At 47.8% G+C, this 144,179-nt stretch overlaps 3 protein-coding genes and 1 long non-coding RNA gene across 5 annotated transcripts; 3 read left to right on the top strand and 1 right to left on the bottom strand.

Annotated features, from left to right (window-relative positions):
* Positions 1-20,171: 20,171 nt before the first annotated feature.
* On the top strand, positions 20,172-21,922 carry LOC122387712 (protein lin-32-like). The gene has a single exon (XM_043378122.1). It carries the CDS (start codon positions 20,775-20,777, stop codon positions 21,294-21,296), a length of 522 nt encoding a protein of 173 aa, XP_043234057.1. The 5' UTR covers positions 20,172-20,774; the 3' UTR covers positions 21,297-21,922.
* A 31,091-nt stretch (positions 21,923-53,013) lies between these two features.
* LOC122387710 (guanyl-specific ribonuclease pgl-1-like) lies at positions 53,014-141,316 on the top strand. 2 transcript variants are annotated; one of them, XM_043378120.1, is made up of 2 exons: positions 53,014-53,098; positions 140,340-141,316. In XM_043378120.1, exons 1-2 carry the CDS (start codon positions 53,036-53,038, stop codon positions 140,787-140,789), a joined length of 513 nt encoding a protein of 170 aa, XP_043234055.1. In that variant the 5' UTR covers positions 53,014-53,035; the 3' UTR covers positions 140,790-141,316. The 2 variants fall into 2 exon arrangements, with proteins under 2 accessions (XP_043234055.1, XP_043234056.1); XM_043378121.1 differs by lacking the exon at positions 53,014-53,098 and adding an exon at positions 114,642-114,724.
* LOC122387711 lies at positions 56,629-57,581 on the bottom strand. Its single transcript, XR_006257654.1, has 3 exons — positions 57,556-57,581; positions 57,196-57,245; positions 56,629-57,047 (listed from the first exon to the last, which is right to left on the bottom strand). It is a non-coding gene; the product is annotated as an uncharacterized LOC122387711 (long non-coding RNA).
* LOC122387709 lies at positions 62,710-65,236 on the top strand. Its single transcript, XM_043378118.1, has one exon. It carries the CDS (start codon positions 62,786-62,788, stop codon positions 64,427-64,429), a length of 1,644 nt encoding a protein of 547 aa, XP_043234053.1. The 5' UTR covers positions 62,710-62,785; the 3' UTR covers positions 64,430-65,236.
* Positions 141,317-144,179: the final 2,863 nt, after the last annotated feature.

The following is a 144,179-nucleotide window of genomic DNA, read 5'->3' as shown; positions in this document are numbered from 1 at the left end:
TTTTTTGCCTCCCCCCTCGTATCTCCGAAACTACTGGACGGATCCGGAAAATTCAAACGGTGTTCGATAGCCCTGTCAAATTTGTTGGAGGAAACCAAATTTCATTGACCTCGGGGTCACCGATGACGTCACAGGTGAGGTCAAAGATAAAATGTTTCACCGTTCACGGGACTTCTAGGGAAAGCGCTATAACACCGAGTAAAACGCATTTTGTCGGAAATCAAATCAGCGATAAGGCGTCAGTTGTCTAGTACATATGTTGCTATTAGAGGTCACTGGTCATACCAGGTCAGGCCACAGGTCAGGTCACCAAAGGTCACCAAGGGTCACCACATGAGCCCAACTTTACTAAGGTCATGCGATGCATGAACGGATCGCACGCAACGTCATTCGAGTGACGTCAGGGGTACGCCTCAGCTCCCAGCGCGCGCAGCGTCGGGCGGTGAAACAGGGCCCAGGCTGGAACGAGTCGACACTAGCGCCATCTGTGGTGTGCCCAGAGAACCTGAACCTACCTTGACGGCCACACAGGTGGCCACGCTGCGGAACTTTGGTAGACGCGCCGGCCGCGGACGGCGTCCCCGTCAGCCCACCGCCGCCGATGTGGGACGGGAATGCCGTGTGATCTGTGGCAGGCGGCCGACTCGGAGGCCTCTTCCGGAGACGAGACCCAGGACTCTGGTGTACCCAGCCATCACGCGGTGCGTCGTCCCGACGGTGGAGGAACAAAACCCGGCGCCTCCGAAAGCACGGATGAAGATCGATCACATAAACATCCGTTCACTGGTGCCCAAATTGGACGAAACCCGGCTGATCATCCGTCAGAATGAGCTCGACGCCCTTTGCATCTCAGAGACGTGGCTCACTGGCGATATCAGCAGTGACCTGCTACTCTTCGCCGGCTACCGGATCTTCAGGGAGGACCGCAAAGTACCCAAGAGAGGACAGAGAACCACGCGCGGTGGAGGTCTGGCCATTATTCTTCGGGAGGAAATCACAGCGACTCAACTCAAGATACCGCCACCGACGGATAGTCTAGAGATTCTGTGGGTGACTGTGGCGGCGCCTGGTGGGCGTTCCGCCGTCCTCGGCGCCACCTATAGGCCACCTGGTGAACCTGTAACTCCAGACCTTGACGCTCTTCGCCAGCAGCTACTTGAAGTGTCCCGTCATGAGAGGCCGGTCTTCCTCTTAGGCGACCTAAACCTGGACCTGACTCGGCCGGACGGGCTGCAAATGGCACACTACATCACCATGCTTCAAGAATTAAATTTTCACCAGCTCATACAGCGTCCGACACGACCCGGGGCGACTCCATCCCTCCTCGATCACATACTCACAAATCAAACCAGCGTCAGTCACGAGGTAGCGGCTGTCATCAAGACGCATGTCAGTGACCACGACTTGATCACCATCGAAGCGCCACTGCCGAGCCCGAAGCGGAAGCCACGCGAAATAACCACACGATCCACGCGTGATGTGATGTGAACTACGACCAACTCTGTCTGGACCTCCTGCATTCGGACTGGAGCGCTCTGTATCGAGACGAAGCGACATCCATCGATGCTCTCTATGACGCGTTCTTGAATACCTGGAACTCTGTAATCGACCAGCACTGCCCGATGAAGCGTGTCCGACTGCGACATCCCGACCGGCCGTGGCTGACGCTCAACGACGACCTGAGAGAGCTCCAACGTCAACGGGATACTGCGAGGCACCATAGAGACACCCGGGGCACCGTTGCCAGCGAGCAGCAATACCTGACACTGAAGAAGGAATTCAGGCGCCGGATAGCAGCTGCCCGAGCGGATTACTTCTCAGCCCCCTCCAGCATGACCGAGATGTGGGTGGAGCTCCGGAAGCATGCTCTGGGGCCAGCTCGAGCTGTGAGCCCTGACGACGTACTGGACGCGGAAACTGCCAACCGCTTCAACTCCTACTTTGCCGAGGTGGGCAGCCGAATCGCCACCGAACTGGCCACCCCACGGGACCGGCCGGCGCCTCCCCCTAGACCGTCTACTGTGTGCAGCTCTACGTTTGCTGTCCAGCCAGTCACATTGCCGGAGCTCAGCGGCGCCCTGAGGAGGATGAGCAGCTCAAGAGCGACCGGCAGTGACGGCGTGTCGCTGCAGCTGGTCAGGCGCTGTTTCCCGGTGGTTGGTCCCCACCTGCTTCGGATCATCAACACTTCCATGGCCACCGGGAGAGTACCAGCGCTGTGGAAGCATGCAAAAATCGTGCCCATCTACAAATCAGGTGATAGGCTGCAGCCAGCTAGTTTCCGACCTATCAGTGTCCTCAGCGTGCCAGCGAAAATCACTGAAAAACTTGTTAGTGCTCAGCTTACCAATTATCTCGCTGAAAATCACCTCATGTCCCCAGCCCAGTATGCGTACCGCGCCCACCACTCCACCGAAAGCGCGCTAGTTGACCTGGTTTGCACTGTGGCTGCCCACAGGGACGCGGGAGGGATGACATGTGTTACTTCTTGTGATCTGTCAAAGGCGTTCGACTGTGTGGACCGCAATGAACTGTTTAATCCGCGCCCTGCTGGGGGGGGGGGGTGTTTGAACACCCCCCCCCCCTTGTGGTTTTTCGCGAATATCTCAAAAACGGCGGCGCGGAGCGCCGCCGTTTTTGGTACACCTTATCATACAATACATCAATTCTACACATGTTGTGAAAATTTCAGACCAAGGTCATTAAAGGTCAGGTCACCAGGTCACTTGAAGTGACCTCACCTCACAAAAAGTTTCAATGTCTGTCATAGCTACACCGAGTGACCGATCGCTTTGAAACTTTCAGCGATTGCTAAGAGCAATAGCATGTACAAAATGTATATCTCAGAATTTTGATATCGATGACCTAAGGTCAGGTCAATTTTGCGACCTCCCCATTATAAGTCAATGGGAGAAAATTGAAATGCGCCTCTTTTGGACGAAAGACATTATAAACACTCCCAAACACTGAATTACAAGTGTTTTAGACACCACTGAACATGAAAATGGTGTCCGTGACCCCTGTTTATGCCCTGAGGTCATCTTAGGTCACGAATGGTATCTAACAGTTTTTCGCAAATAACTTTTGATAGAGGCATGCTAGAGCGATGAAAACGCCTTAGATGTGTTCAGCTAGACGATACGGATCGACTGATATGCAACATGACCCTTTCCGGTCAGGTCATGACCTTGACCTGAGGTCAAATTTTCAAGTTGAGCTTTCAAGGTCAAGTTATAGTTCATTCGATGCGTCTTGACGAGAGGAACACGATGCCGGTAAAAGTAAGCTCGTACAAGGCTTGGGTCAAAAGTTATTGCAGAAAAACTGTTTCCGAAAAATTCGGCTATTTTTGCAGTTTTTGCCCCCTGCAGGCAAAACCGTTGACGTTAGGTCAAATCTGAGAGAATTACTCAGAAAGGGCGTTCATAGGGCTATCGAATGCGCTTTTCCGCGGCGCTGTAGCTCTATTGGTTCCCGAGTTATGCGTTGGCTTCTTGGAAATTTTCGACATTCGACCTGGAAATCGGCGAAATTTTGCCTTCAATGACCTCTGGTGACCTGACCTTTGACCTGACCAAAAAATTGGCCGAAGTGATTTCCTCATTATTTTTGACGCTCTTTCGAACGCCGCCTTCCGCGTATCGTTACGTGGCCCAGGAGCCGAGTTAGAAGGGGGGGTGTACACCCCCCCCCCCAGCAGGGCGTGGAAATCCAGGACCCCCAGCAGGGCGCGGGTTAAAAAGCTCATCTGGTATGGAATTTCGTCCCACTGGTTCAGCGATTATTGTGAAGGCCGAACACAGTCTAGCAGGAAGCACAACCAGAGACGTGCCATTTGGCGTAATTCAAGGTAGTCTTTTGGGTCCGACCATGTTCAACATTTTCACGAACGACATGTCATGCCATTTATCTAGCCACGCATCCGTTGTTTCGTACGCCGACGACTCGCAACTTATCCACAGCGCACCACCTACAACCGCTGGTCTAGTCGAGCTGCGTCACGCCGTGGAGGCGGACCTGACTGCGCTGTCAGGATGGTTCAGCTGCAACGGGCTAAAAGTGAACCCCACGAAGACCGAGTTAATCCTCTTCGGAACCTCATCTTTGCTAAAAAAAAAAAACTGAAAATTTTACCATTAGTTTCGACGGAGTTGTTCTCAAACCGGCACACAGCATCAAAGTTCTTGGCGTGGTCCTAGATTCCGAGCTTAGCAAGTCAACCAGCAACAGCAACAGCAAGTCAACCATGTTACCAGGCGCTGCTACAGCAACCTGATTACTTTGAGTAAACTCAGAGGCACTCTTCCGCGCAAATCACTAATACGGCTCATCCAAGCTCTTGTTTTCCCCCACATTACATACTGCCTACCAGCCTGGGCCCCACCTACACAGCAACAGCGGCATCGCATAGACAAAATCATCAACTTTGCAACCCGTATCGTTACCAACAAACGCCGTCACGATCACATCACGGCAGCACGGAAGGAGCTGGGGTGGATGTCTTTTTGCGCACTAATCGATTACTGTGACTCGGCGCTTGTGCATTCCGCCGTGTACATACGGTGACAACGGACCTGAGCGCCTCAAATCTCTCGTGTTGTACCGGGCTGATGTATCAGAGTGACAAACGCGAGCCACTTCCTCCGGTCAACTGGAAACATGTCGCTGCAGACTTGAGTCGACTAGAATGACTGTGCCCGTGCGCGCCGTACGAATGTGGAACACTCTAGATCGTAGCATTCGGGAGAATACCAATAGGCGGTCCTTCAAAAAGTGTGTCAAGTGTGTCACCATGCAATAGCCATGTACGCGCGCGTCCTCTGTTTACTGCTTTTTATTGCCGCTTTTCGCTCTATTTTTATGTTTGCTGCACTTTTGCATTTTAAACACGTCGCTGGTTTTATTCATTTTTAGTCCATCACATGTTTTACGCATGAAGGTATGTACGTCATGGCAGTCTTTGTATGACACTGTGGCCTAACAGCCAATGTTTTATTGGATGCCACAAAGAACCGCAATGAATAAATAAATAAATATTTTGCATAAGGTTCTCCTCTCTCTCTCTCTCCCTCTCTCTCCCTCTCTCTCCCTCTCTCTCCCTCTCTCTCCCTCTCTCTCCCTCTCTCTCCCTCTCTCTCCCTCTCTCTCCCTCTCTCTCCCTCTCTCTCCCTCTCTCTCCCTCTCTCTCCCTCTCCCTCTCTCCCTCTCTCCCTCTCTCTCTCTCCCTCTCTCCCTCTCTCCCTCTCTCCCTCTCTCTCTCCCTCTCTCTCTCTCTCCCTCTCTCTCTCCCTCTCTCTCTCTCTCTCTCTCTCTCTCTCTCTCTCTCTCTCTCTCTCTCTCTCTCTCTCTCTCTCTCTCTCTCGTGCATGGGTACGTGCGTGTAACCCTCCTGGCTCAATCTCGGCGTCCCACTATCTGGGGTCATTTTTTACATTTGTGTCTCTCCAACGGTAGCTGTCCATGAATATCCGAAATCAAACACCTGGCGTGCCACCATTCAGAGTACAGCAATCTATTTCGAAGTCATTAGTCATGCAATGAGTTGTGTGACTACACACCAGGTCGGCAGGGACGGGACCAGTTGTGTGACTACACACCAGGTCGGCAGGGACGGGACCAGTTGTGTGACTACACACCAGGTCGGCAGGGACGGGACCGCCGCCCGGGACGAGTCGCGCCGGCCGGCGGCACTAGACACTAGACACTAGACAGTGCCGTCTGACGGTGCGTGCCGCCTGACAGTGCCTGCCGTCTGACAGTGCCGTCTGACAGTGCCGCCTGACAGTGCCCGCCGCCTGACAGTGCCCGCCGTCTGACAGTGCCGCCTGACAGTGCCTGCCGTCTGACAGTGCCGCCTGACAGTGCCGTCTGACCCGGTCGGTGCGGCTCTGAACCCGGAGTGGGCTGCTGGAGCGGGTCAAGGTGGTCCCATTTGGCCGGTCGCCATACTGGAATCCTCCGATATCTCCCCAGACACGGGGACAACACGAGCGAGTCATCAGCGCTGCGGACGGCAGCGCCATCAGCTCTCAGTCCATTACCGCCTGCCGGCACCGAATTCCGCTGGCTGAATCCCCTGTGATTACACCCTCTTAGACTTCCTAATGACTCAAATTGTTTACACGCTCAATATCGCGGCCGAGCCGGCGGCATCACTTGGAGAGCTCGGCTTTGACCATGACTCGGCGCGGCGCCCGGGCCGGCCCGGTGGCCGCCGCCGCTGGTATTTTAATTGTCGGCCCTGGCGGTGCGGTGTCGTTGGCGCCGCGCCCGGGTGGCCCGTCGCGCGCACACGCACACGCACACGCAGAGGAGCACGCCGTCCGACTGCCGATCGGCCTCCAGGGCTTTTCACCAAGGTCTTTAAAAAAATAGCTAGAATGTTTGAATTGAATGGACGGATTGACACGAGCCGAAGCCTACATTCCAGGTAACGGGAGGATTTAGATGCCAAAGTTTAACGTGCCCTTCAAAGCCGGACACGGCCTGGGCCACTCCACTGACTTCAACTGGCGGCAGCTGCTCCCACCAACCATAGACCATCCCCGCCAGGAGTCTCAAATATCGAGCGCCGGAGCGACCCTTACCCGGGCTCTCACTACCGAGAGTCCAGCGCTCTACCAACTGAGCTACGGGACAGGATTCCAATTATAGTTGAAATAGTCAAATACCTAAATCATCATCATCAAATAGCAATCATCGTTTGAATATGCACCCGCTCTGCTGCTTTTACTGATGTCTGCACCTAAAATCTCTACAAGTGGCGTGCCTTATTGTTCCAGTTACAGCCGTTCTAATTTGCACTCTTATTGAGCAACAAATTTGTAAGCAATCGGTAATTATTTTTGCGAGTTGCAAATTCTGCAGACGATCAGAGGCGAAACGGTAAGGGAGATCCAACAGACCGCCCCCCCCCCCATACGTTGGCGGCTAGCAAAACACGAGGGTTAGAATGAAATGTCATTGAACCAGAGATGCGGTGTTAGCTTTTGACCGTCCCTTGTGACTGCTTGTGATGGTCCGTTGTGACTGCTCGTTGTGACCGTCCCCTGTGATCCGTACGGCCGTGGCCGTCCCCTGTGACCGGGCGACAGTCACGCGGCGCGCTCTGTCCCTGGCCGTCCCCTGTGACCGGGCGGCAGTCACGCGGCGCGCTCTGTCCCTGGCCGTCCCCTGTGACCGGGCGGCAGTCACGCGGCGCGCTCTGTCCCTGGCCGTCCCCTGTGACCGGGCGGCAGTCACGCGGCGCGCTCTGTCCCTGGCCGTCCCCTGTGACCGGGCGGCAGTCACGCGGCGCGCTCTGTCCCTGGCCGTCCCCTGTGACCGGGCGGCAGTCACGCGGCGCGCTCTGTCCCTGGCCGTCCCCTGTGACCGGGCGGCAGTCACGCGGCGCGCTCTGTCCCTGGCCGTCCCCTGTGACCGGGCGGCAGTCACGCGGCGCGCTCTGTCCGTGGCCGCCACCCTGTGCAGATCCTGAGCCTGTCGTCCGAGATGGCGCCCGCCGTCTGCCGGCCACCACTCACCCTAATTAGAGGGCTGGCCGCGCCGCACGTCATGTGACCGGTGCGCGCGACTACCGGCCGGCCTTCTGAGCACTAACGACACCGGCAGCCGCCCAGCCCGAAACACCATCCATCGCCATATTAATTCGGCAAATGATCAGCGCGGTGGCGGGCGGGCGGGCGGCCTGTGCGGCCGGCCCGGTCTGATGGATGGCGCGGCGACACCGCCGGGCTGCGTCCAGTACCGGCCGGCCGCGCACTGAGCGCACGCCGGCGCCGCGTCTGTCGGGGCGCTACCGGCCGCCGGCCGCGCCAGCAGGTGCCCGCCGCCGTCCCGCACTCGAGGCACAGTCGACAGTCGACACCCAGCGGCAATCAGAAGACATCTGGCGCCGCGCGCCGGACACTGTCCCAAACGACTCGACGAGCGCGGCCCAGGGCGCACCTCATTCTGGCCTGATGCTCGGTAATGGCGCCGTAACAAGCGGCTCGCCACTCGCCAGCCGCGGCCGCGCGCGCCAGCACAGCACTGACAAATGTGCACCAGCTCTCCGCGCGACCGACCGGCGTCCGGCACTGCGTCTCTGACCAGTGTACGGACCGGCACTGTGCCTCTGACCAGTGAACGGACCGGCACTGCGTCTCTGACCAGTGAACGGACCGGCACTGCGTCTCTGACCAGTGAACGGACCGGCACTGCGTCTCTGACCAGTGAACGGACCGGCACTGCATCTCTGACCAGTGAACGGACCGGCACTGCGTCTCTGACCAGTGAACGGACCGGCACTGCGTCTCTGACCAGTGAACGGACCGGCACTGCGTCTCTGACCAGTGAACGGACCGGCACTGCGTCTCTGACCAGTGAACGGACCGGCACTGCGTCTCTGACCAGTGCAGTGAACGGACCGGCACTCAGTCTCTTCCTCCTGCCGCCCCTCCCTCTACCCCAAGCGACCCCAACAACAGTGGGTCTGTTCCAGTCGCACTTGTAAAAGCACCAGTGAACTCAGGACGTCCGTGCGCATCGAATGATATACTTTGTTACCAATTTTAGTGAACTCTGGAATTCAGTTGCCGCTAAGCTAGTCCAATTTTCCCCTGACCTTGTACCGGTTTTTGTGACCTGGTGACTTGACCTGACTGGGGTGCCTGGTGGTGACGTCACGGTACAGGGATTCTGAAGCTCGTGAACGGGGGTGGCTAACACCGCCCTTGGAGCGCGCAACAGCGGCCTCCATTCCTCAATAACGTTGATTGAGAGGCCACCATCTCAGTGTCAATGGGCTCCGCTTCTCGGTTTTCGATTCCTTGTGCAAACCGAACCTTGATTTTTCGGTTTGAAGCCAAATTTCCCGATGAAATTATTAAGTTTTCTTTGAACTCTAGAAAGAAACGGACATTTTTCATCGATTTCGGGAGTTGCGGGGGGGGGTGGATTCGCCCAAAATGCCCACCCTGGATCCGCCAGCAAGGTTTTGTGTCTTGGGTCGGACCCCCCAATCCCAAAACCGTGGCGGAGCCCCTGGAGGGAAGCAAATATTTCAGAACGGGAGAGGACTGCAGCCCGGCACAGAGTAGCGCTCCGTCGCTGCCGGCTGGTGTGGCGAGTGCCGGAAATTCTGCAGCGGCCAGCGGCGCCCATCGGCTCAGCTCCTTCCAGCGCCGGCACAATGTACAACGGATGGCTCGGATCCGACCAACTAATCAAATGCCCGTTAGCAGCCGCCTCACTGTGTCCGTCAATAGTGACTGGCAGCGTTAACGAGCGGGCCTCCGCGCGTCCCGTCCGCGGCCGGGCCGCAGATTCCCCAAGTGTCATTTATTACACGGGTATCTCGACCAATAGCGCGGCCTCTTGGGTGACGTCATAACTCCTAGCATCGCCGGAGCGCCGGCGACGAGGAGCTGGGACCATGCACTGTGTGTTAACTCCGACTTAAAACTGGCCAGGGCTAACATCGTGCAAACCATGTGAAATACATACGAAGTTAAGGTCTCAAACGAAATGAATAATACTGGAACTAGAGATGTCAATCGGATACCAACTTTTTGGTATACCTATACCAAACCAATACCAATTCGGTATTTGGTATTTCAATCCTAATGTGTTTGGTATTTTGTTGGTATCATGAACCCTCGCTAATGTTTAAGAGGCTAAGAAATCGGTAAAAAGTTGGTATTTTCCTCATGTTCCCAAGTTGGTTTGGTTTCGGTATTTCTCCACGGTTTTGGTTGGTATTTGGTTTGGTGTCGTTATTCCGATTTTCCGTAATTGACATCACTAACTGGAACACAATCTGGGAGGAAAATCATCAGGTTAAGTTAAGGTCATGTTCACTTATGTTCACTTATGTTAAATCAGTCGATTCCCCTTTCCAAAAAATTTCGGCCCCATTCTGCATCAGGCTGATTTCGCGTCCAATCCAGATTCATGTTATCTATGGATTTGCAAACTGGTGTTCTCCGTGGCATGCTTCAGTCGAGAGACCCAGGAGCATTCTCTCTTCCCATTGGTAGCTCCAGCACAATGGACGCTGCCCACTGGACAGTGTCTGTCTTCTACCGCCCATTTTCCGAGACCGCTAATATCCGAGAAGAGCAAAAGGAGCTGCAATTTCAGTAGGGTAGGGTGGGGTAATTTGAACATTTGGGGCAATTTGAACCTAGTGTGAATAACACAAAATTACGGAAAATCCATAAGTGGCATGACATTAAGACCAATGAGAGAAATTATCGTAACTAAAAGGGCTATCATATGAACGGGGTTTAAATTTTCAGGGAATGAAGATGTTGACGCACAGTGTAAAAAATCAATTTCGCAAGGATAAACGCCTAACAACACGGCATTGCAACTTCATTGCAGCGCAAAATCTTGCATTGCTGGCGCCTAATACGCAACGGCTTTTGTTGTACAATGACCTAATCAGTGCCTTCAATCCACGAAATTTGCTTTTTAACCCTGTTTATAAAAATGGCAAAATAACTTTTAGCGTGGGGTAATTTGAACATAGTGTGATAATTTCCATGAAGACAGGGATGGCTCCGAAAAAAAAACAACCCTCCCAGTTTTTTTTTTGCCAATATTTTCGACCCAAAGCAGTAGCAGATAAGTGATACCAGTTTAATAAAATTTACGTCTAACATCAGTCTAATGTCCGGCATTTTCGTTGATTTTCCGTTCAAAAATGTTAAAGTCAACTATTTGTCCAAATATGTCCGAAAATTATGCAGCTATCAACACTCAAAACCGTCATTTATATTGCTTATCATGTAATTTTACCAGCCGAAAAGTGTTCATTATATTAACCCTCGCCCGTATAGGGGGGGGGGGGGAGTCGAACGGACCCCCCCCATGGTTTTTCGCAAATAACTCGCGTAAAAAGTGGCCGATCGCGACGAAACTTTCGGTACCCTCGCGTTCATCAATTTTACACCTACCCTTTAAATTTCATGACCCTGACCCAAATGACCTTTGACCTGTGACCTACTTTTCGAGACCATGTTTGGCCGGAATCGCAATTCGGCGTATGTCGGCTCGCATTAGCCGCGCGTTTGCAGTCTTTTCGTGGTTTCAAGCGTTCAAACATGTGATATGATGTTGCCCCCATGCATGAGGGTGGGTGTCAAGGTCACCTGAAGGTCAGGTCAGGTCATTGACCTTTGATGACCTCGGTTCACTTTTTCGAGTTTAACATGTTTCTAGACCAGTTTTTTAGCTGAATTCGAATTTAGCAACCATATGAACATTTACGAAGTAGTTTTGGTGCCTTCGTAACATGCTACGAAGCTGTTAGAGGCGGTTGCCACCTACTACGAATACCCTTACTGGTTGACCTGACCTGACCTGACCCGACCTGGCCTAAATGCATGAAGACATCATCTGTGATCAAAACTAACATGACATTCGTGATCAGCACCCCGAAAAACCCAATAGCAGCCACACTTTACGACGTTCTAACAGGTCCCGATTTTCCCGACTTTTGGGTCATTGACCTGACCTGCAAGGTCAACCAATGACCTAGGACCTTAAAATTGGGTATCATCGGCTTCCTCTCGTCACGGGCAACACGCTCGTTTTTTCCGCGAAGCTCTAGCTCGATCAGGGGCGAAACGGCAAGGGGGGGGTCCAACGGACCCCCCCCCCCCCCCCTTATACGTTCGCGGGTGGAAAAACACCAATACGGGCGAGGGTTAAGAGCTTAACAAGCTTTCCATTCGTCAATCAATGCTACGCACGATTACTTGATAAAAATGCTTAAGTGTGGCAGGCCATCGTCCAATGTTGTCCCGACTACTATACCTTTGTGTAATCAATTCCGAATTGGACATTATAAAGAATCGGAACTCCGAATATCCAGGTTCCGATTGGCACCACTATAACAGATGAAGTAAGGTTTGGTAGAATTTTTATCGAACGGAGATGATAGACGTTCTGTTAATTGAAGAGAGGCGAATTCTGTCAACTGACCGGTGTGCAGCGTGCAGATATTGATACTCTGCAACTGTTATTTTTGTTGTGTTGATTTTTTCAAATGAAGGTATGTTTAGAATTGCTCTGCCTATTCGTTTATGGGTCAAACAACATCGGTGCTGGCGACACTATCGTTTTTATGGCAGGTAAAGGCAGTATGTTCAAATTACCCTACGGTGGGGCAATTTGAACACACCGTGACTTGGCGGAGAAGTGATTCTATGCTATTCAAGGTATGCTCGGCTCGTCCAAAAATGAGGCTTGCATGGTGAAAGCAAGTGACACATGCGCTACTGAAACAGTTTTTTCTTCATCCAGGGTTGAGCTGGAATTTGGTACAACGGAGAAGACGTAAAAATATGTTCAAATTTCCCCACACTACCCTAGAATCTAAAGGTCAAGTTGTATAGCAAATATAATGGCACCAAAATCATGGTGCAACTTTTATAGGTAGCTGTTATGTTTCTGTTCCAGAAGTCACTGACAATGCCAACCAAGATTACTTTACTACTCAGGTTGGTTCACTAGGGAAATAAAGGCGCCGTAGCTACGTCACGGATTTGGTAGCAATCTGGTAGCAATTTTTGCAGATATCAATGGTGCACGTGTTGTTTGATCGTCGCCAATACTATTTCACTGCAATGTATTGTACATTACATTTAAAATTAAAATAAAGAAATATTCGTAACCCAGCAAGTCAGTTATTCTTTGAGGCAGCACTCTGTCAGCATTGAGCCTTCAGAATGTGTCATTTGATAGACTTTCCCACATTTTCTACTCTCGTGGAAAAATTCCTTAGTCATCAAAAATGTATGCACATATGAATAATTAGAACTTCATTTTCAAAGTTTTATAGAAATAAGATTTCACATTACATTATCATAAGGCTACCTGTCCATTTCGTCCAACCAATTAAATATTCATCCAGCAGAAGGCAGGTACCTCTGAGAAGGTACTGCTATCTCTTATCTACACCAATATTTCAGGAAAATGACAGAGACTGAGAAGCTATTAAAACTTCAGGGTATGCAAGGGATGTTATGGCTTATGCACATTGAAAAACATCAGATAATGCTTTTGAACCATCTCATTCACCAGCACACATCAACCCGGCTCCTGGCTTCTGTCAAGGAAACATTCCAAAATAATGCATTATTTTAATTCATTGACCACCTTGCAAAAGACAAACAGCAAACACATCACCACCAAAAACAAAAATAGTCAACAGGTAGGTACCAGCTGATCTAGCCGTGCTGTGTCATGTGCCTTTGAAAAACTTAAGCAGTCAGGGTAGAATAAACACCCCAAAATTAGCCATTCATGCATGAACAAGTGCAAATTCTGGTCGAGCATTTTAATAAAAATGAAACTAACAGCATTGTAGGTTACAATTATAAAAGACAATTACAAAAAAAAAACAGCAGAGCTTACTCTACAAGGCATAACCATTAATTTTATAACTGACATCCAAATTCGCATCTCCGAAGTTTAACCCACCTACCAGCCACCTGCACATTTCTGCGCACATGTGCTGCGCAGTGTGCACAGTCACTACACATTACACAATTATGAGAATTAAAATAGTTTTAAACAATCAAGCAAGTCAGGACTGGTATGCAGATTCACAAGTTCTCTCAACATCTTCAATTACCTACCAACAATCAAGAGCACCTTGTGATCTCAGTAACTCCGCAGATCCATCTTCTGTTTTCCATTTTCAGTTTTCAATTGAAATATAAGTTCCATCTAGGAGACACATGTTGCATCATTATGTTTAAACAATTATTATGCTTGAACTTTTGGTTTTTCATGTGAACTTTACTTCAAAAGTTGATTCAATTTTTGAAGTTGATATAATTTGTATAATGCTACGATCACGGCGCACCAAATCACAGATAACTTGAAAATAACCAAGCAAAAGCCACATTCTTCAGCAAACTATGAGAGCTATCTGATCCATGCTGCGTTGAAATAATTGAAAATCGCCAAAATCAGTCAAAATATGACAATTAAATTAATAAAAACTTCACAAAACTCTGATTTGTGAGGAAATGCGCAACAGAAATGCGAGGGAATATGGTAGTAATCTGGTATCAATTATGAAGGATTTCCCCTGTCGCTGATAAAAAACACTTGAAACAAATTTTTCAACGCAGAGGAAATCCTTCATTATGAGTTGCAGGGACCATTTGATTGGCCCATTTTAGATAAATATAGGCCGAATGTTTCGATTTCAACCCCATTTATCGTAATGAGACGAATCCATTGGCTTAGTGGTACGTCTTTTGAACACATGTAGGCCTTAGATTTCTCCTTAGCCCGCCTGAAACACACCATGATTTGCATGCATTTCTATGGGTGAAGGAAAATTCATGCGCCGTGATGACGTCACGGTAAAGGAATTCTGAAGCTCGTGAACGGGGGCTGATGCCAACGAGCTACACTCACTTCGCTTAAATTTTTTTTACAAGTCTTAAGTCTATCAAATATGTTGCTTTATTGTCTATCTATATATTTCAAAACAAGGGAATCATTTAACTGGAAGAAATTCATGGGGTTGGAAATGGCTTTCCCTGTTATTACGGAGCGAGCGAAGCGAGCGTAGTCTTTCCTTAGATTAACGGAAATTTCTGAGTATGAGCGGCCGGCCGGCCGGCCGTGGTCACGCTTTTGCGAGGCTTATATCTCAGCAACCACTTGACCGATTTACACGCGGTAATTTTTGTAGGGTAGCTTCATTCCTTCTACCAAGTATTGGACTATTCCTCCTGATGCATGTGGGTGACCCCTTATGCACGTGCCACGTGCAAAACGAAGAGCTGTCCGTTTTGTAATTGTTGCAATATCTCGGTAACTACTTGGCCGATTGCGCTGAAAGTTGGCATGTAGGTAGGCACCCACTAGGCACTGCATATCCATGTGCCAGAGTTGGGGTACTGCTGCACGTGCGCACGTGCAGGGGTCGTTTCCAGATCTCGAGAACGGCTCGACCGATTGCGCTCAAATTTGGTACACAGTTAGGGACCGGTTAGTAGGGTGCCGTGCACAAGTCAGTTGGGACCCATTTTGCACGTGCGCACGTGCAGGGTGCCGCTTCCAGATCTCGAGAACGGCTGGGCCGATTGTGCCCAAATTTGGCACGTCGGTAGAAACCGGCTAGTAGGGTGCCGTGCACAAGTCAGTTGGAGGTACCCCCTCACAATTTCGCACGTGCAAAGCCCACCCTCTCGCTCGCTCCGTTAGTCGCCCCAAAAGGCGTTATACTGGTGAACCATATGAGTCACAATCACAACTGCATGCCAGCTAACTTAAGCAGCGTCGTGCGGGCGCCATCCCATTGCCGTCTGTGACCGCCTGCTTCCGTGAAGAAGAAGAAATAGCAATAATTTTGGTGTGCAATTAGCAAGAAGTATACACCGAATCGATCGGTGCTGAATTCGCAATGCCGCCTTGTGTCGAAAGGTGCGTTTTTTGTATCTTTTTCGTGGAAATCACTAGCATTTTAATGAAAACAATATCAAATTTTTATCTGTATTCAATGTAAACGCGTTTCGATTATTTCTTCATCAATACATTGATACAATACAGATATAATGATTATGAACACACACGATTCAATGTGGGTGAACGCGAGCGATGAGATTGATATTTCAAACACGTTCATTTCAAACATATTTCAAACGCGTTCACCCACATTGAATCGGGTGTGTTCATAGTCATTATATCTGTATTGTATCAATGTATTGATAAAGAAATAGTCGAAACGCGTTTACATTGAACACAGATAAGAATTTGATATTGTTTTTCATTAAACTGAACATTTGTCAAAATGAACAATATACATATACATTATACAATCACTAGCAGTTTAAGCGTATATACTGTGTATTTTAAAGTTGCTACAATAAACTTTGAAACTTAACAGAAAAATTCTTTTTCGCCAGGTTAAAAAATGACCACTCAACCATCAGTGATTTGTGAAGTAAGGAATGGGCAAATTTCAAATATGAGCGGTATAACTGCATTTTGGTTAGCCTCAGCAGCTTCAACCGTGTGCCACCCTACTACCGTCTATGTTATGAGGCGGCCGAATTCCCAGAGGAGCAAAAAGTAGCAAAAGTTACAATGTAATCCTAACCTAGAATTGTACAACGAATCGAATGGTGTCAAATTGGTAGTGTCAACTTTTGTTTGAAGTTGTTGATTTTCTGTTTTTTTTTTTTTCAAAACCGTACTGATAACAAAAACAGCGTTTACAATACACTGTAAAAAAAGTTTAGCACCATAGAGGTACTTTTCAATTGACTAATTTTCAGTACCCTAGCGGTGCTAAGCTAAGCATTTTATTCGTACTCAACTGAGATCTAGTTTAGTATCAGGGTGCTAATATAAGTACCCATATTTGTTTAGCACCCGTGTACTAAATGTAGTACCCTACACCTGCTAGACCAATTTTCAGTACCCTAGCGGTGCTAAACTTTAAAAGGTGCTAAGAATAGCATGCAGTTAGTACCTTCCGTACTCACATATGAACCGTTTTAGCGCTATTGTTACCCCACGACAAGTAGAATAATGCTAACGAAAGCATTGGTGCTGAAAGTAGAATATCTATACTAGTTAAAGCTGCTGCATGAAAAGTTCGCAAAAACTGCTTTCTTTAGCAGCACATACTTTCACACTGCAAAAAGGACTAATCAATTAGGGGAAGTTGGGGGAACGCCGAATACTTTTTTTCTGACGCCCGTAGCACGCAAGGTAGACAACATAAGCTATTCATGTTGGCGTCATTCGAGAGGCCAGTCTTTTGTCTTTCAAACATACCAGGCGCATTTGATGAATTCGCATACCGTTAAGCGCAAAAACTAAAAATATCAAAGAACTGACTTTTTCGGCGTTGCCCCGGACTGCGGGGAAAGCCGAAAATGGGATAAATGATCTACGAGGAGTGCCGACATTGATGTTTTGCCAATTTATCTCAAACTTTATCCAAAATTCATCAAAGCTGACACGCGTTTTAAGATTGAGGACGCTTGGTGCACACTGGAAGTTATAATTGTGTGATATAATAAGAAAATGCCAGGTAAATCATTCCTTATAGGTAACAGGCCGTTGTGCCGGCTAAAAGTGTAATTTGTTTGACTAAAAATACGCGTTGCTATTCTACAGCAGTAAAGTCCACGTAGCGTGCTTTAACGTGCGTAATTGCACGTTTTCGGCATTACCCCAGCCAGCCATACTTTCATTTGCAGGACCATAACTTTTAAACGTGCTGTATAAATTTCAAATAGGCAGCACACTTATGCAAAGACATGCTGAAGATTACTTGACCGAATTGGCCAGACAAACGGTAGCATAATGAGTAAGAAATGCAGCTTCAAAGGCGCATATAGTACAAGGGAAACGTACCTTGAAAACGCTTTTGGCGCCCTCACAGCCGAAGTATTCAAAATGACGACTCGTAACAAACATGCGATAATTGTAGTCACTTAAGCTTCAGAGCATCACTGAGACGTGGCATCCATGTCGTACGGTTTTAGAAATATCTCGAATTTCGGCTTTGCCCGAACTCCGGCATTGCCCCAACTTCCCCTACCAAAAAGGAAATTGTGTAAGGCCGAAAAGACGTGCAAAAAAGGTTATATCCTAGACAAGTGATAACTACAAGTCTCAATGATTGTGTTTTGCATTCTGCAATATTCCCGTGTAAGTGCATCTTTCAAGCATCCAACACATTATAAAATTAAAAAATAATAATGGAACATTTATTAACACTTCATATCATCTGCATGAAAAACAAATGTAAATATATACACAAACAAACGCACGGGAAATAACGAAAGGTCGCTCATATACCTGCACACTCGCAGTGACCGACGATTAACGCGAGATCGACTGGGGGAGGCGGGGGGGGGGGGGTCGTTGAACCGACGTTCCGTTCATGGCCATAAGTTCGACCTCATCCACGACCAGACGGCGTTTAGTGATAGACGGAACCGGAGACCCCGTGTTGTTGTCGTAGTTGTCCTTCATTGTAAGTGGTAGTCGACGGAAGAACTGACCAGGCCCCATGCCTGGAGCAAAAAAAAACTGGATCAGTTCCAATATTTTTTTTCTGTTGGGAGCTATTTTCGCAAACAACACAACTTTCCTTCAGACCAAGAAGCGCGATTTGCCAAAGTCGGAATATGAAGCACTTAAACAATATAAGATAATGTCAAAAGATACAACGTGTCAGACTCACCAAAGTCGATCAACGTCGGTGTCGGTGGCATGTGTCGGTGGCAAATGCTCATGTACCACCCGGCCCCGGAGCACTTCACTTCACTTCACTGCACTGCTGCACTGTACTTCCCTCCACCTCACTGCCTCCCGGAGCAGGGGCACGCACTCCCATGCCACGCACGACGGATTCCACCGATAATAGCTGATTTAAGCTATCATTCCAGAGCTATCACTCGGTAGCATGTGCCCGGAGCACTTCACTTCACTTCATTTCACTTCATATACCGGAGCTCGTGCACACACTCCCACCACGACCAACGGACTCCACTAAAATGGCGCAACACGTGGCCGGAAACAGCTGGCACGCGCATGCGCATATCGCTGTGCGCCGTCAAAACGTGCTAAAGGGCTGGTGATAAGACTCCCAGAGATTTGTAAAGCAGGGCTTAGCTACTTTCTTTGGCGCCAATTTCAAATTTGTTTCCTCTGTAAGCATGTCCGGTTCTATTGTGATACTAACGTAAGCACCAGATTCAGCATTACCAACTTCTAAAACACTTAAAATGGTTCTAATTAGAAATCCAGCTTGAAATAGCACTCACTGATGGACTGGGTACTAGCAGAAGTAGACGTTAAGCTCAGTAGAAGAATAGGTGATCTAAACTTATAATATTTGATGGGAATGTTAGCTATCATTAGCACAGTATTAGCACCATGCTTCTTTGTAAATACGTCGTAGGGTTCTTTTGACGCTAAAAGGTGCTACGAATAGCAGCCGTTAGTACCCCAAATGCTAAACTTTTTTTACAGTGTATGTTTTATTTGGCGTTGAGAACCCCGAAATTTGACATATATTATTGTAATGCATCCACATACTTCAAAATGATGTGGCCATTAGACCATATGCCACTTGTCATGCTGGATATCATTGGTTTCCAGTTATAAGCCACAGAATCGCGTGCTTGTTTTCAGCATCCATTTATACCCGGTGTGAAAAGTAAGCAATGCCTGACTTTGAGCTCATTTTTGTACTCAGCATTATTCCTAAGGGTAAAATGACACATATGACGTAAAAATTCAGACAGTTTTACGCAAAATGAGCACAAAAGAATGATTAAAGAGAGACACTCGGTTCTGGGACTTACACAGGCTAGACAGGCTAGATCGGGAATATCCCTATACGGTGCACTGGTTACACATCCCCTATAAAGTTCATGACCCCGAAACCAACGACTTTTGGCCTCTAACCTGATTTCTTAGACCATACCACTAAATGATTTACTGTATGGTAGGGCACCTATCCGTACCTTTTCAGACTTTTTGTGATTATACACAGATGTGCCGACTGATGGTGTAACAGGCATGTGCCGTTGACTAGAGGAAAGCACAGGCACTGTCGCCGCGGCCATTTATTTACTGGCCTCGTCTCCCGCCGAAGGCGTCCCGAGCTTGGCGCAGCCGCTACAAACGCTTGCGTGGCGTGTCCTGCGTGGCGAAACGACGCCATTCTGCGATGATAATGTGAACAAGGCGCCCACTATAATGTAAGGAATTGAAATTTGAATATTAATGCAATGTTACTGGACAAATTATGCTTAAGTTATAGCCATATGTTGTCGCAAACGATTGCTATTCTTATTTAGGGTTTTTGATTTCTTTTATCTGTTTTCAGAATTACGTATACAAATACAGCGTGAACTGATGGTTGTCCCATGCATCATGGTGGGTTTCAATGTGACTTGTCGACCAGACTCAGGTCATTGACGATTGGTGACTTCGGTTGATTGTTTGGAGTTTTACGGTTTTAGGAGTAGTCAGCTAATTTCGAATTTAGCAGTTGGGGAGACATTTGAAAAATAGGTAGTTTGGTGCCTATGCAGTATGCATTACACTTGCAGTTGTGCCTTCCTGCACCTGATCTTGCCGGCGAGGAGTCTTGCCAGTTCAGCTCCGCCCCCGCGCTGTGACTGGCGGACGGCGGGCACGTGACCAGCTGCAGTGGCGGCGGACGGCGGGCCCAGTGAGCCGCGCGGCGACAGCGCCGACGGCTGGTAGGCCGCCCGTCAGTCCGCCGACGATCCAGTGCCAGACAGTGCTCGCCGCCGCACGTGCTAGCGATTGAGACTTTCAGCGGCTCCACGGACGGCAAGCTGCGCACCGATACCCAATCTGGTCAAGACACAAATTTATAAGCAAGAAGTAACAGCAACGTTGATTAAACGCCGACAATTTTCACAAGAGCCGCGCCTGGAACTGTTCCAGGTGATACCGCGGAACTGACAGTGCTACCCCAGAACTGATACAGGTTATACCGCGGAACTAATACAACTGATACTGCAGAACTGATACAGGTGATACCGCGGAACTGATTGATACAGGTTATACCGCAGAACTGATACAGGTGATATTGCGGAACTGACGCACTTCGGCGTACGGAGTATCATTGCGGAACTGACAGGTGATACCGCAGGACTGACACAGGTGATACTGCGAAACTGGCAAGTGATACCGCAGAACTGTCAGGTGATACCCCAGAACTGACACAGCTGACACGGTGGACCTGACACGCCGGTAACGCTATGCTCGAGGGTGAGCTTTTCTGCTTCCCGGCTAAGAGCTGCGTCTTGGTGCCGGAGCGGCCGGCCGGTGGCGCGGCGTCGAGCGGGCACGCCGCCGCCGGCTACGGCCACCCGCCGGCCGGCCAGCAGTGCTCGCCGTACCCGCCGGCCGGCTGCTGCACTGGGAGCCGGCTGGAGCGGTGCGCGCCCGAGCTGCCGCAGTATGCCGCCGAGCTGGCGCAGTATGCCACCGAGCTGGCGTCGGCCGGCGAGCGGTCGCCGCCGGCCAGCCAGCCGGTGCGGCGCCGGGCCGGCCGCCGGCGCCGCACCGAACCTCCAGCCCAGGAGGTGGTGCGGCGCCGGCGCACGGCCGCCAACGCCCGCGAGCGGCGCAGGATGAACGGCCTCAACGACGCCTTCGAGCGCCTCAGGGAAGTGGTGCCCTGTCTGGGCAGCGACAAGAAGCTCTCCAAGTTTGAGACGCTCCAGATGGCGCAGACCTACATTTCGGCGCTGCAGGAGCTTCTCAGGAGGAACAGCTAGCCGGCTCGACTGTGCTGAGACCGGGGAGCAGCTAGCCGGCTCGGCTGTGCTGAGACCGGGGAGCAGCTAGCCGGCTCGACTGTGCTGAGACCGGGCAGCAGCTATAGCCAGGGGCGGCGCGCCGCTGGGAAGCGCGCCGGCTCATTGGTCTATTTGCATTGTACTGGTTATAGATGGGCTAAACAGTGAACAGGAAATGAGTAATTGTTTTGCGTGTTTCAAGTGCAAATGGTTCATAGCACGGCGCACGCGCTAGTTAGCCTGGCTTTAACTGAGCTCGCTCAGCTGCTACGTCATACTATGCGGCCGCTTGCTCAATTTCGTTTTCGACTGATTGTCACCATTGCTCCATTTACAAGGGTTCTACACTCTTAATCACTCTGGGCTTCGGAATAGTTTATAATTATATCGTAATTCATACTCGGGAAAAGAAGACATTTAAGAGTATGTAGAAGTGTGATCCGATGTTGCTGTGATAATGAAGTGTTGAAATGAGCGGCTAATTAGGTATTTATTGAAGAGCCTTTGAAAGAGCTCTTTTAGTAATCAATGCTTGCCTTTGCAATTTGCATATTGTTAGTTAATATTTGTTTCATACTGTTTAACTCCGTTCAATACATATAAAATCCGCACCTTACCTTTATCCAGTGAGGACGGATACGCTTGATCTAGGTACAGGTCACCGCTGAAGTAATGTGCGGTATCCGTGGTGGCTAGGGTTTGTATCTTAGGACCTATTTGTCCGACTGCCATGTGAAACTTGGAGTGTAGCTCACAAGTGCCGAGATCTTTTCAGCTGTACTCTTATCGTTTGCTGTCTACCTCTGGATCACTCCGCATTTTAAAATCGTTGGTCAGAGCCATCTGTTGAGGAGATTCGTAACTAAATTCCTGATAACGCCACTGCCTGATGCCCCAGCCACGTGATTCGGCAGCGAACCAATCACCGCTCTTGTAGACAGCATGAATGGTGCCAGGTGCCCTTGCGTCGAGGCTAGCGCTTCTAGGTTGTGGCGTGACCGAGAGTCGGGTCGCAGAGCGAGGTCAGTGAGGTCAGCCTCGTCAACCGCCTCCGGGATAGTGGTGCGCCGGGCAGCGCGGGTTTGGACAGACCCTTTGCGCCACTGAGCGCGTTGATAGTTCTTTCTGGGTAAATATGGAATGCATTCGTGGCTGTGATATTAACCCATTAACGCCCGTAATTCCCCAGCGAACGCACACGAATGCCCATTTGCCGATTTTGAGGTAAGTAGAGGTACAGCTTTACGCAATAACTGTATGTTTTGCTACGGGTGCATTAGTTTGGGTGAGTGACTTGTATTTTTAGCTGTATTATTTGGGTAGATTTGGGACTTGGGTAGCTGTTTTTAATTAAACTGTAAGGTATAATGGGGATAGTTGCGGGGTGTTCAGGTCTTATGTATGTTAGGTCTTTTTTTAACTCAACCCTGCCCCTACCCTACTCCTACCCTAACCTAATTCTACTCTATCCTACTCCTACCAGTCCTACCCTACCATACCCTACCATCGACAGTCAGGGTATGGGTTCGACAAGTTTCAGCTAAATCGGCCGAGAAACGGCTGAGGTATTGCAAAAACAAATTACTTTATATGTGGATGCCCACACTATGAGACCTTGAAAACCGAGCGCGAAAAGTCTCATTTTATCACGCAACCCTATGGGCTAGTAGGAAAAGTCACGCCCATGCTGCCATATGACTTTGGAGGGGGCTGGCTGTCGTCAAGTCTTGAACAAATGCTTTCAAGAGTACACTGTAAAAACCCATGTCAAAAACCAGCACCCTGTACCTGCTTATTTTAAGCAGGCTAGCTGGGTGCTAAATTTTAGCACCCTTTTCGAAAAATAGCTCCCTGTGCCGGCTTATTTTAAGCACCCTGAATGGTTGCAGCCATTTAGGGTGCTTAAAATAAGCCGGCACAGGGAGCTATTTTTCGAAAAGGGTGCTAAAATTTAGTACCCATTTAGCCTGCTTAAAATAAGCAGGTATAGGGTGCTGGTTTTTGACATGGGTGCTAAAAAATTTTTACAGTGTAGTTTGCTGAACGAATCACTGTCAGAAGCATTCAGAAGAAAGGCTTTTCTCCTGAGACAGCGCGACAGGCTCTTCGCTGATATCAGTATGTACCTCGAGGAAAGGCATTTAAGTTACATCAGAGTGGCATGTAGCCAAGTCTTTGACATTACCAGTGGGGCGACACGGCTATTCACGCAATGTATTCAGTTTTGGGCCTCGCGGAGCCTCGCGATGACGCGGCTGGAGGCAACCACTCAGCGCGCTAGGATCCTTCTGGCGGGGCCGGGCGTCGTACGGTGTGCAATGAATGGGCGGGTAGACAGAGATGGGTTACTGAATTTGAATCGACATCATGAGCGATAGGGTGGGGAGGGAGGACGTTTCTAATCGAGCTTGTGATGGGGGAAAACCGAACATGTCACGGTCGGCTCAGAGCTCCGACAGGGCCGGGCACCGTACGGTGTGTAGTATATTTAGGCGGGCAGACAGAGATGAGTTATTTGATTTGAATTGCCCTTACCATCGCCTCTCTGGTGGGATTTTAAGACGTTTTTAGCTAATCTCAGGGTGTGGCTATCCACTGGCAGACCCAGGGGAAGGCATTTGGGGCAAAATTTATCCCGTCACAGGTCCACCCTGGGCAGCGTCCGAAATCGTTTTTCGAGAATAAAACGAAAACTTCACAACTTTTCTGAGGACAAGTTAATTGGTCAAACCGCACAACAGTGCGCAAGACATCGATATCCGACGTTTTTTATTTATTTAGAGAAACCTTTTTAGGGTACGCTCCCCGCAGTGTCCAAAACCGCTTCCTGGGTCCGCCAGTTAAAGGGACTATCCCACATTTAACATGGGGTTTGAGTTGAGATAGCCAAGTTTGCGGCGAGGTTCAGAAACCACTATCTATCTAGGTTACAACCCCCGCGGCCTCTTGGTGTTGAAGAAATTCGTTCCCTTCATTTGAAAATGGGCCTTGTACAAGGCCCTATCTTCAACATGGAGCGACCGTTAGTGTGACGTCACCTCGTTTAGTCATTCTGATTTAAATGGGTTTGTTCGTTGAAAAGTCGCTTAAAACTTGGTCTGAACTTTGTTGTGGTGCCTACAGAGGAAAAAGAATCAGCTTTATGACAGTAATGTGGCCTGGGGAAGGAGGTAATTTTGGGCTGTGACGTCACATATTTGAAAGTTTGTGTTTGGAATATGGGAAGCCTAAGATGTTTAATGAAAAATAAATGCCAGAACCGTGTTCCTGGTCATCCACTCTATAAAGTCGGGCACAATTTAACTGGTTTTAACAACATTTTAGAAGGTGGGATAGTCCCTTTAAGAATATGTCACGGTCGGTTACCGAGCTTGGGCGGGACCGGGCGCTGTATGCGTTGCACCTACAATGAATAGACGCACAGACACCTCACCCCACTTCCTTAGCTGCTCTAACCGTGATTCGGTGAAGCACTGAACGTGCGAGTCGACGAGGTGGCGCGGCCGGGTTCTGCAGCTCCCCGGAGTTGCCCGGGACCGAGGGTTTAACTCAGGAGTAATTTCACTGGTGGTGAATCCCCGTAATGTACAGGGTGTAACGAAATTATCCGGACATCTATTTTTTCGCCATATCTGCTCGCACAGTTTCTATTTTAATGTCAGAAGCTGGAAAATTGGATGAATGCATACCTCTGGTATCTGCTCTCAACTCAGCAGTGACCTGACTTTGCGAAATGACTCTTGCTCTGAGTCAGAGTCGAGTCGCCGACGGGTTCATTTGATAGTTTTCGTTTAAGGCAGTGGAGAGAAAGGAGTACAGTCTCTCGTTTCGTAGTAAGGCTACGTGTTGGTGGCATGGTGGCATGAGCCAGAAGCTGGTCTGTCAGCAGCTGGACATCAGCAGCAGCCAGTAGCACATCTGCCTGAGGCGTAATAAGCTGGGACTTGGTGGCAGACTCAGCCTGACCTCGATCGCAAAAGGCGCCCTTTGCCAAGTGGTGAGGAGAGTTGTCAAGATAGCGACAAGGAAACGGCACCAATTAATCCGCATACTGACTCGAATTCTTACCAAGGCAGATAATAAGAGGTCCCACATCATGACTCACCGTTACCCGCTCTTTAGCTTGGTTTTACTGCCCTTCAAACTGGAGAAGACAATGAAATTGACGGAAAAACAACCAGTCCACCACCTTTGGCTTCAGGCCAGGGCGTGTCCACTGGTCGAAGGAAGACACGAATGAGGTGACCTGGTCGGATGGGAAGCTGTTCGAGCTGCGATACCCGTTGAACCGTCAAATCGGCCATGTGTGGGCTGCCAGCAGCTCGAATGTGCCGGCCGTCGCCGGCGTCAAACATCCGGCCAAAATCCAGACCTGGAGCATGTTCAGCTGCTGTGTAATATTCAAGCTGTTCATGACGACACAGAAAACCACTATCAGTGACGAGTATTACCGGCGCAACATCCTGGCTAGCGATTGGTTGGAGCCACTCAACCAGACGGTACAGGATGGCTCGGTTTCTGAACGTGTACCGATGCCTGATTCAAGCCGCGCAGTCTTCATACGGGGCGGCGCACCACCTTCAAGTCCCTAGCAGAATGAGAAGTGATGCCGAGAGGACCTTTTTGTTCTTCTGGGCTAAAGGGCTATGGCTTGGAAATAGTTCCCATGCAATTCCATCGATATATTATGGACTATTGTCCATCAGGAGATGAATGAGGGGACACCCGCCACCAGCGCCGCCCAACTGCGGGCACAGGTTAGTAAGGCGCTAATCTATATGAAACCCACTGTGCTGGAAAATCCAGTGGCTGGAATGCTAAAAAAATGTGTACCTGCGCTCTTATGAAAGGTGGCTATATAATAACTCAAAAGGGAAAATATCAGAATGTCTTGCTTCTTAATTACAGCGCGAAGAAAGATGTCCGGATAATTTCGTTACACCCTGTAGAGATCATATCCTCAAGGACCTCCATTACGATTTTATATTCCAAAACAATATGGCAGATCAATTATGCTTGCCTACGATCAGGCATTATCCCTGATGGTTGGTTATCCGCCCACTGTGCTGTCCTATGTGCTGTCTGTCAAACAACCATCGCTCGACGACGTCAACTCTTAGACTATCGGTTGTCAATTCACCCACCCCGTTTCCCTAAAAATAGTCAGATTCGGCCTGGGTTCTAACGACCCCTCTAGAATCGCCAGAGACGGGATCCGGTCGCCATTATTACACCCGTCTTAGCGTCTTTAGTACTTGAGCTTCGACCACGGCCGTCGGACCGTTCTACGAATGTACGCACCATCCAGGCCTAAGATGCATCGAGGTTTATAAGAATGCAGTCCAGATCAATCAATATAACAATGATGGTATGCAAACGCATTAAAATTGCTCCTCACCGGCTCCCGCACCGATCCAAGGCTCCTCCGTTATGCATTGTCCCGATGCGTCCGCCGAGCCGGCTTGCCTCCGATGACGCCATCGGTCGGCCAGCGGCGTTCAAGGTCAAACGGCTGGTGTCCTTACCTGGAGTTCTATAGCCTTGGTTTAAACATGGGATATGATGTTGCTCCCATGCATTAGGGTGGGTGTCAAGGTCTCCAAAAGGTCAGGTCAGATCATTGACCTTTGATGACCTCGGTTCACTTTTTCGAGTTTTACACGCTTTTAAACTACTTTTTGAACCTGATTTCGAATTTAGCAACCATTTGAACAATTACGAAGAAGTTCTGGTGCCTTCGCAACATGTTACGAACCTGTCAGAGGTGGTTGCCACCAAGATTAGGTACTTTACTTATAAGGTAAGTTCACTAAAGGATTTTGTAGCCCAGATGACGTCACATAATATGGTAGCGATTTGGTAGCCGTTCGCGAATACATAAATGACGTGCGTGAGACATTTATAATGCAAGGTATTGTTCAAGGCCGTATATAGGGTATTGTTATGCTATAAGGTAAATACCTGCCACACTCTCGTATTTTGCCTTATAATAGGTAGTGATAATGGGCAATTTTGCGATTTTAGATCGGACTATTGAGGATTCAGACGACTCTAGCTTTATTTATCAGATCGCTTATAATATAACCAGGTTTTCTGTCATAATTTTCCTTTATAGTGTCTGTTCATCAGAGGTTGGTTTGTATCGCACAATGAAATTGAAATGCTGATGAGTGATTAAATTTTTATTCAGCTACGAATGTTTTTAAATTTTGCGTTGAGTATGGGAATCAGATATGCAATAATTAGCCCTCATAACAATGCTGCATTGGCTATATTGACAAAGTGATGGTCTGAGCAATGTACAGGTCTCGCGAGATTAAGCGGTAGGTTTTGCACTTTTACATTTCCACACTGAAAACAATTCAACCCGCGTACAGCGAGTAAAACCTGCTGCTGACGGGTACACCTACCCACCACCTAATTTGACACTCTACCAGCGGGTGCGTTTACCCGCATATCGCAGGCTGTCAACCCGAGTATATTGTGTACCTAACCCGCATAGGATGGGGACTCAACCCACACACAGAAGGCAACCTACCCGTTCGCAGCGGGTACACAATCCGCACATGGCGTATTACCTGCGCTGCGTGGGTTGGGAACTCGCTTTCTGCGAGTAAAAATATCCGCTGGTAGGGTGTCCAAATCAGCTGGAGGGTAAAGTACCCTCCAGTGGCGGCGTTCAAGGAGGAAAACGCCACCAACCCGCCGGGATTCGAACCCGATATCTTTGATATTGCAAACCGATGCGCTACCAACTGCGCCACAGGCGACCTGACGCTAAGGGACTGAAATGTCGGTGTATATCAGATTAAAGTGAAGAACTGACGGCGGACTCAATACAGAAAGTAAAAAGGCTTATCTTAGACAATTGACATGAATCCGCATATAGTGTTTTAAATATTAAGGAATAGTTTGGACAAATATTTCATTTGCATCGGGAAAGATTTATTTATCCAGGCTTATTTTTACCAATAAAATGTGGTAAGAACGGTCTGCAAACTTCACCACAATGCGCCAGATTCGCGGACTGCAGAATATTCTGCTGAGCGTTCCAGCGAAATATTCTGCCGGCCAAGACGTGAAGGGCTGAAGCAGGCCGGCGCATGGGCGCATGCATGGCCTTGGACCGGCGTATGCAGGCTGCTGCAGGTTCCGCAGAAAAATCCAGAAAGTCCACGCATGGTCATCAGCATGCGTGATCAAGTCAACCTGCGTATAGCATGTCACCTACCTTGGCGCAGCGAGTTACACGATGCAAAACCTGCGTGATGCGCTTACTCCGTGGGCGCGAGTAACGCCTGCCGCCACAACCCGCTGCGGACGAGTGATTGACCCCGCCAGAGGAGGTTTCATGTATCCGCGCATGACGGGTTGCTGTTTTACCCGAGTATAGCGGGCGTTGACACCCGTGAAGCGGGTGAAAGCTACGATGATAACGGGATGCTCTGCGAAACGCGGGAAGCTAAACGGGTAGTCAGCCTACCCGGCAGCAAAAACTCGCGCAGAGCGGGTAATTTCTTCAAAATACCCGCGATACTCGGGCCAACTCGCAATCCGCGGGTTGAATTGTTTTCAGTGCAGTTATATCTCAGAAACTAATCGATCTACGATGAAGCCAATTTACACGACCATGGCCGGCTTGTAACCCAAGAAGTCGATCGCATTTTAACTCTTAAAAGCTTAAGACGACGAAGATATAGCCTGAAGTACACTAAATTTTCTAGGTGCAAAACCTACCGCTAAAACCCGCGAGACCTGTACACCAATTGCCTCTTTAACAGCTTTTGACATGTTCCAAATTGTAAAATCTAATAAAATCATGCATTAGAAAAAATGCGGTAGTCGTTAAGCAAGCGCCACACTTGTTTTTGCAACCAAGGAGAGGTGCTCTACCCAGAGATGCCTGCTAATCAAGTCAAACCAAACCAAACCTAACCAAACCTGGCCTAACCTTACCTACAACCTACAACCTTAACCCGCGCCCTGCTGGGGGGGGTGTTTGAACACCCCCCTTGTGGTTTTTCGTCAATATCTCAAAAACGGCGGCGCGGAGCGCCGCCGTTTTTGGTACACCTTATCATACATCAATTCTACACATGTTGTGAAAATTTCAGACCAAGGTCATTCAAGGTCAGGTCACCAGGTCACTTGAAGTGACCTCACCTCATAAAAAGTTTCAATGTCTCTCATAGCTACACCGAGTGACCGATCGCTTTGAAACTTTCAGCGATTGCTAAGAGCAATAGCATGTACAAAATGTATATCTCAGAATTTTGATATCGGTGACCTAAGGTCAGGTCAATTTTGCGACCTCCCCATTATAAGTCAATGGGAGAAAATTGAAATGCGCCTCCTATGGACGAAAGACATTATAAACACTCCCAAACACAAAATTACAAGTGGTTGAGACACACTGAACATGAAAATGGTGTCCGTGACCCCTGTTTATGCCCTGAGGTCATCTTAGGTCACGAATGGTATCTAACAGTTTTTTGCAAATAACTTTTGATAGAGGCATGCTAGAGCGATGAAAACGCCTTAGATGTGTTCAGCTCGACGATACGGATCGACTGATATGCAACATGACCCTTTCCGGTCAGGTCATGACCTTGACCTGAGGTCAAATTTTCAAGTTGACCTTTCAAGGTCAAGTTATAGTTCATTCGATGCGTCTTGACGAGAGGAACACGATGCCGGTAAAAGTAAGCTCGTACAAGGCTTGGGTCAAAAGTTATTGCAGAAAAACTGTTTCGAAAAAATCGGCTATTTTTGCAGTTTTTGCCCCCTGCAGGCAAAACCGTTGACGTTAGGTCAAATCTGAGAGAATTACTCAGAAAGGACGTTAATAGGGCTATCGAATGCGCTTTTCCGCGGCGCTGTAGCTCTATTGGTTCCCGAGTTATGCGTTGGCTTCTTGGAAATTGTCGACATTCGACCTGGAAATCGGCGAAATTTTGCCTTCAATGACCTCTGGTGACCTGACCTTTGACCTGACCAAAAAATTGACCGAAGTGATTTCCTCATTATTTTTGACGCTCTTTCGAACGCCGCCTTCCGCGTATCGCTACGTGGCCCAGGAGCCGAGTTAGAAGGGGGGGTGTTCAAACACCCCCCCAGCAGGGCGTGGAAATCCAGGACCCCCAGCCGGGCGCGGGTTAAACCTACAACCTAAAACCTACCACCTTAACCCGCGCCCTGCTGGGGGTCCTGGATTTCCACGCCCCTGCTGGGGGGGGGTGTTTGAACACCCCCCCCCCCCTTGTAACTCGGCTCCTGGGCCACGTAGCGATACGCGGAAGGCGGCGTTCGAAAGAGCGTAAAAAATAATGACGAAATCACTTCAGTCAATTTTTTGGTCAGGTCAAAGGTCAGGTCACCAGAGGTCATTGAAGGCAAAATTTCGCCGATTTCCAGGTCGAATGTCGAAAATTTCCAAGAAGCCAACGCATAACTCGGGAACCAATAGAGCTACATCTTTATATATATATATATATATATATACATATACATATATATATATATATATATATATATATATATATATATATATATATATATATATATATATATATATATATATATATATATATATATATATATATATATATATATATATATATATATATATTTATATATATATATATATTTCATGGTATTGGTGATCACAACCAATGTTAGGGCGGTAAGGGCGGCCGATAAGGATATTGCAATCCGCCGAAAGAGCAAGGTTCCAGGCACATTGTCTGAACCCTCGCCGTAACGGTTTTCTACGTAGGAAGGTACCGCCCGATGCTTTGGAACCGCCCTGAGATCTTAAGAGCATTCATATGCCGGCATAAGACATTCACCTTTTATAGCCCGTCGCAGGCCGACGTGGGGCCCTCAGAAATAGGCATGGGGCATGGAGTTCTCGGAAACCTGCATAAGGTCCTCATTGACTACCGTCGGAACTTAACCCGGCAGTTGCTGGGGTATTTCGCCACCCACCGTTTGCTGGGGGGGGGGGGGCGTTAAACGCCCCCAGCCGATAACTCGAGAACCAATAGGCGCAGCGAAACGCACGAGGCGGCAAACGAAAGAGCGCGACGAGACCCTTCAGATGAGTACTTTAAAGTTGAATTTTGAGGTCACAGGTCGGGTCAAGGTCAGGTCAAACACCTGAAATCGGGCTTTCAGTAGCATGGACTTCAGGACTTCGCAATGGGCGCCTCTCAACATAAACTCTGTCAAAACGGTGCACAATCCATCTTATAAGGCCTACAAGAGTGTCAGCTCCATATAGGGGTCAGTCAAGCATAGGTCAGGGTCAAGGTCAGGTCAACCGGGTAGGCACATATCCCCGAAAATCAAAACTGATATTCGCAGCCTGTGACACATGTTTTGTAGGTAATTTGGGGCGTAGAACACGATGGTGACATTCATTTTATCATATGTGTACGTGTTTGACTCAAAAAGTTCAGTTTAAGAAATTCATGTATCATGGTCGTGAAGTAGTCACGAAAAATTGCCAAGATTCAGTTCAAGATTTTGGAAAATGCGGAACGATAATCAATAATCGAAGATAGCCATTTGATTGACCATGGTATTGGCAGTCTAATGGCGTTTACGGCATGTCTGTATGTCTATTCTGTGATTTTATATGATTTTTTTGAACATATGCCGTTTTTGGTCGAAAACTCAGAAATCATGACGTCACTAAAACCTAGGTATCTCAAAAATTTGCCGACCGATTTTTTTGAAACTTTGTCACAATAAACTTCAATCAATTCCCTACAGGTACCCAAAATTTGGCGCGCCTGCGGCGAGCCGTTTGTATGCTATGGCCCGGCGAAAAAAGTGGGGGCGTTTAACGCCCCCCCCCCCCCCAGCAACTCGCGGGTTAAGGACCTGCGATGGGCCCCAAAACGCCGCTGTGGAGCCCTCAAAGACCTGTAGATTATAGCCTTCAGAAACCAGCGTGGATCCTCGGGTGCCGATGTAGAATGATTGGTGCGGGCCAACGGTGAGTTCAGTGCGGGTTCGCTCAACCTTTCAAATGACCTGTTGACCTGGGTTGGAGTACGACCGACAACCCGTCGGGGCGAATTTGGCACTGGGGCACTCAAAATTTGAAGAATTTAACCCTCGCCCGTATTGGTGTTTTTCCAGCCGCGAACGTATAAGGGGGGGGGGGGTCCGTTGGACCCCCCCTTGCCGTTTCGCCCCTGATCGAGCTAGAGCTTCGCGGAAAAAACGAGCGTGTTGCTCGTGACGAGAGGAAGCCAATGATACCCAATTTTAAGGTCCTAGGTCATCGGTTGACCTTCCAGGTCAGGTCAATGACCCAAAAGTCGGGAAAATTGGGGCCTGCTAGAAAGTCGTAAAGCGTGGCTGCAATGGTGTTTTTCGGGGTGCTGATCACGAATATCATGTTAGTTTTGATCACAGATGATGTCTTCATACATTTAGGCCAGGTTGGGTCAGGTCAGGTCAGGTCAACCAGTAAGGGTATTCGTAGTAGGTGACAACCGCCTCTGACAGCTTCGTAACATGTTACGAAGGCACCAAAACTACTTCGTAAATGTTCAAATGGTTGCTAAATTCGAATTCAGCTCAAAAAACTGGCCTAGAAACATGTAAAACTCGAAAAAGTGAACCGAGGTCAACAAAGGTCAATGACCTGACCTGACCTTCAGGTGACCTTGACACCCACCCTCATGCATGGGAGCAACATCATATCCCATGTTTGAACGCTTAAAACCACGAAAAGACTGCAAACGCGCTACTAATGCCAGCCGACATACGCCGAATCGCGATTCCGGCCAAACATGGTCTCGAAAAGTAGGTCACAGGTCAAAGGTCATTGGGGTCAGGGTCATGAAAATTTCAGGGTAGGTGTAAAATTGATTAACGCGAGGGTACTGAATGTTTCGTCGCGATCGGCCGCTTTTTACGCGAGTTATTCGCGAAAAACCGAGGGGGGTCCGTTCGACCCCCCCCCCCCTATACGGGCGAGTGTTAAGACGTTTCCATGAGTTTTGAAGGTATGAATGAGTTCTAAAAATCCGGTTCTCCTTATCTGGGCCATTAACTCCATACGGTCCAGGAAAGCTGGCACACTACCTTTAAGAAGCAACGGACGACTTTTAAAAGTATTTACAAGGTAATTGTAGGCCTCAAGGTGTAAACGTACCGCTTTGATGTCGTTTTAATACCTCTTTTGGTGTACATAAACTGATCCCATCTTTTTATAGTCTAGATATACTTTTGGAACCTCCACGGTGTTTGATAAACTAACCACCTTCATTTCTACTTCGATAAAAAAGAAGGGATGTGTCATGGAAGTGTACGATCATTCTTTTGAAAATACCACTCACTTTAAATAGTGCATTCGGCGTAATTGTAGTCTCTGTACAATATTCATGAAATACTTTGGTGTAAAATAAACCAGCTCGGTGTTAATATTTTTCTGTGTGTAGGAACGGTTAGCCAGACTGCAACGAGACTTTACGAGAGACTCGTAAATGTAGCTTAAGTGTATCTTCACCCTTGCAGCCACAACTTTATCTATTGACGTCTTCTTTTCAATCAGTCCGCATTTAAAAATCGTCGGTTAAAGCCATCCGTTGAGATTGGTAAAACCACACATCACTTTAGCGGTGGGCTGTACGGTAATTAGAGCAGGGGCGCGGGAAATACTTTCAGACTGAGGGGGGGGGCACACCATAATTGAAATCAACCTAGGGTACCCCCAAACCTAGTTTTCTCGCCGGTTTTAGGCCACTTATTTTTCATCCTTGGCGTTTTCATCAAAAAAGAAAACATTTGCAAAAAAGTGCGATATTCTGTCTTAAAGCTGTGGGGGCACTGCCTTCACGACCCCAGAGTTGGGGGGGGGGGGTAAACTGTCCCCACTGCCCCCCCCGTTCCCGCGCCTATGAATTAGAGAAAACAATGCGTTCAAAGAATCGTAACAGTGATGCCAGTACCAACTTTGGTTGTGGGTGCCCAGAGCCCCTTGGGGGTGCCCAACTCAGCATTGGGGGTGCCCGGGCACACCCAAAAGTACAGGGTGTCCCAAAAGTTCGTTCTCACATTATGTTTGCATGTGAAACAGAGTACATTGCGTTTTGATGTATTTATGACCCCTCAATGTGCTCCCCATTTAATAGGCAAACACATGAATACATGCTGCGGCATACCAACCGGCATGTTTGGCTGCATAGCAAGCTTAAAGTTAACCCAGACTGACTTGACATGCACCGTGAGCTCCTCGAGGCTGGAACAGCGCTACGCTTCGACGAGCCTCAATTTCAGCATAACCTACACATTTTTATGAAATTTTGATCCGATGAGGTGCCTGGCATGTGATCTTGCCACACACGCCTGTCACAGTCCCCTTGTACCGCTTTTAAGCTTTGCTTGACCTGTGCACTGATGCACTGTCTTGCCTGAAGATGGGCCTACGACCTCCCGGATGCCATTTTCTCCTCTATAAATGTGTTCATACTCGCAGTTCGAGTTCAGCTTGAGGGCTGAAACTCCTAGATGTTCTTGGAAAAGCATTCTGCTTCCCCAAACTGTTTCTGGGTTGCCACTTGCAACTTGGTCAACTCCAGAACGCCTATAACCCAACAACACAGTGACCATGGCCTTTTGCATAGGAACATAACGGGACGAAACGGAGGCCTCCTCCTTCGCCCTTATGGGGTTGTTTTCGGGTTTGGACGGGTGTTTCATCTCGAACGTGGACTAGTTAGTCCAGATGACGTGGTTGATGTCATCAGCCCTCTAGTTTTGTTTAGCCTCAGGCATAACGAAACTCATGTTTGGCCATTTTAAGACGTTTTTGACTGATTTGTGCCCTCCGGTAAGCAAAGCTTAAGTCACCTCGAGTTATGTACCCCGAAAGAGCACTCTTAGACAGCTGGTAATCCATCCTGAAAAGTCTGCTTACCAACTTTCTAACCCTTGAACCTTTTTGATGGCCACTTTGGCGCCACACAGTTTTGGCCACTTGGCTCGCTCCTGAGGGCTGACTGGAAAGAGGATAAACTTGCAGTGATTGACTCCCGACAAATCATCGGCGTCACTTGCTGACTGTGCGTCCAGTTAGCGATGGACATTGGCTACAGACTGGTAGGCCTCAATCACCCTCAATCGTCGCGAATGGTCACGTGCTGACTAAATACTGAGACGTACCCGTATCGGAGACCTCTATGTTGCGGCGTCAGCCGTCTCTGTAGGAAGCGGGCTCTTTAGCAAAATCTATTTTGTCTACAGAAATTAGCTACTGTGGAGCACATTTCTACCAGCCATGGCAACCACGTAAGCTCAGTTGCGAACCTATTTCAGCGTGCCTTTAAGCAAGAGAGCCTAAAAACGTAAAATTTAGGTGAGAACGAACTTATGGGACACCCTGTATACAAATCGATACCTATGGGCTGACCAGTGACCGGCCGCAAGCCAGCAACCATTAGATTACGAGTTGGGTACACTCGGCACACTAACTAGTTACTAAGCCATGAAGATAGGTGGTCATCGCAGAGATGTGTCAGTTTTTTTTAACCCGCGCCCGGCTGGGGGTCCTGGATTTCCACGCCCTGCTGGGGGGGGGGGGTGTTTGAACACCCCCTCTTGTAACTCGGCTCCTGGGCCACGTAGCGATACGCGGAAGGCGGCGTTCGAAAGAGCGTAAAAAATAATGACGAAATCACTTCGGTCAATTTTTCGGTCAGGTCAAAGGTCAGGTCACCAGAGGTCATTAAAGGCAAAATTTCGCCGATTTCCAGGTCGAATGTCGAAAATTTCCAAGAAGCCAACGCATAACTCGGGAACCAATAGAGCTACAGCGCCGCGGAAAAGCGCATTCGATAGCCCTATTAACGCCCTTTCTGAATAATTCTCTCAGATTTGACCTAACGTCAACGGTTTTGCCTGCAGGGGGCAAAAACTGCAAAAATAGCCGATTTTTTTGGAAACAGTTTTTCTGCAATAACTTTTGACCCAAGCCTTGTATGAGCTTACCTTCACCGGCATCGTGTTCCTCTCGTCAAGACGCATCGAATGAACTATAACTTGACCTTGAAAGGTCAATTTGAAAATTTGACCTCAGGTCAAGGTCATGACCTGACCGGAAAGGGTCATGTTGCATTTCAGTCGATCCGTAGGGGAGAGTGGTGCAGGAGGCCCCCCCTTAAGCTCAGTTGCTATTTTTAGACAACTGATAATATTTAAGAGCTAACGTGTGCATGCGCTGTGAGCATGCATCATTTTCCCATACATATTTGCATTCAAAATGAATCTAGGGGGTACACAAACCGTAAACTTTAACATTTTGGAAAAAGTTGCAAAAGGGCCTCTTACACTATGGGTATGGTAAGACGCCCCCCCCCCCCCCCCTCGGCGTTTAACAAGGCAAGTCGACTTGTAAAAGACGTTTTGCGAACACAGCTGCAAGGCCTTTTATTTCGAAAAGCTAAGCAAATTCGGTGTTATCGAAACCAATAACAGTTCCAAAGCGCTCGAACAATGCGAAAACTAGCACAACCAAACGCTGATGACCAACGAAAATTGTGCCTATTACCTCTAGAAAAAGAAACAGAAGAAAGGAAACAAAAACAAACTCCTTGAAAAAAGAATGCCACGCCTGCCGCAGGTGCAGGCGTTTTAGCATCGGGGGCGTTTTTTATCGGGGGGCGTTTTATAATCCTCGAAGGGAGGGCCTCTTAAAAAAATGCAGTGTTTTAACGTCACAATATTTATGGTTTATGAGACATTTGCAGCGCACCAGAACATGGTCTATTTTGAAGCTAACATGTGACAATTTCGATGAGATAAGATTGCATTTGATAGCCATTGTTTTTTCAGATATATAAGGGTGATAAAGATGCATATATCTAGCAAGTAAAGGGGCAAAAACAGAAACAGGCTTACCAAAAGTCGCTGCGACGCACCTGATACCTCAGGTTTCGTGAGTTGTTGTTTCAAGAGGGCTTCTGCTTTACAAGAACATTAAAAAATAAATAACATTATTGGTTTGGTAAAAAAAGCGATGGGGCCTCTTACCGACCCTGGGCGTCTTACACGGATCTCCCCTATCGTCGAGCTGAACACATCTAAGGCGTTTTCAACGCTCTAGCATGCCTCTATCAAAAGTTATTTGCGAAAAACTGTTAGATACCATTCGTGACCTAAGATGACCTCAGGGCATTAACAAGGGTCACGGACACCATTTTCATGTTCAGTGTGTCTAAACTACTTATAATTCGGTGTTTGGGAGTGTTTATAATGTCTTTCATCCAAAAGAGGCGCATTTCAATTTTCTCCCATGGACTTATAATGGGGAGGTCGCAAAATTGACCTGACCTTAGGTCATCGATATCAAAATTCTGAGATATACATTTTGTACATGCTATTGCTCTTAGCAATCGCTGAAAGTTTCAAAGCGATCGGTCACTCGGTGTAGCTATGACAGACACTGAAAGTTTTTATGAGGTGAGGTCACTTCAAGTGACCTGGTGACCTGACCTTGAATGACCTTGGTCTGAAATTTTTACAACATGTGTAAAATTGATGTATGATAAGGTGTACCAAAAACGGCGGCGGGAGCGCCGCCGTTTTTGAGATATTCGCGAAAAACCACAAGGGGGTGTTCAAACCCCCCCCCCCCCCAGCAGGGCGCGGGTTAATGATGCAATTGGGCATTCTCCGGGCAGCGCCTCTCTTTGGTTGCAAACAGGAAATACGCCTGACTTCCAGCGCTAGGGGAGAAAGGCTCGGCTTAGCCAAAAAAGATGTTAAAAAACGGAATTTGAATTGTAAGTGGGGCGGTGGATAACTTTATCGTGTACCGATTTCATCGCCCTAGATCAATATCTTCAAGATCAAATGAGGTTAAACGTGTTCAAATTTGCTATAGTGACTATTTTGCGTTTATACGTCCATAGCTCTAAAAGCTACTGGCCGATTTTTCCTATTTCTTCCTTTATACGACATTTGTAGTGTTATGATAATTTCTAATTAATCTAACCATAAATTTGGCAGCTAGTGGCCTGCTAAGAGTAAGATGTCGCCGGCAGAGGCGGGGATCGGCCCGCGGCCGACGCGGGAAACGTTTCAGTCAAAGGTTGTGTTTGCATCCTAATAATTCAATTTTAACAGGTGATTTTCGTATTCATTTGACCATTACATTGCCTGTACATTTTTTAGCCTTCACACAGCGGTAAGAAGCGCAGTGCAAAGATAGAACGGTCCCACGCCGGCACAGTCTACCATTCAGGCGGCAACGGCCGGCGCCAGCCACCGCGCCGCTCCGGTAAGATGTTTGATTTTACAAACATCTTGAAAAGTTGTGGACCGATTTACCTATTGCTTGCACGGGAGGATTTGCAATTCAATTCTGGACAGATACTGAAAGTTTGACGTTAATATAAAAAGTATGGCGTGAGTTATTGACGAAAAACAGGTGGGGTTGGCGAAATCCGCCCCTTCTACCGCCCATGCTACGTTGCACTACTTGTTGCTATATCATCCAAAGTTATCGTTGGCCCACTCTAATTTTCTCAGCACGTGTGCCTTACGTGTAGTGGAAGACAATATCTAAATTTGAGCAAAATCGAAGGGTACCCATTTTTTCACAAATTAGATTTTAAGAAATTAAATCAAAAGGAAATAAATTCAAAATCACCAAAAATGTAAAAATTGCCAAATAACTAGCACAACTCCTTATGTACACGTTTCAGTTTGTTTGAAATTAATAGCTTCAAAAATGTTGAAGCTATAGATCTTTCAAGATTGCAATACACGTCCAATTCTGCTAAAAAAGCAGAAGTTTAGCGGCTTGTGTCTCTGTAGCCCGAGGGCATATGACAAAATCCTTTCACCCTCAGAGGTTTCACCCAATAGCCAATAAGTATACCAAGTTTGAACAAAATCGCAGAGGTGGCCGATTTTGGCTGTCCCGGTTGTCATGTAATGCCCCCCGGGCTTTTTCCTCACCCAAAGGCTTGTGTTGGGGAAAATACACGGACCCGTTACCACCACAGTGCCTTTGCCAGCTCGAACGAACTGGAGAAACGCTTCTCTCTGGTTATAAGAAGGAAAAGCCATTTATTGAAGGGTATTTTATGAGTAGAAAATGTCATTATGTCAAAGATTGCATAATGTCATCCTCAAAACTTGGATTTTATCTTTCATCAATGCAACAGTCTGAAGCAGCTCGTCAAAGTAAGCCACAATTTCTGACGTGAAATGGGTGCTGCTGAAAGCGCAAACAGCTTAGGCATTATTGTCGGGGTATTGAAATGCGCACAGCTGCTCACTGCTGAAATGTGAAATGATTCTACGGCATCCGCAAAGCCGGCGGCTACCAAATGCCGTGAACAGAATGCCTTGCCTTCGAGCTCACGCCTTTAATAACATTGGGCCCTGGTGCGACTGACCGAAGCGCTGAGCTCGGCGCCGTGACGCGGCCGCCAGCTGCTGACCGGCGGCCGCGGCCGGCGCCTTTCTGTACCGATGGCTCTTCTGCGGCGACAGACGCGTATAGAGCGTCAGCCGTTCAGCCGGAGCCAGTGAGGCGAGACAGTGGCCCCCGGGGCAGTGGTCCGATCACGAGCGGCCTGGGATGGCCAGCGGTCACTGGCCGGCACCGCTCCCCATCGCACAGTGTGGCCAAACACCAGTTTAGCGCGAATTTAATCCCAGCGCAGCTCAGATCCACTGAAAATGGTGCTCTGAGGCAGACTTGTGCCTCGACCAAAAATCAAGATCCAAAATCCGCAAGGTCCTACACAATTTCCTAATTTCAGGATCCAAGATCCCCAAGATCCCACACAAAATCAAATTGCAAGATCCAAGATCCCCAGGATCCCACGCAAAATCAAAATTTCAGGGTCCAAGATCCACAAGATCCCGCGCAAGATCAAACTTCCAGGATCCAAGATCCCGAAGATCCCAAACAATACCAAAATTGTACGATCCAAGATCCCCAAGATCCAATGCATAATCATAATTTAGGATGATTTATCTGTTATTTGCAACTGCAGACTGCAACTGACTCAGTTCTAGCCCTGAAGAAGCACTAAATGGACATGTGCATTGTACATGCTAGTGATGTAAATTTCAGAAATTTTTGATGCACTTGTTTGTGATGTAAATTTAAGAAATTTTCGAAACCATTGTCAATCTGATACCGACCAAACTTTGTATCTATCATTGATATATCACAAGCTCTGCTAGCGCCAGCATACGACGCTTACTGGCAAATACCTAATCCAGTTAAAGGGACTATCCCACCTTCTAAAATGTTGTTAAAACCAGTTAAATTGTGCCCGACTTTATAGATTGGATGACCAGGAACACGGTTCTGGCATTTATTTTTTATTAAACATCTTAGGCTTCCCATATTCCAAACACAAACTTTCAAATATGTGACGTCACAGCCCAAAATTACCTCCTTCCCCAGGCCACATTACTGTCATAAAGCTGATTCTTTTTACTCTGTAGGCACCACAACAAAGTTCAGACCAAGTTTTAAGCGATTTTTCAACGAACAAACCCATTTAAATCAGAATGACTAAACGAGGTGACGTCACACTAACGGTCGCTCCATGTTGAAGATGGGGCCTTGTACAAGGCCCATTTTCAAATGAAGGGAACGAATTTCTTCAACACCAAGAGGCCGCGGGGGTTGCAACCTAGATAGATAGTGGTTTCTGAACCTCGCCGCAAACTTGGCTATCTCAACTCAAACCCCATGTTAAAGGTGGGATAGTCCCTTTAACCCTGTGAAGTGTAAGGCGTTTATTATGACGCTCAAGACAAAACCGGTAGAAGCAACATACTTCATTGATCAGGCAGCATTGGAACATGTGGACACAATTAGAGATCTAGGTGTCATGCTAGATACGAAACTTACATTTGGACCTCATGTGCATCACACTGTCGGGAAAGCCAATATAGGGCGCTCGGAATTTTAATTCGTTCATTTCATGTGGCTAATCCGAGAGGTTACTTAAAATCATCGGCTGTTCTTACGTCTTATTTTGCTCACGTTCGTTCCGTGTTGTAGTATTGCAGCGTCATATGGGGAGGGGCGGCCGCCATATAACACAAGGACCGCATCGAACGAATCCAACACAAGTTTCTTATTTGGTTGAACGCTCATTCAAAGAACAGTCAGCTTCGCTGTCGTACTCTGAGTTACTTAAACATTTTAACCCGCGAGTTGCTGGGGGGGGGCGTTAAACGCCCCCACTTTTTTCGCCGGGCCATAGCATAAAAACGGCGCGCCGCAGGCGCGCCAAATTTTGGGTACCTGTAGAGAATTGATTGAAGTTTATTGTGACAAAGTTTCAAAAAAATCAGTCGGAAATTTTTTGAGATATCGAGGTTTTAGTGACGTCATGATTTTTGAGTTTTCGACCAAAAACGGCATATGTTCAAAAAATCATATAAAATCACAGAACAGAGATACAGACATGCCGTAAACGCCATTAGACTGCCAATACCATGATCAATTAAATGGCTATCTTCGATTATTGATTATCGTTCCGCATTTTCCATAATCTTGAACTGAATCTTGGCAATTTTTTGTGACTACTTCACGACCATGATACATGCATTTCTTAAATTGAACTTTTTGAGCAAAACACGTACACATATGGTAAAATGAATGTCACCATCGTGTTCTACGCCCCAAATTACCTATAAAACATGTGTCACAGGCTGCGAATATCAGTTTTGATTTTCGGGGATATGTGCCTACCCGGTTGACCTGACCTTGACCCTGACCTATGCTTGACTGACCCCTACATGGAGCTGACACTCTTGTAGGCCTTATATGATGGATTGTGCACCGTTTGGACAGAGTTTATGACGAGAGGCGCCCATTGCGAAGTCCTGAAGTCCATGCTACTGAAAGCCCGATTTCAGGTGTTTGACCTGACCTTGACCCGACCTGTGACCTCAAAATTCAACTTTAAAGTACTCATCTGAAGCGTCTCGTCGCGCTCTTTCGTTTGCCGCCTCGTGCGTTTCGCTGCGCCTATTGGTTCTCGAGTTATCGGCTGGGGGCGTTTAAAGGGACCCTCCCACCTTCAAAAAAGTTAATGAATTGGCATAAAAGTGATGTAGCGTGAATCACAAAGAGCGAAAATGAACATCTACCAAATTTTACCGGAAAATATTCACCCGTTTTCGAGATATAAGACTTTTATTTTTGTTTACTTTTTGGGAAATCCGCTGTTTCTATGACGTCACATAAAGGTTTTCTTTACGTCGGCATTTGGAAGCAATAGTTTGGTATCAAAGTGCGACAAATATTGCGCGAATGATGCGTTTATCTTATCAAGGTCAATATATGATGGCCAATAAAGGATTCCAGGACAATTCTTATGGCATTTCTTCGTATCGCAATTCTTCGTCTGCAAATCTTCGTCAGGGCATTTATTCGTACCTATCGCATTACTTTGTATCGCACCAGGGTATATGAAAATCGGCTCGCATTTCTTCTTCAACGCAAATATATGCAAGAGTAAGCATTGAGGGACAAATAAATGCACCGACGAAGATTTGTAGACGAAGAAATGCGGACGAAAAATTGTGCTACGAAGAAATGTCATGCGAGGATTCGTTCGGGTACCATGACATTTATGTGATTTCAAAGTCAAGGTTCACAGCTGATCTGCTAAATCAAGCCAAGAATCCAAACTATCAAAAACTTCAGATGATTGTTTCAAGATCTGAGTTCAAATGGAAATAAAAGCAAGATCAAGATGAAACAGGGATTATTGCTGTTAAAGTAGTTTGGCCATGATACAACAAGCACATAAATCATTAGCCAAATCAAATACTGGTTGGTTTGTCAAGATGTTTGTTGTCTGTCGTCTGTCGAGCTGCTATGAACACTGAACGCTCTCACTCTTACTTTAAAGAGAGTAGTTTAAGTTGAATGGTAGTGAGCTGTAATTAGACAAAGCAGCTATTCAGTGCTCACATCAAGCCAGGCTAGGAAATGGCATCAACTGTGGTGGGAGGAAGAGGTTCGGCAGCCCTATGTTGTAAACTTCTGTTATGTCTTGTGTTTGATCAACTGATGTTTTCTGCTCTGTTTTGTGCAGTGATAGTAGCAGGTAACTGCATGCTTGTCAAATTATGTGAATAAACGAATTCATAACATTGCATTTTTCTCTCCATGCAAGGAACAAGTAAGATGTTGTAGAAAATGTAATAGAGGGCTGCATTGCTGATTTTGCACTTTATCAGAGCTTTATTTAGAATTGCTTTCCTGAAAGCTACACACAGGCCACAGTGCTGAAATTCACAATGTCATAGCTTTTGGCAGAAAAAAAGAAAAGACTTACCTAGGTAAAATTGGCTGAAAGTATGGCAGAGCAGGTCTTGATGCGTATGCCCATCCGTGTGCTTGTCGAAGCCGAACTGACTGCAACACATTTAACTCTGACCCACCATGGTGGCTGGCATATCCTGAACTTTCACCACTCTAAACAAGACAACTTTCAGCCCTCAGCATTGTATTAAAACACTGTACAAAACACTCAAAATTTGTTTCAGTGCCATCCACGGACAACATCAGTCGCCATTCACCAGGCCAGTAAAAACAGAATAGATAATAGCTTCAAACCCATGTAGTCAGAGTTACTAGGTCTGCACCTCAAAACAAAATCCAGGTGACATTCACCACGCCAGTAAAAAACAGGTACTTAGGTAACGTAACAGCTTCAAATCTGGTAACATGTTGGTCGGACTTTACAAATACACTACCATATTTACATGGAATAATATGATACCAAACAATAGTGCAACCATTCTGGACAACAATGGTGTATGATAAAATTAATTTAGAATACTCTGGCAGCATGATTTACGAGCACAGGCAGGTGTTACCTACCAGCCTTCTCAATGCTCGTAAAACCAACATTGTAGTTTTGATTTTACCTTACATGATAACACACTTGGCTGCAATGGCACATTTAATTTAATACTGTGAAAAGACCAGTTATAACCACTTCACAAGCACAATTGCACCTCATGCCGACATCCTTTTCCAAAGACAGTCAGCAGCGTCTTTCGTCAAAACTGGAAGATAAATCCCCTTTCAACTGTTAACATCAAAAATATTTCTTCATGGTGTGACTGTGATCTCCATATGGAAACCTTGCAGGAAAAGAATTAATGTCAATTGCCAGCTCTTCAAATTTCTTTGGACTTTAACTTGCAGTACCATATCCAGTTTGCTTTGATATTTTGTTTTTTATTCCATGTTGAAGTTGAACACCAAGCTCCAGATATAGCAGGCAGCTTGATCATCTTCGGCCTTGGTATAATATCAGTCCAAGTTCCAGTGGTGGGTATCTTCTAATATTCAAATTAAAATGAAAAGCAATAGGCTTTCTCAGCGCCGACGACGGATTTCACGTTGATAAAAAAGGGAGCTCAAGGTCAGCAAAACTCGGGTTCAAGGAATGGCGGGCGTTGAAATGACTGCTGACGTCATCCAAAAGCCGCTAATGGTTAAGAGATAGGGACTAAGCTGGTCCCACCCTGCAAGTAAAGGGAAGAAATTTCTTGAACACCATAAAGCTGCGGGGGTTGCGACCAGGATAAATGGTGGTTTCTGAGCCTGGCCGCAAACTTGGCTATCTCAACTCAAAACTAATGTTAAGGTGGGATGGTCCCTTTAACGCCCCCCCCCCCCCCCAGCAAACGGTGGGTGGCGAAATACCCCAGCAACTGCCGGGTTAACATCTGTTCTTTGGCTGCACGCAGAGTACAACACGATATAATGTTCTTGCGCAGTGTGATGACTGGTAGGATCAGTTCGTCTTTTCTGTTACGATCCAAGGCCCTAAATACAAGGTTGCACGGACTTATTTCTACTAAACCTACCAGAATATAGTTTCACGGTTGATTATTTAAATAATTATTCAATCAAAATTTCTTTATTATTATCTCGTAATCATTTATAAGCAATTTTATAAATCAACTTTCAATTTGCTTGCCTTTTACTAGCAAAATAACTTTTCTAGTATTGGGTCAACATAGTGGTGTAGCAGTAGGAACCACATCTGGCAAAACCCCAATGCCTACATACAGCAGAAAAGCAGCCACCAGGTGTCGCCACAGTCGCCACTTGGTCGCCACACAGATGTCGCGCGCGTCGCCAATCGCCACACTACCGATTTCCATAAGGACGCATATGTACGGATATGTATAGGAAAGTCGCCCTTAAGGATTACGCTTACATCCTTTGCTTATGAGGTCGGTGGTTGGAAATTGGGAGGGGCTCAGCTATTTTCGACCACGGATATGCCTTTATCACATGATGAGGAACATGCTGATAAGCGTTTTATGCGTCATAACAGCACAAAAGTATTTTTAATCATTTTTCAAAAATAGCCTTTCTGCCGTATCTTTCAGTACAAGGTGCCGTCGGTCATCCCCGACGTGACGTCACGCAGGGAATTTGCCAGATTTTCCTACTAGACTTCGACACCCCCTGTTACGATCCTTCTCTCTCGATGTACAGCCCACCGCTAAAGTGATGTAGGGTTTTACCAATCTCAACGGTTGGCTTTGACTGGCGATTGTTTAATGCGGTGTGATCGAAAAGAAGATGTCAATAGCTAAAGTTGCAGCTGCAAGGGTGACGATACATATAAGCTACATTCAAAGTTTCATTGTAGTCTGGTTAATCGTTCCTAAGCTTCAGAAGCAGAACGTACCCATGACTGAAACCCCACATTACTTCTGCTGTGGACTGTACCTGTGCGTACTACCCGGCAGCAGATCTTATTTCATGTGTCTTTTGCCAGAGTAGACACAATCAGAAGCGGACTGTTTGTGAGACTGCCGAGGGTTGTGAACGAGGTTTTGTTGCAACGTCCGCTGGCAGACATTTTTGATGATTCTCTGTATACATTTCGCACTCACGTACTTGCACATGTATTTTCACTTTAGATAGTCTTGTGATCAGTGTTTGTGTCTCGTTTATCAACGTATTCACTTTATAAGTGTATTTTTACAGTTGCTTTTAGAATGATTATTTTATCATGTATTTTAACCCGCGCCCGGCTGGGGGTCCTGGATTTCCACGCCCTGCTGGGGGGGTGTTTGAACACCCCCCTTCTAACTCGGCTCCTGGGCCACGTAGCGATACGCGGAAGGCGGCGTTCGAAAGAGCGTCAAAAATAATGAGGAAATCACTTCGGTCAATTTTTTGGTCAGGTCAAAGGTCAGGTCACCAGAGGTCATTGAAGGCAAAATTTCGCCGATTTCCAGGTCGAATGTTGACAATTTCCAAGAAGCCAACGCATAACTCGGGAACCAATAGAGCTACAGCGCCGCGGAAAAGCGCATTCGATAACCCTATTAACGCCCTTTCTAAGTAATTTTCTCAGATTTGACCTAACGTCAACGGTTTTGCCTGCAGGGGGCAAAAACTGCAAAAATAGCCGATTTTTTTCGGAAACAGGTTTTCTGCAATAACTTTTGACCCAAGCCTTGTACGAGCTTACTTTTACCGGCATCGTGTTCCTCTCGCCAAGACGCATCGAATGAACTATAACTTGACCTTGAAAGGTCAACTTGAAAATTTGACCTCAGGTCAAGGTCATGACCTGACCGGAAGGGTCATGTTGCATATCAGTCGATCCGCATCGTCGAGCTGAACACATCTAAGGCGTTTTCATCGCTCTAGCATGCCTCTATCAAAAGTTATTTGCGAAAAACTGTTGGATACCATTCGTGACCTAAGATGACCTCAGGGCACAAACAGGGGTCACGGACACCATTTTCATGTTCAGTCGATAGGCGTTATCACAAGTGTATTCGCGGCCATTGGGGCGACGTAAGAAAAGAAGAAAACAACTGGCCCCAAGAACTTTAAATTATCAGGTAGCATGCACCTTTTCCTTGATATGTAGAGAACTTACCATTAATTGTTAGAGAAAATTGCATTTAAAATCTTCCATTTATGCTTTTTTTCATCGTTTGCACAGTATGTTCTTTTACTAAGCTAGAAACACTAATTAGAAATAGTTCCCGCATCATCAAGAACAATGGGGAAGGCTTGAAGTGAATACAATAATCTCAACGGTTTTGTAATCTATGTGAAGACACTTCTAAAATTGCCTGTAGAAATATTAAAGGCAAAAGTTCAACTTTTTCACAAGACGGGTGTCTATAAACCTATTCAACGTGTGACAACTCAGCCGGTATGTCGTCGCCTACAGCCTAGCTTTCCCTAGTGACCGATAGAGGCGCTGCTATCGATGTCCGCCCGTGCCGCCTAACGTGTGTCTAAAACACTTGTAATTCGGTGTTTGGGAGGGTTTATAATGTCTTTCGTCCAAAAGAGGCGCATTTCAATTTTCTCCCATTGACTTATAATGGGGAGGTCGCAAAATTGACCTGACCTTAGGTCATCGATATCAAAATTCTGAGATATACATTTTGTACATGCTATTGCTCTTAGCAATCGCTGAAAGTTTCAAAGCGATCGGTCACTCGGTGTAGCTATGACAGACATTGAAACTTTTTATGAGGTGAGGTCACTTCAAGTGACCTGATGACCTGACCTTGAATGACCTTGGTCTGAAATTTTCACAACATGTGTAGAATTAATGTATAATAAGGTGTACCAAAAACGGCGGCGCTCCGCGCCGCCGTTTTTGAGATATTCGCGAAAAACCACAAGGGGGTGTTCAAACACCCCCCCCCCCAGCAGGGCGCGGGTTAACTTGATGACTTTGCCTGTAATTGGGAGTTCCTGTTGGCGATGTGTTTAATAAATAAATAAATAAATAAATAAAAATAGTGTTTCTCAAATCTTCAAACAGCCTATGGTTGAAACCCGCAAGAGCTGTACCTACATAGGGCCCGGGTGTCGGCTGACCCGTCTTATCTAGTCTATCTCTGGGTATCTGGTTCGATGCACCTGTCTCGGTGCGGCGTCTGCAGTTGCAGCGTTTTGTGGCGGTCAGCGTCGGCCAAGTGGAACGAAATGGCGACAAGGCGACCGGGACGCGGTCTCTCTCTCTCTCTCTCTCTCTCTCTCTCTCTCTCTCTCTCTCTCTCTCTCTCTCTCTCTCTCTCTCTCTCTCTCTCTCTCTCTCTCTCTCGTTCGGCGCGCCCGGGCCGCGGCATCCCGCAGGGCAGAGCTATTGGTGCGTGTCGCGCCTGCCGTCCAGATGCCGCCAATGGCTGCTTCAGTAAGGCGGAACGGCCGCCTCCGTGTGGTCTATAGGGCGGCTGTCACTCAGCCGGTGACGGGTGCATTTTTACTGGAGCGCTGGCCACCCGTGTCCACGCTGCGCCGTCTCGGCGGTCGAGCGGCGGACGCGCCTGTCAGTCTGTCTGCCGGCCTCGCCCGGGTCGGATGAGCACAGATGAGCGGTGAGCTGCGGGCGTGCCTTGGACATTTCGGGTCGATGCACAGTGGGCGATCCGGCCTGTGTAGCCTCCCGAAACCTATCGGCATTCATAAAATCCATGTTTTTGAAGCCAGAACTACAATATTTAGGAGCAACCTTCTTGAATATCTAAGGAGCATGTGTTTTAAATAAGAACTATCTTTTACAGGATCTGTGCTCTGTGGCGAGCTTGCAATTTGCCTAATTGCCGCTCGAATAGCGCATGAATACTTTTGAGGGTAGGTCGAAATTTATGACGATATGAGTTGAGTAAGACATTGAAATCGTGTGTACAGTCGGGTACAGGTTGATGCCTGATGGTCCACTACTCTTTATCCACCGTGCCGGGTTCCTATGGCTCAGCATTGGCAGCAGCCGTCTGGTACCGGTAGGCTGTGCCGTATGACCCGAAAATTATGCGGCACAGTCTACCCACGCCGTTTGACATCGGCTCGGGTCGCCGGGTGGAGCGCTTTGTAGACCAGCTGTTGCGTCAGACCAGCGCGGGGGGAGGGGCTCGTCTCAGTGGTTGGCGTGGGTTGGCGAGTGGTGTGGGGCGTGTTGGTGGACCATGGAGGCTGGTCGAGTGAGTGTGGTCACTTGCTGCATTGTACATTTTGCGTCGCTTGACGGTTGCATTCCTGTTTTTTGCTAAGCTCAATGCACGGAAGACCCAGCGAATATAATTCTCTTTTCTTGTGCGCATTGTGCAAAACGTGATTCGGGCCGGCACGGTATCGAGGCAACCATAGGTCTTGTGCCTATGCATGATATTTAGGCAATACGTTTCTGAAAATGGTAGATTGATGCTGGATGTCAATTCGTAGGTACCTGTGCTAAATGCCGACACGTATTAAATGAATGAATGAATCAATCATTCAATCGAACAATCGACATTAGAGGTCTGCACCGGCCGGCTGCAGCCCCACGGCTGTAGGGCGGGTCGGCTGCAAATATCTCCAAGAACACGGCTACGGCTGTGGCCACGGCTGTGAGATTTTAAGCTCAATATGAAATACTGAAATATAAGATTTTAAATGCTTAAACTTACATTCTGATAAGCAGTCTAGCCTGTAAAAATCATGCAAAGTATTCCCAGCAACATTGAAAGCCTTTGAAAACATGTAATGATTTTATCACTTGCCATCATAAGTAGGGGAGTTTGCACTCTGGTACAGAATACTAATTGTAGGTACCAATTGTTCCTTCATCATCATGAGCTTGCAGCTTCGGTTTGTGGTGCCCCTGGAAGGACTGTGGTGCTCCTTACGAGTCTGAAGTGCCAGCGACAGGCCCATGGTGCCTCTGCGAGGCCGGTGATGCCCCTGCGAGGCCGGTGGTGCCCCTGCGAGGCCGTGGTGCCCCTGCTAGGCCGCTGGTGCCCCTGGGCCCTGACAGGACTGTGGTGCTCCTGACAAGCCTGAAGTGTCCCCGACAGGCACGTGATGCCCCTGACAGTCCCAAGGTGCCCCTGCGAGGCCAGTGGGTGCCCCTGGCAGGTCTGTGGTGTCCCTGGCAGACCTGTGGTGCCCCTGCTAGGCTTCTGGTGCCCCGACAGGCCTGTGGTGCTCCTGAAAGGACTGTGGTGCCCCTGGGCCCTGACAAGCCTGAGGTGCCCCTGTCAGGTCCGTGGTGCCCTTGACAGGCCCAAGGTGCCCCTGCGAGGCCGGTGGTGCCCCTGGAAGGCCTTTGGTGTCCCTGGAAGACCTGTGGTGCCCCTGACAGGTCTGTGTTGCCCCTTGCAGACCAGTGGTGCTCTTGCTAGGCCGACGGTGCTCCTGACAGGCCGGTGGTGCCCCTGATAGGTTGGTGGTGCCCCTGGTAGGCCTATGGTGCCCCCGGGCCCCAAGCGGGCATAACCCATGTGACCCCACCTTGGATCCGCCACTGGTTGGCACCCATGCGAATTCCAGAAGCATCCAAAAACATTTTTTATTACGAGCGAGCGTGAAACATGACAAGTGTTAAGTCAGCAAAAGGTGTGTGTGGGGGGGGGGGGCATTTAACATTGCTGGCCCCCATTCGAAAGTGGGGGACCATTGCCCCCTGCCCCCTGTTCCTACGCCTATGCCAGTAACCGATCAACTAATGCAAGGCCGCCTAACATAAATTGTTAGTTTACGCCGTTTACGCCTTCTGCTGCGCCAGTATTGTCTCTCTTTGCAGCGCGCGCTGCCCCTAAGCTGCCACTTATTGCTTCTGACAAAGTTACCTTTCATTGGGTGGAGAAAAATTGCACTCAGTAACGATGATAACGATACCTACAAATACATTAAAAAGTTCGGCAAAAATTGGGGGGGGGCAGTAAACATTACTGCCCCCCCACTATGAAAAGTGGGGGGCCACCCCCCCCCCTGTCCCCCCTGTTCCTACACCTATGCCTTGAGTGACCTTGGTCTGAAATGTTCACCACATATGTAGCATTGATGTATGATGTTTTTTTTTAGATATTCGCGAAAAACCACAGGGAGGGGCGTGTTCACATCCCCCTCCCCCGCAGGGCGCGAATTAAGTTGATCAGCTGTCATGCTTGATGATATCTCAAATTGTACCTCAGTTATTTTGGCATCGAACAACAACTCCCAATTTGTATCACACCCAAAAAATTATCGATAAGAGTTTTCCGACACACCTGCAAAGGGCGCATTTTCAGACCACTAGAGTTCTGCACGGCTGCAATTTTACACAGCCTAGCCGCCCCACAGCCGTAGCTCCACAGCCACAGCCGCCCACAGCCGTGGTTAACTGTGGGCAGCCAGCCGTCAGCCGGCCGTGGATACTTTCAATGAAATGCAACCAAATAGTATTAATAAGTTGTTTTTAGTTAAAACATGTAGCCAAAAGCACATTGCAATGGACTATTGATTCTCAAGCTCATGAAGCATCATAGGTTAAGTGGTTGTGTATCTGGCCTGAAGCCTGATGCGCAACGCATGCCTACACAAGCCCTTGCAAGGGGTTAAGAAAGATGGGTAGGTAGGTACTAGTGATGTCAATTACGGAAAATCGGAATACCGATACCAAACCAAATACCAACCAAAACCGTGGAGAAATACCGAAACCAAACCAACTTGGGAACATGAGGAAAATACCAGCATTTTACCGATTTCTTAGCCTCTTAAACATTAGCGAAGGTTCATGATACCAACAAAAAAACAAACACATTAGGATAGAAATACCAAATACCGAGTTGGTATCGGTTTGGTATCGGTATACCAAAAAGTTGGTATCCGATTGACATCTCTAGTAGGTACCTACATCGACAGAAAACATAAACAACGAACCAGAATAGAAGCACTAGCAGTGTAGACATCTAATGCCAACTCCTGAAGCATGGTTGTGGGGCAGAACAACAGACCCTGACGCTTTTCATTATATGGTGTGTCAGAAGTGGAAATAGCCGAACGGCTTTAATTCTCCAGCCTTGTCAATAGATGGCAGTACCGCAATATGGGCGGCGGATCGTGCGATTGACGTCAAATTTTCGGTACCTGCTAAGAATTGGATGGCTGATCTTGTCATGCAAGAATCAAGTAAATCGATCCACAATCTTTCTAACAACAGGGGTATGAGGTCAAACACCCTGCGAGAGCGGCGGCCATTACGCGCCGCCTGGGAGACCGCCGGCGCGGGACGGTTCCGACTTTGCATTGCACTAAAACCTGTCAACTGCTCGGAATAGTTATTATAGCAAAATTTTCATTCAAGTGAGGAATAATCCAAGGGCAGGAAGCATGTATGTTTGTGTGCATACTGTGCAAGCCAAGAAGCTGCATTAGCAGATATTCGCTAACATTAGATCCAGCCAAGTCCAAACGCATTCCACGGGATGTGTTTCTGCTGAGTCAACAATATTTATCGTTCGAGGGCGGATACAGTTGTAACAATACAAGAAATATTTTTGCAGAGACAGAGACAGAGACAGAGACGGAGACGGAGACGGAGACGGAGACGGAGACGGAGACGGAGACGGAGACGGAGACAGAGAGAGATGAATATAACAAATAAAGTAGGCAATTGGCGCAAAAGTGCTACGCACTTAAATCATGGCGCCGCTTGCTAAACGAGAAGTACTTAACGTATTTAGCAACAACAATAATGATGAAACACAATGGAACAAGAAGAACGGAATAAAAATATTTATGTTGCGAAACATGTCAAAGTGATCGTCGATCGACCGGACCGCCCAAGCCCGGTAACGCTCCACGAACCCGGCGGCACTGCAAGGCTGCTCTGCACCGCGCCCACTCGTCCGACCACGGTAGTGGTGAGGATTGGAACTGGGATGTTGTATTATAAGCGATGGGTATGGATGATGAAGGATTGGACAGCGGTGGCAACCACACGGCCCTCCTCACGACTCAGGTCTGTACCTTGGATAAGGATGTCGAGTTGTTTGGAGGAAGGGAGAGTGGAAAAGTCAGTGCGGATGACGGGCGACACGGTGTTGTAAAGAATGTTTCGCTGAGTATGATAAAGTGGACAGGAAAGTAGGAAATGTTTTGTTTTCAGAATTATAGCCGCAAGTGCAAGGGGTGAATTAGCTTGTTGTATGGAGAAAAGATGAGCATTAAGTCTTGAAGTATTCAGTCGTAGTTTTGTGTGTAAAATGTTGCCTCTTTTTGTGCCTACAGGGTGTTTCACTAAAAGTGTCAAAAAGTAAAAGGCCCTAATGCACATAATACCTATGTTTTCTATGGACATTTGCACATCATTCCATCCGCAATTGTTGGACATTTGAATATATAAAAATGATATCACCGTCACTCAAACCTATTCCACATATCCGCCGCTTCTTTTGATGCACCGTTTCGGCACGTGTCCGGAGGTGCCTCACAGCCCGTTTTCATCTTCAGCGTCCAGACTGTCGGCAAAGCCTTGCATTGTGCTCTTCAGCTCCAAAAGTGATGCGACTTTAGTCTTCCTCAGCTCTGCGAGAGCTACTGACCAAAACCAGAAGGCTAGCGGTGACAGATCGGGGCCTCGATCTGGCAAGGGGCGGGCGGTGAGGCAGCTGATTATTCGGCCCGGGAACGGAACTTCTGGTCCAGCCAGTTCTTGGTGGCTACAGCCGTTACAGTGGTTGTTTCTGATAAATTGGGGGCTTGGCTATTTCTGATGTTGAAATAAGCTTCTTGTTATCTTAAAAGGTCCTAAAAAAGACCCTGACCTTTTCAACGATTTCCGCCGAGAGGTGGGGCGACCCGCCTTTTTTTGGACTGGAACCGGCATCAAAGGAACCCTTTTAAACCTCTCAAGAAGCCCTTTGAAACTTTTATAATCTGGGTCGTAGCGAGGTGAGAGAGTGAAACGTTTCCTGAAAAGTCGGCGTACGGTTTCAATGTTTCTGATAGCACCAAATGTAAGTGTAATCCACCGCTCCTGTTGCGGTGCAAATAACCTGTTCTTGTTCTGTATAAGGAAAAAACGACTAGTAACTTTGGCCTCCTGCCCTCGCTCCGTATGAGTGTAAAATATATCGTAAGTGGCCAAAGCATAAATGTCCAAAAATTTGCAACAAAGCCACGTGCGCAACCACGTGCTTTGCGTATTTTATATATCCTTAATAAGCATTTACTTTTTGACACTTTTAGTGAAACACCCTGTAGGAAATAATACAGAGGTGGACGGGGTTGTGTAATCAGTTCTTTTAGGTGTTTTTTAAAAGTAAAGTAGTTATTGTTTGTGCGTAGATGTTCGGGCAATGTGTTCCAGAGGCTTGTAGAGGATGGGACGAAGGATCGGTAATCGGATGTGGTTCTGGCCAATGGTATTGTTTGAGCTGAAATATTTCGTAAAGTTCGTGTTGTGTTTTGCTGTCTTGTGTTAGGAATAATGGTCTTAATAAATTCGGGAACTATAGGATTGAATATTAATTTGTGATAAAACTGAAGTTTGTGGATTTTCCGTCTGTCGGTCAAAGAAGTCCATCCTAGTTCTCGTCGCAGTCCGTTAGTCGATGTCCGAAGTCCAGTCCCAGTGATCAGTCGTGCTGCTCTGTTTTGTGCTTTTTCTAGTCGCATGCCGTCAGTCGTTGTGATGTGTCCGTCGTAAGTGATGTCACAATAGTCGAGGGAAGGTTGAACGTAAGTAATATAGAGAGATAGAAGCATTCCTTTAGGTATGTGTTTTGCTATTGGGTATAAAGGGCCCATAGAACGATTAAATTTTAGAAGGACGTCATTAATGTGTGTGTGAAAGCGTAGATCTGCGGATAGTGTGAGGCCGAGATGTTTATGGTCATTTACTATTGGAATGGGGTTACCGCCGAAAGTAAGGGTTGGTCGATTAGTTTGTTGTCGATGTGAGAAAGTTTGTTGTGTGGTTTTCGTTGCATTAAATGTTATAGCCCATGTTTGTCCGTAGTTGTGTATGATGTCTAGGTCTTTCTGTAGTACATACATACATACCTACATACACATTTATTTTCAACATTACAAATGAGCAAAACATACACAAAAATATTATAAGATTGGTGCAAAAGAATAAAAATTCTTAAATTAAAGCACCTCTCTTAATCAATCAGTATAAAATAAACATGAGTATTACATAAAACACACAACATAATATGAAAACAAGTCTGTTTGACCACCGCCAAGCCGCGCCACACCCACCGCTCGCTGGTTGAAATTAAAGTTGCTACCCCCAGGCGACACGACGAACCGTCCGGCCCGCCGTCCGCCGCTGGATGCTATTGGTTCTGGAATCTTTTAGTTTTGATAATATAATTTTGGAATAATTTCGCTACTTTGATCTGATCGTTTTTGTTGAGGCCTCTACCATACAGCAATAAGTTAAGTTTAGATACGCTGTTACAGTTGTTAAATATGGGTATAATTATTGAAACTTGTCCGAAAAGTTCAGAGCGTAGCACTTGGAAACGGGGACAATTTAGTGTCATTTGTGCGTCGTGAAAGTTGTCAGTTGGAGAGTAAGACGAGTATAAAGAGCAGTCATCGGCATAAAAAAGCATTTTGTTTGTGGTTTTGTCACATAGTCCGTTTAAATATAAGGAGCATGCTCCAGCCGCTGGGCATGCTCCTCCATGCTGGTGCCGAAGACTATGATGTCGTCAGCGATGTTCTTGGCACCTTCGCATCCGCTGATGACCTGCTGTATGATGCGCTGGTGGATTTCTGGGGCACAAGATATACCAAAAAATAGTTTTTTATATCGGAAGAGACCCTTGTGGGTGACAAACGTGGTGATTTCTCGAGAACTCTGGTCCAGCTCTATTTGATGGAATGACTGTGAGAGATCCAGTTTTGAGAACATGACTGCACCATTCATCTCGTGAAGCAGGTCGTCAATGGTAGGCATGGGATGTCGCTCACGGACAATAGCACTATTTGCTTGACGCATGTCAACACATAGTCTGATCTGGCCGTCCTTCTTCGGAATGACAACAATGGGAGACACCCAAGGGGTTGGCCCAGTCACCTTTTCGATGATGTCGTGCTGAAGAAGTTCATCCAGCTTGGCCTCCACCGCTGGCTGGACAGAGAACGGGATCCGCCGCAGTCGCTGAGCAACCGGCTTCACTTCTTGGTTGATTGCCAGTTGTAGCTGAAAACCCTTCAGCTTTCCGAGGCCTGCGAACAATTCCTCATGCTGTCCAACAAACTTTTTGTCAGATGTCACCACTCTCACCTGTGGACCGACGCGGAGTAGATCCAGTTTCTCCGACGTCTCCTTCCCCAGAAGAAATGCATTGCGCCCTGGAACGACGTAGAATACTGCAGACGTGCTCTCGTCACCATGAGAAACCTGGGCCTGGAACCTGCCAAGCACATGCATTGGCTTTCGAGAGGCATAAGAGTATAAGTTAATGCCACTGGGCTCGAGTTCAACGCCTGTGAAATTCGCTATGAACGTATCCTCCCCCATCACGTTGCAGGTGGCTCCCGAGTCGATCAACACGTGACAGACAGCGTCACCAACCTGCACTGGGAACCGGGCAGCCGTAGAATTAGACGTGACTCCGAACACATGATCCTCATGTTCAGACACCACATTAGCCTGTGAGCGTTTAGCATCAAGCCGCGGTTTTCGGCACATCTTTGCCATGTGTCCTAGCTTCCCACAATTGAAACATTTTCTGCCCTGAAAGAAGCAATCTTCAGAGTCGTGATTCTTCCGGCCACACCGAAAACATTTCTGCTTCTCACCTTCGGAAGGCTCGTCTGCCTTGCGACTCCCGGTGGCGAGCCGCTGCTGACCTCTGTGACGGACGGCATGAGCCTCTGCGAAGCCGCTCTCCTGGCCTCCGCCACTCTCCATCACCTCCGCCTGCTTGTCAACCTCCTCCATCGTCCTGGCAATGGAAACAGCAGTAGCAAGGGTGAGACTGGGCTCACGCAGTAAGGCACAACGGAGCTTGTGGCTCGAACATTTATCTACCAGCTGATCCCGTATCATATCCTCCTGTAGCGGGCCATACTCACAAGTCCGTGACAACTTACGGAGGCGGGCCACAAATGCATCAACTCCTTCATCCTGGCGTTGGGCCTCTCTGCGAAAAATATGCCGTTCATAAATCACGTTCTTACGTGGTAACAACTGACCGTCAAGCACGTCAATGGCCTGCTTCAACGCCTCTATCTTGACGGCGGGGTCAGACACGGCATGAAACAACTCTTGCAACTCAGACCCACCCATGTGCAAGAACAACGCAACCTTCCGAGCCTCGTCGGTAACATTTGATGCCACGAGATAATAATCAAAACTTATCTTCCACTGTTCCCACTTCCCGGGGTCCGAACAGTCAAAGGGAGCAATCGGTGGAATAACGCCGGTTTCCATAGCGCTGTGAGGCCGCTTACCAATGCCTGCAGTAGACAGATCCTCGTCGCCAATGTTGTGTCCTCTCCCTCGCACTCCCCTCCTGCTCCAGCTCCACCTTCCGCTAGGCAGCTGCTCCAGACACGCCCTTCTCGGTCGGCTCTGTATTCTCAACTGACAACTGCCCTCCGCCCCGGCGCCGCACCGCCGCGCCAGACACGGCCTTGACCGCCCGCCGGTCAAGGTCACCCAGTCTCGGGCCTCGGCCGTCACACAACAGCCTCGGCCGTTACACAACAGGTGTCATTATAACCGAAATGGGCATTTGTTTTGATCTGAAAATGCTTTTCCGGTTTTCAGAGACGATTTTCGATTTTTGGCCCCGAAATTCGGTTTTTGGCCCACCGTGTCCGGTGTAATTGAGTAATCGACTCGTGGTAACCTTCATCGCCTTTCCTATGCCACAAGCTTTCGAATGATTTATAAAGTCTGATGGCCAAGAGTTGCGAACGAAAATTATAATTAAAATCTAAATCTTTTTGTATTTCAGACGTTTCGACAACACTGTGTCATCGTCAGTAATTGATATAAAATATTTCCTGAAGTCACAAATCACATTTTAAAAATAACATCAGCATTAAGAAAAAAAATCTTAATGCTGATGTTATTTTTAAAATGTGATTTGTGACTTCAAGAAATATTTTATATCAATTACTGACGATGACACAGTGTTGTCGAAACGTCTGAAATACAAAAAAAAGATTTAGATTTTAATTATAATTTTCGTTCGCAACTCTTGGCCATCAGACTTTATAAACATGTCTTACAATACTGAACAACTTTCGAATGATATCCGGTTTTGCATATTTGCGTGTAAAAATAACGTCAAAAATCTATGTTAAAGTAAGAAAATGTTGAAATTTTGTAAAAAATTTGACATTTTTTGATTTTATTTCAAAATAGAGAAAAAAAAACTAAAGACCCTATCCAAATTCTGAGCCCAGTTCCTTGAAGGGCATTCAATTTCCGTTCGGAAGGTACTATTTTAGTGCATTTTATCGGTTTACTGTGGCGTCCAGATTGAGTCACTGGAAAAATGGGCCCCCAGCCATAACCATGACAATATGTGTTCAGTGCATGAAGAACCATTGTAACAAATGGAGGTACAGATCAAGATTCTGAGCGACAGGACTGCTCAAAAGTAAGTTCCTGCGTGTGACCCGAGGTCACAAGGGGTCAACAACATGACCTCAGTTGACCCCTCGTTGACCCTATGGCGTTAACATACGTTATCAGGTTAATGCTATGTGATATGACCTAGGATATGTGTTTAGGTTAACTCAATCTGGACGCCACAGGAATCCCATAAAATGCACTAAAAAAAGTACCTTCCGAACGGAAATTGAGCGCTATTCAAGGAACTGGGCTCAGAATTTAGATAGGGTCTTTAGTTTTTTCTCTATTTTGAAATGAAATTAAAAAAAGTCAAATTTTTACCAAATTTCAACATTTTCTTACTTTAACATAGATTTATGACGTTATTTTTACATGCAAATATGCGAAACCGGATATCATTCGAAAGCTTGTGGCATAGGAAAGGCGATGAAAGTTACCACGAGTCGATTACTCAATTACACCGGACACGGTGGGCCAAAAACCGAATTTCGGGGCCAAAAATCGAAAATCGTCTCTGAAAACCGGAAAAGCATTTTCAGATCAAAACAAATGCCCATTTCGGTTATGATAGGACCTGTTGCCGCCACGCAGCGGATCACCTTGTTACGTCGCGCGTGTGACATTATCACGAGATTATGAACTTTGATGTATTTTTTTGTATTTTTGGAAAACGAGTTTGTGAACTTGTGTGCTTCGAAAATATTCGTTACGTGTTTTTCGTATTTCGTACTTGAATTAAGTGATCGACTCGCCTTGCTCGTTTTATATCATTCATCTGTCACTCATTCACATTCATTCTCGTCTCGTCGTTTCCTGCTCGCTTCATGCGTCAGTTCCTTTAGTCATCTATCTCAATAATTTCCCGCATAATATAAATACCTATCAGTCGTTAACCGTTTCGTCTAACGTTTGGTCCTCCGGTTCGTCGTCGTTCGCCGTAACATTTTGGTCCTCCGGGCCGGATCGTTCGTTCTCGTTATCAAGTCAACTCAATGCATTCATATATGTATTAATTTACAGTAACGTATGAGCTGATTAACCCTTAGAGTTCATATATCTAACGTAAAATGGATACAGTCCCAGAAGAAGTAAAGAAGAAAAGGAGTTCCAAGAAGTCACAGTTTACCAGAGCCTGCAACAAGGTGGAGTCACTCATCTTGGTTAACGCTTCCAGAAGTGACATCGAGAGAGTTTTGCTGCAAATCGACGACCTGGTGGGAGAGATTGACGAAGTGAACGAAGAACTTCTTGGTGCACTCACGGATGACGGCCAGAAACGAGCAGCTGCGGCTTATCTGGCTGACATAAGACAAACTCAGCAAGATATCAAAAGAAAGATAAAGGAGCACCTCGTGACCAGAGTCGAAGACGACGTTTCGGTAACGGGCTCAACCGTGTCTCGATCGTCGGCTTTAACTGACGCCTCTGCCACTTCCAAACAAGCCTGCCGCCAGGCTGAGGTGGCTGCACGGGTGAAAAGAGCCGCTCTCAAGCAGCTTCAAAAGCAGCTTGCCTTGGAAGAGGAAGAGGAGAAAATCGAAAAGGAGCGAAGGATATTGGAGAGAAAGAAAAAACTAAAAAAGGCAGAAGACGCGGCAAAATTATCGGAATTGGAGGCCAAGCTACGACAGGCTGCTGAGAGTGACCTGACGTGGGAGCGATTGGATGAAGCGAACGACAGCTGCGAACCCAGCGAGGATAACGCGGCCGAGGTTGGAGACACTCACGCGACGCATCCAGAGAGGATTCAGTCTGAACCAGTACCTGCAGATGCTACCACCGCTCCTCTGAGGGAAGATCGAGCTGAGCAGAATCCTCCTACGGGAGGGGTCGACAGGCAGCGGACGAGAACCGAGACGGAGAGACGACGCCATTCCTCTCCGAGACCTGCCGGCCACAGAAGCGTGCCACAGATTCACCTTCCACGGTTCAACGGCAGCTCAAGCGAGTGGCCACGCTGGATTGGCTTATTCAAAACGCTCGTCCATGAACAAGATTACCTGTCAGACGCAGAGAAGATGGCCCACCTCCAATCATCGGTGACCGGACTCGCGCGACAGCTAATTCAAGGCATGCTGTTTGATGGAGCGTATTATCAGGTCGCCCTCGAAACACTAACGAGAAGATTCGGACGCGAGAAAGATATCGTGCAGGCCAATCTCGCGACAATATTCAGCGCTCCGCCGGTACGGCACATGGATGTCGCCGGTCTAGAGAGGTACCAGGCGGCGGTGCACTGCGCTGTGAAGGTTCTGCTGAACATGGGCTTCACTGGTGACCTGCAGAGCAGCGAGAATCTTCGTCGTGCCGTCGCTAAGCTCCCGAGTGAATTACGACGCGAGTGGGGCAAGGAAGTCCTAGAAATGGAGCCGGTTCATCCGTCACTGGTCAGCTTCAGTGACTGGCTGGAAAAACAAGTACGAATCGGCCTGAACTCGTCTGACCAGCCTATCCACTGCGGGCCACGAAATGGATCGCATCCAAGAGAGCGGACAGAAGGCTCGTCCCGCCGGCAGAGCCGGTCGAACACTAGCAGCCCTGCTACGGCCAACCAAGCCAGCGTCATGGCTGCCACTGGGCTGAGAGGTACTGGGGCATCAAATCGTCCTGTTTCGTCTGGCCGACCGAGGAATGCAGAGACGTGCGCCTGTGACCAGCGTCACGTCAACCTTCCTGACTGCCCATCTTATATGGAGAAGACAAAGAATGAGCGAGCAAGATTTGTCGCTCAGTCAGGTCGCTGCTTCTCGTGCCTCGAGCTGGGGCATCAATCGAGACTCTGCGAGTCTGAGCTTCAGTGCGGTGAAGAGGGCTGCACTGGGAGGCACCACAGTACGCTACACGGTAGCGGACGGGTGCTAGCACGCCCTCCTGACTGTGGAGACCGTGCATCTCGCCGTACGGTTGCCGCCGCCGCTCCAAGCTCAGCACCAAGTACAACGAGAACGCTACTGCAGGTTGTACCCGTTCGTGTGATGGGTTCAGGAGGAAAATTCGTCGACACATTCGCCCTACTGGACTCAGGGGCTCAAATATCGCTCTGTAGTGAAGACATTTTGAAATATCTGAAAATCGATGGAGAAGCACAGTCACTGTGTCTGGATGATGTCGAAGGGAGTGGACGGACAAGAACGGCGATGAAAGTATCATTAGACCTGTGTCCTCTGTCGCGTGATGCGACCATCAGCTCGGTGACCGTGGACGAAGTCTGGTCGGTACCGACACTCAGCGTGCCATCGCCCAAGATAAGCTGCTCGGAGAGAAGCAAGTGGGAGCATATCCAAGGGCTGGATATTCGAGACGCTCACCCGAACCAAGTGAAGATACTGCTCGACGCTAACCTCTCCGCAGCGATCATTCAGAGAGATATTCGTATCGCGAAAAAGGGTCAGCCGGTCGCGATAAAGACGGACTTTGGCTGGGCCCTCTCGGGGCAGGTGACCGGACTGGTGCCTCCCACAACACAACACGTGATGCACGTGCATCGTGAACCTGCGCGGGAAGAGGAGCTAGACCGTCAGCTGAGAGTGGGGGCAGACAGAGTCGCTTTGGAGCAAAGAGTAGGGGAGAGTGGGGCACATTCGTGCATGGGGCACATTCGTTCATGGCAGTTTATGGGAATTCGAGTGGCTGTCCATGCTCAAGGTAAATTACAAAAACATTCCTAGCATTGCCACCCCCTGTTCACTTTAGAAGACAACGCTGGACCCGCTACTATATTTGATAAAATCGCAAAGTTGCATTCTTCGAACGTTTTCCAAACCTTTGTCAAAGCATCTATTTTTGTGATTCTGAGTCGTAGATAGGGCTCAGCTTTTCAAAAATCACCGTGAAGAAGCTCACTCTATCCACGGAACTGTTGCAAACTTCTCCGTTCAATAAAGTGCCATCTATCAGCAATAAATTTTGCAATATATAAAAAACAACGCTGTGGGGCAGGTTCGTGCATGCACTGTGGGGCACATTCGTGCATGTTATTTTCTCGTTTTTGCGTTCCATGCCTATTTGTAATAATTTAGTTTATGAAGCCGCCCTCGCCTGGTTCAGTCTCGGCGGACGGTGCCGCCGGCCACGGTGCCTGCGGCGTCGTGACGTATGAGTCACGTGACCTCGGCAGTCGGCGGTCAGGGGATGCGGGCCGATGGCCGGCAGACTTGCTTGGACCGGGGGCTGGGGCGGATGATTGCGGCCGGTGTGGCCAGAAGTGGCGGCCTCCATATTCACAGACACAAAATGGTCCGCCGCTATACACGGAAGACCGCGCGGAGAGTGACTTCCCCCGAGATGGTGGCGAGAGCTCGCTGGCTGATCGCGGACGGTTACTCTATCCGCGCAGCCGCACGCGCTGTCGGCCTCCCCGTACAAACGATGCGTGACGCGCTGAAGGCGATGAAGCCACGCTCGTACGTGTCTCGTCAAGTATTCAGTGCCGAGGAAGAGGCCGAACTAAGTAACTACCTGACGACCTGCACCAAAATGCTCCACGGTCTCTCAGCGAAGAGAACGCGTGAGCTCGCATACGAGTTCGCCCTGCACAAAGCGAAGCCCATCCCAGCAAACTGGCGCAGACAAAGGAAGGCCGGGGTCGAATGGCTGCGGTCATTCCTCGCCCGGAACCAGCTGTCCATCCGTAAGCCGGAGGCAACGTCTCTGCACCGGGCGATTGGCTTCACCAGGAAAAGCAAGGACGCCTTCTTCAACAACCTCCGCGCCGTCATGGAGAAAAACAAGTTCCCGCCTGAGTCCATCTACAACTTGGACGAGACGGGTATCACGACGGTAGCGGAGATGGAAAAGGTGGTAGCGCAGAAGGGCGCCAAGCAGGTGGGCTCCATCACGGCCGCCGAGCGCGGCACCCTCGTTACCGTGGCTTGCGCGGTAAACGCGACGGGCAACGCGATGCCACCCTTCTTCGTATTCCCCCGAGTCCGCTATAGCGATTCGTTCGTGGATGGCGGCCCGGCCGGCTCTGATGGATACGCAACTCCCAAAGGATGGATGACATCAGAGGTGTTCTTGCTTGCCTTCCAGCACTTTGTGAAGCACGCCAAGCCGTCGAAGGAGCGGCCTGTGCTCCTCCTGATGGACAATCACGAGAGCCATATGAGCTTGGCGCTCATCATGGAGGCGCGGGAGGCGGGAGTCGTCATTCTAACATTCCCGCCACACTGCTCTCACCGCCTCCAGCCGCTCGACGTTTCCGTGTATGGGCCGGTGAAGCGCTTCTACCAGACGTCCATGACAGAGTACATGCTCAGCCATCCCGGCCGGCGTCCCTCCATCTACGATCTGCCGGCAATCTTCCGACGCCCATTCGAGCTCGGAATGACGCCGTCAAACATTCTGTCTGGTTTCCGCGCCACGGGAATCTTCCCGCTCGACTCCAACATCTTCCCCGAGGAGTCATTCGCCGCCGAGAGTGTCTTCATTCCGCAAGTGGTCGGTAACGAAACCGCCGACGCGGAAGATCAGTCTGTCTTGGAGACCATCCGGCCTCTTCCGCGCTTCCAGGTGGCCGAGCGCAAGACGGGCAGAAAGAAGGGCTACTCTCGCATCATAACGTCTTCGCCAGAGAAGCACAATGTCGAGGAGCTGGAGACGAAACGGCGGAAAGTCGATGCCAAGAAGCGACTCCCCCAGACGTCGGCGGCGGCATCGCCGATCGCCAGCAACAGAAACTCTCACACCGTCACCCATCCCAACCGGCTCAGGCCACGAGGACAACAACGAGGACATTGATCTCACCACGATCGATGAGGCCCGATGCGCCGACCTGAAGTCGTTCGCTCTGGTGGTGAACGCCAGTGATATCAGGGCAGGTAATTGATTTTTGGTGACGATCCACGGCGGCGCCCGCAAGAAGGCCAGCTTTCGCTACGTCGCGGCCGCCACCGCCGACACAGACGAGGACGACGGGGAGACGATCAAGCACGGCTATCAGAGCGTCGATACGTCCAAGACGCTTTTCAAAAGCGCCGAAGGAGACGTGTTCGCGGTCCCGTTTGAGGACATCATCTGTCGCCTGCAGGAGCCAACCACCAAGGGCACCGGCCGCAAGGCCCACGTTCGGATCTGCGGCAGTGTTGATACGAAGGAAATGTAGGCTAGTTGGCTGAGTGTGATCTCGTGAGTTGTATAGTTGAGCGCAGGGTAGGGCTCATGGAAGCTAAGAAAGCTCAGGGAAGTGTGCCGTTATATTTTGGTTGTTTTTGTTTTGTTTTCCCAGTGTTTTTGTTTTGCTAGTTCGCGGTCCCGTTTGAGGACATTATCTGTCGCCCGCAGGAGCCCACCGTCGGCCACAAGGCCCACTTCCGGTTCTGCGGTAGTGTGCTGTGTTGTCATACTTTGGTTAGTTTTGTTTTATTTTGCCAGTGACAGAATACATTATTTTTGGTCATCCCATTCTTTCTGCATGTGTTGGGCAATCATTATTGTGGATAAATTTCTCGTGAAAAGCTTATTGGTTGCCCCCTGACAATATTTTTGGTAAATATCTGGTAATTCTGGGTAATTCCTGGAACGTTGCGGGTTGAACGTAAATGCTCCATACTGAACGAACCTGCCCCACCCCTCGCACGAATCTGCCCCATACATGGGGCAGTTTCGTGCAAACCGTCTTGAGTTATTAAAGTCAATTTTGAGGTATAAAAAACGATCTTAGCGAAAAACCTTCAACAAAGAAAAATATCTGCAATGGTTCATTTTCATGCTACAATCAACAATTTTACCATTGCACCAACCAAAAAAAAAAAAAACAGGAATTTGGAGTTATCCCGCATTTTGTGCACGAATGTGCCCCACTCTCCCCTATGTGCCGTGCCTTACTCAGCGTAAGAAGTGGCAGCAAGAGCAGCGGAACCTTCAGACTGGTGATTTTAGTGCTGCTCGTGGAGAACAATGTCCCAAGAGGCCTGTGGCCCCTAGCGCATGTGGTGCGCGTCTTCCTGGGCGCAGACGGCCGTGTGCGATCGGTAGAGCTGCGCTGCCGAGAGAGGCTGTTACAGAGGCCGGCGTCCAAGGTATGCCTTCTCGAGCAGACCGTCTATGACAATCAGTGAGACTGCGAAGTGTAGCTGCGTGGTGGGACCCACCCGACGATGCCTTTACGCGCGTGCTCACATTCAGGGGGGAGGGTGTTGCCGCCGCGCAGCGGATCACCTTGTTACGTCGCGCGTGTGACATTATCACGAGATTATGAAATTTGATGTATTTTTGTGTATTTTTGGAAAACGAGTTTGTGAACTTGTGTGCTTCGAAAATATTCGTTACGTGTTTTTCGTATTTCGTACTTGAATTAAGTGATCGACTCGCCTTGCTCGTTTTATATCATTCATCTGTCACTCATTCACATTCATTCTCGTCTCGTCGTTTCCTGCTCGCTTCATGCGTCAGTTCCTTTAGTCATCTATCTCAATGATTTCCAGCATAATATAAATACCTATCAGTCGTTAACCGTTTCGTCTAACGTTTGGTCCTCCGGTTCGTCGTCGTTCGCCGTAACAGGACCCAATGAATAAGAAAAATTCGGTCGCTTTCCAGGAACATAAAAATTTTTCATTTTTTGTTGCATAGTGTAATGCCTCCAAAACTAGGTTGAAGAGCGGAAAACTTCAATTGAACGTGAACGCTTGCCATTTAAGAAAGGCAACGTATGATAAAGTATATGGGCATCTGGTTACATTTTCAGATGATCGAACAGAATAATCAGGTATATGGTTTCTTGTCTAAGCTTTGTCACAAATTATGGGGGGGGGGGGCAAAAAGATACTTTTGCCCCCCCCCCCACGAGTTTGCCAGGGGAGGGCAGCTGCCCCCCCCCCCCCTGCCCCCCGAATCCGCCGCCCCTGCCCGCTTCCCATTGTTATCGGTGTACCCGCGGAGCGGGCTGCCATCTAGCGGTGCGGATATCTTCACTAAGGAGGGGAGCCGGCCGCCCGCCGCAACCAGTGTTAACCCGCGAGTTGCTGGGGGGGGGGGGGCGTTAAACGCCCCCACTTTTTTCGCCGGGCCATAGCATAAAAACGGCGCGCCGCAGGCGCGCCAACTTTTGAGTACCTGTAGGGAATTGATTGAAGTGTATTGTGACAAAGTTTCAAAAAAATCGGTCGGAAATTTTTTGAGATATCGAGGTTTTAGTGACGTCATGATTTCTGAGTTAACGACCAAAAACGGCATATGTTCAAAAAATCATATAAAATCACAGAAAAGACATACAGACATGCCGTAAACGCCATTAGACTGCCAATGCCATGAACAATCAAATGGCTATCTTCGATTATTGATTATCGATCCGCATTTTCCAAAATCTTGAACTGAATCTTAGCAATTTCTCGTAACTACTTCATGACCATGATAGATGCATTTCTTAACCCTCGCCCGTACACTGTAGAAAAAGATTAGCATGCCTGAGGTGCTAAATCTCGTGCCAAAAACAAGCACCTACAAGCTGCTAATTTGAGGTTCTAAGAGGGTGCTAAACGGCTACTAACAACCTAGCACTCTAAAGGTGCTAGTTTGCTAGCATTCATTTAGTAGGGTAAAGATGCTACCAGCATGCTAATAAGGTTCTAATTTTAAGCACCCTATGGGTGCTACTTAGTATCCAGGCTACTCCCCTATGGATCGGTGCCAAAAACCAGCACCTTTACAGTACTAAACCTGCTACTATTCGGGTGCTATTCTTTGGTAGTACCCAAATAGCACACGAATAGCAGGGCAATAGCACCCCAATAAAACCATGCAATAGCACCCCTTTAGCACTCCTTTAGCAGATAAACCACCTGACCCGGGTGGGCGGCCGTAGCCATTTGGAGATGCGGCAGCTGCGGTAGCCGCAGTATATATAGGGCTGCAGCTGGGCCACGCGAGGAGGCGACAAGGCTGAATAAAATCCTGAAAAGGCTGAAATTTCTAAAAAGACCGCCTATGAAAATATGAATGAACAAATAGGCATAAAACGCAGAAATAGATGTTCGTGTTTTTTATTAGTAATATAACGCTTTTCGCACCGATGACTGAAACGAAATAACATGCGCACATCATGAACTATACGCTGAAAGACGATGAAAGGCTCCAAAGCGTTCAACTTCAAGATACTAACTCTGGCCCCTACATGGAGCCCATCGACCCGCCGACAAGACCATTCTCGTACACGCATTAAACACGATGGGCGAACTTGCATAGTCCGTTTTATTTCAGCTCGACCATCACTGTTATTGAACACAGCACGAGATTTTCTGAGAGAATGACTGGGAAAACTGGATAGCGCACACTTTACTGAAGATATAATATTTTCCAAATATGTTTTTAACTTCGATGAAGTACCGTAATGATAAAGGCCGTGCACTTTATTGCTGAGTTCAGTTCTAATTTCCGGCGAGTCAAGTATCGCCTGGGGTTGAAAATATGACCGAATACGAAATGCGAGTAGGTGAAATGGGAGTCATCTAAAAACAATTTCGATTAAGTTGATCATCCGTGGTATACAATGTACGCAACCCAGTTTTCCAAGTAATTCACCGAACAAGTTTCGTGCTGTGCTCAAACTGAGACGTTTACAGTAAGGGTCTGACTTAAAATAAAACGGACTATGATTGCTTGTAACACAAACGATAGCCAATGGATCTAGACAAACAAACCAATGACAAAAGCGACCAAGTCACTTATGCGTGGAAGACGAATCAAACGCTACCAACTCCAACACTCCAACTACGTACAGGGTGTCCCAGAATTACCCGGACATTGTTAATTAGCGTATAAAATAAGGCAAACATGATTGCGCTTTTTTCTTTTTATCGTCCTATGTAGTCAACTAGGGTGGCTGTGAAATAGCACATGCAATAGATACGCTTGTTACAAGATCAGCCGATAATGATTGAAAATGCCAGCCATTGCTGGTCTCAGTTGTTTTACGGCTCTCCCGAAACTGGGTGAAGGCCTGTTTTCTTTGACCTGTTGCCGGAGGATAATACGATCATATAAGATAAACTTAACATCAAAGTGTTCCCAGGTCATAAGGCATTATCCCCCAAAACAAAAATTGCTGCCTACACCACTTTTGCCGCGTTTTTTACATCTGAAGTGGAGAAGCTCCATGTCTGAACATGGCGGGACCTTTGGCTTCCAACAGATTTGGTTTCCAAAACAAACCCGTTCATGGCCATTTGGTTTACGGCATCCAGTTTTTTTACTGGTAGAATATTACCGCAGTAGTACTCTGTGCTAACGGCTGTCGTTGGGCCATCATATCAAGCCGAATGAGTGCACGGTGGCTCAAAATGTCTCACAATTTGATTTTCGACGGGTGCCTGGCCGTCTCTGCTGTTGGGGCGTTGTAGCCATCTGACGTTCACACACGCCTTTTTCGGGCGGTTCAAATGACAGAATACCTTCGTTAGACCACAAAGTGTGCTTCAATATAATTTTTTGTTGTATATGTTATATTTTTGGGATGAATTGTAGTGATTTTCGCTGCTTTTCCCGTAGTTTTCGCATATTTTTCGGGTGAGGGACCCCAAATTCCAAAATTTTGCGAAGATAGTGGTGGAAAGTAGACTGATGTTCTTTAGATAATCCTGATCTATCGTTTAACTAGTTTTTAGCTGGATCAGTGACGTTTGTTGTCCATGACAAGCAACCACCCGTTTGACAACTGATTCATGGCCCTTTTTGGCCGAGCCCAAGCTTGTCAATCAGGTTTATCTCTTGCTCTCTCTGGCTTCGTTAGCTGATATAATTGCGCTTTGCTCAATCCTAACTGCTTGCAGATGAGCTGCTGAAGCTCTCCAGCAAAAACCATGCCGAAAGTCCGTTTACAAAGTTGAAAACGGGAGTTGATTCACCATGGTTGCCTATTAGTGGCTTAAGCTGAAAACGGAAAAGGACTACTCTTACTTGACTCTGGATAATACTTGACTCGAGTCGTTACCGGTCACCAAAAGCACACAGTCCCCAAGCTCGATAGCTAAGGGATATCTTATAAAAGTATGATGCTTGTATATCATTAGAATCGAGCGCAATCGTACTTTTAGCCAGAAAATAAATGTCCGGGTAATTCTGGGACACCCTGTAGGAAGCACCCCGCTGCATCCCACAATACGATTTGCGTCGCTCATATTCTCCCCGCACCGCGGTCTTGGGAATCGCCGAACGGCGGCGTCAGAGGGGGGGGGGGGAGGCTCGGCAGTCGGCACCAGAGCGTCTACGACTGCACACGCGTCCCGAGGCTCGGCGGAGCCGACACCAAAACATGCCACTGCCTCAGTGCTGCAGGGCGACAGTTTGCTGCCCTGAGTGCCAGGTCTTTAGTTGAACGCTCACCCATCATCAACTCCCAGCAAATCAGAGATTTACTGGTAGTATCGAGTATGCAATTACAAGGCACGCCAGCGGCTCTATAGATTGTTAGGCTTCACAAGAGCCATGCCGTCCGGCGTCCACCGCGATATCGCCAGCGATGTGGGGCACTGAAGGAGTGACTTCTTTGAAAGCGCTGGGGGTGTCTGCTTCCATTAACTTTGCCATCTGGCTCGTGGTCTCCCCTGAAAACAAGTTAACTTACTTTATTTCAAGATAGGTGGATTATTAAGATGATAGCAATTACCCTGCTGCTCATTCATTAGTTTCTGGTATTTTTATTTGCTAAGGTATCAATTTGCTTTTTTTAAGCAGGAATGGTCAACAGGTTCATTGCTATCATCTTAGTACTTCTCATCATGCTCAACTTAACGTTCAAAAAACTTGAAAGCATAGGTGGATTTCAATCAACCCGCACCCGGGTGTGGTCTCAGCCGACTACGTAAAGGTGTGGGGGGGCCGGGGGGGGTATTTGGTCACACTAGGTTATCTCGGCAAACACAAAAGCAAGAAAGACGCAGACAAAAGCAAAAGATAGCTCGTTATAAGATCTTTCAGAACCAATTGGGTCATTTTTCGATCAGGTCATCGCTGACGGCATTGGTAATAAAGGTAACAAAAAACACTTAAAACTATTACTAAGCTGTTTCCCAATTTCGACACTTTTTCACAAATCGGCGAACACATTGAGAAGGATTAGAGTTAAAGCGCGCCACAGAAAAGCGCATTCGATAGCTCATTCAAAATTATATCCGATTATGTTCTCAGATTTGACCTAAGGTCGACGATTTAGCCTCCAAAGGGCGAAAACTCAAAATTTGACATTTTTAGCCCGGCGGACGTTGGGCCTCCGCGCCACCCGCCAGCCGCTGGGGGGAGGGGGGGGGCAACTTGTTGCCATCATTATCCGAAACATTCTGCCGAACAACACTGGATTGACCATTATCATCCAATATTAAAACAGTATTATCACTTTAAAATTACCTACCTACCACAAATCTGTCATCTTGTCTAAGTGTAATACCCTGTTCCATTGCAATTGTGTGAATCTATGTATGTATATCCTTTTGCAATGCTCTATTATATGCTTCCTGCAATTTATGAGGATCGGTAACAATGTTTACACTTAACACAAACATTCCTCATTTATAATTGGGTTTTGGTTTGATTTGTACGCAGCATTTTCAATACTTGATCACCATTGACCCTCCCCTCTGTGCGGCGTTTTCCGGCGTTTAACTTGGGTGGGGGGTCGGTTGGACGCCCCCTGCCGTTCGGCCCCTGATCAGCCTAGAGCTTCGCGAAAAAACGAGCGTGTTGTCCGTGACGAGAGACAGTCGATGATACCTAATTTTAAGGTCCTAGGTTATTGGTTGACCTTCCAGGTCAGGTCAAAGACCCAAGTCAGGAAAATCGGGACCCGTCAGAGCCTCCCAAAGCGAGGCTGTTATATTTTTTCGGGTTGCTGACCACGAATTTCATGTTAGTTGTGATTAGATGATGTCTTTATGCATTTAGGCTGGGTCGGGTCAGATCAGGTCAACCAGTAGGGGTACTACCGGGTATTCATTGTAGGTGTCCACCACCACTGACAGCATCGTAACATGTTACGAAGGCACCAAAACTACTTCGCAATTGTTCAAATGGTTGCTTAATTCGAAATCGGCTAAAAAAAAACTAGCCTAGAAACATTAAAAACCCGAAAAAGTGTACCAAGGTCATCAAAGGTCAATGAATGGACCTGACCAAAGGGGGGCATTCAAATGCACTAGTCCCTCTGAATCGAGGTCTAGAACTTTGAAATTAAATAATTTCGATTTAAAGCATTTATAGATGTTGCGAGTGCTGAAACCGGCGATTTTACAATCGGGCGATTTTACAATTGGGGCCAGGGACCCCAATTTGGCTATCTCAACTCAAATCTTATGTTAAGGTGGGATGGGATGGCCACTTTAAGTGTTATTACACACTGCTTCTGTTTTGTTATTTTTACATTTTGAAATGGTGAATTGTGAACAAAAGTAATCAAGGGAATTAGGAATTAAAAAAAAAACTCCATATGTAACCATAACATATGTTCTGAGAAGCTTTTTCAGAGTATGATTGAGAATTTCCTGAGTTCCGTTTTCAACCAATATTTCCGTATTTTCCAAAATTGGTTCAGTTCGGTATACCCTCAGTTGTTTTGGTTGGTATCGGTAAGGATATATCCGTTTCCAAAATTTCTGAAATTGACATCAACTTGACCTATGGTAAAATGAACTTCCCAGACATTAAAATGATCATAGTAATTCCTGAAATATTTTTGAACGAGCTTTCAAATGCGTCTTGCCTTCAAAAATAAATAAATGAATTTTCATCATTAAACTAAGATCCACTGTACCTGCCTCTATTGGAGCAGTCCAATCACCTGCCCGTGTCTTCCTTCAGTTGGGATGAATGGCTCCGATAAGCTTCGCTGGTATGAATCCCATCCGATTCACTTTCAGGTGAATCTGAGAACATTCATGAAGACACGCATGATCAGTTGAATGCACATCACAGCAAGTATATGTGGCTTTAAGGAGGTTGGATCAACCACGGGAACAGAGCCATGGCTAATAGTGAACTGATTGGTGTCTCAAATAATGGGCACATGTTGATAGAACTCATGAAAAAAGACAACACCACCACCAATTCACCAATGGATTATAAAAACAGCATACATATAATCAATAAGACAACAAAAATAGCAATATCCAGTCGTCTATCTCTGAGCTTTCACCATCACAGAGCGTTAGGCCCGTCAAGATCCTGCTGGGTGAATTCAGCCTTCAATTCTCAACAGTAACATGCACTAAAACGTTTTAAATATGATATACACAGGTCTTAAAAAAGAAAACTTACCTCTGTATGGTGTGTTGCTGTTGAAAGTGCCTTTGAACAAAAGATGCGTGTTATTTAAGGTCAAGCTAAATCGATGATGTATGTCGCTCAGGGGAATGGTGGAGCAAGGGGTGTGTCTGGAACGTAATAGAAATCAGTCGTGTGTATTGGCATCGTCTTATAATGTAGCTTGAGACCTGGGCCCTGTTCATGAACCCCGGCGGTCGCTGCGGCCGCTGCGGCCAGCCGGGTTGTTACGTCACAAAAAGGGGCGGGGCTCATGTAGTATGACGAATGTATGACGTCATCTTGCTGCGGCCGCTGCGATCTCTGCGGCCGCAATCCAGCGACCGCCGAGCCTCAAGAAAACTAATTGCACTTAACTTGGCGCACTGAAGTCAAATAGGCGCAAGCCGTGTTGTCATGGAGACGATTTTGTAAACAAATTATCTATCGGTGTGCTTCAGTTGTTAACAATTGTCGGAAACTATTTCGACAGCAGACGCTGTTCATGGAACGCTGCTGCGGCCGAGTGAGTGATGACGTTTCAAAAATGGGCGGAGCTTAGAGCCTGCGGCCGGCCGCAGCGGCCGCAGACTTCATGAACAGGGCCCTGCATACATGGCGCGGTCGGTAGTTCATTTACAAGTGCATTAACTAGTAAATAACGTGTACGTGTAAGAACTTAACGTAACATGACGGAACCGAACATAAATATTAAGGCAGGTGGCACGGAGCTTCGAAGCGGCAAGACACTCCCAGAGCCTAGGCTGGCTCGGCCAGGTACACACGGAGACACAGTAACCCATCCCCAGGACGGTGCAGGGTCACATCAGAGTCAGACCGAAGATATGGCACAGACATTGAATCCTCAACGGGCACCATCGGAAATCGACAAACTGGCTCAGCTGATGACACAGCAGCAATAACTTTTCATGAGCATGATGCAGAATATGCAGCAACAGCAACAGCAGATGCAGCAACAGATTAACCAGGCGTCGTCAGCACGAATCCCAGAACGTATTCCGACGTCGTCACTGCCAGAAAAGGCAGAATATCACATGCCCATCCAACAGTGGCGCATCTGGCGACGAGACATCCAGCAGTACGCTGAGATGGCCGGCTGGAGCCCGCGAACAACCGTCCTAAACATCAGACTCCAATGCGACGACAAGCTAAAAAGAGTCATCGAAGCAGAATACACCGACAGATGGGAGCACTTATCGGTGACGGACGCACTCGACGCAGTGGAGAAAGTCATACGGCGATCCACGAACGTGGATCGGCAGAGAAAGACAAGTTTCATCAAATGAAACAGATGGATGCCGAGCCGGGCAAAGAATTCGTGCACCGATGTAAGCAGCAGGCACTTGAATGCAGCTTCCATTGCCCGGCGTGCCAAACAGACCTATCTGATATGCTCATTATGGACAGAGTCATTGTCGGATTGAGGGATGAGGCTCTGAAAATAGATATATACCAGCATGTCAGCGACTACAAGTCTCTCGAAGAATTGTTGCTGAAGATCGAGAAGTTCGAAGCCGCAAAATCATCTCGAAACGAGCAAAAGGGAGTGTTAGGCGCGGTGAGTGCGATGCATGACTTTGATGAACGGGACGAAGATGAGCTCGCGAGCCTCAGCTGTGCCGCAAACGGTGATCAGCAACTGCTTGCAGCGCTGAAATCCACATACCGCAAATGGAAGACAGCACCAAAGGACCCAGCCGATGTCCCACATGACAAGAAAACGCCAAGGAGTGGAAAACATGAGAACCGCGCTGAATCTAGAAAAAATGTTCAGTGCTACAGGTGCAAGGGAAAAGGCCATTTCCAGTGGCAGTGCCCGTCGAACGGAAAACTGACCCAGCAGGGTGAGCGAACAGCAAATGGTTGTCTCCTCTGGTCCTCAGTGAGCCAGACACCAGCCGACGTTAACAATGAAAACGACGAAGGGACCGGTCTGGAAGAGATAACGGTCACCGTCACGCTCGAAGATGGCAGTGGTCAGGCGCATCTCTGTCGTGCAGTTGCGGACACTGGAGCCGAGTGCTGCGTGGCAGGCCCAGGTCAAATGGAACAGATCAAGGTCCCTAAAAAGTCACTGAAGAAAACTAACCAGAAAATTTCCCACGCAGGAGGGGGATCTCTCGAAGTGCTTGGACGGGCGCGATGCACTCTACAGCTGGCTGGGAACTCGACGACCCAAGACATATTCTTTGTGCGCGGCGTCACCCGTATGTTCCTATCCGTGAGTGCCTGCAAGCAACTAGGACTGGTCCACCGAGAATTTCCGCATCACCCGCTCAGCAAGGTACCAGCCGCCACTGCGTGTGCCATGACGAGCAGCATGAGTGAAGAAGAGCCGCGTCATCCGGGCAGACCAGACGTTCTGCCGTTTCCAGCCAGTGAAGACAACATAGAAATGCTGGAGCGCTTCCCGAGGCAACAATTCCAAGACACCGCATTCAATACCGACGCGGAACCACTGCCAGCCATGGATGGGAAACCGCACACCATCCACCTACTCCCTGGGGCCACGCCCTATGCCAGGCACGTCCCCATACCAGTAAGTAAGCACTGGGAGAAAGAGGTCAAGGCGCAGCTGGACGAAGACGAGCGTCGAGGCATCATTGAGAAGGTACCAGCCGGAGAACCTACTGAGTGGTGCGCTCCGATGGTAGTGGTGCCAAAAGCTAACGGTCGGCCGAGGCGAACGGTTGACTACCAAGAACTGAACAAGTTCTGCAAACGCGAGACGCACCACACCCGCAACCCCTTCGATATGGCGTCGTCTGTACCCAGGTGCACATATAAAACAACACTGGACGCCTTCTCAGGATTCCATCAGGTCCCCCTGGCCGAAAGCAGCAAGCATCTGACGACGTTCATCACCCCCTGGGGGCGTTACAGATACCGTCGGACGCCGATGGGCCATGTATCCGCCTCAGACGCTTATACCAAGCGATATGATGACGCCATCGAGGGTACAAAGCGGATGTTCAAGTGTGTAGACGATGTCCTTTTGTTCGACCACACAATCGAGGATGCTTTCTGGCATTGCTGGGACTACCTCGAGACGTGCGCCAAGCACGGTATCACGCTGTCTCCCGACAAGTTCAAGTTCTGCAGGCGCGAGGTAGACTTTGTGGGCTATGAGCTCTGCTGGGAGAACTTCAGACCGGCCGGTGACAAGCTGGCGGCTGTAGCCGAATTCCCTATGCCGGAGGCACCTAGCATCACGGACGTCAGATCCTTCATGGGCCTCGTGAACCAGATCGCACCTTTCATGATCACGTCGCCTCTTATGGAACCCTTCAGAGAGCTCCTGAAGGGAACAAAGTCAAAAACGGTATACTGGGATGAGCAGCTAAAGGCAGCCTTCCAGCAAGTGTAACGCAGATGCGTTACATTTTTTTCATTTTTCATGCTGAACTGCAAGCTGTGCCACAAGCTGAAACACGGCCATCTGCGAGCGCCGCACAGACACGGTCAGCCGGCTAAATCGGCTGTGATACCCTCTCTCCGTCCCAGCTGGCGTCCACACAGACGGCGCAGTCGGCTCTGACAAACAGGGGTCCTCTATAGATGACCACCCCACTTCATGAGAACCCGGATCTGAAGCCAACAAATAGCATACCGAAACGCGCCATTCTGCCAGCCTCGAGCCATTAATCAGTTTAGCCTTTGGAAAACAAGACTCTGTCCCACGCTCGGCACCCCGCCAGAGAACAAGGAGAGGGGAGTGCAGACCGGCCCTGATTTGAACCAAAACAAGAAAGGGGAGCGGAGACCGACCCGGTTTGTACGAAAACAGGATGAAATGGAACTCGGTCGCCAACGACAAAATATAGGACATCTGGCCGGAGCTGACTTCAAAACAAGGGGGAGCGGAGGGCCAGGCCCGCCACCTGGCACCTCAGGCGCCGTGAGCGCCGGCGGCGAATTCCACCCGATCGCTACGTGAAAGGGTGCGACTGCATGGCCGGGGGTGCCGAACTTCAGCAAATCACGAACGTTTGAAGGCGGAGCCAAACACACTTTCTGAGAATGGAGGACGAAGATTGGACAAGGAGATGCTGCCCGGCCCTCTGAAGTATGACGTCATCAAAAGTATAAGTTGATGAAACGGAACTGGAACGCTCTCTCTGGTCCTCGCTCTCTCGGACGACGCATCCCGCGCCGGTGGCACTCTCGGCCCACGTCTCTCGTCTGACATCGCGGACAGCCCACGAGACACCAGCGGCTGGCATCACGGCGCCGGCGGCGGCTCTGGCCGCCGGGCCGGGCGCTGGACGGACACGACCATCATGTCAGCGACTCCATCTCAAGTAAGGTCACGCGGTGAACACGGGTGCGCACCTAGTCCCTAAAATCCTTCAAGTAACCCCCCCCCTCGTTACTGCTATGTGAGCCACATTATATTCCCCTTTTTAGGTGTCGTCTGCAATGTTTTAGGCCATTCAGTTTAGGTAGTTAAATTTATTCTTGGGACTTTCAGTCTAGGTAGCTTAAGTTCACAATTCGATTTCGGTAAACTATGTAACTGTGCGCGTGGCGCGAGACGCGTGCCGACGTGGACCCTCGTCCGGCGCCCCGTGGTGATTAAGGCGGACGGAGGGGATTATACACCGTGGGGAGTCTGGAAAGGGACGGGCGACTGTGTACCGCACCGCGCGGCTTGTGGGGCTCAGTTGATGGGCGGCCTGGGCCCAGAATGTTTCTTTTAAATTTGACGTGTAAGGGAATTTAAGGTGTTGCGTCGGAGTATGTAAATAAATGGGACTTGTAAATATTGAAATACGAGTGTGAGTATAGTGCTGAAGGGCAGGGATCGGAGGATGGAGCATAAAAGGCCATATGCCAACCCACAGTCGGGAAAGAGGTCATTTCCAAGGTGTCTGGCCAGAGCAATTTACAACGATCAGTTTTCTTTATCTGTTTGATTTTACACAGTGCACACAGGGATTATACGGGGAGCACAGAACACACACAGGACCTCCCTAGCCTAACCGATACTGGAGCTTCTCCGGTTGACTCCTAAGTGCCCTTGCCAGTGGATTTCCTGGCACTCCATCCTCCCCAAATTATCCCACAGTCCAAACAATAGCGATTACACACAATACACACAGGACCTCCCTGACCTAACCGATACTGGAGCTTCTCCGGTTGACTCCTAAGTGCCCTTGCCAGTGGATTTCCTGGCACTCCATCCTCCCCAAATTATCCCACGGTCCAAACAATAGCGATTACACACAACACACACACGACCTCCCTAGCCTAACCGATACTGGAGCTTCTCCGGTTGACTCCTAAGTGCCCTTGCCAGTGGATTTCCTGGCACTCCATCCTCCCCAAATTATCCCACGGTCCAAACAATAGCGATTACACACAACATACACAGGACCTCCCTAGCCTAACCGATACTGGAGCTTCTCCGGTTGACTCCTAAGTGCCCTTGCCAGTGGATTTCCTGGCACTCCATCCTCCCCAAATTATCCCACGGTCCAACAATAGCGATTACACACAACACACACCGGACCTCCCTAGCCTAGCCGATACTGGAGCTTCTCCGGTTGACTCCTAAGTGCCCTTGCCAGTGGATTTCCTGGCACTCCATCCTCCCCAAATTATCCCACGGTCCAAATAATAGCGATTACACACAATACACACAGGACCTCCCTGACCTAACCGATACTGGAGCTTCTCCGGTTGACTCCTAAGTGCCCTTGCCAGTGGATTTCCTGGCACTCCATCCTCCCCGAATTATCCCACGGTCCAAACGATAGCGATTATACACAACACATACAGGACCTCCCTAGCCCAACCGATACTGGAGCTCCTCCGGTTGACTCCCAAATGCCCTCGCCAGCGGATTTCCTGGCACTCCACTAATCAATTTACCAACGGTCCGCACACAAGCAACACACTAGACCTTGTTGCACACGAAATATATGTAATTTTATTCTACATGGACACTGCAAGGGATGGAACCGGGGAGATAGATGATGCACGTCACGCCCCTGTGCGTGGAGAATCCACCGACGCGGCCATGGGTTAGGAGGGAGATGAGACGCGAGTAGAGACGCGGACTGTACAAATAGAAAAATCGGGTTTCCCGAATGGCGCTAAACTCGGACAGACCCCACTAGATATAAGGCCTCGATTGAGTAAGCCCTGGATGCGTGCAATAAGTCGCGAAATTAAACGTGAGGATGAAGGCGAGTCGGGCACAGACCGCCGAGGAGGGTTTCAAGAAATGTTACCCGGTCAGCCTCGTGTCCTGGCTCGGAGGGGACGACGGGCTGTAGTCTGTCTAACCTCTGGCTAGCGGGACACGGGACCAGTGGCCCGATTGTTCCGGCCCAGGGTAGGCCTGGGTGATAATTAAGGTCACGTGGGCCGTCGCCTGGGATGTGTATCGGCGGGTGGGCCGCCGCGAGATGACGGTGTTCCGTCTCGGATTAACAGCCTCGGAGGCTGGGCAGATTTTAGGCTGCCGGGCTGGCCCGGAAGCCCTGAACTATGACTGGAGCGAGATGCGGTCATCAGTATCACGGATGGACCTTAGTTACCCAGCCCGGTTTCAAAAAGATAGGTAGGCCCGCTATCGGTCCCTCAAGTGGTCGGCGCGGGACGTCATTTGAAGAGCGACATAGATAGTTTCGGAGGTGGTTAGGACCCCGGGCGTCTTAGCGAGGGAATCGTATGCCGCCGGAAGAGTAATGCCCCGCGAAGGAACGTATAATGCCGCAAGACGGGGGTGAACATTAGATACCGAGCATTCGAGTCGGGTGATCGCAGTCAGACGGTGCTGGCCACCCGCAGTCAGTCGAGTAGCTCCGGCCATGCTCTGGTCCTTTCGAATAGGTCTGTGACGACAGCTTAACTACCAGCCACGGATAGATAGGGCTTTGGACGCCTATGTGCTGGTAGTCGACGATGTGTGTTGAGTGCAGGATATCCCCGAGTGGACCTGCGTGCGTGGAAGACGCGTGTCGTCTTTGTAGTTAGCCGACGAGAGCTAACCTTTTTTTAGGTCGCCGGGTTGGCCCGGAAACCCTGAACTATGGCTGGTGCGAGATGCGGTCATTAGTATCACGGACGGACTTTAGTTACCCAACCCGGCTTTCAAATTTTAGATACGTCCGCCGCGGAAAGCCCGGGCTACTGAGTGCCCTGCGAGCTCTAGCTCCGGAACCGTGGGCTGGAGTGTGTTAGAGATGCTGACTGACCACTGGCAGCAGAAGGTAGGTCCACGCGTGAGTGGCAGTAAGACAAGGGCTGCGTACGTTGTTGCAAAGGTTTACCGGCCCATGCTGTAAGTCCATTGTTCGCTCAACAACCTGCGTGCGTGTGTGTTTATTATTTGTGTGTAGGTAGTTCGGCATGGTCTTGGACCCGCTATAAGTCGCGTAATTCAAGGGCGGAGTGCCGAAATCTGTGGTGGTTCGTATATTCTATTCGTGTAGCGTGAGCATTATGAAGCGTTTGTCTGATGTACGGAGCATTGTGGTTATGAAGGGATAACGGTTAATGAAATTTAAGGCCAATGACTCAATAATGACTTGCGCACGCCTTAGCACCACCGGGGGAAGTTAGGCAAAGAGGGAGGGATCGGAGACGGCTAACTCTGATAATTATGAGGTATAACTGGACGTATGACAGAAGTGAGAAGGGATGCACGAGTGGAAGTATGATTGTTGTGTATATCCGGTGGGAGATAGCCCTCAGCTAGGAAAGGCGCTGTTGTTTGAGAGTGGGACTTTTTGTTAAATAGAGTTGATTTTCTATACCAATATGATCGAGGGTAATTGATTATCATTTATCATTATCTCCCATTCCCTAACCCTGGCCTATGTGTTTCCGATGATTGATCGCCCCGGAGAATGCAAAGACAGAGTCGGGACGAGTTCGCGAGGGGCTGAACCGAGAAGGGCTTTTACGAGTAGAAGCGCACCCACTAGGCCGATTTTAACACCCCCACTCGAGCCAGCCCACCTGCTGAGAAGCGACCGCCCGGTTAGCCCCGCAACGCCGCGAAATCCCGCTACAGATTTGGCGCCCAACGTGGGGCAGGATCAATCAAAAGAAACATGAAGTCGGTGGACGGACGTGCATTGCCGAACCCAAAGCTAAAATTTCAGAAGAAATGCGAGCGTGAGTGAGGAAACTTATTAGTGTATGTCTGAGATAGATGCAGTGGGAGCTGGTCACTCAGTACAGCGTTGCTCGGGTTGAAATCGATTTTTGACTGAAATCAGAAAGCGTTGATTGCTGAAGGGTGTATATAGCTGAATGAAATGTGTAATAAAAGGGTTACTTGATATCAAATAAAATGGTCATGATAAGGGTAACTTGAGAATAAATTTTCAGTGACGGGCGAGCGTATTTAGTATTTCTTTTAGCTACAGGTATCGCTAACTAAATTTATGTGGCTCACATCAGCGAACCCTAACCTTGAGTGAAATCCCGTGATCCAAAGTTAGAGTAATCACACCGACGATGCCATTGTAACCCAATTTTAAGAGATTGTACCCATCCTATACCAAAAAGGTGCAGTGACCTATGTGTGACCCATGGACTGACCCACCTCTGGAGAGAACTGACAGGAGACCGGCAACCGTCCACGAGCCGTTTTCCGCGACGGAAAACCCGTTACAGAACAGGCAGTCATGTGCTGCCGAACCCGATGTACATACTACAGATACGGCTGAGCTCGCCTCTATGAAGATATTGAATGTTTTCAAATGAAATCAGGACCGAAGACGGCAAGAAAGATAAATAGAACGCATGATATTGAAAGGAAGGTAACGGCACAGACTGAAGATGATCGGGGTTGTTATTGAAGTATGTAATATGAAGAACAGTAAGGTGAAAAGAAGGACGGCACACAGCGGAGGTTGACGGCGGGAAGAGAAGAAATTGAAGGAGGAGACCGATTAAAACGATGCCACTAATACTGAATTTCAGTACAGACATGAAATCACAGAAATGAATCAACAGCTGGGAAGAGAATATGCAAATGATTTGAGAATAGTGACATCAAGGATCAAGTTGGGAGAGCAAACACGCAATAGAAGAACAAGAGATGCCGACAGAAGAACAGAAAAGCTAGTCATCAACCACTGACCTGATGCTGACAGCCAGTGCCCAAGAGGGCTCAAAATGAAGACAACGCCTGAAACAAATAACAACAAAGACCGGAAGAAGGAGAAGGAGGGACGGATATACCGAATAACTAAAATGTTGTTAGCAATCAACATTGCAGGTATTACAACAAAATCAGACAGCAACTTGGGTGATGGTGACGACTACTATCATATTTGGAGCATCATTAGACACGACCATTCGGGGGCACCTGAATGCTGCCTGTTTCGACCAATATAGACAGCTGAAATGGTCCGGACCAGTCCGCGGGCCGATTTCTGGACCGCCCGCTGCACTGGGAGGTGGTTACCTGGCATTACATCAAATGCAGGCGGTCCCCACTTCCCACACTTCAAGACCGACCCACGAGACCTGCACCGGGCCAGTACATAGTCACGGCCAAACAACCATGAGCAGACTGCAGGGACAACAGCTGCTTCATCGACTGCATCCGCTCCAGCGTCGACAGTCAAGCTGGGCTACTACTTCCGTGACAACCAGACCAACTGGGAGGCCGGCGAAGGCCAGAGCTGTGACCCACCTACAACAACCGCAAAATCGTCGGAAAGGCTACAGTGTAGCCAGTAGCCGAGTCTGCCACTGGATGTGACAGCCGTTCCATCACCGGCAGTCCGCACCAGAACGCAACCTCGGCGACCGCCAGATCGGTGGTGACAACTAAAAACGCGATGGAGCCACGTCCCAGCCACAGGCGACCAGTTCTGGACCCGATCGCAGCAAAGCCGGACAGTTCACCAGGGCGGCCGCAATCGGCAGCAATGACGAACTACGACTGCAACTGCGAGACTGGGGGAGTCCTGGGCGAGTCCGGGATTGGGACCAGACTACAACAGCAGCCGGCCGGTTCGAGACCGAATTGCGGGCGACCGTCAGTCCGTCATCGCGGCCATCCCGGACCGGAGCTGTCGTGGCTCATGGAGCCACCATCAGGTGCCGGGCTCACTTCTTTGGCATACCACAATCTGCACCGGTATGTTGTCGCTAATTTGATCTGGATTATAGTAACCAAATGTACCAATGTTATTTTTGTATTGTCATGTGTTAATTATTTAAATGGTTTCATTCGATTTCCATATAGTTTTGTGCGCTAATTATTTGATGTGTAGTTGGTGGTGTTTTACGGGATAGTACGTAAATGTTTTTAGTTCTAGAAATGTAAGAATGGCCTGAAATGCTGTGCAATGACACAAAAACCCGTAATCCTTATGTCCTAATCATCCAAGCTCGTCCTACCATCCTCCGCAACCGAACACTCCTGTTGAAATAGCTACCAATTCATTAGAAGACGGCCACCCGCTCTCGTCACAGAAGTCACCAAGAAACACGACGAAACGGCACCAAATAGCACGGCAGAAGCGGGCTCTCAAACGTTTAGTCGCGGGGCGCGACTATAAAAAGAGGTCTGAAAATGTAACGCAGATGCGTTACATTTTTTTCATTTTTCATGCTGAACTGCAAGCTGTGCCACAAGCTGAAACACGGCCATCTGCGAGCGCCGCACAGACACGGTCAGCCGGCTAAATCGGCTGTGATACCCTCTCTCCGTCCCAGCTGGCGTCCACACAGACGGCGCAGTCGGCTCTGACAAACAGGGGTCCTCTATAGATGACCACCCCACTTCATGAGAACCCGGATCTGAAGCCAACAAATAGCATACCGAAACGCGCCATTCTGCCAGCCTCGAGCCATTAATCAGTTTAGCCTTTGGAAAACAAGACTCTGTCCCACGCTCGGCACCCCGCCAGAGAACAAGGAGAGGGGAGTGCAGACCGGCCCTGATTTGAACCAAAACAAGAAAGGGGAGCGGAGACCGACCCGGTTTGTACGAAAACAGGATGAAATGGAACTCGGTCGCCAACGACAAAATATAGGACATCTGGCCGGAGCTGACTTCAAAACAAGGGGGAGCGGAGGGCCAGGCCCGCCACCTGGCACCTCAGGCGCCGTGAGCGCCGGCGGCGAATTCCACCCGATCGCTACGTGAAAGGGTGCGACTGCATGGCCGGGGGTGCCGAACTTCAGCAAATCACGAACGTTTGAAGGCGGAGCCAAACACACTTTCTGAGAATGGAGGACGAAGATTGGACAAGGAGATGCTGCCCGGCCCTCTGAAGTATGACGTCATCAAAAGTATAAGTTGATGAAACGGAACTGGAACGCTCTCTCTGGTCCTCGCTCTCTCGGACGACGCATCCCGCGCCGGTGGCACTCTCGGCCCACGTCTCTCGTCTGACATCGCGGACAGCCCACGAGACACCAGCGGCTGGCATCACGGCGCCGGCGGCGGCTCTGGCCGCCGGGCCGGGCGCTGGACGGACACGACCATCATGTCAGCGACTCCATCTCAAGTAAGGTCACGCGGTGAACACGGGTGCGCACCTAGTCCCTAAAATCCTTCAAGTAACCCCCCCCCCCTCGTTACTGCTATGTGAGCCACATTATATTCCCCTTTTTAGGTGTCGTCTGCAATGTTTTAGGCCATTCAGTTTAGGTAGTTAAATTTATTCTTGGGACTTTCAGTCTAGGTAGCTTAAGTTCACAATTCGATTTCGGTAAACTATGTAACTGTGCGCGTGGCGCGAGACGCGTGCCGACGTGGACCCTCGTCCGGCGCCCCGTGGTGATTAAGGCGGACGGAGGGGATTATACACCGTGGGGAGTCTGGAAAGGGACGGGCGACTGTGTACCGCACCGCGCGGCTTGTGGGGCTCAGTTGATGGGCGGCCTGGGCCCAGAATGTTTCTTTTAAATTTGACGTGTAAGGGAATTTAAGGTGTTGCGTCGGAGTATGTAAATAAATGGGACTTGTAAATATTGAAATACGAGTGTGAGTATAGTGCTGAAGGGCAGGGATCGGAGGATGGAGCATAAAAGGCCATATGCCAACCCACAGTCGGGAAAGAGGTCATTTCCAAGGTGTCTGGCCAGAGCAATTTACAACGATCAGTTTTCTTTATCTGTTTGATTTTACACAGTGCACACAGGGATTATACGGGGAGCACAGAACACACACAGGACCTCCCTAGCCTAACCGATACTGGAGCTTCTCCGGTTGACTCCTAAGTGCCCTTGCCAGTGGATTTCCTGGCACTCCATCCTCCCCAAATTATCCCACAGTCCAAACAATAGCGATTACACACAATACACACAGGACCTCCCTGACCTAACCGATACTGGAGCTTCTCCGGTTGACTCCTAAGTGCCCTTGCCAGTGGATTTCCTGGCACTCCATCCTCCCCAAATTATCCCACGGTCCAAACAATAGCGATTACACACAACACACACACGACCTCCCTAGCCTAACCGATACTGGAGCTTCTCCGGTTGACTCCTAAGTGCCCTTGCCAGTGGATTTCCTGGCACTCCATCCTCCCCAAATTATCCCACGGTCCAAACAATAGCGATTACACACAACATACACAGGACCTCCCTAGCCTAACCGATACTGGAGCTTCTCCGGTTGACTCCTAAGTGCCCTTGCCAGTGGATTTCCTGGCACTCCATCCTCCCCAAATTATCCCACGGTCCAACAATAGCGATTACACACAACACACACCGGACCTCCCTAGCCTAGCCGATACTGGAGCTTCTCCGGTTGACTCCTAAGTGCCCTTGCCAGTGGATTTCCTGGCACTCCATCCTCCCCAAATTATCCCACGGTCCAAATAATAGCGATTACACACAATACACACAGGACCTCCCTGACCTAACCGATACTGGAGCTTCTCCGGTTGACTCCTAAGTGCCCTTGCCAGTGGATTTCCTGGCACTCCATCCTCCCCGAATTATCCCACGGTCCAAACGATAGCGATTATACACAACACATACAGGACCTCCCTAGCCCAACCGATACTGGAGCTCCTCCGGTTGACTCCCAAATGCCCTCGCCAGCGGATTTCCTGGCACTCCACTAATCAATTTACCAACGGTCCGCACACAAGCAACACACTAGACCTTGTTGCACACGAAATATATGTAATTTTATTCTACATGGACACTGCAAGGGATGGAACCGGGGAGATAGATGATGCACGTCACGCCCCTGTGCGTGGAGAATCCACCGACGCGGCCATGGGTTAGGAGGGAGATGAGACGCGAGTAGAGACGCGGACTGTACAAATAGAAAAATCGGGTTTCCCGAATGGCGCTAAACTCGGACAGACCCCACTAGATATAAGGCCTCGATTGAGTAAGCCCTGGATGCGTGCAATAAGTCGCGAAATTAAACGTGAGGATGAAGGCGAGTCGGGCACAGACCGCCGAGGAGGGTTTCAAGAAATGTTACCCGGTCAGCCTCGTGTCCTGGCTCGGAGGGGACGACGGGCTGTAGTCTGTCTAACCTCTGGCTAGCGGGACACGGGACCAGTGGCCCGATTGTTCCGGCCCAGGGTAGGCCTGGGTGATAATTAAGGTCACGTGGGCCGTCGCCTGGGATGTGTATCGGCGGGTGGGCCGCCGCGAGATGACGGTGTTCCGTCTCGGATTAACAGCCTCGGAGGCTGGGCAGATTTTAGGCTGCCGGGCTGGCCCGGAAGCCCTGAACTATGACTGGAGCGAGATGCGGTCATCAGTATCACGGATGGACCTTAGTTACCCAGCCCGGTTTCAAAAAGATAGGTAGGCCCGCTATCGGTCCCTCAAGTGGTCGGCGCGGGACGTCATTTGAAGAGCGACATAGATAGTTTCGGAGGTGGTTAGGACCCCGGGCGTCTTAGCGAGGGAATCGTATGCCGCCGGAAGAGTAATGCCCCGCGAAGGAACGTATAATGCCGCAAGACGGGGGTGAACATTAGATACCGAGCATTCGAGTCGGGTGATCGCAGTCAGACGGTGCTGGCCACCCGCAGTCAGTCGAGTAGCTCCGGCCATGCTCTGGTCCTTTCGAATAGGTCTGTGACGACAGCTTAACTACCAGCCACGGATAGATAGGGCTTTGGACGCCTATGTGCTGGTAGTCGACGATGTGTGTTGAGTGCAGGATATCCCCGAGTGGACCTGCGTGCGTGGAAGACGCGTGTCGTCTTTGTAGTTAGCCGACGAGAGCTAACCTTTTTTTAGGTCGCCGGGTTGGCCCGGAAACCCTGAACTATGGCTGGTGCGAGATGCGGTCATTAGTATCACGGACGGACTTTAGTTACCCAACCCGGCTTTCAAATTTTAGATACGTCCGCCGCGGAAAGCCCGGGCTACTGAGTGCCCTGCGAGCTCTAGCTCCGGAACCGTGGGCTGGAGTGTGTTAGAGATGCTGACTGACCACTGGCAGCAGAAGGTAGGTCCACGCGTGAGTGGCAGTAAGACAAGGGCTGCGTACGTTGTTGCAAAGGTTTACCGGCCCATGCTGTAAGTCCATTGTTCGCTCAACAACCTGCGTGCGTGTGTGTTTATTATTTGTGTGTAGGTAGTTCGGCATGGTCTTGGACCCGCTATAAGTCGCGTAATTCAAGGGCGGAGTGCCGAAATCTGTGGTGGTTCGTATATTCTATTCGTGTAGCGTGAGCATTATGAAGCGTTTGTCTGATGTACGGAGCATTGTGGTTATGAAGGGATAACGGTTAATGAAATTTAAGGCCAATGACTCAATAATGACTTGCGCACGCCTTAGCACCACCGGGGGAAGTTAGGCAAAGAGGGAGGGATCGGAGACGGCTAACTCTGATAATTATGAGGTATAACTGGACGTATGACAGAAGTGAGAAGGGATGCACGAGTGGAAGTATGATTGTTGTGTATATCCGGTGGGAGATAGCCCTCAGCTAGGAAAGGCGCTGTTGTTTGAGAGTGGGACTTTTTGTTAAATAGAGTTGATTTTCTATACCAATATGATCGAGGGTAATTGATTATCATTTATCATTATCTCCCATTCCCTAACCCTGGCCTATGTGTTTCCGATGATTGATCGCCCCGGAGAATGCAAAGACAGAGTCGGGACGAGTTCGCGAGGGGCTGAACCGAGAAGGGCTTTTACGAGTAGAAGCGCACCCACTAGGCCGATTTTAACACCCCCACTCGAGCCAGCCCACCTGCTGAGAAGCGACCGCCCGGTTAGCCCCGCAACGCCGCGAAATCCCGCTACACAAGCTAAACAAGATATCAGCAGACTGATCAGTCGCGGCCTGCAGTATTACGACACCAGCCGGCCTACGGTTTTGATGACTGACTGGAGCCGGCAGGGCATCGGGTTCGTGGTGCTACAGCAGCACTGTAGCTGTACAGGACCTGAACGACCATCCTGCTGCCGGGACGGATGGAAGCTGGCTCTCTGCGGCAGTCGGCACCTGACACCAGCGGAGCAGAATTATGCTGCCGTCGAAGGCGAAGCGACAAGTATCGTGTGGGCCCTACGGGCCTACACAAGCAGGGGGCTGTCATCCCGGGACCGCCCGTGTATTATTCGCCAATCAGCTTAACACTACCGGTGACGTCACTGGAGGACCGCCAATCGGGGCCGGCCGGCCGGCCGGGCCCGTAGAAGGCCAAACGCAGACGTTTTCAGAAAAGCGTAAGCCGTATAGATACAGTGGTGGATGGATTTTTGCTGTGATTCGGCTCTCCAAGAGTGCGTCAGGGTACGAGGACCCGGACAAAGGTCATGGTGAACCGGCATCTGATAAAATCCGCTCACCACTTAGCAGCCGACTTCGACCCTTCACCCTCGTAAAACACAAAAGCTTGCCGGTCATCAATCCACCTGCATCTCTGCATCTGTTTACTACCTATATCGACTAGTTACTGCAGCCGTTTTGGAGCGGCTCACGGCCGATAACACACCGGGCGTGCGCTAGCCGCCGGTGCTAAGCGCTAACCATTGAGTGCGCGTGGCCGACTGTCGCCCCCATGGCGCTGGCCCCCGGCACCGAAACCGGCGCGGCGCCGCTGACCCATTGGGGGGGGGGGGGCTGCTAATTAGTTGAGCCGGAATTGGGATAGAAGCCGGTATGGGATTGGGATAGAAGCTCAGCGAGACTAAGGGATTGTGTGGTGCCTTCGGTAGGCCCCTCAAAATCACCCGTGTATAGGGCCCTCAGGGCCGCCGGTTATGAAGCCTTTGGAGGCACTGGTGTGGGCCCTCACAGGTACCGGTGTGAGGCTCTCAGAGGCATTGGTGCGGGGCCCCCAGAGGTGCCGCTGTGGGCCCTCAGAGGCGCCGGTAAGGGTCATTACAGTTGCCGTTGTGGGCCCTCAGAGACACTGCAGTGTGGGGTTGTCACAGTCGGGTGTGGGACCCTTAGAGCTGCTGGCTCGAACCCTTTACAGGCCGACAGGAGCTCTCAAAGACCGACAAGGGGCTCTCAAGAGGTCTGCGGAGCCTTCGGGAGTCCTGTGGAGTCCTTACAGACCAGCAACGTACACTCAGACGCCAGTGGGGCCCTTAGAGTCGTCGGTGTGGGGCCCTCAAAAGTCACCGGTGAGTGGCCGCCCGATGCGCAGGTCCCGTCTGAGGCCGTCAGAGGCAGTCCGGCATTGAGCCCCCAAAGCCGCCGATACATATATGGCCTTAAGAAGCACTGGCCTCGGGACCTCATTCAGGGGTGCCGGTTGCACTCAGAGGTGGCAGTGTGGGGCTCTCAGCTAGGCACCGGTGTGGGGCCTTCACAGCCGCCGGTGAGGGCCCTTGCAGGCGCCGTTGTGGGGGCCTTCAACCATTGGTTTAGGGGGTCATGGCAGGCGTGTGTGGAACCCTTAGAGCTGCTGGTCCCTGATAGCCCGGATAGGCCGTTAAATGGCCTGCCCTCGGCGCCGCCTGCCCGGTGCCGGGCGGCGGCTCCTGTCCTTACGTCCTCAAACACGCCAAAAACTGCCAAAACGGAGTGACCTGTAGAGTGTAGGTGTTTGGTAAGGGCCCTCAGAGGCCGGCAAGTAGCCCTCAGAGGTCGCCAATAGGCCCTGAGAAGCCGGCAAGGGGCCCTCAAAGGCCGACAAGGGACACTAAAAAGCCGGTGTGGGGCTCTTTTCTTTTTCTTTTTTTTTATTTTTTTTATTTTTTTTTACATTTTTTTTTCTTTTTTCTTTTTTGTCCCATACCTATTGAATTGTCCACCATGTGAAACATAGTGGAACAGGTATGCAGGAGTGCCCTTCCATGCCCATGTGACCTGGCTACGTTAAGTACCATGGAACTTCATTCAAGGAGGGGAATTCAAGCACATTAGGTCACATCACTCCCCGCTCTTTTTCAAGCTATGGACAGCCCGCCACCATAGGTATTAGTAAAAAGGTTACCCCTGGGGACCCAGCAGACAGATAGCATGGCTAGTGACGTCCGCTGAGTACCCAGGGCTGACAATGGTTAGGTAGGATAAGGACAAAAAAGACGAATGAAAAAGCAAACAATGTATGCATAAACAAAACAAAAGAAAAAACAATAACAAGAACACGTGACGAAAACTGCGTAATAAATATTCTTGTAGAAAAGAGACTTAAATAGTTTGTCAGGTGATTTACGCGTTAACTGTCCTTATAAAAATATATCACGAGAAAAACAAATGAGTATTAACTAACTGGTCACAATATTTGTATTGAAAAAAAAAACTCAGCAAATAATCGAGAAAAACGATTGAAGAGGTAATAGGCCAAAGCATGGATGACATTACAGATCATACAATACGCCACAAACTGATCTAGCTCAGTTATATAAAATGTAACGTACTGGTACGTTCTCCTAATCGCCATATTCTTTGATGAGCACCGACTTAACAAACTTTTTAAGAATAACCTTGCTTCTGGGGACATCGGCAAGTTGAGGGAAGTCTTTGGCAACAATAGAATTCCATGCCTTAGGAGCACTGAACGAAATGGAAGAAATCCGGAAATTAAAACGAGAAAAGGGCGTAACAAAATGTTCAGGCGACCTCACAATAATGGAAGTACTAAGTTTGAATAGGTCAGACACTTCAGCTGGAAGGGTTCCAGTCAAAAAAGATAGTAGAATAACGATTGTCTGTAGTTTGGTAAGCTCAGGCATTTTAAGGATGCCGTGTTTAACAAATAAGGTACGGGACGGGTAAAGGAAAGGTTTGTTATCAATTATCCTCAAGGCTCTCTTTTGAAGCAACGTTATTCTATGAAGTCTGTGTAGGTACGCATTACCCCATATGGCAGCACAGTAGTTAAGATGAGGAAGAACAATACTGTTGTATAAAAGTAAAAGCTCCCTTGCCGAAAGAAACGCTCTGACACGACCCATTAAGCCAATACTACAGCTTATTTTCTTACAGACTAAGTTGATATGCGATTCCCATTTCAAGTTTTCATCAATCATTACTCCTAGGTATTTTATTGAAAAACATCTCTTGATCTTAGTTTCATTGATGATGATTTCCATTTCTTTGTCATTTGAGATAAGTGAATATAGCTGGTAATAAGTTTTAGTCGGGTTGAGTGTTAATTTATTGCATAGGCACCATCTCCTAAGCATCGGAAGGAAGTTATTCATTTGATTTTGAATATGGTCATAAGAAGGCCCTTTCACTATGATTGCTGTATCGTCAGCAAATAATAAAAACTTCACTTGGTTAGAGATATTGACGATATCATTTATATAAATTATGAATAATAATGGGCCAAGTATCGAGCCTTGCGGTACTCCCAGCTTAATATCTGTCAGTTTAGATAAATAGCCATCCACCTCTACTAACTGTCTCCTATTGTTGAAATAAGATTTCAAGATATTCAGCAAAGGACCACGTATCCCGATATAATGAAGCTTTTTAATCAAAATATTAATATTAACAGTATCAAAAGCTTTTTTTAAATCCAAGAAAAGACCTAGCACCTTATCATTATTTTCTAGTCCTTTTGTAACATCCTCCACAAGAAGAGAAATAGGCATATATGTGCTATGCTTTTTCCTAAAACCATATTGACAGTGGTGGAGAATATCATATTGATCAAGGAAGTTTATAATATACGAGTGTATTATTTTTTCAAGTATCTTCGAAAAGATAGGCAGTAATGAAATAGGTCTATAGTTATTAAACGAGTCCTTATCTCCCGATTTATAAATAGGAACAACCAGAGCTATTTTGAGACGATCAGGAAAAATGGCAGCATGTAGGCATAAATTAAAGAAGTGAGTTAAATGGTGCAGGCACTTTTTGTAAGTGGCTACTAATATTTTGGTACTGATTTTATCAATACCACCTCCAACAGAGTTTAAACTTAAAATGATTGACTCAACATCTGCTGCTGATGTAACTAAAGGCTCATTAAAAGTCGGAAAGTCTCCATTAGGTAAGAAACGTAATGGATCATCATCTGATGTAGGCATTTCACCCTCAAGTTTTTCCGCAACTGATGTAAAAAACTCATTGAATCCATTAGAAATATGTTCAGGAGAACGTACTGATCCATCTTCATTAGCAAAGAACTTGGACAAATTTGATGGTTGTCTAGAATGATTTAGAGCTTCTTTCATGACTTTCCAGGTTTTGCTGCTATTGCCTTTAGCAACTCTAAATGCACTCTGAAAATATGCTCTTTTTGCATTCCGTATTATATTGGTTAAGTTATTTCTGTATTGTTTATACCTAGTCTCGTTTAACTCATTGCGGGTACCTATGAATTTCTTATATAAATTGTTCTTTCTATTTATTGAACATAAAATAGCTGGCGTTATCCAGGGCTTGTATGGGGTTTTCCTCCGAGATAATAATATGGGCCGTGAAAATTTTGTAATGCCCTGGGTGAAAGCATCAATCAGTACATTACAAGCAGCATTTGGTTCATTTAAGGTATGGAAGTCAACTAGCTGTGTCTCCAGAAAGGTGCCGAGGTCTTCTGCTCGCCTCATGTCAAACACCATCTTAGGTGAGGGATTTCTCAGACTTTCAGTATCAAATGAAAGATTTAAGAAAATGGGAAAGTGGTCTGATATATCTGCAGTGATAATACCTGAGGTTCTGTAGAAAGTCTTATCATTAATAAAGAAGTTATCGAGCAATGATGATTGGTCACAAGTGACGCGTGTAGGTTTCGAAATCAAATGCTCATAACTATAAGATGACATCAAATCACGGAATTCTTGTACATGCTTATCACTAACTTCTTTCAACAAATCATAGTTAAAATCACCTAATATAACTGCAAACTTGTTTGAGTTTGCAATTTTTTGTAAAGTTTCTTCCATGTTACACTTGAATGTTGTATGAGAAAAACTAGGAGGTCTATAGACAACTCCAACAACCATACTCTTACGCACTTTCCCATGTGTCACAAACACTTCTATGAAGGTGTTCTCACTATCAGAATGAGTCAAGTCTTTTCTTAATTTTGCACTTAAACTTCTATGAACGTACACTGCAGTGCCTCCACCTCTATTCTCTTCCCTACAATTTGCAAATAAATCATACTGATCAATGCAAACCAATGGTAGCATATGCGATTTTAACCAAGTTTCAGAAACACATATTAAAGACCATACTACACCAGTACTATTGAGAAAGGTTTGGAACATGTCAAGTTTGTTTGCAAGAGATCTAGCATTGACATGTAGGATAGATAAACCTTTCTGTAAGTGGAGTTCTGCAGATGGAACAAAATATTCACAGTTATTGTGCACACAAGTCAAATCCACATCTTGGGCAACACTGTAAATGCCCATGTCCACATCCATCTCAATCATCGTGTCATCCATGCTTCAGACGATAGAGAAGGGAAATGGCTGCAGTGACCAGTGGAAATGAGAAACATCTCTGATTGAATAAGTTGAATTGAGCACATAAGTGGTAACAAAAATGAAGTCCTTTGAGGGACAGTAAATAAAAGGACAAAGACAAAAGATATGAGAAAGGGGTAATGCAATGTGAACACAGGGTAAAGTAAGGATACTTGGGTCACGTGGGCCTCATGGTTGAGGATTAAGGATAAGTGAATTAATGTCGTTAGAGACATTGACATAGTTCAAGGAAAAGACAGAAACCCTATATATACAATATGTACACAAAACCAGCATCATCAATAGGGTCATCTTAAGCCATGTAGTTAGTTGGTAACAATTGTCAAAGCCAAGGCTCCCTACAAGAACATTAGCCGCCCCACAAAGGATGTCTGACTGTCACAGGTAAGAAAACATAAACATTAGATCAGGAAGAACAAAAAAAATCATATTGAATATAAAGAGCAAAACATACAGTAATGAGAAAAAGCAATCTGAAAGTCAAGAGATTTTCTTCAACACAACAAGAAAATATAATTTAATATAATCTAGCATATATAGAATTTAGCTTCATGTTATATTGACAATAAGTTATGCCAAACAAGACACATTGATAAATTGTTACAATGCAGAACTCTAACCAAAGTAAAGGTGATGATCCCAGAAGAGGCAACCCAGGCAGCTGGCTCGAATATGCAACAGCAACAAAGTATCATTCAGACTGAAAATCTTGCAAAAAAGACCATTCCTCAAGGAACTGATCAACACTCACGCCAGTGCTTGGTATGATTAAATTCTCAGGCGCTATTTGGACTGTGAGCCATGTAATTGGCATGTTTCTCGATGTACATCATGCCCTAGCTCAACTTCCCACAGTCTGCTCATGCTCAGTGTCTGTAACAGTGAACAGTTAGCATTACCAGCTGGCAAGCTGATAGGTGGCATCTGTGCACAATACACACAGTTCAATTGTAATCAACATCAACATATTTATTGACCAGTCCCTAGTGTCCAGGTTAAAATTTAAAAACCGGTACCACAGTACCCTTGCACACTCACATTCACTCGACAGAAGACCAAAGTGGGTCCAATAGCACAATGGCGGATCCATCTGGTGTCTGCCTAGGGACTGTCTGTTCAAGTGAAAGCTCACAACTTATGGAAAAACCATCAGCCTGCCTAGGAGAATGCATTAGAGTACTGCACTGATCAGAAACACTGAGACCTCATCACCATCAGTGATTGAGCAGAAACTACTGTGCCATGGCAATACTGATACCATCTCAATCTGAGTATCAGCCAGCTGGCAGAAGTGGGGGAGCCAGTAGGTGACCAGGGATGCCAGTCGACATCTTTTATCTTTAACCTGGTCTGCGCCATTTTAATCATCCATGCAACAAGCATTAGTCCGAGCAGTGGCTTAAGGTGACAGGACAAGTCAAGCAATATGCTTTCCAATCCAAGCAACACCAGAAGGAACTGATTCCAGTCACAATTTGATTTTCTTACTTGTCACATACTCACGCCAGCCCCCAGGATACTCAAGATAGATTAAAAAATTTCATGAAAGATAACGATGCAGTCGAAAAATATCCCTAGAAAAATCCACAAGCGCACGACAGCAACCAATGCCCAATGCAGCAAAGGCAGAGGCCAAGGGCAGAGGCCAAGTCAATGCCAGCAAGAGCAGGTGTTGTTTGCGTCATTATAGGTCTTTTGTGCGCCAATTACATATAATATTTTAATTGCTACCATATTCGAAGAAAATAAAAGAAACGAAGTACTGAGGAAATATTGTAAAAAAAAGTATGTATATTAAAGTGAATTACTGCTTCAATTGAGGCGAAAAAAAATGAACATCAAAGTTAACAAAAAAAACAAACAAACAAACTTAAACTTAAACACATTTCAACAGATTAGTGACAGCCAAACATCGTTTCTGGGCATGCTCATCAAAAACGACAGGGAAGACAAAGCTAAAAGTAGTACACAACTATTTGGCAGCATGATCAAGGCCACTTCCACCTGACCTCGTGGTGGGAAACAAACAAAAGGGGCCTTGCAAACCCCTGTTGCAAACAAGGTTGAGGTGGAAACATTGGAACGAAAACTGGTAAGGATTTACCTCTCTTATGGAGAGAAGTGTGGCTCTTCGGAGCACATAACTCATAAGGTGTTCTTCCGAGCCCTGTGGGGCCCTTCTGAGTCGAAAGATGCCAGCGTGGACCCTCAGCCGCCAATTGGCGTCGCAAGGCCCCTCGGGCCCGAGAGGCCCCCTGATCCGATGGGGCACGTGCCCCCTGCTCCCCCCCCCCCCCCGGTGCAGATAGAGAATGAATGCAATCGGCGGTGCGGGACACAACAATTGCAATCGTTCCTTCTCCCGTCGCGAGGTCGCCCATCCGACTCATATCCCATGATTGTCAACCCTGGGGCTCGGGTCGGCAATGTACCGGCAAGGAAATCGGCTTTAGGTGAGTAAAAAGTTATCAAGAGTCATTAGTTGTCGTTACGTTCAGTAATAACAACTATACAGTGCCAAATGTACCCGACGTACAGCTTGGAGCCGGGCGCCGTCCGGTCTCCACCAGTGACGTCACGCTAATGCTTAGCGACCGGTCCATTGGAAATCACGGGATGATTCTACCTCTCTTATACGGCCTTGTACACAAGGCCAGACTGTTCCTGCTTGGCTGTGATAACCTAGAAATTATCACAGACCACAAGCCGCTCGTGAGACTTTTCGCTGACCGTCAGCTCAAAGACATCTCAAACCCACGCCTGTTCAGGCTGAAGGAAAAAACGTTGAACTACAAGTTCAGCATCAGATACAAACCGGGCAAACTCAACACAGCAGCAGACGCACTCTCGCGCTACCCGGTGCAGCGAGTCGCTCCGTCTCAAGACGATGCTGAGCTGGCAGAGGAGCTGACTGTGGCGGCAATCACAGCCATCCCGCGATGTGAGTCGGACGACTCTGGTATGACGGTAGACCAGGATGATGTGAGAGCCGAAGCTGCGAAGGACCCCACATATCAGCTGCTTCAACAGAAGATAGCAACAGACACGTGGGCCGGATGTCATGCAAAGGAGGTGCCGGAGCTTAAGGCTTTCTACAAAGTTCGGGATTGGCTCAGCCTAGTTGACGGTCTGGTGTGCTACAGCTACGATGGAGGCCCACTCAGACTTGTTATTCCGGCCGGACTCCAACCACAAGTCGCCCAGAACCTGCATGCTGCTCATCAAGGAAAAGAAGGAATGATCAGGCGGGCTAGAGAAGCAGTGTACTGGCCAGGCTTCGAGTCGGACATTGAGTTCCATAGACTTCACTGCAACGAGTGCTGTCTAAAAGCACCAACACAGCCCGCAGAACCAGCCATCATGACGAAGCCACCTGAGTCCTGAATACCCATTTCAAAAGGTAGTGGCCAATCTTTTTGACATGAACGGACGCAGTTACCTTGTGTACAGCGACAGACTGACGGGCTGGATCAAGGTCGAACAGTTCAGATCAACATCATCGCACGTCATCATTCCAGCACTGAGAAAGTACTTCTCCCAGTATGGAGTGCCAGAGGAAATATCGATAGACGGCGGTGCTAATCTGACCAGCGCTGCTGTGCGAGACTTCTTCAGAAGATGGAAGGTCGAAGTTCGCCAGTCGTCGGCGTACTATCCAAAGTCAAATGGGCGTGCTGAAGCAGCGGTTAAGTCCGCCAAGGCTATCCTAAGAAGCAATACGTCACCAGGGGGCGGCGTCGACACAGATAAGGTGGTACTTGCCCTATTGCAATACCACAACACCCCACTACGAGACGGCGGCAAGTCACCTGCTCAGCTACTGATGGGACGCCAGCTGCGTGGAGGGGTACCTCTCCTGAAGGTACACCTCCGGGTCGCCGCCCACTGGCGTGAATTCCTCCAGGAAAGGGAGTTCCAAATGGCCAGAACGGGAGAAGTCATTGAAGAGAGGACACGCTCCCTTCGAGAACTCCCGCAACTAAAAGTTGGGCAGTGCGTGCGCATGCAAGACCCCAGGACGCGCCTCTGGGACCGGACTGGCATCATCACAGGTGTCAACAAGAAGTATCGCCAGTACACAATGCGTCTCGACGGAACGGGACGAATCACGCGCCGGAACAGGCGTTTCATCACGCCGATAGCAACCGCTGGCTAGTAAACAGCGAACTGTGGATGCAAACAACTAGCATCGTGGCGGTGCTAGTGGGCACGTTTGTTTCTGGAAGGCCAAAAAAAGCATGTTGGCCATTCAAATGGGGAATGACGTTGTTTTAGGGGGAGATGTATGGTTTAAGGGGGAGATGTATGGTTTTAGGGGGGGAGATGTATAGTGTGTTGCTGTTGAAAGTGCCTTTGAACAAAAGATGCGTGTTATTTTAGGTCAAGCTAAATCGATGATGTATGTCGCTCAGGGGAATGGTGGAGCAAGGGGTGTGTCTGGAACGTAATAGAAATCAGTCGTGTGTATTGGCATCGTCTTATAATGTAGCTTGAGACCTGCATACAACCTCCACTTAAGCTGAAGACAAATGCACTCAACTCCTAATCGAATCCCGCACAAATCTCACCGCACACTTGCACGCTCCGCAGATTAAATGGCGACTGCCGGCGGCCACGCGGCGAGTGGCCTTGAGCGACGGAAGAGGACGGACGCCCCGCCCCTAAGCACCTAGGAACTGCTAAAATTTGTTTCGCCCCGCCCCTCAGCACCTTGTGCATACTTTGTAGCTCCCGCTTAGCAGTGCACACACAACAAAGCACTTTAAGATTTCTATTTATCCCGCCTGTTTCCATGACAACGGCAGATTCCGACTAACAAGCACTTGACAAGCACCAAGTTAGCTGATTTCGGCATGCTTCATCAAAAACGTGGAGTTTATCAAGCACTTTCAATGTTTAGCACCTGGAAAAACGGTCTGCATCACCCCGTTAGGCGGCACAGGCGGACATCGATAGCAGCGCCTCTATCGGTCACTAGGGAAAGCTGGGCTGTAGGCGACGAAATACCGGCTGAGTTGTCACACGTTGAGTAGGTTTATAGACATCCGTCTTGTGAAAAAGTTGAACTTTTGCCTTCAATATTTCTACAGGCAATTTTAGAAGTGTCTTCACATAGATTACAAAACCGTTTAGATTATTGTATTCACTTCAAGCCTTCCCTATTGTTCTTGACGATGATGCGGGAACTATTCCTAAGTAGTATTTCTATCTTAGTAAAAGAACATATTGTGCAAACGATGAAAAAAGCATAAATGGAAGATTTTAAATTTAATTTTCTCTAGCAATTAATGGTAAATTCTCTACAGATCAAGGAAAAGGTGCATGCTAACTGATACTTAAAAGTTTTTGGGGCCAGTTGTTTTCTTCTTTTCTTACGTCGCCCCAATGGCCGCGAATACACTTGTGATAACGCCTATCGCGTATAGGTTGTTAAGTGCTAATCTTTTTTTACAGTGTATTGGTGTTTTTCCAGCCGCGAACGTATAAGGGGGGGGGGGTCTGTTGGACCCCCCTTGCCGTTTCGCCCCTGATCGAGCTAGAGCTTCGCGGAAAAAAACGAGCGTGTTGCCCGTGACGAGAGGAAGCCGATGATACCTAATTTTAAGGTCCTAGATCATTGGTTGACCTTGCAGGTCAGGTCAATGACCCAAAAGTCGGGAAAATCGGGACCTGTTAGAACGTCGTAAAGTGTGGCTGCTATGGGGTTTTTCGGGGCGCTGATCACGAATATCATGTTAGTTTTGATCACAGATGATGTCTTTATGCATTTAGTCCAGGTCGGGTCAGGTCAGGTCAGGTCAACCAGTAGGGGTCCTGCCGGGTATTCCTAGTAGGTGTCAACCGCCTCTGACAGCTTCGTAACATGTTACGAAGGCACCAAAACTACTTCGTAAATGTTCATATGGTTGCTAAATTCGAATTCAGCTCCAAAAACTGGCCTAGAAACATGTAAAACTCGAAAAAGTGAACCGAGGTCACCAAAGGTCAGTGACCTGACCTGACCGTCAGGTGACCTTGACACGCACCCTAATGCATGGGGGCAGCATCATATCACATGTTTGAACGCTTGAAACCACGAAAAGACTGCAAACGCGCGGCTAATGCGAGCCGACATACGCCGAATCGCGATTCCGGCCAAACATGGTCTCGAAAAGTAGGTCACAGGTCAAAGGTCATTGGGGTCAGGGTCATGAAATTTTCAGGGTAGGTGTGAAATTGATTAACGCGAGGGTACTGAAAGTTTCGTTGCGATCGGCCGCTTTTTACGCGAGTTATTCGCGAAAAACCATGGGGGGGGGGGGTCCGTTCGACCCCCCCCCCTATACGGGCGAGGGTTAAATTGAACTTTTTGAGCCAAACACGTACACATATGACAAAATGAATGTCACCATCGTGTTCTACGCCCCAAATTACCCATAAAACATGTGTCACAGGCTGCGAATATCAGTTTTTATTTTCGGGGATATGTGCCTGCCCGGTTGACCTGACCTTGACCCTGACCATAGACCTCTGTACACACTGGTGTACAGAGGTCTATGCCCTGACCTATGCTTGACTGACCCCTGCATGGAGCTGACACTCTTGTAGGCCTTATATGATGGATTGTGCACCATTTTGACAGAGTTTATGACGAGAGGCGCCCATTGCGAAGTCCTGAAGTCCATTCTACTGAAAGCCCGATTTCAGGTGTTTGACCTGACCTTGACCCGACCTGTGACCTCAATATTCAACCTTAAAGTACTCATCTGAAGCGTCTCGTCGCGTTCTTTCGTTTGCCGCGTCGTGCGTTTCGCTGCGCCTATTGGTTCTCGAGTTATCGGCTGGGGGCGTTTAACGCCCCCCCCCCCCCCCAGCAAACGGTGGGTGGCGAAATACCCCAGCAACTGCCGGGTTAAAAGGCACGGGGAAACGGGTGTGAACGCAACACCCGTCCGTCGTTTCCATCCTCAGGATTTTCAGATCAAGTTCAAATCCTTCTCCTCCACGCAGCAACTCTCGATCCGGGCTGGACATGCAACTTTATCTCATGCGGGCTGCTCCCTTGAAACGCACCACTGCTCCCAAGGGAGCACACCCGTAGCCGGGTGCAGAGAGTGCTTGGGGGGCTGGTCGGCCTGTCCATTCGGACGGGCTCAGCCCCGGCGGCTCTCTAGGGTGCCTGTCCATACCAATGTTTCCCCCAATTCCTATAATCCTTCCGGCTCTGCAATGGTCTCAATGGACCGAAAGGGCCTAACCCAACAAAACAAAAACAAAGGTTGTGAACGGATTAAATTACAGAGTCTATCTAACAGCTGGAATGTTACCATAACATGGAAATGTTACATACTTTATTCCCTAATCAGCTGCAGCATGCATAATGATCCAAATGTTTCTAGTTATGTTTGAGTTGTATGAGCAAGAAGCACGTCCTCGCAACTTTAACGTCGTTTTTGGCCGTACACGAAGACCTCTCCTCATCCGTCTGCCCATAGTACGAGTTCATCCCCTGTTCCTATCTAGACGGTCACCGGCTACCAGTTGGAGTAGATAACATCGGAGCAAATCCAACGAGCTGGCCATTAACGTGACTATAGGTGGACCTCGGCCCCTGTTCCATGATACCACCCTCCCCGCCGTCACAAGGTGTCGACACTTAGCCGGTTTCCATTAAGACGTTGGCAACATTGTGAAGTTTGCCTACGTTTCCATAGGAACGGAGGCACCCATACCTGATGATGTTAGGTACTGGGTAGCAGCGTGCCGCTAAACAGTGACTATAGCTTTGACCCCGAGGCTGGGTTAGCCACGTGTTACATCTCAAGATATCTGTGGCTTAGAGCCAGGTTAGGTCATTATTCATTTTGCACCCTATATATTGCCTCATACTCAATACTCTCTCTCTCTATACATAAATATAATAATATATATACTACTAATAATAAGTAAATAAGAGCAAATTGAAAGGCGTCTCATTTGGTCTGGGCGGGTCATTCTTAACACCATCAAACATCGAGTTACATGTAAACAGTGGCATGAAAACGTGTAAACAGTGGCATGAAAACGGTAACCAGCAGTTTTTTTTACTATAACTTTTGATAGAGACGTGCTAGAGCGATGAAAACACGTCAGATGTGTTCAGCTCAACGATACGGATCGACTGATATGCAGCATGACCCTTTCCGGTCAGGTCATGACCTTGACCTGACGTAAAATTTTCAAAATGGCCTTTGAAGGTCAAACTAGGTATAGTTCATTCGACGCGTCTCGACGAGCTGGTTTGAGTCAAAAGTTATTACCGAAAAAAAACGTTTTTCGTAAACACGGCTATTTTTGGAGTTTTTGCTCTCTGTAGGCTAAACCGTTGACCTGAGGTGAAATCTGTGAATTAAACTCAGAAACATAGAGATCTTATCAGAAAGACCTGTGAAAGAGCTATCGAACGCGCTTTTCCGTGGCGCTGTAGTACTATTGGTTTCCATGTTATGTGCCGGGTGTTTCGAAAATTGTTGAAATAGACAAAATTTGCCTTTAATGACCTCTGGTGACCTGACCTTTGACCTGACCTAAAAAATGACTGAAGTATTTCCGCCATTATTTTTACGCTCTTTGGAATGCCGTTTACCCCGTGTGGCTACGTGGCCCAGAAGCCGAGTTAGGGGGGGGGGCGGGGGTTTCATACACCCTCGGGCCTCGGCCCGGCGCGGTTGGTACCGTCATGGATGAGATAATAATATATCATCCATGGTACCGTGTACCGGCCCGGCGTGAGTTTATACTTTATGCAAGTATATTTGTGAAAGTTACAGGTTTAACCCTCGCCCGTATAGGGGGGGGGGTCGAATGAGACCCCCCCCCCCTATACGGACGGGTATAAATATATCGGGTATAAATGAGAATGGCAAGAATCGTTAGAGACAGGTTATTATTATTATTATTATTTCATATTCCCACTAACCACCATTCGGTGGGCATTACAGAGGGAAACACATTGACACACATAAACCATATACATACAATACAGGCAGCGCAGTGCCCTGTCATTCATAAGCACGTATAACGAAATCAAAATGCAGAACAAAAGCGATTTTCTATAACACAAAGTTTGATGAGACAGCGAAGCCTCATAAGTAACCGGCAATTATTACAACGAACAATGTGACATCCCCGGAACAACACCACATACATATGCATCATTTTACCGCGTGATTTTCCAAAATATATTTTACAAAATCAGCTTTCGAATAGTTTCGGACATGAATGGGCAAGCTATTCCATAGTTTTGCACCACTGTAAGAGAAGGACGCTTTCTTCATTTCAGTCCTAGGTATAACCAGGTCAAGGTTGCCTGATTGCCTTGTTTGTCGGTCTGACTGTCTCTCTTTAAAGAGAGACACAATTAGTGGCGGCATACATTCAGGGATAAGTAGACATTGACGAACTGTTTTCAATACCGCGATTTTATGCTGTAAGGTAAGATCTCCACGCCAAGCCAGTCTGTGAGCTTCGCGACCTGCGATACGCTGTGCAAATTTAACTATTTTTCCTATTCTCTTCCCTTGTGTCACATTACAATTTCCCCAGAGAGCCATGCAAAAGCGAATATGAGGAAGAACAAGGGTATTGACTAGGAGGACAATTACCTTTAAGGGCATCACGCGACGAAGCTGGCCCAATCGAATTAGCATACCAGTACACTTTCGAATGACACCGTCAATGTGACTGCTCCACGTAAGACAACTATCCAGCGTTACACCTAGACTAGTTAGTGATGGCTGTACGGGTACTGCAGTGTTAAAAATATTTAGACTCCTAACATTGACATTTTTCATGGTGACTTTGGAACCAAACACAACAACTTGCGTTTTGAGAACATTAAGTGCAAGTAGATTTCGTGAGAACCACTCAGAAAGTTTCTGAAGAGCAACATGAAGTCGAGTTATGACATTGCCTATATCACGAGGCGAACCAGAGACCAACACTTGGGTGTCATCTGCATACTGGATAATTGTACATAAGCCATTAGCAACTGCAGGTAAATCATTCACGAATAGATTGAAAAGCGTTGGACCCAGAACACTTCCCTGTGGCACACCGGTAGATACATGACCTATTGCGTCGTCGCAACCCCGCACGTACTGAGATCTACCTGACAGGTAGCTTTCAAACCAAGGATGGTCAATGCCATATTGGGAAAGTTTACTCAGCAAGATGTTGTGACTGACGGAATCAAATGCCTTGCTTAGGTCGAGAGAAACTAGAATGCATACGTCTCCATTATCCACTGATGACCTTATGGACTCTGTTAAAAGTATAAGAGCATGTTCGACGGAATGGTGTGCACGAAAGCCAAACTGTTAAGTATTTGAAATTGTATCCTTAGTCATGAAAATCGTTGTTTTCATACCCACGTGGGCGACCTAGCGTCCATCGCGAAATTGGTAATTTTCCGATCGCTGTCACCTATTACATATATTTCATGAGTATATTTTTGATAAATATTCATCTGCCGATTAAATTAACCCTCGCCCGTATTGGTGTTTTTCCAGCCGCGAACGTATAAGGGGGGGGGGTCCGTTGGACCCCCCTTGCCGTTTCGCCCCTGATCGAGCTAAAGCTTCGCGGAAAAAACGAGCGTGTTGCCCGTGACGAGAGGAAGCCGACGATACCCAATTTTAAGGTCCTAGGTCATTGGTTGACCTTGCAGGTCAGGTCAATGACCCCAAAGGCGGGAAAATCGGGACCTGTTAGAACGTCGTAAAGTGTGGCTGCTATGGGGTTTTTCGGGGTGCTGATCACGAATATCATGTTAGTTTTGATCACAAATGATGTCTTCATGTATTTAGGCCAGGTCGGGTCAGGTCAGGTCAGGTCAACCAGTAAGGGTATTCGTAGTAGGTGGCAACCGCCTCTGACAGCTTCGTAACATGTTACGAAGGCACCTAAACTACTTCGTAAATGTTCATATGGTTGCTAAATTTGAATTCAGCTCCAAAAACTGGACTAGAAACATGTACAACTCGAAAAAGTGAACCGAGGTCATCAAAGGTCAATGACCTGACCTGACCTTCAGGTGACCTTGACACCCACCCTAATGCATGGGGGCAACATCATATCACGTGTTTAAACGCTTGAAACCACGAAAAGACTGCAAACGCGCGGCTAATGCGAGCCGACATACGCCGAATCGCGATTCCAGCCAAACATGGTCTCGAAAAGTAGGTCACAGGTCAAAGGTCATTTGGGTCAGGGTCATGAAATTTTCAGGGTAGGTGTGAAATTGATGAACGCGAGGGTACTGAAAGTTTCGTCGCGATCGGCCGCTTTTTACGCGAGTTATTCGCGAAAAACCATGGGGGGGGGGTCCGTTCGACCCCCCCCATACGGGCGAGGGTTAAACCTGTAACTTTCACAAATATACTTGCATAAAGTATAAACTCACGCCGGGCCGGTACACGGTACCATGGATGATATATTATTATCTCATCCATGACGGTACCAACCGCGCCGGGCCGAGGCCCGAGGGTGTATGAAACCCCCGCCCCCCCCCCCTAACTCGGCTTCTGGGCCACGTAGCCACACGGGGTAAACGGCATTCCAAAGAGCGTAAAAATAATGGCGGAAATACTTCAGTCATTTTTTAGGTCAGGTCAAAGGTCAGGTCACCAGAGGTCCTTTGGAATGCCGTTTACCCCGTGTGGCTACGTGGCCCAGAAGCCGAGTTAGGGGGGGGGGGGGCGGGGGTTTCATACACCCTCGGGCCTCGGCCCGGCGCGGTTGGTACCGTCATGGATGAGATAATAATATATCATCCATGGTACCGTGTACCGGCCCGGCGTGAGTTTATACTTTATGCAAGTATATTTGTGAAAGTTACAGGTTTAACCCTCGCCCGTATAGGGGGGGGGGTCGAACGGACCCCCCCCATGGTTTTTCGCGAATAACTCGCGTAAAAAGCGGCCGATCGCGACGAAACTTTCAGTACCCTCGCGTTCATCAATTTCACACCTACCCTGAAAATTTCATGACCCTGACCCAAATGACCTTTGACCTGTGACCTACTTTTCGAGACCATGTTTGGCTGGAATCGCGATTCGGCGTATGTCGGCTCGCATTAGCCGCGCGTTTGCAGTCTTTTCGTGGTTTCAAGCGTTCAAACACGTGATATGATGTTGCCCCCATGCATTAGGGTGGGTGTCAAGGTCACCTGAAGGTCAGGTCAGGTCATTGACCTTTGATGACCTCGGTTCACTTTTTCGAGTTGTACATGTTTCTAGTCCAGTTTTTGGAGCTGAATTCAAATTTAGCAACCATATGAACATTTACGAAGTAGTTTAGGTGCCTTCGTAACATGTTACGAAGCTGTCAGAGGCGGTTGCCACCTACTACGAATACCCTTACTGGTTGACCTGACCTGACCTGACCCGACCTGGCCTAAATACATGAAGACATCATCTGTGATCAAAACTAACATGATATTCGTGATCAGCACCCCGAAAAACCCCTTAGCAGCCACACTTTACGACGTTCTAACAGGTCCCGATTTTCCCGCCTTTGGGGTCATTGACCTGACCTGCAAGGTCAACCAATGACCTAGGACCTTAAAATTGGGTATCGTCGGCTTCCTCTCGTCACGGGCAACACGCTCGTTTTTTCCGCGAAGCTCTAGCTCGATCAGGGGCGAAACGGCAAGGGGGGGTCCAACGGACCCCCCCCCCCCTTATACGTTCGCGGCTGGAAAAACACCAATACGGGCGAGGGTTAATTTAATCGGCAGATGAATATTTATCAAAAATATACTCATGAAATATATGTAATAGGTGACAGCGATCGTAAAATTACCAATTTCGCGATGGACGCTAGGTCGCCCACGTGGGTATGAAAACAACGATTTTCATGACAAAGGATACAATTTCAAATACTTAACCTGTCTCTAACGATTCTTGCCATTCTCATTTATACCATAGGTATCTTCTGAGCCAGCTGAGAAACCATGTTCCGCAGAAAAATCACTTAATTAGCTCCGACACGACGCCCTCAACACGCACGATTCACGCCGTCTGCTGCGGCTCCAAAGCCGAGCCGGTGTGGAATTGGGAGAGCTAGGTCACCCGCAGCTGGTAGATCAGTATATTTCCTCATCATTGTACTAGCATTATATAGATATGATAATTTCATAACCCGCGCCCCAGTGGCGGTCTCGGCCAACTTCGCCCTAGTGGTGGGGTGGGGGGGGAGCATATGTTACCAGTCCACCCACCTCTAACTCAAAAACTAAGAGGGCTAGAAAGACGCGGTAAAAAGCAGTCAATAGCTCTCAATGCGTACGTTTGAAAGTATTTTTTTGTCATTTTTCATCTTAGAGCAATATTGGGGTCACTGGAGGTCATCAAAGGTCAAAATATGCCAAGTGTCATTATATTTTTCAGAAAACATGCGTTTATCTCAGGAACTATGATAGCTAGAAAAACGCATGGCAAAGTAATCGATAGCTTTTGAACTCTTCTTTTGATAAGGTCCTTATTAAAATTGACCTCAGGTCAACGGTTTAGCCTCCAGAGGGCGAAAACTCCAAAAATAGCTGTTTTTACGAAAAGTGTTTTTCGACAATACCTTTTGACTTAAAAGAGCCACGACATTTCTATTGCCAGATTCGTGTTCCTCTTGCCGAGACGCGTCGAATGAACTATAATTTGACCTTGAAATATCAACTTGAAATTTGACCTCAGGTCAAGGCCATGACCTGACCGATAAAGGTCATGTTGCATATCAGTCGATGCGTCTCGGTAAGACGAACACAATGAGGTCATCCCCAGCGTTCTATGTCTTTCCAATCGAGAGTAATTGGCAAAAATCTGTTTGTAGCCTCAAATGACCTCGGATGACCTTTCTAGAGGCTATCAGCAAAAACGACACCTTAGTCGTCATGGTTGGTCCAAATCATTGTGATTCTGAAATATTTGGACTGTTTCTATGCGTACACACGGATCTAGAGGCATTTTCGTTTTTCTCCTTTGACTTATAATGGAAAGGTCACGTCACGCCACTGACCTGACGTTAGGTCACGGATATAAAAAATCCGAGATATACAAGTTATAGGCGCCCATAACATCATGCAATCCACTAAGTTTGAAACCTCTCTGACAAACAATGCAGGATGCTGGACATGATTGCAAACTTTTTTAGGCTTGGTCAGTTAACTTGACCTGGTGACCTGACCTGACATGACCTGGGGTCAAAAATTTCACACATTGTCCGAAATTGATGTACAAAAAGCCACTCCAAGCGACGCGGCGCTACGCGCCGCGTTTTTTTATTGAAACTCAAAAAACGCGGCAGGGTGGTAACATATGCCCCCCCCCACTGCACAGTGGGGATTTTTCCGATCTAGCGCCTCTTAACCCTCGCACGACCAGGCCATTTCTCATAACACGAACGACCAGGGGGGGTTGTTACGACCCCCCCTGGCGTTTCGAAACGGAAGGTCGTAGAGCTTAGCGGAAAAAACAACGGATTGCTCTCAACGAGATCTCGCGATTGGTGGTATATTTTTTGGTCCTAGGTCAACATTTGACCTACTTTTGACCGGTCAAAGGTCAAATTTTCGGAAAAATAGACTTTTTTCAACTTTCCGTGGCGATTGCGGCAAAACGGTGGGAGATATCGACTTGAAACCTTCACTATCGTGTTCCTTGATCAATTCTCTATCGTTTGGTATGTATTTCGTTTCCCTAGCTCTAAAAATGGCGCGTTGGGAGCGCCGGAAGTCGGCAAGGTCACAGTCGGCGGCAGAAAGTCGAAAAATCAAAATTTAAATTTTTGAAATCTGATTGTATTTTTGGATTTGGAAGGTCCATTTGCTCCTTATAGAAGCTAATATTGCTGCATATTCCCATTGAGGTGACAAGAATTAGCAAAATAGTGGTTCGGGCGCTTTTCAAAAATAGTACCGGACGCTGTTCCTCTTATGACGTCATAACTCCGTGACCTGACCTGACCCGGTCAATTTTCTTGCACCACACGATAGCCAATGCTTGCCCCAACATGCATGGGAAGTTTCATCATGATCCATCAAACAATGTGGGTATCACCGGCAGAAAACCTAGGGATTCGGCGCACACGTTTGGTAACTGTCGGCCGGAGGCTGTACCTCTTATGACGTCATAACTCCGTGACCTGACATGACCCGATCAATTTTTTTCGGCAAAAGATGCGCAAAGGTTGCCCCAGAGGGTATTGAAAATTTCAGCCCGCTACGACAAGCCGTTTAGCGTGCACTTCGAAAAAACCTCAGGGGGGGGGGGTTGATACAACCCCCCCCCAGGCGTTCTAGGGTTAATTCAAAAAGTCTTTTTTGGATTTTTGTTTATTTTTTGTGTCAGTAGGGCTAAGTGTCTGAAGTTTTCATATATGGCATTGTTTTATCTGTATGTCCACAGCAAAACTAGGAAAAATGCGCCCAAAGTTCACACTCATGCGTGATTTCTCAATGGGCTCAGCAAGGCCCGAACGTATAGCTCAATTTCATTGTCCTGTCCTGTTAGTTTTAATCTTGCGAGGTCTTAAAGTTGCATATCGTCTGAAAGGCACCTTTATTAGGAATGGAATGGCAAACAGAAAGTATGCCGCAACCTTACTAAGGTCACAAAAATGCCCTTTTCAAAAAAAACCCTTAGAGACACCATATTGAAGGAATGGTATTCTGAATAAATGTAGGAAATCAACAATGTTCTCCACACTTTTCCACTCCGAAATATATCCTATCGAATTATATCCTATCGAATTCGCCACTTTTTCCTGCACAAGACAACGCCTAGTTTGGCTGCCGAAACTTGCCTGAACACGGAATATTCACATTAGAGTATCTTAACACCCCACTCGAGGAGCGCTAGGGCAAACAGCACGATATAGGTATGTTCCGGACATAGGCGAATAATTTTACTTCGTGATTTATTTGATGCATATTTTCTGAGACACATTCATTAGGAATAGGATGACAAGCGTAAGTTATACATACCGTAACCTTATTAACCCGCGCCCGGCTGGGGGTCCTGGATTTCCACGCCCTGCTGGGGGGGGGGTGTTTGAACACCCCCCCTTCTAACTCGGCTCCTGGGCCACGTAGCGATACGCGGAAGGCGGCGTTCGAAAGAGCGTCAAAAATAATGAGGAAATCACTTCGGTCAATTTTTTGGTCAGGTCAAAGGTCAGGTCACCAGAGGTCATTGAAGGCAAAATTTCGCCGATTTCCAGGTCGAATGTCGACAATTTCCAAGAAGCCAGCGCATAACTCGGGAACCAATAGAGCTACAGCGCCGCGGAAAAGCGCATTCGATAGCCCTATTAACGCCCTTTCTGAGTAATTCTCTCAGATTTGACCTAACGTCAACGGTTTTGCCTGCAGGGGGCAAAAACTGCAAAAATAGCCGATTTTTTCGGAAACAGTTTTTCTGCAATAACTTTTGACCCAAGCCTTGTACGAGCTTACTTTTACCAGCATCGTGTTCCTCTCGTCAAGACGCATCGAATGAACTATAACTTGACCTTGAAAGGTCACCTTGAAAATTTGACCTCAGGTCAAGGTCATGACCTGACCGGAAAGGGTCATGTTGCATATCAGTCGATCCGTATCGTCGAGCTGAACACATCTAAGGCGTTTTCATCGCTCTAGCATGCCTCTATCAACAGTTATTTGCGAAAAACTGTTAGATACCATTCGTGACCTTAGATGACCTCAGGGCATAAACAGGGGTCACGGACACCATTTCCATGTTCAGTGTGTCTAAACCACTTGTAATTCAGTGTTTGGGAGTGTTTATAATGTCTTTCGTCCAAAAGAGGCGCATTTCAATTTTCTCCCATTGACTTATAATGGGGAGGTCGCAAAATTGACCTGACCTTAGGTCATCGATATCAAAATTCTGAGATATACATTTTGTACATGCTATTGCTCTTAGCAATCGCTGAAAGTTTCAAAGCGATCGGTCACTCGGTGTAGCTATGACAGACATTGAAACTTTTTATGAGGTGAGGTCACTTCAAGTGACCTGGTGACCTGACCTTGAATGACCTTGGTCTGAAATTTTCACAACATGTGTAGAATTGATGTATGATAAGGTGACCAAAAAACGGCGGCGCTCCGCGCCGCCGTTTTTGAGATATTCGCGAAAAACCACAAGGGGGGTGTTCAAACACCCCCCCCCCCAGCAGGGCGCGGGTTAACCATCGCACTTGTGGGGAGGGGGAGGGGGAAGGGGTCGGATAAAACCCCATGGTTTTCCGCAAATTACTCGCGCAAAAAGCGGCCGATCGCGCCGAAACTTTCGGTACCCTCGAGATCGTCAATTTTACATCTAACCTAAAAATTTCATGACGCTGACCCAACTGACCTTTGACCTGTGGGATATTTCTCGAGACCATGTTTGGCCGGAATCGCGATTCGGCGTATGCCAGCTCACATTATCCGTGGTTTCCAGTCTTTTTGTGGTTTTAAACGTTCAAATATGTGAAATGATGTTGGTGCCATGCATAATGGTGGGTGTCCAGGTCACGTGAAGGTCAAGTCAAGGTCATTGACCTTTTGATGGCCTTGGTTCACTTTTTCGAGTTTTACTTGTTTCTAGGGTAGTTTTTGGTGCTGATTTCGATTTTAGCAGCCATTTGAATATTTACGAAGTAGTTCTGGTACCTTCGTTCCATGTTACGAAGCTATCAGTAGTAGGTGACACTTCTATGGATGGCCGGCAGGACGCCTACTAATTGATCAAACCTGACCTGACCCGACCTCGCCTAAATGCATAAAGACATCGTCTGTGATCAAAACTAACATGAAATTCGTGATCAGCACCCCAAAATACCCCGTAACACCCTAACTTTGCGAAGTTTCAAGAGGTCTCGATTTCCCAACTTTAGTTGGGTCATTAAAGTGACTTGGAAAATCAGCTTATGACCTTGGACTTTGAAATTGGATATATTCGGCCTCATTTCGTCATAGGCAGCACGCTTGACTTTTCCGCGAAGCTCTAGCTTGATCAGGGGCCAAACGGCTGAGCGGGGGGTCCAATTGAACCCCCTATACTATGTTGATTATGCACATTTACAGGTAAAATTCTCACCAGGACACACCAGCCAACATCTGTGCACAATCTGGCTACAATTCTACCTATGGTTTGCCCTCTACGAATAAATACGTGCTAGATCGGAAAAATCCCCACTGTGCACTGGGGCGAAGGATAAACATGTTTACGCTTTAGGTTCACGTGAGTGGTAAACCCTTAGATAAAATAAATCAATGTAATATTTAGTAGAAAAACAGCAAAGTAACGGGTCACTTATTCGAAAGGTAGAAAACCTACTACAAAGAACTACAGTGGAATCCGCTTAATTAATCCATCTTGGTGGCAAGGTGTTTTGGATTTGTTAAGCGGTGGCTTCATTAACCGTAGTCATTTATTTTCTTTAAAAAAACATGCATTGCAGCTGCACGTTCCGTTCCCTTGCAATACAAGCGTATAGGCTAGCATTCCCCAATGCCTTACTTATTCCAATGAAAGTGACGAGGGGCTCCGCAATCGGTGGGTCGCGGGGTCCAGACCCCCTATAATTTAACTTCCGTAATGGAACCTAATTTATAAAGACCGCAGAAATGCCCCGGAAAGTGACCAGCGCACACTGCACAGCTGTCACACCAATTAACCCGGCAGTTGCTGGGGTATTTCGCCACCCACCGTTTGCTGGGGGGGGGGGGGGGCGTTAAACGCCCCCAGCCGATAACTCGAGAACCAATAGGCGCAGCGAAACGCACGAGGCGGCAAACGAAAGAACGCGACGAGACGCTTCAGATGCGTACTTTAAAGTTGAATTTTGAGGTCACAGGTCAGGTCAAGGTCAGGTCAAACACCTGAAATCGGGCTTTCAGTAGCATGGATTTCAGGACTTCGCAATGGGCGCCTCTCGTCATAAACTCTGTCAAAATGGTGCACAATCCATCATATAAGGCCTACAAGAGTGTCAGCTCCATGCAGGGGTCAGTCAAGCATAGGTCAGGGTCAAGGTCAGGTCAACCGGGCAGGCACATATCCCCGAAAATAAAAACTGATATTTGCAGCCTGTGACACATGTTTTATGGGTAATTTGGGGCGTAGAACACGATGGTGACATTCATTTTATCATATGAGTACGTGTTTGGCTAAAAAAGTTCAATTTAAGTAATGCATGTATCATGGTCGTGAAGTAGTCACGAGAAATTGCCAAGATTCAGTGCAAGATTTTGGAAAATGCGGAACGATAATCAATAATCAAAGATAGCCATTTCATTGTTCATGGTATTGGCAGTCTAATGGCGTTTACGGCATGTCTGTATGTCTGTTCTGTGATTTATATGATTTTTTGAACATATGCCGTTTTTGGTCGAAAACTCAGAAATCATGACGTCACTAAAACCTCGACATCTCAAAAATTTTCCGACCGATTTTTTTGAAACTTTGTCACAATAAATTTCAATCAATTCCCTACAGGTACCAAAAATGTGGCGCGCCTGCGGCGCGCCGTTTTTATGCTATGGCCCGGCGAAAAAAGTGGGGGCGTTTAACGCCCCCCCCCCCCAGCAACTCGCGGGTTAAGCTAACATATCCATCCACGATCATTCCCAGTCATGCCTGCTATGCCAACGCGGAACAGCCGAGCGTGCCTGCTTTGCCGGGAACATTTCTTTGAGGTGCATGTTGATTGCGCTCTATGGCCCTGAACTTCTGTTTTTAGAACTCCAACTGCTGCAGAGCGGGTTGGATGGCACATTTCGAGTGGGGAGACGTCACTGCCAACTTCGAAACTCCCAAGTGGCTTTATTAAGCAGAGTGCATGGATTTATAAAGCGGATTTATAAACTATGGGATCTATAGAGAAAATCGGTGAACAGCTCAAGCGGCCACAATAAGCGGCTGGATTTATTATCCGAGGATTTATTAAGCGGATTCTACTGTGCTAAAATTCCTGAGGCATCAAAGGAAGCTACTGAAATTCCTGAGGTATCAAAGGACCAAACAGGCATCTATTAGGTACCCGCTATCGTTAGGCGGCACGGGCGGACATCGATAGCAGCGCCTCTATCGGTCACTAGGGAAAGCTGGGCTGTAGGCGACGAAATACCGGCTGAGTTGTCACAAGTTAAATAGGTTTATAGACATCCGTCTTGTGAAAAAGTTGAACTTTTGCCTTCAATATTTCTACAGGCAATTTTAGAAGTGCCTTCACATAGATTACAAAACCGTTTAAATTATTTTATTCACTTCAAGCCTTCCCTATGGTTCTTGATGATGCGGGAACTATTTCTAATTAGTGTTTCTAGCTTAGTAAAAGAACATATTGTGCAAACGATGAAGAAAGCATAAATGGAAGATTTTAAATGCAATTTTCTGTAACAAATAATGGCAAATTCTCTACACATCAAGGAAAGGTGCATGCTAACTGATAATTTAAAGTTCTTGGGGCCAGTTGGTTTCTTCTTTTCTTACGTCGCCCCAATGGCCGCGAATACACTTGTGATAACGCCTATCGTTCTATCGTGAAAACGGCTAATGTAGACTTTCGATCGGGCAGTAGGTATGCATGGTGCCCGAGTATAAAATCACGTTTTGTCCTCGACTCTCCTGCCCGTTCCCACACAAACACACGCTCACCCCCCCCCCCACACACACACATGTACGCACTCATGATCCAGCAACGCAACCAATGGGCGCTGTTGCAGACGGGCTAGTGCGCGCGCGGCGCCTCTGTCGGTGCCGCCATGTAATCAGTGGCTGGCACACGCCACCACCGCCGACCTCGCTCCCACCACGTGGCATACGTGACCCGACTGGCTTCAGGTGGGCCCGGGGCGGCACCCGCGCACGCGCCATTCAAAGGGGGCGGTCGTCGCCGCGACCGACGGTCTTATAAAGCCCAGGATCGGTACCCCTCACTCACTGCCTCTTCGTGCCGTCAACATGAGCAAGGTAAGTCGGTAGCAGCTCAGCAAACGTCACTGTAGATCCGAGCGAGCGCCAGGCGCAAAGACGCAAGTCGTCGTGGATAAAGAAAGCTTGAAGTATGAGCGGGCGGCCGTGGTCGCGCTTTTAAGAGACTTTACTACTATCACAGCAACTGCACTGGGCTGTCTGACTTGCCGCTTTTGTTGTTGTTGTTTTTTTTCTCTCTCTATACGGTGTTCAAGCACTGGCCGAACATCAGGGGCGTCGTTTTGTACAGGCCTGGTAGGGCCCGAGCCCTACCAATGTTATTTTGGCCCTACCAATGTTTGTTGAGCCCTACCAATCTTTTGTTACTTATCAGCTGATAAAAAAATCAAAATAAACAGGTAAGCAAATAAGCACATATGTAGATATATAAGGTTCTAGCCACAGCAGGTGCATGTAGCTGACAATGAGGTGTCGTGTCTTGGGACTCCGGTCCTTGGTGGATTCTAAGAGGCTCGAAAAAGCAATCCGTTATAGAGGTCCATAACTGCCTCTGAGTGCCGCACACCACGCGACCGCCCCTAATAGACCCCGATCCGTCTCCATACCAGCCGCTGGAGGCCCTACCCCGACTTCGGAAGGTGCCGCGTTGCTGCAGAATAGGCCATATGCATTATGCAGGTGGGTGACGGCACGTGATCGCCTGAGGCGGTGGGGGGGGGGGGTAGAAATATTTTCGTCATTTAACCCGCGCCCTGCTGGGGGTCCTGGATTTCCACGCCCTGCTGGGGGGGGGGGTGTTTGAACACCCCCCCTTGTAACTCGGGTCCTGGGCCACGTAGCGATACGCGGAAGGCGGCGTTCGAAAGAGCGTAAAAAATAATGACGAAATCACTTCGGTCAATTTTTTGGTCAGGTCAAAGGTCAGGTCACCAGAGGTCATTGAAGGCAAAATTTCGCCGATTTCCAGGTCGAATGTCGAAAATTTCCAAGAAGCCAACGCATAACTCGGGAACCAATAGAGCTACAGCGCCGCGGAAAAGCGCATTCGATAGCCCTATTAACGCCCTTTCTGAGTAATTCTCTCAGATTTGACCTAACGTCAACGGTTTTGCCTGCAGGGGGCAAAAACTGCAAAAATAGCCGATTTTTTCGAAAACAGTTTTTCTGCAATAACTTTTGACCCAAGCCTTGTACGAGCTTACTTTTACCGGCATCGTGTTCCTCTCGTCAAGACGCATCGAATGAACTATGACTTGACCTTGAAAGGTCAACTTGAAAATTTGACCTCAGGTCAAGGTCATGACCTGACCGGAAAGGGTCATGTTGCATATCAGTCGATCCGTATCGTCGAGCTGAACACATCTAAGGCGTTTTCAGCGCTCTAGCATGCCTCTATCAAAAGTTATTTGCGAAAAACTGTTAGATACCATTGGTGACCTAAGATGACCTCAAGGCATAAACAAGGGTCACGGACACCATTTTCAAGTTCAGTGTGTCTAAACCACTTGTAATTCGGTGTTTGGGAGTGTTTATAATGTCTTTCATCTAAAAGAGGCGCATTTCAATTTTCTCCCATTGACTTATAATGGGGAGGTCGCAAAATTGACCTGACCTTAGGTCATCGATATCAAAATTCTGAGATATACATTTTGTACATGCTATTGCTCTTAGCAATCGCTGAAAGTTTCAAAGCGATCGGTCACTCGGTGTAGCTATGACAGACATTGAAAGTTTTTATGAGGTGAGGTCACTTCAAGTGACCTGGTGACCTGACCTTGAATGACCTTGGTCTGAAATTTTCACAACATGTGTAGAATTGATGTATGATAAGGTGTACCAAAAACGGCGGCGCTCCGCGCCGCCGTTTTTGAGATATTCGCGAAAAACCACAAGGGGGGGGGGGGTGTTCAAACACCCCCCCCAGCAGGGCGCGGGTTAATGCTAATCGCTGCGACTTTTTACAAGACCTTCTCCTCGTCGTTGTTTCTTGCTTTCAACGACTGGTTCCCGAGTGATGACTATCCTCACGCAAGATACGATGAATGGACTAGCAATTAAGCTCAAAAAAGGTATCGAAAATAATACAAAACACTTCTTTTGAAGGAGATGAATTGAATGGTTTTGGAGCCTCACGAAATATGTTTCAGATATGACGCGTCACACAAGCTGACGCATAAAGACTGTGTTCAAAAGTGTGACCGCGAGCACTTGTTGACGAATGAAAAGCGTAGGTACTGCCCGGTCGCCATAGCAACTAGTAAGCGTCACAAATTTCGAACACTATCCGAGTGCGCCAAGTTCGACTACATCGAGGACGATGGATGGTGGTTGCCAGCTGATTAACCCGCGCCCCAGTGGCGGTCTCGGCCAACTTCGCCCTAGTGGGGGGGGGGGGGGGGCATATGTTACCACCCACCTCTAACTCAAAAACTAAGAGGGCTAGAAAGACGCGGTAAAAAGCAGTCGATAGCTCTCAATGCGTACGTTTGAAAGTATTTCCGTCATTTTTCACCTTAGAGCAATGTTGGGGTCACCAGAGGTCATCAAAGGTCAAAATTTGCCAATTGTCATTATATTTTTCAGAAAACATGCCGCTATCTCAGGAACTATGGTAGCTAGAAAAACGCACGGAACAGCAAACGATAGCTTTTGAACTCTTCCTTTGAAAAGGTCATTATCAATATTGACCTCAGGTCAACGGTTTAGCCTCCAGAGGGAAAAAACTCCAAAAATAGCTGTTTTTACGAAAAGTGTTTTTCGACAATAACTTTCGACTACAAAAAGCCACGACATTTCTATTGCCAGAATCGTGTTCCCCTCACCGATACGCGTCGAATGAACTATAATTTGACCTTGAAAGGTCAACTTGAAAATTTGACCTCAGGTTAAGGTCATGACCTGACCGGGAAAGGTCATGTTGCATATCAGTCGATGCGTCTCAACAAGACAAAATACAATGGACGCCATTTAATTGCGTCCCAGAAAAGCTATTTCTGGCACCTAAAAGCTGACTCGCCCCAAAATTGGTCCTCAGCACCTATTTGGTGGATGCCAGCACCAATCATGGAAAATGACCTTAATTAGCTGTTTCTGGCACCTATTCATCGGTACGCCTTCCTCTTTTTTCTGAATCTGGCACCTAAATGCTGAGTGTAGCACCAATCTAGTAGAAAAATGAACTACTGGCTGGTAGAATCATGTTGTTCTGGTATAATGACCCCTGGAGTCTAGCCTAAAGGTTGCCAGTGCAGCTACACTCTAAGACAGCCCCGTAGTGATCTCAGCATTGTATATGACGTTTAAGTAAGCAAATAATATTGATTTGTTTGAAAAAACAATGTCATTTAAATATTTAAAAGTATTTATTTGTAATGCTTCAGGGTAAACACTTTTGTGAGTAATTGTCTCGATTTTGACCATTAAAACGGGTATCGTATTTTTTGACGTCATCAAATAGCTCCAAAAAAGAAATGTAATGTTTTCATTCCGTTCAAGGCCGCTGAAGAAACGCGGGATCTTGCGTGGGACATTGTCCGTTGTTTGCCGCGCAGAGTTGTGCCGTGGTTGTGCCTTTTTCATCCGTTTCTTACTTATGTCATATGTGTGCATGAAGCTTTGATTTTGTTTTTGGTTATTGTGTCGCCGGTCAGTCAAACGCCCCTGTAGAAACCGGATGCTGCGTTTGATCGAGATGGAGTCAGACGATGATTGCAGAAAGCTAATAATATTGAAAAGAGGGCCGGTTGCGTGGCATGTCTGTTCAGAGTTGACATTTTGCTTTACTCCAGTTTATGACCTGAGAGCCTGGCTGGAAGTGACGGATCCAAACTTTTCGCGTTAAAATGGCTGAGGGTGCAATAATCTCTAGTCTCTACATAGCGGGCTGGTATAGGAGCGTCTTGCTATGCTGCACCATAGCTGGCTAGTGATTCTCTTTTGGCTAGAAATGGGATTAATCATTATCTCCACTGGCGAAAATGGCACTTGACATCACCGAATGCAACGTTCATGTTGTCAGGATACATAAAATCAGGAAGATTACGCGATAGGTAGGCAAACGTGGAATAAAATAGGTGCTGGATGTTTTGGTTTTGGTGCTGAATCAGCAAACAGCAAATACGGAGTTCAACTAGACGATCTGGCAACTTTAGGCTGTGTGGAAGCAATTAGGTGCCAGATTCAGATATTAGGGTCGAATAAGCATTTTGGGGCTGATCAGCAATTAGGTGCCAGAAACAGCTTTTTAGGGACCAGAAACAAATATTCCCCAAATACAATGAGACCATCCCCAGCGTTCTATCTCTTTCCAATCGCGAGTTATTGGCAAAAAAAACCTGTTTTTAGCCTCAAATGACCTCGGATGACCTTTCTAGAGGCTATCAGCAAAAATGACACCTTGTTCATCACGAGTGGACTAAATCATTGTGATTCTGAAATATTTGGGCTGTTCCTATGCGTATTGCGTACACACGGATCTAGAGGCATTTTCATGTTTCTCCATTGACTTGTAATGGAAAGGTCACGCCACTGACCTGACCTTAGGTCACGGATATAAAAAAATCCGAGATATATAAATGGTAGGCGCCCATAACAGCATGCAATCCACCAAGTTTAAACCTTTCTGACAAACACTGCAGGCTGGACATGATTGCAAACTTTTTTTAAGGCTTGGTCAGTTAACTTGACCTAGTAACCTGACCTGACATGACCTGGGGTCAAAAATTTCACACATTCTCCAAAATTGATGTACCAAAAGCTACCCCAAGCGGCGCGGCGCTACGCGCCGCGGTTTTTTATTCACACGCGAAAAACGCGACAGGGTGGTAACATAAGCCCCCCCCCCCACTGGGGCGAAGGTTAATCTAATGAAACGCGAATAAATTCAACTTTTGTTTGAGATTGCGAGTAAATATGTGTTTGTTAATTTCAAATATCATTGAATTAGTTTTGGTAAATAAATGAACTACAAACGCCTCTGCGCAAAGTGTTTCAAAGAATAAATCAAGGCTTATGAAAATCGTGAGGAGGGTTGGGAAAAGCAGGAAAAAGGGTCTCGTGACTGGTGTCCCAACCTTATCTGTAAGAATCTTGGCCATATGTAACTTGGTTTGAGTGGGTGATGCAGCCTGATTCCCGAGGGTCCAACGCCAGGTCATTTCCGCATCAGATCCTGAAAACTCAAGATCATTATCTACGAGGGGCGCTCAAAAAACTTTCGGGCCGAACAATAAAGGAGTTGGAATTTCGGCCTGCAAGGCGGTGTGTTAAATGATGTGTTATTGGGATGTCCACTTACGTATCCATTAAGTCTGTCCTGTGATTGATTCGGGCTGCTAATTAATCGTAGCATAGTTTGCCATTTCGGATAGGATGGGCGACACCGAGAAGAGAGAAGTGATTCGGTTCATAGTATAGGTACTGCAGAAAAGGCAGCAAGCGTTATTCACGAAAAGCTAGTGACAACTGACAACACATGTCGAGGTTTGTCTTTCTTACAGCAGCGTCAAATAGTGGGTATCCTGCTCAATTTTGAAGATCATTGAACAGATCATTGAAGGTGACGCCCGCAGTGGCCAGCCATCAACAGCATTGACTCAAGCATAGATAACATGAATCTATCATATGTATGTTATCTATGACTCAAGAAAATATGAAAAATGAGCACTTTTTGTTGAAACTAAATGTTTCTTGTCTGGAAGCACGCAGTGCAGAAGCATCGGATTCCTCAAAGCAATTCATCAGCGTCTTAGTATGTTTAAGATCTCTCATCTCTGCAAGATGTATCCCCAGAACCTATTTTAACCCGGCAGTTGCTGGGGTATTTCGCCACCCACCGTTTGCTGGGGAGGGGGGGCGTTAAACGCCCCCAGCCGATAACTCGAGAATCAATAGGCGCAGCGAAACGCACGAGGCGGCAAACGAAAGAGCGCGACGAGACGCTTCAGATGAGTACTTTAAAGTTGAATTTTGAGGTCACAGGTCGGATCAAGGTCAGGTCAAACACCTGAAATCGGGCTTTCAGTAGCATGGACTTCAGGACTTCGCAATGGGCGCCTCTCGCCATAAACTCTGTCAAAACGGTGCACAATCCATCTTATAAGGCCTACAAGAGTGTCAGCTCCATATAGGGGTCAGTCAAGCATAGGTCAGGGTCAAGGTCAGGTCAACCGGGTAGGCACATATCCCCGAAAATCAAAACTGATATTCGCAGCCTGTGACACATGTTTTATAGGTAATTTGGGGCGTAGAACACGATGGTGACATTCAATTTATCATATGTGTACGTGTTTGGCTCAAAAAGTTCAATTTAAGAAATTCATGTATCATGGTCGTGAAGAAGTCACGAAAAATTGCCAAGATTCAGCTCAAGATTTTGGAAAATGCGGAACGATAATCAATAATCGAAGATAGCCATTTGATTGATCATGGTATTGGCAGTCTAATGGCGTTTACGTCATGTCTGTATGTCTATTCTGTAATTTTATATGATTTTTTGAACATATGCCGTTTTTGGTCGAAAACTCAGAAATCATGACGTCACTAAAACCTCGATATCTCAAAAATTTTCCGACCGATTTTTTTGAAGCTTTATCACAATAAACTTCAATTAATTCCCTACAGGTACCAAAAAATTTGGCGCGCCTGCGGCGCGCCGTTTTTATGCTATGGCCCGGCGAAAAAAGTGGGGGCGTTTAACGCCCCCCCCCAGCAACTCGCGGGTTAAGGGAATTTGACTCGGGGGGGGGGGCAACCTGGAAAATTGTCTTTAATAATCCATTAACCCTCGCCCGTATTGGTGTTTTCCAGCTGCGAACGTATATGGGGGGGGGGGGCGTCCATTGGACCCTCCCCCTTGCCGTTTCGCCCCTCATCGAGCTTGAGCTTCGGGGAAAAAACGACCGTGTTGCCCGTGATGACAGGAAGCTGATGATACCCATTTTTAAGGTCCTAGGTCATCGGTTGACCTTCCAGGTCAGGTCAATGACCCAAAAGTCGGGAAAATCGGGACCTGTTAGAGCGTCGTACAGGCTGCTATGGCTTTTTTCAGGGTGCTGATCAGATCACGAATATCATGTTAGTTATGATCATAGATGATGTCTTCATGCATTTAGGCCAGGTCGGGTCAGGTCAGGTCAGGTTAACCAGTAAGGGTTTTGCTGGGTATTCGTAGTAGGTGGCAACCGCCTCTGACACCTTCGTAGCATGTTACGAAGGTACAGCCCTCTGCAAGCTGCGTGGTAGGTATTCTTTTTTCGACACAACCGATAATAACCAAATGCTATGTTATCAGTCGGTCGGAACTCATTGCGTAATAGATGCGCCATGCTCCATCCCTTCGATTGGTTCTATCACTAAACAAAGTATACGCCTAGTGTAGCAACAAAATGCAAAATTTTGTTTTGGGGGCAAATATAAACTTTTGTGGCAGTTGTCCAAAATAAGTTCAATAAGGTGCGGAGTCTCGCGCGTCTTGCTGTTACGATTTCCGAGTGACCGTTAGCACAGTATTCGCGTTATTCTCGGTTTTGTCAAAAAAAGAATACCTACCACGCTGTTTGCAGAGGGCTGTACCAAAACTACTTCGTAAACGGTCAAATGGTTGCTAAATTCGAATTCAGCTCCAAAAACTAGCCTAGAAACATATAAAACTCAAAAATGTGAACCGATGTCATCAAGGTAAATGACCTGACCTGACCTTCCGGTGACCTTGACACCCACCCTAATGCATGGGAGCAACATCATATCCCATGTTTGAACGTTTGAAACCACGAAAAGACTGCAAACGCGCGGCTAATGCGAGGCGACATACGCCGAATCGCGATCCCGACCAAGCATGGTGCCATGGCCGCCGGTGCATCTGAAAGAACTGTGGTGCCCCTGACAAGCCTGAAGTTCCAACGACAGGCCCATGGTGCCCCTGACAGGCCCATGATGCCCTTGCGAGGCCGATGGTGTCCCTGCTAGGCCGGTGGTGCCTCTGCTAGGCCGCTGGTGCCCCTGGGCCCTTACAGGACTGTGGTGTTCCTGACAAGCCTGGAGTGTCCCCGACAGGCACGTGGTGCCACTTACAGGCCCAAGGTGTCCCTGCGAGGCCGGTGATGCCCCTGCCAGGCATGTGGTGTCCCTGCTAGGCCTGTGGTGCCCCTGAAAGGACTGTGGTATTCCTTGGCCCTGACAAGCCTGAGGTGCCCCCGACTGGCCCGTGGTTTCGCTGACAGGTCCGTGGTGCCCTTGCTATGCCCGTGGTGCCTCTGACAGGCCTGTGGTGCCCCTGGCGGGCCTGTGGTGGTACCCCTGACAGGCCCAAGGTGGTGCCCCTGGCAGTCTGTGGTGCCCCTGGCAGACCTATGGTGCTCTTGCTAGGTCGATGGTGCTCCCAACAGGCCTGTGGTGCCCCTGACAGGCCGGTGGTGCCCCTGGCAGGCCTGTGGTGTCCCCGGGCCCCAAGACGGCGGGGGGTCATGACCCATATAACCCACCCTTGGATCCACCACTGGTCATTACTTGCAGACTGACTCATTTGACATCTATTGCAAAACAAGTCACAGTAGTATGTTTATCACCCTGCTCCTTTATGCCCATTTTTATAGTGGGCAAATCTCGACGACTGGGGGGGGGGGCAATTCTGCTGAGTGCGGGGGCATTTGCCCCCCCCCCAGTTAACATGTTAAAATAGGCCCTGTGTATCCCCCTTTGCTGACTCTCCAGAGAAAAGGCAAGCTCGAAAGGAGGCTCAGCGCGAAATTTTTGGCCCCTTTATCGAAGATCTAGAAGATGTCACTTTGAACATCTTGTTACCGTAAATGAATTGTGGGTGTCGCACATTGACCCTAAGGGCGTGACCGAGCTGCGCAAGTGGGAGCACACCGAGTAACAGCCACGAAATGAGTGCAACAAGGTGAAGTTAGTTGGCAAGGTGATAGTAGATGCATTTTGGGATGCTGACGGGGCTCTGCTCGTCAACTTTCTAAAACAGGGGCGCACAATTGATGATGTGCGTCCATTCGATAAACATCGAAGAGAGGCTACAGGGAAGCTGACATAAAGTGTGCACCTGATCCACGACCACGCACCTGCGTACATGGGCGGGGTGACGATCAGTGAAGCGGTGAGCTGTGGCTTCGAGTTGTTGTCGCATCCATTTTTTTTTTCTCCGAACCTTGTACACTCCGGTTGCCACCTCTTCCATAACATAAGGAAATTAGCAGTGGCAACTTCGCTGACAGCAGGGAGACGAAATCAGCCATCTTGGACGTGCAGGATGGGTCCAAAAACCACTTGGTTATGGAGACCTTGAGGGCTCTCGCGAAGCGCTGTGCGAAATGTGTTTGTCTTAACGGTGGTTATTTGAATAAATTAACTTTTGGTCTAACTTGAGTCGATGCTGTATCTCTCTGCTCTTTCGTGGTGGGGCCCGTAACTTCCTGAGCGCCCCTCGTACTGTCGTCCATTTATTTTGGCAAGCAAGTCTTTCTAACTATCATGGTGTTTCGAGAGCTCGTTGCTCGTCGAACCCTTCAATTGGCGTGGGTCTTCAAAGCTGTTCCTGGCCCCGCAGCCGTCTTTTTTAGTCGGCTTGGGCCCTCAAAGCTGTTCCTGGCCCCTTTCAGCACAGCCGTCCCTTTAAGTCGGCGTGGGCCTCTTTCAGAATGGCTTGCATTCCTCCGACACTATTGCCTATATCACTGCACGTTTTGTGCATGGGGATCGGTGAGGACCTAGACTTCCAAAGATTTCTTTTTAGATTTTGGTTTGTCTTGTCAATGACCTGGGCGAAAAAAAATAAGTGGTCGAAATCCGATGAAAAAAAAAACAGATTTGGGGGTACCCTACCTTGTAAGCCCCGTCATATATGGCCGGCCGCCGCCTTTGGGCCCTACCAATCATTTTCGGAAAACGACCCCCCTGCCGAACATGAATGTTCTGGTTAAAAGTACAATTGCGCTCGATCCTAATGAGATACGAGCATCATATTTTTATAAGACATTCGTTAGCTATCGAGCTTTGAGACTGTGTGCTTTGGTGATCGGTCACGTCTCGAGTCAATTGTTACCCAGAGTCAGCAAGGAGTAGTCCCTTTCCGTTTTTACCCGAAGCCGCCAAAAGGCATTTTTTTCTATAAATTTAGTCCGAACCCTTTGAATGAAAGGATTCACACTTCACAGGGACAGAGCCCACGCTTAACGAAGTTTGATGCGTTGACCCTGCGCCCTATCCTCTGATCACGCAATTCCGGTTCTATGGCAGAATTTGGAGTCCAAATTTTCACGTGCGCACATAGCCGCGCACGGCCGGTCCCCTCGCTGACTTCGCCTGGCTACGCTCTGCAACCAAACGCAACCATACCTGGCAGGAGGCTCATAAATGCCAACTGTTGCGCTTTGAACCCTCCGTTCCCTGTTTTCCATCCTCAGGACGGACAAATCCTTCTCCACGCCTCTTTCCCCTGCTCCGGGCTGGACGGGCAACTTTATCCCATGCGGGATTGCCCGTAAGAGCACGCCCGTAGCCGGGTGCGGTGAGTGCTTGGGGGGCTGATCGGCAGTTCTTTGGACGGGCTCAGCCCCGGCGACTCACCAGGGTGCTCGCCCAGAACAATTTCCCCCTTCCCCCTAATTCCTATCATCCTCCCGGCCCTGAAATAGTCTCGTCAAACCGAAAGGACCTAACCCAACAAAACAAACAAACTTTGAACTACTCTTAGGTGGTGTCTAGGAGGGCCCTCTCGCCTCTGTTTGCCTCAGCAGAGGCGGATCCAGCTCAGAGTTTTGGGGGTGGCAAACCATAACAATTTATCGATTTTTCCCATGCCTCGTCCATAGGCGTACCTAATGTTAAAATTATGCCGTTTGGGAGGGGCAAATGCCCATATTGCCCCCCCCCCCCTGGATCCGCCACTGTGCCTCAGAGGGCCCTCTATTTGCCTAAATAAATGTTAGGAAGTGGTCGCGTGGTCGCGGCCTTAGCCGGGGGTGGCGGTCAACCGGGGAACCGCCACACGCGTGTGTTGCTGCTGCTGCTGCTGCTGCTGGTGCAATACCTGTATTGAGCACCAATACACGACTGATGGATACGCTGCCTGTGGCCTAACATAAAGGACCCTATATTCGTCCCAGAGGGCCCTCCGATGACCTCCAAGAACACTCTTTGATCTCAAAGATCCTGATAAAGGCTCATGTTGGCCTGACATGGCCCTCGTATTACCTCAGAGGGCCCTCCAGTGGCCTCAGAGGGCACTTTGTGGCCTTCAAAGGCCCTCTATTCGCCTTAGAGGGCCCTTTTTGCATCAGAGGGCCCTCTTAAATGGGACCCGAGGGCCCTCTTTGAGGTGGCTGAGAGGGAGGTTTTTTATGTCAGTGACCTGAGGTCAGTTAGAGGTCATTACGTCATAATGTTAAGCCTATGCGAAAATATTCAAATAACTCCAATTCGGAAAATACCATAGATATCCGAGTCGTTCTATCACTTTTGTGCTTTGATACCACAGTACTTAACCCGCGAGTTGCTGGGGGGGGGGGGCGTTAACGCCCCAACTTTTTTCGCCGCGCCATAGCGCGCCGCAGGCGCAAACGGCGCGCGGCGCGCTATTTTGGCGCGCGGCGCCAAAATTTGGGTACATGTAGAGAAATGATTGAAGTTTATTGTGACAAAGTTTCAAAAAATCGGTCGGAATTTTTTTGATATATCAAGGTTTTAGTGACGTCATGATTTCTGAGTTTTCGACCAAAAACGGCATGTGTTCAAAAAATCATATAAAATCACAGAATAGACATACAGACATGCCGTAAACGCCATTAGACTGCCAATACCATGAACAATCAAATGGCTATCTTTGATTTTTGATTATCGATCCGCATTTTCCAAAATCTTGAACTGAATCTTGGCAATTTCTCGTGACAACTTCACGACCATGATACTTATTACTTGCATTTCTTAAATTGAACTTTTTGAACCAAACACGTACACATATGATAAAATGAATGTCACCATCGTGTTCTACGCCCCAAATTACCCATAAAACATGTGTCACAGGCTGCGAATATCAGTTTTGATTTTCGGGGATATGTGCCTACCCGGTTGACCTGACCTTGACCCTGACCTATGCTTGACTGAGCCCTACATGGAGCTGACACTCTTGTAGGCCTTATATGAAGGGTTGTGCACCGTTTTGACAGAGTTTATGACGAGAGGTGCCCATTGCAAAGTCTGGAAGTCCATGTTACTGAAAGTCCGATTTCAGGTGTTTGACCTGACCTTGACCCGACCTATGACCTCAAATTTCAACTTAAAAGTACTCATCTGAAGCGTCTCGTCGCGTTCTTTCGTTTGCCGCCTCGTGCGTTACGCTGCGACTATTGGTTTTCGAGGTATCGGCTGGGGGCGTTTAACGCCCCCCCCCCCCCCCCAGCAAACGGCGGGTGGCGAAATACCCCAGCAACTGCCGGGTTAACATTATGTCGCTCGATTTTTCTTTGTTTAGTGTACTTATCCAAGGGTCAGGTCAAATGAGGTCAACTGAAGTCAAATGACGTACACTTAAGTTATAAGTACACTTAGCAAAAAACGTATATCATTAAACGCACCTTGGCGTGCTGATTTCACTTGTGCTTTTGTTTTGCTCTATCTTTATTAGATCAAAAGCTATCAGCGAAAAACGTTTGACCTGTTTTAGCAACTTTTTTACAATTATACCTCCCGAAACCCCCTAAATATTGACCAAGAGCAACCAAATTTGCACCGGGGCGAGCATTATAAGGGGCCAACTACCTACTTAATTTGGTATTTCTAGGTGTCATTTGAGCCAATCGCGAGGACCCCCCCCCCCCCCTGCCAGGCTGTGTTATGAAAAATGCCTTCAGGGCGAGGGTCAGGGCGAGGGTTAAATTAGATTCGTTCAAACACCTTTGATGCGTTCAGCTTTTTTACGATACAAGTCGATTGAAATGCAACATATGCCTGTAACCTTGACGTGAGGTCAAATTCTAGTCTTCGTTTCCAGGTCAATCTGCAAATCATTTCACGCGTCTAGACGAAATAAATGCGACGCCAGTAAATTCAAAGTAGCTAAGTGTCATAAATTGTTGGAGGAGAATGTGTTCCAAAAACGTCATATTTGCAAAGTTTTTGCCCTCTAGAGGATAAGCTGTTGACCCTAGGTCAAATAATGAAAAATCAAAAAGTCCCTTGTCAGAAAGAGCTGTCAAAGCGTGTTTTCTTCTGCGGCGCTGTAGCCATTTGTTCCGGAGTTATGCGCCAATTTGTGAAAAATGTAAACACGTCAAAACTGGGAAGCAAAATTTGTGATTATTTTATTTTTGGTGACCTCCAGTAACCTCAGCGATGACCAGCGATGATCGAGCAATGACCTTTTTGATTCTAAAAGATCTCGTAGCGAACAATCCAATGTTTTCTTCCGCGTCTTTTTATCTCTCTTACTTGCCGAGATAAACCGGTGTGGCAAAGTACCCCCCCCCCATATGGCGAAGTTGGCTGCGACCCCCACTTTGGCATGGGTGAGGAATGCGTGGCCCAACTCATTTGCTGTCTGTCACTCTGAGCCATTTGGGCTACAGAGATCAACAAAGGTCAAGACCCGAAATTTGCGCAGCAGACTGTGGCCCACCCAGTGGAGCTAGAGGACTGAAACTGGCACCGATCGACTCGTCAGAACCTGGTCCTAGTTTTCCTTCCCACAATCGACTTTACCTCTAAAGGTAAAGAAATAACTTTTACTTATTTTAAAGAAATCATTAACCCGCGCACCGACGGGGGGCGGATATCCTCCCCCCCCTGAGGTTTTTCGCGAATAGCGGGAAAACCGCGGCGCGTAGCGAAATTTGGTACGACTATTCCCTCATCAATTTCACACATGCTGTGCAAGTTTGAACCTCCTACCTTTTAAGGTCAGGTCACCAGGTCACTTTGAATGACCCAACCTCAAGTCACTTTTTTGCAACTTTGTCACCGTGCCAGAGCTACAGTAGATGTCGGAGGCCTTTGAAAGTCGCAGGATGTTATTAGGTCATTAGTAGCTACAATTTGTATATCTCGGAATTTTGATATCGATGACCTAAGGTCAGGTCAATTTCGCGACCTCCCCATTATAAGTCAATGGGGGAAAAATCAACTCCCTGTTTTTACCACTTAAACGGGTCGGAATGGCCCCATATGCCATACATGACTTCATATACGATCAACCTTCACTACCTTGAGGTCTGTTTTGCTGTTGGGAAGCTGTGAGGTCATGTGACGTCATCAAAGGTCACCAAAGGTTTTTGGCCAATAACTCCGTACAGGAACAAGATACAGCCGCGTGGATGGTCTCATTGTGTTCAGCTCGTCAAGACGCATCGAATGATATACATGATGACCTCGAGGTCACGTGACCTGAGGTCAACCTTTGACCTTGACCTTTCGAGGTCAACATATATATCATTCGATGCGGATTGACGAGAGATTCACGATGATGCCCTTAGTTTGGTCCTATCTTGACTAATTCGAAAGTTATTCGAGAAAAACTCCATATCTAGCGCCGCCATTTTGACTTTTTCGACCCCTGTGACGTCATCTTTGACCTGACCTGAAAATGACCTTTGTAAAAATTGTAGATCTTGACCGTGCATATCCGATGCCGTTTACCGCTTGTCGCTATCTTGCTTCTTTCTCGAGATCTCAGGGGGGGGCGCTCATCCGCCCCCCCCCCCCCCCTCGGTGCGAAGTTGGCGCAGACCCCCGTCGGTGCGCAGGTTAAACTGCGTCAATTCATTTATTTAATTTGCGATTTGCCTAAACCCTTTATTTTTGGTGATTTTTTTTAAAACATTTACCATTTTTGACGAAAAAAAAAGCCATGTAGCTGCATCAATAAAATCGATGTCTCAAAAAGCTTTTGAAAAATTTGCATTAAAAAATTGACAAAAGACGTCAAATTGATGAGGGAGAAGGTATATGAAGTTTCAAGTTGATAGCGTAAGCGGTTCATGAGTTATTCAAGAAAAACGGAGGGGGGGGGGGGGGGGTCGGATCCGACCTCCCCCAGGCGGTCGCGGGTTAAAAGGTCACAGATCAGGTTAGGGTCAGATCAAAGGTCAAAATTACAGGTGTTCACTCTCGCTGCTACTGAAGCTCTGCCATAGTGAATTTGCTATTGCAGGTCATGGTCAGGGTCAGGATACGAAAAGTCACGAAGGTAAACAATGGAATCGGGGCAAGAAATATGTCTTGTGGGCTACTTTCTAATTCCAAGTCACTGATGATGGTCATTTAACCCTTTGGGACACGGTCAAGCCAGGTCAGGTCGAGGTCAGGTCAACCAAATTTGCGGCGGTTGCGGGGTTAATAGCATATCCACAAAAAACAGTTTTTTAATAAGTAATATCACGTGACTAGGGAGAACGAAGAAGAACGGGTGTTGGTCGAGTTGAAGCCCCCTGGGGCAGCTAAGACTGCACGCGAAGAAGCAGCACGTGTCTTCGGTCTATGTGAAACACTGTGTGTGTTCTTCATGAACCAGACGTTCTGCTTCGCCTCCTAGCCAGTTTACCCTAATACCCAAAACACCTAAGTGTGGAATATTTTAACACGCGCAGTGGAAGGGTTGCGAGTACTACGCCCAGTGGAAGGGGGGGGGGGGTGGATGTCGCCCCCCCCTAAGATCTCAGCTCCCACTGGAGCTAGAAAGACGAAATTTGGAGGGTAGGTGGGGGCCATGGGGAACTCTGTTGTGTATGAATTTCATGACCCTAGGACCTAGGTCAATATCTTCAAGGTCAAATGAGGTCAAATGTGGTCAAATCTGCCATACTAGCGACTTTTTTGCGTTTACACGCCAATAACTCAAAAAGTTACCGGCCAATTTTCTTTTTTCTTTCACTATACGAAAGAACAAACATTTGTGAGTATGTATGGTGAATTTCTAGATAATCCAACAATAATTATGGCAGTTAGAAGCCTGCTAAGGGTAAGATGTCGCCGGCTGAAGCGGGATCGGCCGACGCGGGAAACGCGGCAATCACAATTTTGTGTTTACACACTAATAACTCAAATTGTTACCGGCCGATTTTCAAATTTCTTCAACCATATGATTGCCTGTACATTTCTCAGTCTTCTCACAGAATTTGACGCGAATCTAATATAATCAGCGGTAAGGAGCGCGATGTAAAGATGGAACCGTCCCGCCCCGGCACAGTCTACAATTCAGGCGGCGCGTAACGGCTAGCGCCGGCCGCCGCGCCGCCGCGCCGCCGCGGCGGCAGGATGTTTGACTTTACACCGCTATTACTAGAAAAGTTGTGAACCGATTTTCTTATTTCTTGCGCGAGAAGATCCGCAATTCAATTCTGGACAGGTAGCCGAAATTTCACATTAATATTATGTTTGCAGCGCGAGTTATTGGCGAAAAACAGGAGGGGTGGGCGAAATCCGCCCCCCCCCCCTTCCACTGCGCGTGCTATCTAGAATGCTTTTGAATTACGTTCTTTCAACTTGTTTTCAGTGTAGGGTTACCCGCGTGCTCCGCAACGCGAAGGGTTGATTTGACCCGTGGGTATTGGATTGATCTGTGTCGATTTGGTTGGTATCCATTTCGTTCGATTGCTTTTTGACGGCCAAGCATTTTGTAATAAACAAAAAAGATGCATGGCATCAAGGTGCCCGTGTCTTATTATCATGCGTTCTACTTAAAGGGAGATAATGAGCTTCCTTTTTTCTTAACCCTATTAGTGGCAGGCTCCTGGCTACCCCTATTAGTGGCAGGGGGGGGGGGCTGTTTACGACCCCCCCCCTTGATATCTCGAGATCTAACGGGCCAATTTTCAAAATTCAAACGGCATTCGATTTCGCTCAACGTGATCTACATTTCTGAAAATAAAAATTAAAAAAATGTCAATAGGGGGGTAGAGGGGGGTAAAAACGGGCAAATTGCAGATACATTTTAGACTGTTTATCACGGCCAGGTTTCTGAACCAATCTTAACGCAACTTTTGCCGATCGATAGAGAATGAACCAGGAATTCACATGGATCCTAAAAATTTGCATTTCCAAAAATCATAGGCGGATACAGATCATTGAGATTAGTGGTACACAAAAAGTATAGTAAATAAGGTTTTTGTTGGTACTGTTTCTAAAAAGGGTGGTAATGGTCTTGTTATGTTACAATTTTCTTATGAGAGAACGACTACAATTGTATTGGTCATGCATAGGCGGTGTCAGGGCACCTATGTTGGGAGGTAAAACATAACCCCCTTTTTGGACGCCTGGATCCGCCTATTATAGCAAAAACGTGTCAAAAGAGGATGCACAATAACTGTACTTATGTTATCACATGATACCTTTCATTCACTATTCGTAAAACTGGTGCAGCATCATGATCTTCGCCCAAATGACTCGCTTCACGAATAGGACCCCCCAATTCCCAGTGTTCTGGAGCCGCCCCTGGTAAAGTTATGAACTTGAAATTTTCAGGGAATGTGCCCAATTTAGTTTTAGGAAAAGTCAGAAAATTTCAGCATGGTAGCTTCAGCGGTTTCGGAGATATTCCCGAAAAACCTGAGGGGTGGATAAAAACAACCCCCCCCCTGCCACTAATAGGGTTAAATAGAATTTATTCGACATCCATGCTATGCTTACTGTGGTTTCTATAAAATATGAAAATTACCTAGCACATTTTCGTATGTGAAAAATGATTTTTATTTTTGCAAAAAAGAAGCAGTATTTGCAGTACTTGCAACATCCACCGAAATGCGTTGTCCTTCTCTATAAAAAAAGTCGCAGTGTATAGCGCTTTTGTTTCAAACATCGACGCTTGGGTTTTTGTTTAAATGTTACCGTTTGTTTATGTTGTTAGCTTGGTTGTCAGTGTCGTGTGTAGGGCGTTGGTCGTAGGTGCGTAGTACCCTACAACTAACGTGTGTAGGTACTGTGGCCGTTCAAATCAGATGGAACGCAGCTACGAAATTTATGTCATCCGGTACACATGTATTTCGACTCACTGGTATTCTAAGAAAGGTAATGTATTTGTATCAATATATGAAAAGAATCTTTTGACATACTGACAAATGAAATAACTTACACCAAATTCTTCCAAAAATAAAGAGCAGGCTATGCTCTCATTCGTTCCTTATTTAAAATGAGAAATGCTGCAACTAAATTATGTATCGTCCGGTACCTAATAATTAAAAGCATTCGTACACGTCGAAAAACAAATGTATAAGAAAACCTTTTGCTCACGAATCGACCATAAAGGCAGCAATCAGTTAAAATGAAATTTTCAAATATTATTTAATTTTTACTCACCGATTTTACTCCTAAACCTGCAAGTACTTGCTCACCCATCACTACCAAGCGCGGAGCGCTTTAGCTACTTCAACTTAAAAAAAAACATGGTAATTTTGTGATTTCGGCAAAATGCAATGAATTTACATTAGATTTATACATTTTCTACTAAAAAATGGTCCCAACTCCAATAAAGTGGGAAAAGGTCATAATAATGGAGCATTAGACTTGACTTGAAACGGTCGGACGTGTTTTGCACTCCTCCCCAATTTTCCTGATTTCTGCGTTGACCCGCATAATGGCAGCGTAATTTCAGCATCAATTGAAAGGTCATTTTTCAGTGATAATTATGATGTGATTAATAGCTTTCCCCGAATGGTGTGATATCGTTTTTTCATCCTTTGAAAAATCGGTATAATCTACTATTTTTTGAATTTTGCTTAAGTTCACATCGCCGTCAAACAAGTGGCTTACTCTTGATTTTTGCTTATACCCTCGTGCATTTTAAGAGTTCCTCTGATTGACTTCACGAATATGACGATGGAATACGAAGAGACAGTGCCTAAGACTCTGGCTCAATGCGCTGCAACTAATGCAGCAGAACAAGAAACTGCAGAGATGAACAATATTGGCTCCTTTGCAGTGAATAATGATGTTAATAGCGATAACAGATCGGACTCCACATGTACGGCGAGCGCATCAACTGCAGGTTCATCTAGCAGCGAACTCACTTTAGAAAGTCTGATACCAAGTTCGCTTACATCTGCCGAAAAAGTAGACAGGATTTTGCTGAATTCCGAGCAATTGTTTGGCGGACGCTTCAGTGCGGTCGCCATCTGTGAGAGTTTAGCCACCTTAGAAGAGTCCGACCTACGAAATCTCCGTGAGAGGCTGCACACCGCATTACCGGGGGCCATACCCTCTACCGGTGGGCGAGCACTGGTAAGAAGGAACGCAGGCAGCTCAACACGCCTGGCAGAAGACTGCTGGGCTCTTGGTAGCTCAATATCCCAAGGGATACTCACGCATCGTGCCGACACGGCAACTCTGAAAGCTGCAGAGCGAATTCCGCTCCCTCCAACCACACCCACCACAATGGACATTGCTGCAGTCACGGCAAACTTTGAGTCAGTGCTTGCTGCTCAGCTCAGACTCGAGAGGACTGTATCTGACCTCAGCGACCGTTGCGCTGCCCAGGCCTTGCACATACGCGGTCTGCAACAACTGCAAGATGTTGTGGCTGGTCTTCAGATGACGGTGGCTGATCGCGATTCTCGGATAGCCCACCTCGAAGCGCAAGTCTCGGAGCTCTTGCCAGTGCAGTCATCGGCGAGGCCTGAGCAACCCAGTGCTTTGGAACAGCCGATCGGCGAGTCGGCAGGAGCTCAGACAGGCTCGCCGGGCCGTCGGACCAGCGCTGCAGCGGCTCAGCCAGCGCCAGTCATGCCGACACCTGTGACTCCGGACACGGAAATTCTGGCGCAGAATGTAGCACATGCCCTCGACCTGCGCGCACTTGGCGAGGCCATTGCCAGCTCTCTCCAGAGGCGTGCCGGCTGCTCGGACAGCGACACGGACGTAGAATCGAGTAGTGGCCGTGGCTCACGCTCTGCGCGTACCAGGCGGTCTAACCGGTCGAGTGGACATCGTCCACAAGACACAGAAGAAGTCATGCCTCCACAGTCGCACACAGCGGTCACCGGAATAGGACCACGGTCTGATCTGGTTGCTCAGGATCCCAGGAGCAGCCCTCCTACAACTGCCTCATTTCTGATTGAGGGGTTCAGACCAGATGTGACGGACACCCAAGTACACGGGCTAGTCACTTCGATCATCCCGAGACTCTACAACTTTTATCAGGTTGCTCGACACAGTGGAGTTGCCGCAGGAACCAAAGCTTATCGTATTGAGGTTGACCATGCAGCGAGCTCTCAAGTTCTGAATTCAGCAAACTGGCCTACTGGGCTGCGCGTGCGTTCGTGGACTGAGAAGCCGCTGAAGTATAACCGAGCAGCTCCTGCTTCCTCGACAGAAGTCAGCTCTCGTCGGCGTCAGGAAACACGACATCCACAGGAGAGCACGGACCAGGGTCGCTATGTGCACCCCAGGCCCACTCTATGGAGCCGACAAACCCACGGCTATCATGAAGACGAGCCCGTGAACTCAGTTAGCTCACGATCTGCACCTTTCCGTGAGCAGCTGCACAACCAGTTACATGAAGAGAGCGCATCACGGGATCCTCCTATAAGCCGGCCGACACCAGTCACGGGCACGGGGCAGCGATCTGAGTTGGTTGCTGAACCGCTTAACCCTGTGCACCCCACAACTGTACCGTTCCTCATCGAGGGAATTCGAAGAGAGGCTACCGACAGTCAGGTGCACAGCATGATCACGCAGCGGGTGACGTCCTTACGCAACCTAACGCAAGTGACTACCTATAGCGAAGCTGTTGCGGGGACTAAGTCATACCGCATCGACGTTGATTCAAGTGACTCATCTCAAGTCCTGGAGGCGGCTCACTGGCCCTTGGGCCTTAAAGTCAGTCCTTTGATCGAGGAAACAGCACAGCATCAGCCATTTCCATCATCGAGCGCTCCAACTGCACCTCGACGCCAGCTGCACCAGTCCCGCCCCAACGGAGGCAGCGGGTTTCGCCAGAGAGGTGGCAGAGTGCCTCAGTACTCCAACAGTGGCAGTCGGCGAGGGGCCCAGCGCAACGAGCGGCCAATCCAGGTTTGGAACTGAGAACATCCCCTTCACCATAGGCACATATAATTGTGAAGGTTTTTTGTCGGCTGTTCCGTACGTCTGCACACTTATCAACCAATGCGATTTATTGTTTTTATGCGAAACTTGGCTAGCCAGTTCAGAACAATGTATGTTGCCTAGGCTGCTTCTTGAACATCGCCAAGGCAATTACTTTTGTGTACAAGAATCAGCCATGGAACACCCGCCTGGTCCCTATGCTGGTAGACGACACGGAGGGGTAGCATTTATTTGTCGCGGTCGCCCTGGGCTGCGCTACCGCCAAGTACTCTGTGAAGATGTAAGGCTATGTGGTGTCACTGTATATGATAATTCAGATCCTTGTTTAACGGTAATTGGGTGTTATATGCCATTTTGGGACTCGACCAGTGATAGCAAATTACGTTACACTGAATTGCTAGGCAAACTAGATGCAATTATAACCGCATTTCGCTCTGCGTCCCCTGTGCTTCTTGTAGGGGATTTTAATTGCGCCTTACCAAGATTGGCCAGTGTTCACAGGCCTAATGGTTGGCACAATTTGCGTGGTTTCTCACCACTCAGCGCTCTTATGCAGGAGCTACTTGATGATCACCATTTGGTTGTGTCCGAATTCCAGTTTCCTCAGAAACAGTCTGTCACTTATGATAGGGCAGGCGGCTCTTCACATATTGATCACATTGTTGTGCCACAGTGTTTGCTACCATCTCTAACGAATTGTATGATTCTTAGCCCATCAGTTGATAACTTAAGCCCTCACCTTCCAGTCATTGCCACATTAAGTCTATATTTGCGACTTGCTGTTGTATCTTGCCTTCCAGTTCGCAGATTTGATCCCTCTGTCCTCTCTTATGTCCCTATTTGGAATTCTAAAGAAGCTATTGACCATTATAAAACGTTACTTGCGACTTACTTGGTAGCTTCGCCACAATTAGGCAGCTCTATAGAACTGGATAGATTAGATACATTTATCAGCTCTTGCATTCATGCTGCAGCTCGTGACTCTGGGTGTGCAAAGCCGAGACGTTCTGCTAAAAAATGGTGGAACCCCCGCGTTTCCTCAGCGCGTGATAGAGCCCGGTTTTGGCTTTACCTCTGGCATGAATCTGGTAAGCGGCTATACACGCATGTGCATAACTGCTATCGCGAAGCAAGACGGGCCTACCGGCGCGAGCGGAAGCATGCGTCTCGATCGAAAATTGATCATGAGGCACGGCTGTTACACAAGCTTCGCCGTGGGGAAAGTTTAGGCTCCTTTTGGCGACATGTTAGTAGTGCTCGGAGAGGTGTGACGGTTACTGAATGCTCCGTAGACGCAGACAGCTTCAGATCCCATTTTTCTCGTATTCATCAGGACAACGTAGCTGAATTGTCACCAAACCAGCACTGGATCCGCGATGCTGTATCTGCTCGTTTAGAGGCTGGGTGCAGTGGTGACGAACCTCGTATTGTTACCGCATCGGATGTTTCCCGATTTATATTGCGCCTTAGGCGTAATTCTGCTCCAGGAGCAGACGGAATCACCACAGAGCACCTGCTGTATGGCTCCACGCCTGAACTGCTTGCCGTGTTAGCTCACCTCCTTACAGCTTGCTTTGCTAGATTGGATGTCCCTTCATCATTTGCAACCAGCATCATCAAGCCTCTGCTTAAAAGAACTGGACTTGACCCAAGTGATATGGACAATTATAGACCAATTTCACTTATTTCAACTTTCTCTAAATTGTTAGAGGTAATGCTTTTAGAGGAAATTGAAACATCGTTCGTTCCACACGATCTACAGTTTGGATTTGTTCCACAGCGTGGAACAGCCGAAGCCTCTCTTTTGTTTACTGAGACTGTCCAGTGGCATTTAAGAAGGGGATCCCCTGTATTCGTCGCTAATTTAGACGCCAGAAAGTGTTTTGACCGCATTTGGCATGACGGTCTTTTCTTTCGTCTTCTTGATCTGCTTGAGAATCGCTCGTGGTGTCTGCTTCTCTCGTGGTATCGCAAGCTTACTGCCAAAATTGACTTTATGGGCATTCGTTCCGATAGTTTCCCACTAGAACGTGGAACGAGGCAAGGGGCCATCCTTTCCCCAGTACTGGCTAACATATTTTTTCGTCCATTAATACAGGCTCTTGATCATAGTGGACTTGGGGCTGAACTAATGGGATATCATGTCCCCTCGATTTGTTACGCTGATGACATAATGCTTGTCTCTACGAACTCCATGAGTCTTGGTCATCTTTTAAGCATTGTGGGGGAGTTCGCGGGCACTTGGAGACTCGAATTCACTCACCCTGATAAGTCTAAAACTAAAAGTCATTGCCTTGTCTTCGGTGCTGAACATTTAGCTGAGCTGCCTACATGGCAATTGGCCGGTCAGCAGTTATCTATCCGCTCTGAAACACAGCATCTAGGTGTGACCATCAGCACTGATTTACGTGGCTCAGCGCATGCGCGGTCTCGAGTAAAACGTGCCCGTGGAGCTTTTTACGGGCTCACACCTGCAGGAATGTTTAGCAAGGCTATGTCTGCTTTAGACAAAGCTTTTCTATGGCGTACGATTATAGCCCCTTCTTTGACATCTGGGAGCATCGTTGCTCCACTGAGAGCTGCTGACATAAGTAACCTGGAATTATTTCAATCTTCTAGTATAAAGGCAGCCATTGGGCTCCCTGTGTATGCTCATCATTCTGCCCTAATGTCAGCGCTTGGCATTCCTAAGGTTCAAGAGCTTCTCCGATCGCTTACGCTTCGCGGCTTTGCTCATCTGTTTCGCTCGGATCATAGGCTTAAGCAGATAATGATTCGCAGCCTTGCTGTCCTAGCTACTACGCCTTCAGAGTTAGACGGATCATTCTTGAGCTTTACACATAGCCTCGGAAATAATAATTTTGAAGTTACAATGAACATAGCATGTGGCAATATTGATGGTGAGCTTATTCGTGGCTCTTGTATGAATGATGGAATTGTGGACACAATCAAATTCCTGCTTAACAGCACTTGCTCTCATTCGCGTAAAATTCTTAGGCTCATAACAGTCACAAATGAAAGCACACAGGCACACAGCTTGAACTAAAGGATACTATCGATGGTTTTAGAATGTCCAATGATTGGCTCTTGTGAATGTTCCTGCGTGGCCTAGCATTGCTCTGCAGGCATTAATGTATGTACCTACCTGGCCCAATGTATGTATATGTACTGCTACTTGTTAGAACTGTCACCTCACCTTGTCACCTCACATTGTGTGTGTGATGCAAATAAATGTGATGATGATGATGATGATGATAATCTCCCTTTAAGAATGATTCGAAAACTGGCATGAAGTCTTTTGAGGGCCATCGATGAATTTCGCTAAAATGGCAATGTAATGGTTTTATACATTTACATTTTTAAGAAAACTGTTGCTCATCATGCAAAAATGAAGAGTGAATATGGGACAGAATTGAATGCTCTATCCAATGGTACCATATTCAATTGCCAAAGGTATCAGGTTATGCAGCAAAACCCGTGTAATTAATTAAGTGGCATATCATTGACAAACACCATTTTCTCCTGTGATTTGCACCACCTTGATTTGGATTAATCAGCTTTTCACAATTTTTATATGAGAGGCGGTACATTTCTCTTGCAAATAGGCGTTGTTTCAACTCGCTCCATTTAACGGTCACCTAAAAATAAAATAATTCCAAAATCCGTCAAAAACCACAATTTTTCCATTAAAAGTATCCTCACGGGTGCACGTGGCGCGTGCCATCCGCTGCACCGCACACCATTCAATAGCCCGTTGGATTCTCTACACGATGCTGTTTTCCCCGTACCGATCGGGCCCACGGTTACCGAGCTATTGAACGGGGATCGGACCCGTGTCGGGCAAATTTAGCCATTTTCGCCCGATTTTGCAAGCCGATTTATACATGTTAAGTCTATGACGCGAATTTGCACTTTTTGAGCACACGCCACGCGCTCCCTACCAATCCGATCGAGCCCAGACCCCTCAAAGGCACGTCGCGCATCCTTGATCTATAAGTTGTCTCAGCCGATTTTTGAACGAAACCATCCCAAAATGTTTTTTTTATTTTTTTATTTTGACCGTGGTCAAAATATTACACCAAAAATATTGTTTAGGTGCACAAGTTAACACCACACCTCTCCGCTAGTGTATTTGAATGGTTCAGGCATACAGAAGTAAAACAATAAACGGGGAGTAATATCGAAAATCTTTGAATGAAATTAGTCATTTTTGCGCTGCTAAGGACGAGAGTACCCTTTGGCTGGGTCAGCGGTGACGTAACTCAGAATCCGCTTCTCGTTGCTTTTCGGGAGAATGACTGCATGCCTCTTTTAGATCTCTTATACGGCCTTGCTTTAGATGGTCTTGAGATGACCGTTAAATCCAGAAATCTCTGGTAAAAGGTTGGGCACCAGGCGACACGGGTAGTCACCAGATCAGTGCAACATTAGGTTCTGAGCTCAGCAGTACCGAAGCCAAAGCTCGGAGATTTACGCCGAGGGTCGAGCAGGCCGGTGGACGAAAAGCCCGCCAGCTGACAGCCGCCTCGTCTGGCACCTGCACGGAGTGTTTACTGGACCGTTCAGCTGTGCAAGCCACTGACTTCCTCCTGCCCCTCCCCTCCGCCGGCAGCTGTGCGTGCTCGTCGCTGTGATCTGTGTGCTAGGCTCGGCGCTGGCCTGGGCGCCGGCGCCTCTGCTGCGCGTGCCGCCAGGGTACGTGGCCTTGCCGTCGTCAATGGGCAGGGCTGCCTGCGGCTCCTCGGGCTACCGTCCTGGTAGCGTGTGCTGCTGCTCGGCCACCTCGGAGGCGGCCCGGCCCGCGCTGCTCGGCGCCGGCCACCCGCGTTACGCCGTGGCCTACGCCCCGTCGGCCGACTACGCGCGCGCCGCACTACCTCAGCCCGCCTGCTTCTACGTCAGCGGCAGCAGTATTAGGAGCGCCGCCGGCGGCTACGGCGGCTACGGCGGCTACGGCGGCTACGGCGGCTACGGCGGCTACGGCGGCTACTTGCAGCGCGGCTTGTACGGCGCTTACGGCGGCAGACTGTACTCACCGTACTCGGGCGAACCCTACCACTGAGCCGTGCGGCTGCGGGCGGCCTGTACTCGCCCTACCACTGAGCCGTGCGGCTGCGGGCGGCCTGTACTCGCCCTACCACTGAGCCGTGCGGCTGCGGGCGGCCTGTACTCGCCCTACCACTGAGCCGTGCGGCTGCGGGCGGCCTGTACTCGCCCTACCACTGAGCCGTGCGGCTGCGGGCGGCCTGTACTCGCCCTACCACTGAGCCGTGCGGCTGCGGGCGGCCTGTACTCGCCCTACCAGTGCGCCGTGCGGCTGCGGGCGGCCTGTACTCGCCCTACCAGTGCGCCGTGCGGCTGCGGGCGGCCTGTACTCGCCCTACCAGTGCGTCGTGCGGCTGCGGGCGGCCTGTACTCGCCCTACCACTGCGCCGTGCGGCTACGGGCGCTGCGAGAGGCAGGTCTGCTTCCTGTTCGTCTGCTAGCCGGCCGTAGTGACACCAGCGGCCCATGAAGGTCGCATCAACAAGCTAATGTCAAAGAGAGCTGCAATGGTAGAAATAAAGCAATTTTATCACGGCATCTTCGTCTGGGATGCAGCTCTCGCAGATCGATTTTGGTTCCGAGTCGGTGTTGTTACACCCCTGAATTCACTATTCAGCCTGCGCCCCGTAGGTTTCAGCTAACTCTTGCCGGGCATATCGGTTTTCTCTACATGCTGCGGCCGACGGAGCGCGGGTCTAACTCAGAGGACTGCCGAGGGCCGAGTACTATCAGGGTATATAGAACAATGGGTACACCAACGACGCGGAAAGCGCCCATTTTACCTGGATGGGTTACATGGAAGGTGATATTTTTTTTTAATATGGAAAAAATAGAGTATTTTATTCTGACGAGTAAAGCCAGATTCATAAAGCTCTTATTTTTAAATTATATATACGAGGAATAACATACTAACCATAGTTTAAAACTTAGTCTTAAGTTAGTTGAAAAGCGTATAGTGGATACGAAGATGGAAAAAATCAATGGAAGGCAGAAATGGCGCAGCTGTTTCATTCTCAAAACGTGTTCGCAAGCAGGATTTACGTGGTGCTAGCGACATATATTAATGCAATCGGGGACGCTGATTGGCTGATCGAGTCCGTGAGCAGTACCTATAACTAACTTGCGCCGGTACAGGGTTGAGGCAATGTGCGCATGCGCAGGAACTTGTGCATCTCACCAAGTGCGGTAAACTCGTTTGGGGTAGCGGTAAGTTACCGCACCGATATAACCCCAAGCAAATAATCCAGTCTCACCAACCCAGACTACCCCATGCTGTAATTTACCGCATTTTGTGCAAATCCTGCAAAAGAACCCCATTTTTCGACGCTTCGGATTGGTGGAAAAGCTGCTGATCACGCCGGCGAAATATAAAGAACGCCATTGTTTTGATGTAACGGAAGTTAGCCCACATTCAGCCCACATTCGGCCCAGCCCAGATTGGGGCTGCCAAATCTAGGGAAAATCTAAAAATCTAGGGAATAATCTAGAAACCGTTTTACGCCTAAACGGCTGAGCGAAACTGAAAAATAAGACCACCATTTGAAAGATCTCTTCACCCCGGACCTAATGATATGGTTAAATACCGGATCAATCCAACCAAAAGCATGATTTAACCAGGATGAAAATTTTCGGTCAATGGGGCGGCCCCTACGATTTTCTTCAAAATCGGCATGGTGATACTACAGGCCGAGATGATCAATCTGGCTGAAGAAACCCCTATGGGCATTGAAATCTATGGGGTAAAAACGCCCCTGGAAAGTTTTACCCACGCATTTCTGGCAAGTGTATTGCACGCATCCCCCCAATATGGGTATCATATGAAAGCCCATGAAAACCCAAACAAAATGGTGGGGTTAAATTTACCCATTACCCCATCCAGGGTAAAGTTTACCCAAGATGAAAATTTTCGGTCAATGGGGCGGCCCCTACGATTTTCTTCAAAATCGGCATGGTGATACTACAGGCCGAGGTGATCAATCTGGCTGAAGAAACCCCTATGAGCATTGAAATCTATGGGGTAAAAACGCCCCTGGAAAGATTTACCCTCGCATTTCTGGCAAGTGTATTGCACGCATCCCCCCAATATGGGTATCATATGAAAGCCCATGAAAACCCAAACAAAATGGCGGGGTAAAATTTCCCCATTACCCCATCCAGGGTAAAGTTTACCCAAGATGAAAATTTTCGGTCAATGGGGCGGCCCCTACGATTTTCTTCAAAACCGGCATGGTGATACTACAGGCCGAGTTGATCAATCTGGCTGAAGAAACCTCTATGGGCATTGAAATATATGGGGTAAAAACGCCCTTTGAACGTTTTACCCACGCATTTATGGCAAGTGTATCGCACGCATCCCCCCAATATGGGTATCATATGAAAGCCCATGAAAACCCAAACAAAATGGTGGGGTAAAATTTACCCATTACCCCATCCAGGGTAAAGTTTACCCAAAATGAAAATTTACGGTCAATGGGGCGGCCCCTACGATTTTCTTCAAAATCGGCATGGTGATACCATAGTGTAATAAATAACAAGTGAAGACACTTTACCAATGTATAATGCAAACTCATGTAACAACTTTTCTTCAGCTGGAAGTGGGCTATGTAGCTACTCACGCTGCAGTATGACGTAATAAAACGTCATAAAACGTCACTCCCTAAATCATTAAACGTTCGTTGGGTCGGAGCTTTCGAATTGTATTACAATTCTTCGTCAGCGAGAGTCGTATCGGATGTTAAGATCGAATCGAAGGTACAGTGCGGATCGAACAAAATATGGGTCGGACAGGAGGGTCTCTGAGGCAACTATGTAGTTGGTCTTGAAATAAACATACAAACACTGGGAAAACACGTGAATAATAACAGGATGCACACTTACTAGAAAAAGCCTGTAAAATGGGTATAAAACACACTAGTAAAATATCTAATACAAAAATATAGGCAGGTAGGTAAAAATACAGTTCATGACATGTAAAAAATTGCATAGATTAGGTGCAAACAGTACCTAAAGCAGAGATAAAGCTTTACAAAAACACGAATAGTAAACTAGACTAAGATATAAAATATCAAAATGATAAATTCTATAAATGAACTTTTTAACGGCAGAAACGGCGAATAATGGGAAGCCACCTGTCTTGCAGCAGGGCACCAGAGTTGCGGTTCACATTCGCGTCATTGGGTGACACTAGGACGGCTTCCCGCCGTCCCACGGTACGAATGTAGGCCGATTCGAGAAGGAGTCTCATCTGGTGGTGGCAGGCACGGTTCAGGATTTTGGCGTCGTCGAAGGCCGGCGTGCAGTCCCGGTGCGTGCTGAACGCTGAAGCGTTGGCTCTGGAGCGGACCGAGCCAGCCCAGCTCTCTCGGTGCTCGCGGACTCTGGTTCCAAGTTCTCGGTCCGTTTCTCC

This window comes from Amphibalanus amphitrite, unplaced genomic scaffold, assembly GCF_019059575.1.
Source record: "Amphibalanus amphitrite isolate SeventyFive unplaced genomic scaffold, NRLGWU_Aamphi_draft 000295F_arrow, whole genome shotgun sequence".
NCBI lineage: Eukaryota > Metazoa > Arthropoda > Thecostraca > Balanomorpha > Balanidae > Amphibalanus > Amphibalanus amphitrite.
The sequence above is the reverse complement of the archived record's forward strand: the minus strand, read 5'-3'. Positions and strand labels throughout refer to the sequence as shown.

Coding starts and splice junctions, on each gene's coding strand:
- LOC122387712 (XM_043378122.1), top strand. CDS start 20,775: ATGCTCGAGGGTGAGCTTTTCTGCTTCCCGGCTAAGAGCTGCGTCTTG.
- LOC122387710 (XM_043378120.1), top strand. CDS start 53,036: ATGGGTATGGATGATGAAGGATTGGACAGCGGTGGCAACCACACGGCC. Junction 53,099..140,339: donor CGGCCCTCCTCACGACTCAG/GTCTGTACCTTG, acceptor CTCCGCCGGCAG/CTGTGCGTGCTCGTCGCTGT.
- LOC122387709 (XM_043378118.1), top strand. CDS start 62,786: ATGAGTCACGTGACCTCGGCAGTCGGCGGTCAGGGGATGCGGGCCGAT.